General features: G+C 40.8%; 1 protein-coding gene across 1 annotated transcript; it reads left to right on the forward strand.

Annotated features, from left to right (window-relative positions):
- Positions 1-16,373: 16,373 nt before the first annotated feature.
- irx5.L (iroquois homeobox 5 L homeolog) lies at positions 16,374-19,787 on the forward strand. Its single transcript, NM_001085754.1, is given in 3 exon segments — positions 16,374-16,610; positions 18,037-18,439; positions 18,769-19,787. Coding segments are annotated over 3 exon segments (1,425 nt in total). The 3' UTR covers positions 19,554-19,787.
- Positions 19,788-144,179: the final 124,392 nt, after the last annotated feature.

Raw genomic sequence — 144,179 nt, forward strand, 5'->3', positions numbered from 1 at the left:
AAAGAACAGAAGGCACGCCAAAACTTAGAAACAAATTGAACCCCCCTGTCGGAAACAATATTTTCAGGAAAACCATGAAACTTAAAAATGTGGGTAACAAATAGGTCAGCCAAAGTCTTAGCAGAAGGGAGGTGTGGAAGGGGAACAAAATGGCTCATCTTGCTAAACCTATCCACCACCACCCAGTTCTCCGTTTTCCCCTGAGAAGGGGGTAAATCAACAATGAAGTCCATTGACAGATGAGACCAAAGTTTTACTGGAATGGGTAAGGGGATTAACAGACCCTGGGAAGAATTTCGAGAAGACTTTGATCTTTGGCAGACTGGGCAGGAATTAATGAAGGCCTTAGCATCCTGTTTGAATGATGGCCACCAAACATGACGGGATAACAGGGACACCGTCTTTGAAATGCCTGGATGCCCTGCCACCTTAGAATCATGAACCTCCCTCAATACTTGCTCCCTTAACTCCTGTGGTACAAACCAAGCAGTGTCAGGATGACGAAGAATTGGGGCAGAACTGAACTCCTTTTTGAGGAATTCAAATGCTTGAACAGCCTCAGGGGGCCACATGCTGGAGTCAGCTCCCTTCTTGGTTAAATTAGTGATGGGGGCCACAATGAGGGAAAAATTCTTAATAAACTGGCGATAATAATTAGCAAAACCGAGGAACCTTTGGGTTGCACGCAACGAAAGGGGTTGGGTCCAATCCAGGACTGCTCTCACCTTGCCTGGATCCATTTCTAAACCCTTGCTGAAAAGGTTAAATCCCAAAAACTGAACAGAAGAAACCCCAAAAGTACATTTCTCCAGTTTCGCATACAGATTATTTTCCCTCAGTCTTTGTAAGACCTCACAAACATGTTTTTTGATGTTCCTTCGTGTTTGAAGAAAAAATCAGGATATCATCAAGATAGACCACTACGAATATCCCCAACAGGTCTCAGAAGATGTCTTTGACAAACTCCTGAAACACAGCAGGAGCGTTACAGAGACTGAATGGCATTACAAGATATTCGTGGTGGCCATCCCGCGCCCTACAAATAACATGGCGCCGGCGCTTAAGGACCATGCGGCGGGCGTCCCCGCCGATGGTGCGGCGGGCGAGCCTGCCGCACAGGTACTTTCTTTACAGCAACATTTCAATTGACCTTCATTTGTTCTTTTTTCCAACTTGTTTTTATTAAAGGATCTTCACATAATAGTTACATAGATACGATCAAAAAGAAAATATATACGTCCGTTTTGTAACATTATGTTCATGCAATAGACATATCGTAGCAAGAGTAACAATAACAAATTAAACTAAACAAACAGCTCAGACAAAGTACTTTGATAAGCAGAGAGAGTCCCTATATAGGATTCCGTGAATAAGAGCCTAATAACCTGTTGGCGAGATGGCTCCCGGGGGGCGCTTGACTGGTGCGTTGTTGGTCTAGTTGCTGGTCTCTGAGATACTGGGATGATTCCAGGACCCTTGGATGATCCGTAAGTAGTGCTGTATCATACCAGGTTGTGTAACGAAATGTGTTTACTGTAAGGTGTCTAAGCAACACAAGTAAAGATTCTATATATGTCGATCATGTCATAAAAAATTTTTCAGTGTTCTGTTCCTTTTTAATCGTAGTTTCTAACCAGTCCATGTGAAAAATGAAATTTAATTTTTGTTTTACTACTACCATGGAGGGGGAATCGTTATTGAGCCACTGTTGCAGAATCGTTTTACGAGCCGCCGCAGCCAGTTTCCCCAGGAAATCTTTGTCAGATTTCGAAAAACGTGCCAAAGTAGTAACGTCACTAAATAATGCCCATTCTAATTGCGCATTAACTGGTTTACCAGTCATCTGAGCACCATAGTTAGCAACCTCCTTCCAGAAGGTCTGTAAGATAGGGCAAGACCACAGAGTATGTAATAAATCCGCATTGGGGGATTGGCATCTGAGGCAGTTTTATCAGTGGGCAGATATCCCATTTTGTGTCTTCTGATTGGAGTTAAGTATGAATTATGCAGTATTTGCAGAGACATTTCCTGGTACCTACTGACTGGAAGTAACTTCATAATTTTCGTATGTTGTAGGAAAATAGTGGAAGTTGTGTAATTTGGAATATCTAGGGTCCAGGCAAAACTGGTCTTTGTATATCGTCTAAGTTTATCAGCGTTCTGATCGTGTGGTACAGTTGTGACATTGTCTGTTTCACCCGACTGTTATTCCAAAGTGTATTAAGCGGGTTAGTTTTATCAATGTCTGACATTTTCGTAATCACAGACGTTGCGAAGTGAAGAAGTTGCAAAGTTAGGAAGACATGATGTGCCGTAAATGGAAATTTGTCCAGCAATTTAGCCTGGGAAAAGACAGTGTGATCAGTATTCATTATGTCATGTAAATTTTGTAGCCCTTTATCTTTCCATTGCGATAGAATAGGATTTCGGGTTCCTATAGGGAAATTTTCATTATCCAACCATGACAGGTAGGGAGAAACAGTCAGAGATAACTTTTGTCTATTCCTGACCGCCCGCCAAGCCTTGTATGTGTCAATAAATAGGGATGTAGCGAACTGTTCGCCGGCGAACTAGTTCGCGCGAACTTCGACTGTTCGCGTCCGCCAATAGGCGTTCGCGTCAAAATCGTTCGACCATTCGATCGCTAAAATCGAACGATTTTCGTTCGAATCGAACGATCGAAGCCATTGGATTGAATGAAATCATTCGATCGAATGGCTTCGATCGTTCGATTCGAACGAAAATCGTTCGATCGAACGATTAAAATCCTTCGATCGTTCGAATCGAACGATTTTCGGATGTTCGAAGTTCGCGAACAGTTCGCGAACTGTTCGCGAACACATAAACGGCAGTTCGCTACATCCCTATCAATAAACATAGGATTATCACATAATGAGATAGGGATTTTGTGAAGTGGCGAATGTAGGGCATAGTTGAGGGAGTGAAATTGCGCTGTATAGGAATCTAGAGATGTTGTTGTATAAAGATCCCTGTTTAGAACCCAATCTCCAGCATAACGGAGGAGTGCTGCTTCATTATACTCCCTGATATTCGGGAGGTTGGTGCCACCTAAATATTTAGGCATCTGCAGTGGATATAACAATTTGGGAAAAAGGATCATTTTGATAAAGTGTATCTTACCTAGAAACGTTAGGTTAGTATGTTTCCATTGATTTATCTCCCGCAGAATGGAATCTATTATCATCCGTATATTCAAGGCATAGGTGTCTTTATGATGTGATGGCAGTCTAATACCCAGATATTTAATACTATGTGTGGTTTTCTTAAAAGGGAAGTGAGGGAGCCAATCCACCGGGTCCGAATGACACAGCTGCAAAGCTTCGGTTTTATCCAAATTAATCTGAAAACCTGCAACGGCACCAAACCTTTCGATCAGTTACAAGATTATTGGGATATCCGTTTTCGGCTGTCCAAGGAACAGTAGGATATCGTCAGCAAATGCCGTGACCTGCAATCTTGATTGGCCTATCACGATACCATGCAGGTCTTGGTGTCGCAATAAGTAACAAACGTTTGAGGACTTCCTCAGTGGTAACAGTTTGTAATGTCTGTCGCCACCCTGCAGTCCTCTAGTTAACCAGTTCAGGTGCTTACAGAAGTACACAAGTAGTTAAAATTCCATTTTTATTTCGTAAAGTCCCTGATGCCCCTGAAGAAGCCGGGTAACCGGTGAAACACGTCGGGAGGCATAGCTGGACGTTAGGGGACCAGCCCCTACACGCTCCCCACGTAGCCAGGTAGTGTTCTTGGGCAATTACGGAAGGGAGGTGTGGGGTATATAGCAATCTCAGAGCCATAAGATTGGCTGAAAATAGGCAACTTAGAACCTTAAGATAAAAATTTGGCTGGCAGTCAATTGAATTTATTGGCACTTCACTTTGGAAGTCTGAGGTTGATGCATTATTTTTGTTGGAATATCTCCATACGTCCATTCTATGTTTTTAAGTGTGTGTATTTTATGGACATGGTCCAGCTTCCCTGAAATGGATTTTCAGTGTTGTGTGGTGTATAGTTGGCAGCGTGGTCTGCTTTTTAAAACGAGTGAAATAAAAATGGAATTTTAACTACTTGTGTACTTCTGTAAGCACCTGAACTGGTTAACTAGAGGACTGCAGGGTGGCGACAGACATTACAAACTGTTACCACTGAGGAAGTCCTCAAACGTTTGTTGGTTATTGATATAATACTTAACCTGCGGGTGTGTTGATACTTTGTAGCACTTGGCTTTTGTTACTCAATTGAATCAATTATGTCGCAATAAGTGCCTTAGTAATGGGTCAAGTGCCACATTAAAGAGGAGAGGCGATAACGGACAGCCTTGGCGTGTGCCCCTATGAATTTGGAATCTGTCCGAATTGACACTGTTCACAGTCACAAACGTAGTAGGTGTCAAATATAAATTTTTAAAAAGGTTAAGCATGTGTATGCCAAAATGTTGGAACTTGAGTAATCGACATAGGTGCATATGTGTTATTCTATCAAAAGCCTTATCCGCATCTAAATTGACTAACATGCCATGTTTTCTCTTTTCCAGGTTATTAACGTAGATTGCTGTAAGGATTTGCCGGAGGGCCCGGACTGGGTATCTATGTTTCAAAAAGCCTACCTGATTTTCGGTGAGTATGGAAGGTAATATTCTTTGTAATCTATCAGCCATGATTTTTTTTAGAATTTTTAAGTCCTGATTCAAAAGTGAGATTGGGCAATACGATTTTGGATCAGTTGGGTCCCTGCCTTCTTTAGGAATTAAAATAATCCTGGCCACATTAGCCTCATGCCATAAAGGGTTACCCTGTAACGTGTCTGAATATAAAGTGTTGAGAAGGGGGACAACGTCTGGCAATAAAAGTTTATAAAACTCAGCGGTAAAACCATCAGGTCCCGGCGTTTTCCCATTTTTTAGGTGCCGGATTGTATCAGATATTTCTTTTTCCGTTATAGGTGCGTCTAGAATTTCACGGTCATGGACTGTTAATTTCGACAAGTTAGCTTCTTGCAAGAATTTGAGACCATCATCTGGATCATCAATCGGAGCTTCATAAAGGTTTTTAAAATGTTCAGTCAGTATACGACCAATCTCATTAGAATCTTGTGTCCAACCGTTAGCTGATTTAAGATTTTGGATATACATAGTTCTGGTCTGTTTTTTCGTTATGTATGCCAGTAATTTCCCGGATTTGTTACCATATCTATAAAATTGGTTCGCCGTGTGGCTCAACGTGTTAAGCTTTTCCAGTCAATAAAGTATCAAAAAGCGATTTCGTCTCCTTGTATTTATTTTTGTCCTCCTCTGCATTTGTTCTTTTAAACATTGAGTAGTGTTCCGTCAATCGTTTCTGCAAAAGAGTATATTTTTCTTGGTATGATTTCTTTTGTTTAATCAAATATGAGATTATCTGCCCTCTCAGTACTGGTTTTGCCGCTGCCCATAAAAGTTGCGGATTATCCCAATGATCAATGTTGTCGTCAACATAGTTAGCCCAACTAGCTTTAAGAAATAATTGAAAATCCTCATTAGTGCTCAGATAGGCTGGGAACCTCCAATTCAATGATCTCTTAAAAGGTGTTTTCAGTTTAAGATTGATCGATATCGGGGCATGATCAGAAATATCAATATTTCCAATTGTGGCTTTAGTCAATGTCGGCAATACCGACTGGGAAATGAAAAAATAATCCAAACGCGAATGCGTTTTGTGGACACCCGAGTAAAATGTATAATCTTTTGTGATAGGATATGCGTGTCTGTAAGTATCATACAGTTGCAATGTATCGCATAGTGTGTGCAAAGGCCTAGCTCTATTCCGTGAATGAAATGTGGGTTTACCTGATTTGTCCATGGAATCGTCCCAGACCGCATTGACGTCACCTCCCAAGATGTTTTCTGACCCCCAGGAGCTCATCGTCCCTCAGTATCCTGATGTCCCGGTAATGTAATTTAGCCGCTCGGAGTGAATGCAACTCTGCGATTACATCGGATTATCAATCCCAGTCAGGAGCTCGAATAAAATGCGGCCATCTTATGCGGCCATCTTTGGGTCCGCCCCCCGGAAGTCTCCTCATTTGTTCTTTTTTAAAGATTTTGACTTACTGTATTTGCATTCTTCAGATTCTTTCCAGTTTTTAAATGGGGGTCACTGACTTAGTCTATAAAATCATTGCTCTGCAAGGCTACAAATGTATTGTTATTGCTACTTTTAATTGCTCATCTTTCTATCCAGGCCCTCTTCCATTCATATTCCAGTCTTTTATTCAAAGCAATACACGATTTCTAGGGTAATTGTGACAACCAGATTGTCAAATTGCAAACTGGAGAGCTGCTGAATAAAAAACTAAATAGCTCAAAAATCACAAATAGTAAAAAAAATTACCAACTGCAAATTGTCTCAGAATATCACTCTCTACTTCATACAAAATGTTAATTGAAAGGTGAAAACCCCTTTAATCATGGATGCAGGTGATTCTCCTAGGAATGAATGACGGGTGATTACATTTTATCGGCTTCCATATGTTTTCATGAGCCATACTGCCTACAATGAGAGAAAACAACAAAAGAATAGGACTTACAAGTGAGCCTGGAGATGGGCTCTTTTTTTATTTTATTTATAATATTGGTATGTAGGCAGCCATCTCAGGTTATTTTGCCTGGGCATGTGCTTTCAGAAAGAGCCAGCACTTTAGGATGGAACTGCTTTCTGGCAGGCTGTTGTTTCTCGCAATGGGACTTGGATTTGTACTATTGAGTGCTGTTCTTATATCTACCAGGAAGCTGTTATCTTGTGTTAGGGGGCTGTTACCTGGTGACTGAAGTGTATCAGAACACAAATCACATGACTTGGGCAGCTGGGAAACTGACAATATGTCTAGCCCCATGTCATATTTCAAAATTAAAAATAAAAAAATCTGTTTACTCTTTTGCAAAATGGATTTCAGTGCAGAAGTCTGTTGGAGCAGCACTGTTAACTGATGTGTTTTGAAAAAAACATGGTTTCCCATGACAGTATCCCTTTAAATGTGAGCTGATCCAAGGAAAAGTGCACAACTCCTTCTGAAGCCTCTCCAATTTGCTTTAAAGAGGTTAAAAAAACATCCCTAGAGATTCCAAATGCCTTCAAAAAATGTCTAAGTCAACTTTGTACTGGCAGATTTATCAAAGGTCGAATTTATGTGAATTTTTTTACTCTGAATGATAACAAAAATACATCTGTGGTATTGGGGTCTCCAATCAGTATAATGGTTACTCACCACACAGGGGAAGTGGCCCAGGTGCACCGCCCTGAGTCCTCAGCACAGGGGGTGGACAAACCAACGAACCAATATGGAGCATGCACTCAATGAAGGCAAACTTCCACCAGGCAATAGTTCAAAGTGAAAAGAGTTTATTGTGTCCACAGCCTGACGCGTTTCCTGTCATAAAGACTTAATCATAGCCTGGTGGAAGTTTGCCTTCACTGAGTGCCTGTTCCATATTGGTTAGTCAATTTTTTTACTCTAATAAATTCAAATACACTCACAACTAAAATGGAAGGTTATTTAAGAATAAATTTGAATGTCTAATATTCGATAGAATAATCCTAATCCAAAAATTTGAATCGGATTCGAAGTGTACGAATTGAGTTTTTCCCTGAAATAAATCAATGTCAGGAAGGCAATTAAAATGGTTCAATGGACTTCTGCCATTGACTTGTAAATTAACTGGGGCAGGTTTTAGGTATTGAATATTCGAATTACAACTGTTTCCATGGTCGAGGTGTGATAAATCTCACATTCGAATTTACATTAGAATTGGGGGATTAGAATTAAAATGTTAATTTTGACAAAAAAACTATCTGAAAATTTTAATTTAAATTTACTATTACTTTCTAAAAAGGAATCCAACTCACTATTGAAACTATGAATGCCATGTACAAACAAAATTACCAAGAGCAACAGACCTTCATTTAGAAAGCAAATGTCTATGCAGCAATTCCTACAACAATTTGTTTGATGTAATCTGTCCTTCATAAAGCCATGCTTATTTATATTTATAATGGAATTCTCCAGAATATACTCATAATAAACTGTCAAATAATGTGCCCACAACAGTAAGTAAAACTTACTGGTCCATAATTGCCAGTTTGAGATAGTAATGCCTTTTTAAATATTGGAATCATTTCCGTTTTCCTCCAATCCACTGGTACCTCAATAGTTATAAAGGGGTCTGAGAAATGTGTGCTTTCTAATCTCTTTTACTTAAAAAAAATCATTGGAAGTAGTTTTACTGTAGGTAGTATAGTTTTCTCCAATCATAACTAGACTGGTCCAGGGCCCATTAATGAAGCTGAAAAAAAAACATATACTTTCCATGTACAGCTGTAACCTTTCTGAGAATCATCTCTGAGAGTGGGAAACTGAAAAGCAACAGAGAGCTTGCTAATTGCTAAATTTCTGTACTTTATTATGTTTGCCTTTTGCACTCTTATTTAACATTACCAACCCTGTAGTAAATGCCCCAATTATTTCCAGCATACATTTTTGACTTGAATAAAGAAAAATATTCTAAATGACAGACTCCATTTTGCAATTTTCTTAACTTCTATAAAATGTTAGACCCTACTGTTCTTCATGACCTTTTTCATGGTGCATTTTTATATTGCAGTAAATATATAGCAACCCTAAGCTATTTTAATTTCCATTTACTGTATTAACTTTTATCATATTGTAGTTTTTGTTTTAAATATACAATTCATGCTTTCGTTATATATGGAGGACTTTAACCCTCAGTAGCATTAAGGGCCATATTTATAAAAGTGTGTACAATATTTAAAACCTAAAAAAGTGTAAAGTTGGTCTAACATAAGTGGCAAATTTATAAAGCTCTATTGTCACTCTTGACTTGTAAATTAACATCATGCATCACAATTACAGATATGTCCATTATAAAGAGCTAATCAGGGATTTTTCTTTACTCCAGGTTAACATCCAAAATCACATCATTATTTTAAAGCACTTCAGACCTGTATAACCCATTGAAGTTAAAGTGACAGATTTAAGCAGCAAAGAAGTTCAGGCATGAAAAATTGTGTTAAAAGCAGTAGCATTTAACACCATTTTTGTTACTGGCTAACATATCCTTTTGAGTCCGAATTTTACTCTCAGCTACATATTTCCCTTAAACATTACGACACAGCTTTATAAATATGCATGATTGTACATTTTGTCTTATATTTTGAATTCATTAATTTAACTAAAAAAATTATGCCCCTAGGTAAGCACAAAAACTGAAAACTGCTTGGCTTATCCATTATGGCTTTATTTTCCAGAAGCAAAATTTAGAGCAAGTGTAGCATGGCTGCTAAGGTTGCTATGTGCAAGAAGGTGCTGGACTATCTTCCATGCAACTACATATGCAAACATGTATACGTCTAACGCACGTAAAACAGCAGTTATCAGTAATATACATATACAATATAAAGCCTGTGGTTATAAGCTGAAAGGGGAAACACTATATTTAAGAAAAGATGTGTGCTATGGCAAGGGCTATATGCTGTAATATTTTACATACTGAACCATGCATCTAAGGAACAACTATGGTTAAAATGTTATTTGTGCTTATTTTAAAATGGCATTGTTTATTGAAATGGCTGGTATAGCTTACCTATTGGTAGAGTAGGGGATTTATTTTACTATTCTTTAGATTAAAGATATCAGCTTACTCACAATTAATGAAATGTTTGTAATTAGACTTTATTACTAGTTCACTAGCAGTATATGTGCTATAGCTTATGCAACATGACTAAAATAAAAACCATAATGTATCTCTTTAAACTGTGTCCCAAATATATAGCAATAACAATGAAACATTACAGTAGTGTGCTAGTGACAATGTTTATTATGTAGATTGTGTCTCCTATTTTGATTTTCTCAAGAAAGCTACACTTAATTTAGAAGTCACTGAGACAAAGCACAGATCTCGTGCTAAATAAATGTTAATAATGCATATCAGTCTTAAGCTATTTGCAAGTAAGAAAGTAGTTCACCAAACAAACATATTAAAAAAGGCAGCTGCTTTGGAATGATCAGTGATTCATACCACGCTAAGAGGATTTCTGCCTAATGCCTTTTTTAAATAATGTTTATAAACAGTGCTAGCCCAACTGCTTTATAATTCACTGCAATCTCCCTCAGGCACTAGGAACACAGTCTGCTGCAAGACTGTGTTTCAATTATGATTGCTAAGCATTCAGCAGCTCTCTAAACTAGCTCCTTTCAAAGTATATTATGTTAACCCTTGTAGACCAAAGTGAATAGAGCCATCCTGTCTCTGATGCTTGAAGAATTTTTTTTCCCTATTAACTTTATAAGCAATCGATGTATGAGGTTTTCTATACCTGACTTGTCTTGAATATTGTTTGATATTTTCAATATACAAATGATCACTATAAAAGAACTGAAGCAGAATCATCCCCTTATGTGGCGCCACCCCATTGCTTCACATCAATTCGTCCAATAAAAGCACTGTAATCTCCTAAATAATGTCCTATTTGAATTTCTCTTGCAATAACAATATATATTTTATCCTCCATGAAATATATTATTAAAAGTAAAAATATGCATGTCATTTGTATTGGTTTCACTCATGTTGTTCGTAGGAGTTAAGTAACTTATGGTGAGCTTTAGATGGTCACAGACATATTTTATCTCTGTTTGACCAGATGGAGAAATATCAGGTGGGAGAAGAGACATTAGTGGCTATAGATGTTACAATTAGATGTTACAAAAGATCTTTCCAAGAAAGATTGTTCATTTCAATACACACGTGTAGAGCTGAATCGTCAGATATACAGGTATAAACAATATAATTCTACCTTTATCTGACGAAACAGTGCCAGAGTCAGAATGAATTGCACTCCTTCTTTTCAAGGTAATATAAGGTGGACTATGTTTCAGTAAGCAGCGTTAGGTTGCTCCATAACTAAATATGTCAGTGAACTACAAACATTAAAGTTAAAGCTAGCAATTACTACAATTATGTGGTTACAATGTTACAAATGAGGATTTAGGGACACAATACTCTCGAATTTCGCATTAGCAATACATTTTGTGTTACATTTTGGTGGTTACTAGTAAGATGATAGCCTACAATGCACAATTCATATATAGTGGTGCCCAGTGCCCAAAGAGTTAATAAAAGTCAAACTGCAACATAAAAAGATGTGAAAGTGGAACTTATATATTTCATGTACCAGGGTAATGGGTGGCTTGGAACTTTAATAAAACAAATCACCAATATATTTTGCAATTTGAATATTTTTGAAAAATATATAAAGCCGCTGCCTATAAATAAAGTGGGTTTTTTCCCCCTAAAATAAAGAGAACCGGTCACAACATGGGACATGATAGCTACTGTATAAAGGGATCTGTTAAATATACATTTCCCTGTGCCCTCTTCTGTACAGGAGACAAGAGAACAATGTTCAGATGTTCCTAGTGAATGCTGTGACCCAACGCTGATCCCCAGCGCAGACACGGCACAGCCAGAGCCTTTCCACTTGACAGAACAAGGAAAATGAGAGGACTCGGAGCCGCGTACAATGAAAACAAAAGTTGCCCAACAAACTCCCACGGATACTTTATGTTATGACGAGGACAAGTTTGTGCGCTGTGACAGGTCAGGACTGTAGCCCCAGTACCGGATGTAGCCCGGCAGCACATACCGCACTTACCTCGATCTCGCGCTGCCTTCTTAAACATAGATTAGATTTTATTGAACCAGGCACTCTCCTCCAACCTAGATCCCAGTGATTATTAAACGTCTGTTTAAGCATTATGGGAGCTGAACAAGTCATTATTGGCACATCAATGAGCCATTGCGTCACTCATCGCACCATGCCATAAACAATTACACACAAATCAACCCCCCGCCCCCGCGCTCATTGATAGGCACCACCCTTGAGCCAATAAGCAACTAAAAGGTTTTCAAAGAGGGAGCCAATGAGAGGTAAGGGAGGAGATAGTAGTTAAAGGGACGCGGGAAGTAGTTTTTATTATCAAGGTTGGATTAACTGTACGTGCCAATGAATCTCTGGAGATCGTGCAGATCAACCTGATTTCAGCTATAGCTGTTATTAGCCCCCACTGGTGTGTCCTCGTAGAGGGATGAAAAGGAATATATCGTTTGGAACATAACATCTCCGTGATATGAGTATTATTCGAGAGTGAAAGAAACTTAAGTTTTGCCCGTAAACACACGGGAGGTTTACATTTAGAGTCATACAGAAAACGATACCTATCTGATAGTAGGTGCACTTCAAATAGAGGGTTGTGAATGCTTTACTTGTGAGTCCCACAAGTCTGGGAGAAGCAGGTTGTATTTAATTCTAGAAGTGCAGCGTTATGATGGATAAACAATATTAATAACATTAAGTAGAATGAAATGAAAGAAGACATTTAGTTTTACCTGAAAATACAGTTAAAATATATTTAGGCTAAGTTGATAGTATTCCTGGCCCAGTCATCCATTCATCAGATTTATCCTTATGTACAAAGTTTAAATCATTTCAGTCTGATTCTCTTGAGACGCCCATGCACGATGTAACTGCAGCCCATATTTATTACAGCTGTCAGGTATTTGTCATTTAATTGTCATTACAGAACTAACTGATTTCATTACTCAATTTATTGAGACCCGAATTCACTCCAGTTGACTGCTAAGCCTTGTATAAGACTTCTTATTTCACCCTGCAACTAGCACAAGCATATGAATCGCTTCTGTATACTAACGTATCTATCACATATTGTACTATGGAGGGTCGCTTCTCTGTAGATGCACGTTGTATTTGAAGTCACACAGTTTATTTATCACAAATCATGATTAGTCAATCGCCAAAGCTTTCACCTCACTTGAGGCTCATAATAGCTTGCGCATGTTATGTGTCTCCAGGTTAAATCATCCTGTGCCTGTGGATGAGTCGGTGTCTGTTTTGCAGTCTTAAATAAAAAAAATGCAATTCTTTATGCACATATTCCGCTCTCACGTGGCAAATTGGTTAAAACTACACGACCCACGATGTCTATCGCATTCTTCTGTTTCTCCTCTTTGTGTGCTTTTCTTGTTTCTACTATTCTCTCTCCATTGACAGCTGTATCGCTACTTGCTGCTGGAGCTTCGTTTTAATCGCTGTTTGGTGGCGACTTTTCTTCTGAGACTGTCTACAGAAATGCGTCCAAGTCACCGTACTCCCGCCTCGCTACAGTAGCACTGCAAACCCACCCTGCACTGGTATTGGCCATTGCAGTTCATTAGTCTGCACGCTTTCCAATAACAGGGGGTTAAGATAGAAAACATCGGCAGTTGTCTTTGGAAATCGGTTTGATATCAGTGTAATGTTTCTATTTGCACCTGTAAAATTCGTGTTGAATGTCTGACTATAATTTAAATGCGACTATAATATAATGCAACCTGCAGCGAAAGCACAGAAATCAGGCAAACTCAAGCATATCAGACAAAGTCCTCTCTGCTAATGCATAGTGTTTTGTACATAGGTACCTATGGATCCAGGTAGTCACCTGGGCAGTATGCATGGGAAACGTTACTATAGATATATAATTTTAGTTGTAGTTTCATAGTAAAGCATACACAGACAATTGGAATACGTAGTAGTGCCATCAGTGGCCCATATTTTTCTCCGGGCCGCGTGATATCTAAGATATCCAATACGATTACATCCTTTGATCTCCGGGGATTTTCTTTACTTTCTATGGTTTTAATTTGTCTTCTCTGCAAATCATGTTATGGGTTTTAGATAGTAGGCTGAAATGTCCACATTATTTCCCTAGATCCAAGGCTAAATCCTCCATTAGCCCTATACCCCCTCCCAGGGCCGCCATCAGAAATCACGGGGCCCCATACGGCAACATTTTCTGGGCCCCCTGGTCCCCGCCCACCCCAAATCCTGCCCCAAGCCCCGCCCCCAAAAAACATTTGTGGTCAGGGCCCCCCTACAAGTTAAAAAAAATTCATTAGTGGTCAGGGACCCCCCTATAAGTTTAAAAAAAAAATTAGTGGTCAGGGCCCCCCTATAAGTTAAAAAAAATCATTGGTGGTCAGGCCCCCCCTATAAGTTTAAAAGAATTAATTGGTGGTCAGGGCCCCCCTATAAGTTAAAAAAAATCATTGGTAGTCAGGGACCCCCTATAAGTTAAAAAAATTCATTAGTGGTCAGGGCGCCCCAATAAATTAAAAAAAAACGGTGATGACAGAGAGCCCCCGTAAAAGTTTTACTAAAATATTGGTGGTCAGGGGCCCCGTAGAATATATTTAATAAAAACATTAGTGGCCAGGGGTTCAAGAAACTAAAAAAAAACAAAAAACATTAAGTCCCCTCCCCTGCTCTCAATGAGCTGCATCGGGTAGGGTGGGCGGAGCTATAGTGCTTAGTAGTCCCGGTAGATCTACACAGGGATTGGATAGGCTTATCCAATCACCATGCGGCTCTAGGGAAAACTACCAATAGTTTAAACGCTGGAGAGGTGAAAGACGTGTAGAAGAAGCTCTGCCCTCCCTACACGATTCTGCAGCTTCCTGACAGCAGTGGGGGCCCGGCTACAGCGTGAGTACAGCGTCTGGGCACCCCTAAGACCAAAAAAGCACGGGCCCGGGACAACTGTCCCCCTAGTCCCCCCCTGATGGCGGCCCTGCCCCTCCCTTAGGCACATATTCTAGATCCCCAACCAGCGGCTCAGCCCCTTGGATGTTGCTCCCAGTGGCCTCAAAGCAGGTGCTTATTTTTGAATTCCAGGCTTGGAGGCAAGTTTTGGCTGCATAAAAACCAGGTGCACTGCCAAACAGAGCCTCAGTGTTGGTTGACAATCCACATAGGGGCTACTTAATGGCAAATCACAACCTTATTTGCCACCCCAGGAACATTTTTCATCCTAGTGTTGCTCCCCAATTCCTTTTACTATTGAATGTTGCTCACAGGTTCAAAAGGTTGGGGATCCCTATCTAGAGGTAAAAACATTACTGCTGATTGCTGATTGTTTGTAGTCTCAGCGACTGGAGGTTCATTTGCTTGAGCTATGTATATAATAGAAGTTGTGCCACAAAATACATTTTGCCAATTTTTTTGTATACTTGGTAAACATGGCTGCTAAAAGTCTTTGTGGAACTGCATTTCAATAGCAACAGGTATTTGTCCCTACAGTGCAAACAGAGGTTTTTTGGACGTAAATCGTTTGATATTGAGGATTTTAGGTAAGCGCCAGAACTGATATTTTGGCCCTACCCTACTCCAGTCTATCCCTTTATCCTTCTATAATACACAAAAGCCATGAATATCCTGTAAATTATATCCTTATAAACGGTGAGTTCTGATGTCATCAGTTATAAACGGTGAGTTCTGATGTCATTTCTGTCACATGACTCATTGAAATTTGTGTATTATAATAAATAAAGTACCCCCAGTTGTAAAATATGAGGATATTAGAAGTTACCTCGGAGTTTCATGACCTGTATAAAAACACTCGGCCTTCGGCCTCGTGTTTTTATATGGTCATGAAACTCCTCGGTAACTTATAATATCCCTATATTTTACAAGAGGGGGTACTTTATTCACTATATTATATTCTGCAATATTTAGATAGCAAATAATAGCTCTGAGATGTTTTTATTCTTTTGTCTGCATAAAGAAATACATGCTCAGCTTAGTTAAATGAGCAACTTCGGAGACCACTCAGCTAAATAGGAATGACTCAAGAGATGCCTGCATATTATTGATGGAAAGTGATTAAAGAGTTTCAGGTAGTAATACACAATTAGGTGACTAAAGGCAGCAAAGCTGGCTTTGAACAGAAAGCAGGCGCACAAAGTTTTTAGGCTTTCTGTTTTTACTGGGCTTGCATTGTATTTAATGGCCGTCAAGGGGCGCAGGCTTTCCATGGCAGAGAGAACGGGAGAGAGAATACAGATAATCCCATCAACATCCCTCCATCCCATTTCTGACAACACCCCTGAAGGAGGAGCATCAGGCGTCAGAAACCTCAATTTTCAACTTAGCATCTTGACAGGGTGATTTTTTTTCCTTTTTGCTATGCTAAAGTCTCCACCAACCCACCCGCCCAACCTTTCCCCTCCCAGAGCAGAGTTAGAGCAAAAGAAAAAAAATCTTGCAAGGGAGCAAGGCAACAAGAGGATCAGAGAAAGGGAGATCAGCAGTAGGAGACAGTAAGAATTGGGACTGATTTCCTGCTCTGCGACTGGTGGGGTTAATTTCTATGCGTTTGTGTCCGGAAACGCCGTCAAGAATTGGGTCCCAATTTTCCTTGTACAGTGTGCGTCTCCACCGATAAAAGTTTATATGCATGTGTGTCTTGCCATGTCCTATCCGCAGGGCTACTTGTACCAACCATCTGCTTCTTTGGCTCTGTACTCCTGTCCTGCTTACAGCACCACTGTCATCTCTGGACCCAGGACTGATGAGCTGGGGAGGTCCCCTTCTGGCTCTGCCTTCTCACCTTACGCTGGATCTACAGCTTTTACTGCCAGCTCCGCTGGCTTCAGCTCTCCCCTCCAGTACAGCGGGGACCCAGCTGCTGCCTTTACTTCCTATGTGGTAAGAGCTATGCTTATTATCACTTCCAGAACACCGTGCAGCACGAATCAGCAATGCTGGCGAATTTAACACGGTAGCTCCACTTTAGGAAACCCGCAAAGTACATATGCCCTATACAGTAGCATTTCGTACGTTACAAAAAAACAGTATGAGCATTTATACATCAGCTTGAAAATAAGCTAGTTTGTAGAACTTTAGGTGACCGTTCTTTTAATCAGACTGCGGTGAATCAAACACTTATACAATATAGTCTAGGAAGCACGGTATACAATGCTAAATGCGTTTTTATTACAGTTATCTGGGGCAATTTTATAATGAGGTCAGAGATCCTTTTAACTTTTGAAGAAAAGGACAGGGACGCTATTGCAATCGAAGCCAGAGTATTACATTTCCATCTGAGAAAGAGTTAAAGGATATTCTAAAATGGTGAGCATGTTTTCAATTACAGAAGATTTCTCTAACAGAAGGGGGAAAATCGAAATATGATCTTAAGACCGTTCAGTTTTTGCTTCAGATCTGTAAATCAGACTTGGACAGTTCTCTACTGCTTGCTCTATTACTAACAGAAGTCTGGGAACTCAAAGTTAAATAAAGGCTCAACGTTAAACACTGTTATATTCTTTTGTGAGTTTATTTAGTCGATATTTTTACTATGATCAGTCAGAGCACATTTTATTAAAATTAGCTCTCCCACACATGTGATATTTACAAAGGGGCGTGTGGGTATCAATATGGTTCAACTGCATTTATTAGCCCACCACTTTTTAATTACCGATAAATCCTGCAGCGACCGTGCATTTAATTGGATCTTTGTGAACTTTTTAATACATTGCTTCGTGGCACTCTTTCCCTTATGGAAAGCCCTTATGAGGTGTGGTTAGTTTTGAAAATTAAAGGGCAAACAGATTTCGCCTGCCGCTTTGGCTCTGAACTCAAGATTGGAAACACATACACTGTAAAATCGATTGGAATTTATTCAGGCATTTTTTTTAAATGATGTGACGTTAACTTAGCATCATAAAAGAAATCGTGAGATCTATCAATCTATCAATTTATTATCTATCATTACTCTAAAGTGATTAATGTATACTTTGTGTGTTAATTGTCTGATGCTGGGCCTGCACATGTGCATTAATTCCTGTATCTTGGTGAGAGACAATCTGTCCATTTATTATTGCATGAAGGTAATTATGAAGTACAACCTTCGATTACCATCCAAGATTCTAATTCATCAATTCTTTTGATAATTTATTGAAGGACATTTAACTAGCATATACATTCGCATATACTGTGAACAGATTATTTGACTTAGTGAGTTTAATAGTTAATGTGTATATATGACTTTAATTATCGTGCCTCTTAAAAGAACAATATAGGTGTAATCAAGCTTACTATTTGCTGAAAATATGACGTTTCCCGATTACAGGGCTCTCCATATGATCACAGCGCTGGCATGGCTGGATCATTAGAATATCACCCGTATGCTGCCCCTTTGGGAACTTACGCTTATGGCGACCCAGCTTATAGGAAAAATGCCACCAGGGATGCAACTGCCACTTTGAAGGCGTGGCTTAACGAACACAGGAAAAATCCTTACCCAACAAAGGGCGAGAAAATTATGCTGGCTATCATTACCAAGATGACCCTAACTCAAGTGTCCACCTGGTTTGCTAATGCAAGGAGGAGACTAAAAAAAGAAAATAAAATGACATGGACTCCGAGGAACAGGAGTGAGGATGAGGATGATGACGAAAATATCGATCTGGAAAAAAACGAAGAAGATGACCCAAGTAAACTTGAAGAAAATGGGAACCAAGATGGAGATGCAGGTTGGCTGTTGTTGATAGTCTTGTTTTAGAGATGCATGCTGGAGGTTTGGAGTACATTGTACTGTTACCTGATAGACTGAGGTGCCTATTAACTGTATAACGTCCTGAATATAAAGTACAATACAGATAATTGTTTTGATGACTGCAGCTAAAAATCTATTTATAAGTGAAAAAGGTTATTATTGTATTATTAAATAACTCATATGTATTGTAATCTTAACACATTCTAATGTATAAAGTGTCTGTAACTAAGATAATTTCTAGTCGATGGCTTATTGTAACTTTCAAAACGAAATATGCCTAACGTCTTTCTTTTGTTCGTTGTACAGGGGATCAAAAGAGGAGTCCTGATGGGGTCGATTTTGTCCGGTTAGAAGGCGAAGTACATCTGGGTAAGGAGTTGGACCAGACAAGGAACAATTCTGAACTGAACGAATTAGATGAAAGAAATGGTCATCTGTCCAATAGCTCTTCTCCCCCCACTCCACCTCTGTGCCCTCCAGATCAGTCTCCGCAGGCCCAAGAAGATCAGAATTTGCATGGTCACACCCACCAGTCAATCCAGCAACTACTTCACCACAGTAACCAGCCTCATCCATTAGACCTGGTAAATAGGAACACTTCTGTCCAACATGGCCCAGTCACCAACAATGCCACCTCAGTTATCCACTCTCCACCAGCTTCCACCTCAAAGCCTAAACTCTGGTCCTTGGCAGAGATAGCAACTTCTTCGGACAAAGTCAAAGAAAGAAGCAATGCTGCTGAAGTAGCAGGGACCACTCCAGCTAAGTCTATGGTTGTTAGTGCCTCTTCTCCATCTAGATCTCCTTCGGCACAGTGCCATTTCCCCAACAACACCGTTTTGTCTCGCCCCCTTTATTACAGCATCCCCTTTTACCCTGGCTATACGAACTATGGCACGTTCAGTCACCTTCACAGCCACCATGGACCTAGCTCATCGGTTAACAGCACTTATCATTTCAATGGAATAAACCAGCCTGTATTAAACAAAGCCGAGGGTTTGGCCAAAGAGTGCAAACATATAAGCCAGTCCCAAGATGACCTAAATAAAGGCACGCCTTATGAAATGAAGAAAGGTATGTCTAGCATTTAATTTTGGCTTCTTCCACAGGCTTTGGACTATTTCATTTTTTAATTTATTGAACATACAATGCCTTGCCTTGTTAGTGTATTCCTTCACCATCAAGGAAATATACAGCTGAAACTCAAAGTATTTTTGGTACTTTGAATTAACAGATGTCTTAATTAAATTAAAATGGATTCTGCATATTTTCGTAGCGAATTTGTATTTAAATGGATCATGAATATCAGTAAATTATGAAAACAATACAGGAGTATGGTGGTTAATGCTCTTATGGTGAGATATACAGATATACGAATTTCCTTTCTTTTGTCAAAAAGCACTTTTGACATCTCAGTGTTTTACGCTTCTCCTAATTTTAATTAGTTATATAACGAAGGGCACCTTTGTAATATGTGATTAATAAAACGATTTTAGGAGAAAACAAAAGTACATGCAGTATTGCTCTGTTGTGTATTTACTGGTCTCCCACCGTTGCAAGTTACTGAACAGATATATTTCATGAAAAGGCACCTTTGGTGAAATGATCTTAACTGAGAAAGCAGAAGTTTAGTTGAATGCAGCAAACTGATAACTATGATCTGTAGGCGTAAGGATATGAAATGTATAAATGCGGAGATCAAAGTTTAAACACGCACAGTCCACATACACAAACACAAGAGCGCGCGCACACAACTTGGAAGAACAGTACATCGTTCTCCAAGGTGTGAAAAAGATTTCCATATTTGTTCTCACACTTTTTTCTTTGACTTTACTCCCTTTGGGAGCACGGTTTGCACCTTGAATTTATAAACATGCAGGAAACTGCTATACAATGTGAGTGTAATTTAGTACATTTATTCAATTGTTTATTTTTAGAGGTTAAAGTCATTCAGCAAGTCATTTTAAATAACTATGCGACTGCGTTAATGAATTGGATTAGACTGACTCTCCGTTACTCTCATTTGTAGTAATAACGCTCGTTTTCTTTTTATTAGTAAAACAGGAAGTAGCTCTTATTTTCTTTATTTCAAAAAGGACGCTGCATTCTTGCAGTATATTTTTTTCAAAGCAGCTTAGAACACTCGATACCCAGGAAAAAGATGAAAGTCCTTTAGCAACTGTAGAAATTGCCCTGCTCTCTCTCGCAGATAGGTGTCACAATTGCTCTTGATTTCAACATATCTTTGACACAGAGAGACCCTAAAAACCCACAGAGAAAACGGATAATTAGGCATTAGGAGCCGTCTTTTCCTTTCAATAAATTAGGGAGCAAAATTTATTTGGAAAGTGTTCTTGATAACACCATATCACCCCTGCGCTGCTTTGGTTACATTTTAAGTAATGTGAACTGCTTTTTATTCGGACACATAATATGCCGTCGATCTAAAGAAGACACATTTTGGAATAATTTAACTTTGATACAAGAAGTAGTATCCAGTTTGCATGTGTGCATATTTCACCACCAATTTATAACTCGCAAATTATAATATTTTAATCAAAAACGCCTGCAAGCTGTAACAAGCAGGGGCATTTACTGACTTTGAATTGTGGCGTTTTTGTTTTTTAAATTTGGTAAATAACGGCTTCATCTAGATTATTTGTGCGAAAAAGTAAAATGAAAAATACTCAGAAGTTTGGGGGACTGAAGAATCAATTGCAACTAGATTTGCTGTGACAGAAATCTGTCATTTTGTACTCACTTAACTAACTCAGAGAAAAAATACCTGTTGCATAATCACAACACTGCTGTACATAGCTACATAATGTGGGCATGGTTGTGTGTGCTAATCCCCCCCCCATATTCATTTTGTCAAAAATGTGTGTAAATGTGCAATGTCTGAAATTTTGAAGCTTATTAAACTACCCACTGCTATCTGTTAGAACAGAATAAAAGGCACTTTATTAAATCTGTGGTTTATTGTATTTAAATAAAACCCTGCTAACATACCTTGACATTTCGCTAGATTTTATTAAATGGCAGGTTTAAAAGTAAATCCCCATACATAGTAAAGTAAATCCCAGACAAAATAAAAAAAGGTTTAATATTATACTACTGTTTAATTAAGAATATGCAACAGTGCTTAAAAATAACAAATATTGTCACCCAGATAAATTCTGAAATAAAAAGGCAGGGATTTACACAGGAAGAGAAATTTAAAGTTGTCTGAATTATAGTCGGTATGTAGTGGCCACTTTGAAAATGGAAAAATATCAGTCAGAATGAATGTATTAAATTTGATAATGGATGAGTGTTATTAACCACACACTTTCTGTCATCCTTCAAATCAATTAGAATTACCCTATATTTTTTGCAAACTGTTGTATCTAAATTAACTGTATAATGTGTCATTTATTTTTTCCATTATTTGTCTTATGGCTTTTCCAATCCTCCCTACAAAATCTCATTTCTTTTTAACAAAACATATGGTTGACAGTAGAGCATATAGTTTATCTAATATTTCTTTCAACAATTAACATCACCTGTTAGAAGAATACTAGTCATAACCTAGTTAACTGTGCCAGCCAATAACTGTTAATTTATAAAGATTCCAAACAAACTTTACATGCAATGTAGTAATATGAGTGATTTTACCCATTTACATGGTTGCTAGTACTTTCCATGTGAATTGATGGCTTTTATGATAATTATTGCAATAATAATACATTCACGATTTTCTCACAGTAAAAGTAGTCAGTTTAGTGGTCCACCTATAGAAATCATTCAACTGACCTTTACCCTATGAAGTTTTGGTCAAGAAGAGCCTGTCTGAGGGAACTTCTCTGGACAACATATATTGAAAGTCTTTTCAAGCTACAAGCAGTTTCTTTTGCTAAAGATTAATAAAAAGATATAAAGGATGTGTAGGATATGCCACTTATACTATTTACACAAATTCTCTCTCCATATCAAAAATATTTTAGCTATTTATTCAAAGATCACGCACTACTCCCTATCTGCATTCTTTTGCATGAATATATCGGAAAGGATTCAGTCCGATGCTGAGGCTTATTTAAAGTAATTTTGGTACAGGTATGGGACCTGTTATCTAGAATGCTCGGGACCTGGGGTTTTCCGGATAACGGATCTTTCTGTAATTTGGGTCTTCATGCCTTAAGTCTCCTAGAAATTCATTTAAACATTAAATAAACCCAATAGGCTGGCTTTGCTTCCAATAAGGATTAATTATATCTTAGTTTGGATCAAGTACAAGCTACTGTTTTATTATTACAGAAAAAAAGGAAATCATTTTTAAAAATTTGGATTATTTGGATAAAATGGAGTCTATGGGAGACAGCCATTCTGTAATTTGGAGCTTTCTGGATATTGGGTTTCCGGATAAGGGATCCTATACCTGTACAGATATGGGATTTTTTATCCAGAATACAGGACCAGGGTTTTTCCATATAATGGATCTTTTTGCAATTTAGATCTTCATACATTAAGTCTACTAGATAACCATGTAAACATTAAATAAAACTGATCTGGTTTTGCATCTATTTTTTAAAAAATTTGGATTATTTGGATGAAATGGGAGATTTCTGGATAACGGCTAAAACTTATTATTCGTTTTGTGTATTTAAACTGAGGCGATTAGCCATCATTATTGATGTTACCATATTCTGATTGTATGTTATATTAATAAAAATAACCATGTTAATTTTATGGTTATCAAACGCTTTTGATGTAAAATGTAGTGAGCTGAAATTAATTCTTAATTGAAATACCATTTTTAATTGTCCACTGGCAGAATTCATATGTCCCCTAAAAGCAAATCATACATGCAGAAGATAAAAGAATATAGAACCAACTATACAGTAGATTGTAAAAGTGAAAATGCTTTTCAGCGATTATTGATAAGGCAAGTCAAAGATAAAATAATTTGCATCCCTTATAAAATATGGATAATAGATAGACAGAAAGACACAATCAGTACTACTATTTTTTTAATCTTTTTTTTGGGTGGGGGGGGCATTATGTAGAAAATAAGTTATTTTTGTTTATCTTTCCAAATCACATCCTTAGAATTACGCCACATTTCAAGTCCTGATCCTCATCTTGGTAAGTAACAAAAGTCTCATTAAGTCATAATATAAAAAAAATCAAGCATGCCTATAATCCATTTACATTCCACATATTCATCAAATGAGTTAATCTCTAACCACTTTTTCACCAAAGAAAAGAACAATTGATTGGAAAAATATTGGTATCCGTGACTTTAAAAGGTAAGGCTCAATAAAGGTGTGGTTTAAGCAAACATAAGAATCTAATATAAAGTAATATCTAATAGGCCATGCAAATATTTCCATTTATTAACTCAGTTAAGAAAAGAAAGCATCATACAAATAAATTACTTGCTTCATGAGATCTACCTTACGTTCTGAAAGGGTTATTCAATCTTTGCTTTTGTTTTTCTGTTGACAAGGTCCTGCTTTGTTAATTATTGTTATTGCTCAGTTACAGCAGTAAGATTTATTGTGGTCTAAATAAGCCACTTAAATCAAGTATTAGACCAGCCTTAGTCTTTATTTCTCTCTCCCACTCCTTAATTCCCACCCACCTCCCCTTTCTTTTTCTTTTCTATATGACCTGCTCAGATTATTAGAAAGGACATCTGGGCTGGCAGTGGAACAAGTGTTTCTAAAAAAAGAACCGTCTGTTTTTCCAAGTGAGCAATATGTTAATTCTATAGAGCCCCCATTCTGCTTTTTCTAAGAGCCAAGAGAAAAAAAACTGCCACAAAAACATCAATAGAGGAGTAAGACTCTTTGCTGCAAAACAAGTGGCAGTTTTTAATTTAGGCTTTGTGTTGGCCCAGATATGATCTTCTGGCATATTTTAGCCTCTGTCTGAGAAGGAGGAGAAAAAAGGCCTTAATCTTGCTTGCCTTGGGACCAGATGATGTGGAGAGGAGTCTGTATCTGTATTCAAGAAAAACCTCTTTGGGAATAAAAGGTTCTCTTATTGAATCATCATAACATAAGACTGAGGCTCTTAATTAATTATGTAAACTAAAAATTCTAACCAGCTGTGCCTTTCTCCTTGTTTGCAGGCCTAACACAGACACACATTGTAGCCTGAATGCAGGATAGCGCAAAATGTGGAAAGATATTTTGTGTATGTATATGTATAAATTACAGGTATAGGATCCCTTATCTGGAAACCCGATATCCAGAAAGCTCCGAATTACGGAATGGCTGTCTCCCATAGACTCCGTTTTATCCAAATAATCCAAATTTTTGGAAATGATTTAATTTTTATCCGTAATAATAAAACAGTAGGTTGTACTTGATCCTTATTGGAAGCAAAACCAGCCTATGGGGTTTATTTAATGTTTAAATTAATTTCTAGTAGACTTAAGGCATGAAGACCCAAATTATGGAAAGATCCATTATCCGGAAAACCCCAGGTCCCGAGTATTCTAAATAACAGGTCCCATACCTGTACAAGAATTGTAAGTGAACTAATGTTGGCCTATTCTGTCCTGCAGTAAACAGGTTTTTTTCTTAACGGGTAAGTGCTGGATTTTATTCTTTATATTTGATACATATTTGTATATCTGTATACACAGTCAGAAATGTGTGTACATGTAGTTTAACCCATGAAGCTATCTGATAAAAAAAGAAATGCTAGTCTTTTACCGGTACCGCTCAAATAAAACAAAGGCAGATACTTTATTTTTACAAATTCAGTTTAACTTTCCTTAAGAATGACAACATAAAACTTTATTCATATGATCTCATTTAATGATTAATGTCAACTTTCATTTTCAATAATAATAAAGGATATCATTAGCAATTTTGCAACGCTTCTTATGATCATATATCTCTATGACTGCGGGCAACTTGATATGACCATTCATTTAACATGTTTTACAGTTGTTTAGTTAAAGTGCATATATTACAGACACATTGCTTTACTCTTTACCCTTAAATTCCAGTGGTAATAATGCTTATAAAAGGCATCATTACCATTATATATGATAGTAAAATATTGCTTGCTAAAATTGTCTATGATTCCTTAGTGCATATGGAGAGCCAATTTTTAATCTTGTTGAATAAAATGATTATATTACTTTGGTAATAAAGGTGCTAATGCTTCGTTTCATCACACAATACTCCTACTAAAAATGTTTAGAGAGCTGTGAATTAGGCAGAGTTGTATTCATGATTGGTAGGTGGGGGTATGTAGATATTCCCCCACCATCACCTACTCACCCCCTAAGTTGAGCGTCATTTAAAAAGCAACTTCAGGGGCACCTGGGGTACAGGGTGCAAAGGATTCAGAAGGGCCAATTGTGTTGGAGAGCCTCAAGTGTTTGGCACTGGGGTATTTTAAAAATGCTGTTTTTTTTTTGGTATATCTATACAGACATTCCCTGAAGCTGCTGCCTTAGAAAATGCATTTAACTGCTCATATAGAAAACACGGCCCTTCTTGTGGTAGAGAAATTAGATTGTGATCTTTGATGGGCCACAGAATGTGTCGATGCTAAAAAATAAAGTCTAATAATTATGATGCACAAAGATGCAAACCAGTAAAAAAAAGGATCATGCACACGAGGAACATAACAGATCTTTATACCCTAAATACAAAACTAATAAAAGTAAATAAATAAATGAGGAATTAAACCACATTGGGAGAAAAGATGTGACAGAATGAAATGTTTTACTCTTTGCACAGGCTTCAATATGCTGCTTTGTGCACACTTATGCGGGGGGGGGGGGGGGTAGCAGAGTAGCACAGTATTACAAGTGCTCTGCTCAATTTCCCTAATGTGCAAGGGGTTTTACTTCATCAAATGTCTTCTCCCTAGGAGCAAACATAAGAATTAAAAATAAATATCACATTCCATCGCCCCCTCAACTTGGGATGCATCCTCTGGGGATGTCCTGTTTATCCTGCAGATGTGAATCTTTGCTTCGTTATAAGATATTATAAGGCATGTTCCTTTCACAACCCCAGCTATGCAGCATATTCCACTAATAAGATGCATGTTGTTGGCTGGAAAACTTGACTTTCTATTTTCTCTTCTCGTGCCTGAGCTCATGAATTTCTTTTATCAGATTGTTTTATCAGAAACCATGCATGAAGAAGGCACCTGCAATCTACAGTATTTAGTTGGCCACTAAAAATATCACTTCAGTCTTTCCCCCTCTTTATGAGATTTAGGATATTTACATGGCTGTGGAAAAGCAGACAAAAATGCTTTCAATGTCTAAAACAGACAAAAGATTTGTGACTCAGACTGCCAAAAAAAACCAATCAGTTTTGCAGGTATTAAAAAAAAATAAAAATAATAACAATTCTGATCTTTTCTTGTTTAAATCATGTCTATCAATGATGTAATTCAGGCAAAAAGCTCATAGCGAAAGCCCATTTTCATGCCTTTTCTCTAAAAACACTATATTGTAGTAGAATAATATATATATCAGCTTTTATAGACATGCTGCCTTTATAGAATACTCAAAAGAGACAGTATGGGGGTTATTGACTAAATCTCAATTTTTTCTGGTTAACATTTTTTGGCAAAAACTCGAATTTTTCACAGAAAAAAACCCTCAAATTTTTCAAGATTTATTATACCCCAAAGCTTCAAAAAGTCAGAGCTGAAAATGCGCCATATCAAACCTGCCCAGTCAATGGCCGATGACCTTTTTACAATTTGAAGATATCGTGATCTGCACTGGTTTTTGTCCCATAATCTGAAAAATTCAGGGTTTTCAGGTGGTAACCCAAAAAAATTAAGTGATTCGGGTGTCAAATCCGAAAATGTTGTACAATTCCAGTTTTTGCTCTATTATATGGAGTCTGTTCACGACCCGACGTTTTCAAGTTCATTTATTAATAAATAAGATAAAATCGGAGATTTCTACAGGTACTTTTGGCTGAGAGAAGATTCATGGTAAATACAATCTAGGAATGAAAGGTTATTTTCTTTCAAATGTTATTAGTAATTGACTGAATGGAGAATAACTTTATTTTTCCTGTATAAAGTGTGGCCCTTTTACATCACTCACAATCATTAATAGAATGAATATACATTGTGCAGGGGCGATCCTGGCCCCTTTGCCGCCTGAGGCAACAGCAGTTGCTGCTGCCCCCCCCTCCCCCGGAAATTCGCTCTTAAAGTACCAGGAGCAGCATTTTTGCTGCCCCATGTACCTAGTGGGGCGCTGCCGCCTGAGGCGATAGCCTCAACTTGCCTCATTGGCGAAGCATCCCTGACAGTATGTGGTATAAAAATGCCTCTTTCTATTCTGTCTTTAGCATAGAAAGTTTAGCCTTTGCTTAAAATGTGCTATATGCTGGCAATATACTTAAGATTTTTGCAACACATAGATAGCAAGGCGATTTATTATTATTTATACACATAAAAATATATACTATTTTTTTTTTTGCTGTAAGCTGTCATTTGACTGTAAAATACATTGAAGATAAACATAATTGACTCTGGGGCATAGTTGTCCATTAAATAAATGTTAATGTGCAAATTCAATTGTATTTCTAGGAACGTTCCCCCCACACTGCCTCAGCTTGGTAAAAGAATGCATCCAATCCTCCACGGGTACACCGCTATCCCGATATATACTTCAAATTTCCAAGAATGAGGAGAGCACTCATAGATAGCAATTTATGCTGTGATGTGTTTATTCAGGCTATTACATGACATGTTTCGGATCCTTGTTGATCCTTTATCAAGTGCACTTGATAAAGGATCAACAAGGATCCGAAACATGTCGTGTAATAGCCTGAATAAACACATCACAGCATAAATTGCTATCTATGAGTGCTCTCCTCATTCTTGGAAATTTGAGGTGCAAATTCAATGTTTGTGGCTTGTCCTAAGTACTGTTTAGAATACATTACTAATGCCAAACTACAAAGAAGAGTTAGAGCCTCAGAATTTAGAACAAGCAACTGTATTTCTAACAGCAAAAGTGGATACAACATACAGATGCAGCCACTTTAGTTTGTCTGTTTGACACAGAATAACTAAACACAGATATCCCATTTATCTCAATTAACACAGAAAACTGCGTCACAACATCCCATCTAATTAAAGCATTCACCATTGTGAACAATGGAGCTTTGGTATGCTAATGGAAAGGTTAAATGCATTAAATGAGTTAAGATGACTTTAGATAACGCAGTTTCTTCAATTACCCCTGAGTCATGACACATTTAACTCACAAATCAAAGTGGCTTCATCTGTAAACTTTCCAATGAAATACAGAGATAAGAGCACACGTTGGTATACCCTTATTTGACCTAAACTGTAGGTAGAGGATGAGATAAAGGGTTTTTCTAATTTTTTTTAAAAAAGCTCTAAAAAATTCAGATTTATTATGTTTAAAAACCATGGAAATCTCTAAGACAAAATGTTGCAAGTCCTTGGTCCATTTAGGTAGTTTTCTAATTCTCTCAGTACACCTTATAGGTTCACTTTCTTCAGGTCTATTGCAGTTGACTTCAGGAGCTGGAAAATGTCCTTCATCAAATGGAGCTTCTCCAAAGTCATATCTAACAGGAGCAAGATTACTTGAATTCCATATGCCTCCGTCAGACAGTTCATATGTGTATGGTCCTCGCTGGCGTCTCACTTCAAGTGGTGTAGTAAATTTAGATTGTCCTTGTTTCAGTATTCCTGGTTTCTTAATTCTGACTAAAGATCCAGGCTGAAAGTGTACTTCTCTGGCACCACCATTTCTGTCAGTATAAGCCTTGCATTTGGCTTGTTGACGTTTCACAATGTCAGCAGTAGATGATTTTGTTAGCACAGTATTTTGTGGAAGTTTGATGTCTGCAACATGTAACTTTGATCTGTAGTTATGTAGGAACTCTGTTGTAAATACTCTCCAAGTTTTTCCAGTAAGATTTGCTGTCTGTAGTGCTTCTTTCAGACTTCTGTTGAATCGCTCGATTTCTCCATTTGCTTCTGGGTAACACACTGAAGATTTCCTATGCACAATATTCCTCTCTCTCAGAAAGAATTCAAACTCAGATGAGACAAACTGTGGTCTGTTGTCTGATATTAACTCCTTTGGATTACCTTCTCTGCTGAAGACTGTAGACAAAAATGTTATTACTGTAGCTGATTTAATATGAGAAACAAATGCAATTTCAGGCCATTTACTGTAATAGTCTATCAAGGTTATAGCAAATCTACGGTCTACAGGAGCATCTGTAAAAGGACCGACAATATCAAAAGCAAGTTTTTCCCATGCTGAATCAGGGAATGGTACTGGCTGAAGTGATGGTGTATGTGTGATAGCTGTTTTGTCATGATTCTGACAAGTAACATAAGAATGAATGGCAGTTACCACATCAGCATCCATTGCTGGCCACCAGTATAGTTCTTGTAGTGTTTGTACACTACAAGAATTGAAGTGCAATTCCTTGATGACTCTCATGTGCAAGTTATATGAGCTGTTCTCGCAAGGTCCCAGTAAATGGTGAGCTTCACGGACAACATAGCCATCTACTAAGGACAGTTCATGTCTAATCCTGTAGTAAGTTTGAAGATCAGGACTAAGTTTCTTCTCAGCATTTGGTCATTTGCTTTATAAGATGTCCCGTAGTTTTACTTGAATTGGACATGTGAGGCAAGCTTGCTTAAAATCAGCAGCTGTAACTGTAGATGATAGTAAATCAGTCAATGCTACAACTTCTATGTCCTAGGTCAATGTGACAAACAATCACCAGTAACATTTTTCAAATGTGGTTTGTATTGCATATTGCATGTACGCATTCCAGCTCTTCCTAGTCCCTTTGTTGTAAGCAGTGTAGTTAAAGGGCTATGAACAGTGCATAAGGTAAATTCTCTACCCCATAGGTAGGTTCTCCATTTTTCTGTTTCCCAAACACATGCTAGAGCTTCTTTTTCAACAGTTGAATATTTACGCTCTGCCTCTGTAAGTGTTCCGGATGCAAATGCAACACATTGTGTAATCCAATTAAATGTGTATTATTGTATCCATGCCAAATGTTCCTTGGAAAATAAGTAAATACAATGGTGCTCATTTATAAACACTGGACAAATTTGCTCATGGGCTGTTACCTACAGCAACCAATGAGTGATAACCTTTATAAAGCCAGCTGCAAGAAGAACAATGCAGTAATCTGATTGGTTGCTATAGGTAACAGCCCATGGGCAAATTTGCCCAGTATTGATAAATGAGCCCCAGTGGGTCTAAAATTGTCAGGCTGTAATCTTGAACTTTCTTTAAAATATGCACCTCTTTCTGTCTCTCTGGAAAGTGATTTTTAGGAGGAGTGAAATACACTAAGGGGCATATGCATCAAGGGTCGAATATTGAGGGTTATATTCGACTGGGGAATGAAAATCCTTCGACTTCGAATATCGAAGTCGAAGGATTTTGCGAAAATACTTTGATCGATCGAACGATCGAAGGAATAATCGATTCGAAGGATTTTAATCCAACGATCGAAGGATTATCCTTCGACCAAAAAAAGTTAGCCAAGCCTATGGGGACCTTTCGGTAGCTTTTAGGTGGCGAACTAGGGGGTCGAAGTCTTTTATTAAAGAGACAGTAGTTCGACTATCGAATGGTCGAATAGTCGAACAATTTTTAGTTCGAATCGTTTGATTCGAAGTCGTAGTCGAAGGTCGAAGTAGCCCATTCGATGGTTGAAGTAGCCAAAAAACCACTTCGAAATTCAAAGTTTTTTTTCTTCTATTCCTTCACTTGAACTTAATGAATGGGCCCCCATATGTTTTTGCCTTTTAATATTGAATTTTTTTTTTCATGTCTCACTTGTGTCAGTGGCTATGTGCTCCTGTTGCCCATGCACATTAAGGGAAGACAAACGCTGCAATTCGGGGAAATTAGTTGCCGAATCGCAGTGTGTCTCTGCCCTAAAAGAGAGATCTCTTTTGCCCTCCCCATCCAAAAGGGTGAATACTGGTTATAGAACACAGGCCTTGGTAAATTGGCACCTTTGCAAACCTTGTTTAATGTGTAACAAATGTCTATCTTCTCTAAGATATGGCTTTGAAAGGAACAACATTTTATTTATCTTTTTCTAAAATACTCCTGGCAAAACCACTGTTTGAACTCTGTTGGTAAATAATACAGAGGTATGTTTTCTTTAATCTGGAAACCTATTATGGCGGATGCTCCCTATGATTTATATACTAAGGTAACAGATAAACAAAAAAATTCCAAGAGTATCTAAGGCAGTAAATAACTGTTAAAGCCCACATCTGTCTTTGCTTGACCTATCTAAAAGAGAGCAGCCTCACAGTCTGGGAATCTTCAGTCTATGGTGTCTGTAGGATGAATATTAGTCTTATGGGCATATTTATTGTGCTGTGTAAAATGAAATTCGGCAAAAAAAGGTGTAAAATAAATGGGAAATTTATTGTGCTGTCTGTTATTTTATGCCATGTGAACACCAGATTTTCCGCCATTATTTTACACTGCATCAATTGCTCAAAGGAAAAGTGCTCAAAGAAAAAGTGAGTATTAGTTTTGAGTGAGATTACGCCATTTTTACACATTTTTTTACACGCCAATGCTTGTCGATGTGTGGCAAATTACTGTGCTGTTTTTTACACCAAATAATAAATATGCCTCAACAGAATTTACAGTACAGTTTCACAAAACGTTTCCTTCCAAATGTGCAGCAGAACAACCTGGCCCCCCTTAATTTGATACTGACACTAAAAAACTTCCCTTCAAAATATTAATGTATATTAAGGGGCTGATTAACTAAAATCAATTTTTTTTATAAAAACAAATGTGACCTAACTCCCTGCCATGATTTAACTCCTTTATCAAATAATCAGCTTGAAAAAGTTAGGTCGGGAAAAGCCTCTACAAAAATCGAGCGAAAATCTAAATCGTTACATTTTTTGGATTTGACGCCCGAATCCCTGAATTTTCTGTATTATCAGATGAAACCCAGTGCAGATCATGATATCTTTGTAAAAGGGATATCTGCCGCTGATTCTACATGAGATTGTATATTTTCGGATTCGGATTTTAGCAGCTTTGGGGTATAATAAATCTCTAAAAATCTGAGTTTTTATTTTTCCATGAAAAATTATATTTTTTCCCCTAAAAACCTCAACCAGAAAAAGACCATACAAAGAAATATTATCAGAAGTCTAAATAGTTTAATTTCTGGTATCAGTATCTGCTGAAATATAGTTCTTCAAAAGTATCAACCAAAAACTGGTACTTAGCACTATGTAAATAAGATATTAAATGCACAGTCCCCTGCCAATGATAGTTATGACACTATTTGTAAAACTGTATCTGACCCACTTAGAGATCCTGTCATCAGAAAATAACCCCTTTTTATATCTATCATAACATTGTCTTCGAATGCTATGTATAATGTTGCCATAAAAGTATTTGCCTGATGCTTTTACATTACCCTTTTTACCCCCTTGTTCCTCTATGAGGGGGCTGCCATATTTGTGCAGCAGTAGTCAGTTAGCATTAGAAACTCTAATTGAGAGGTTGAGAAGGGACACAGTCAGGTTGGCAAAACAGTCAGGTTTATGAATTCCAAGTAACAATTACTTACAAAATCAGAACTAGCAACAAAAAAATGGTCACAACCTATAGGTAAATTATAGGGGGTTATAAATCAAAGTCCGAATTGATCTCAATATTTTCCGCTTGGGGCATTTTTATATAATAATATTTATTATTAAATTTTTCTGAAAATTTGCTTTGCGAGAAAAAAAATCAGATTTCCACAAATTTTTAGGTCTTTTTTTCGGGAATTTTCACCTGAAAACTCTGAAAACTTCGGGATATTGCACAAAACCCAGCATACATCAAAAAATCCTTGGAACTTTTCCCATTGACTTATATGTAACTTCACAGGTCTGAGATGCCGGATTTTCAGATTCTGACTTTTCCATCCTCATGGGTTTTAATAAATTCCTGAAAAATCTGTGATTTTTTAAAAGTCCGATTCTATAAAAAAAAATCACGATTTTTTCATGATTTTTGCATTCAGAGTATAGTAAATACCCCCTTAATGTAGATTAATATTTTGAAAAGAAAATTTTGTGTCAGTATCACTTTAATCTACCTGCTTTGATGAAGATGGATATCTAATTATCCTGTTTCCCTGGATGGTGCACATGTTTAAAACAGTGGAAATGGCAACCTCTGTTCCAGGAACATCTAAAACTGCAATTATGCAGTGTTGCCCTGCACTGGTAAAACGCTGTGTTTGCTTCAGGAACACTACTATTGTTTATGTAAATAAGCTGCTGTGTAGCAATGAGGGCAGCCATTCAAAGAGAAAAGGCTCAGGTTACATAGCAGACAAGCTCTGTAGAACATAATGGTGTTATCTGTTTTTATTTAACCTGTGCCATATAGCCTTTCTTCAATTTCCACCATTGCTACACAGCAGCTTGTTTATATGAACATATATTCATTACTTTAAAACACTTTTAGTAAACTGTATCTGATGATCTGTTGAAAATGGGGGAGGTGATGCTTTTTTACTCTTGTGTAAATATTGTATATTTCAATGCAAATTTTTGAACCATGTCCAAAATTACATAATTATAATGTGCAGTCATTATTTGTACGTGACTGAGTGTAAATACTGGAAAAATAAAAACTTGAATACTTAAAGATTTATTATACCCCAAAGCTGCTAAAAATCTGAATCCAAAAATACGCCATCTCAAACCTGTCCAGGTCATGTAGCAGTGGTAGATGTCCCTTTTACAATTTGAAGCCATCACGATCTGTGCTGGGTTTCGTATGTTAATCTGAAAAATTTGTGGTTTTCGAGCAACAACTCGGAAAATGTTAGCAATTCTGGAGTCAAATCTGAAAAAATTTAGTCATTTTAGATTTTCGCTCGATTTTACCAAGGCTTTTCCCAAACTGACTTTTTTGGGCTGATTATTTGATAAATGAGTTAAATTTGTGGATGGGAGTTAGGTCGAGTTGGTTTTAATAAAAAAAATAGATGACTTTTAGTTTTAGTAAATGTGCCCCTAAGTGAATGAGTTTATATTTTGGTTAGCTGTGATTGGTTATTTTGTACTAGACTTATTTTGCCACTTGTATTTTTAATAAATGGTGTTACACTATCCTGGCATTATATCTCTCTATGGGAACATGAGGAGCTGACAGGAGAAGGAGGGAGAGACCTGCTAAACACTACGAGCCATAAACTATACCTACAGTTTGTAAGTAGGCAATCCAGCCAAACGGTGGTGGAAAAACTGGAAAAACTTTGCATGTCACCAATAACAGTGGAAATTTAAAGGGGAAATACACTTAAAAAAAAAAACAAAACCTGGACACTGGGTGTTGGTGTGATATTGAAACATATTGCTCTATTTTTTTCTGTTTCTTTTGTTGCCGTAGGCGCTGACCTGCATATATATTTTTGTATACTTTTTTTGTGCAGTAAGAGACTGTGGGAAGATCGGCAAGAGAAAGTGATTTTGAAGGACTTTTTTAATTTGTCTTAATTATTCTCTGTTAATTTATTAAATACTGATGACATCCATATTTATATAAACTGGTGCTCCATAGCTTTTTCATAGAGGATTTACATACAAAGTGATCTCTTTGGGGCACATTTACTAAGGGTCGGATTTCGAAGTGGTAAAACTTCTAAATTCGACCATCAAATTGTAGAAATTCGATAGTCAAAGGTGTTTTTGAGTGAATCTAGCAGTTTTCGATCAACTTCAAATAGTTTCTATTCCAAATCAAACTATTTAATCGATCTATTTAACCGATTTTGAAAGAAAAAACTTTTGACTTCTAAAAACTTAGCCAAATACTGGCTATAGGTTCTATGAGGCCCCCATAAGCTAACATAGCAATTCGGCAGGTTTAAGGTGGCGAAGTGTTGACGTTGAAGTTTTTTAAAGAGACAGTACTTCGATTTTCGAATGGTCGAATATTCAAAGTTTTTTCAATTCAAATCGAAATTTGGCCTATTCAATGGTCGAAGTACCCAAAAAAAAAGTTTTTGAATTCGAAAATTCACTTCAAATTCACTTCGACCCTTAGTAAATGTGCCCCTTTATCTCTAAGTATGCTAAATGTTGTAGTTTTTTTGCTGAAAAATATATTTGCATCTTTATAAATATGACCCTAAAATATAATCTGCAGGCAGGCAATATAAGATTATGTACCTGCTGATTCAAGGTAACATAGAAATCCCTTTTTGGTACGTTTCATAATGTCCTTATTGCTGCGCGAGAACCATTAAATATTTTACTGATACTGCATGAGACTATAGTTGCTATTAGTTGTAAAGTGCAGTGTGTTCTTTATTTGTTTTAGTATTTTAAAAGGGTCCTCCACTCAACAACTATTATTTTTTGCAAGGTGAAAGAAAATGTAATTCTAAGAAAGTTTCCAGTTGTACATTCATTAACATTTTGATATGGTTTTAAATGTAGCTTTAAATATAAATGTAATTTGTTTATTACTTTCTAATTTATTTAATAACTCTTGAAACAATGTAACCAGAGTCAGGCAATTATATATAAGCTACTAAACATTTTTAATTAATGTATACAGGAATATTGCTTAGAATGGTATATTCTTTCACTGTGCAAAAATAGTTTTTCGTGGAGGACCACTTTAAGTATTCTTAGACAAACAAGAATATAAGAAATACCGGGCAAGAGATACTGATGATTTAAAAAGTATGGGATATGATATATTTGTATTTATTAATGGAAGTTCAATCACCATGTCATCTTATGAGAGCATTATGATAAAAGCATTTCAGGTAGGTTATGGGTTGCTAATGGAAGTTCTACACTGAAATAATCAGACAAAGCAAGACCATATTTTTAAGTCTGTATGTAACCTATTATTTAACGGAGTAACTGTGGCAACTTTGTACTGCATATTACATTGCAATTTTAGCCACAGAACAAAATTAATACTGTACCATATGATTTTTTTTGCTTACAGCATTGCAGATATATGCAATTATATGTTCATCAGCTTCAACTGTTCATACAAACCACTGCCAGTCATACTTGAGGGTGGCTGAAATGAGATTTTAATCTTAGTTATCTAAGCAAACTATACTTTATTGTCAACAGTCATTATTTTGTCTTTCTTCTTTTTCTTCTTTTTTTAATAGATTTTAATTGCTTAAAAAAAACTAAAATATTTCCCTACTCATATTCTGATGAATGCAGATGCAAATGTGCACTTATATAATTGGATCAAGTCCCATGATAAAAGAGATAAACGATTCTTAGTTTGCCAAGTTATTTCAGAGCTATGTGTGGAGAAAGTTAATGAAGGAGAGACACACTGTGCTTAAAATACCTCCAGTCTAGACTGCTATATATGGAGCTGAGACATCCCCTGTGTTTGTTTATGGGTGTTTCTTAATTGCAGTGTACAATTAAGAGAGGATACCTTTATTAACCATTTCCTACAGCAGGTCAGATTAGCAGCAACTTAGTTAAATGACACAAACTACATACATTTTCCATTAGTTACATCAGACATTTTATGCTTGCTGCCAGATCACATATACTATATTGTGGTTGATCTTGACATAAATTAGAATAATTTTGCAGTAAAAGTGTAGTTATATTCATTATTTAAAGTTGAATAAGCCTTTGGCATGGCATTTGACTTTTTAAAATACCATTAATTCATGGAAAAAGCAGGATGGTAAAAAGCATCATGGTAAAAAATGGAAACTAATAATTTCCCACTATGTTAATGCATAATTTTATACATTAATATAAAGCATTTCAGGGATGCAATGCACCTGACATTTTGGGTAAAATGTGCATTATTACATTTTAAAGTACATTTGGAAATCATTTATTAATTATTTAACTGATTACTATTAAGTCACAGGAAATATAATGCAAGAGAATGGTCTTGTTAAATGTCAGTCCTGCTAAAAGTCATCTAAATGTAGAGGTGCTATATAACTAAAGGTTTGTGCCTCTTGTAAATTTTACAGAGGACCCAGATATTGCCTTGCCTGCGAGGGTGCACAATGGCCCTCATAGTGCTTACCAGAGCCACATGATGCATAGAGTCCAGATATTGCTGCATTGGGCCTAAAATTAACCCCACACCATATGGCAATCCTGCACTTTTTATTGGTTAACAACTTGACCATGGCACCATTGGACATGAAGCTAAAGCTTCTTCATTGTTTACTTTTTCTTATCAAGGACAGTTACTGGGGTCCCACAGGCCTATGTATTGGGTCTACTTGCACCTGGAATTTAAAAATATGCATGTCACTTATAGTCTTAGTGGGACTGTGTTAGGCAAATCCATAATGCAGAAGGACTTTAGTGTAGCAAGCAATATCAGTAAGCAGTTGCAAGGGCAAACAAGGTTTTGAGCTATAGCGTAGATTCAAGGGAGGAGAGTGCCTAAGCACTGGTTAGGCCTCATTTATAATATTCTGTTGGCCAAATAGGGCATTATTGAATTAGATGAAGTCTTTAATGTAGAGTGTGAACACTCTACTATGACTTTGAGTTAGATCAGCCAAGAATCAAAAAAGAAATGCTCACATTAAGGCGTCTCATTTTATGACTTTAGTACACAGACTTTTGTGTGCTACATTAGTCCTACACTGACTACCATGTACTTCCTTGCAGCAGTTCTTACTAGAGTTTAGAGACTAGCAAAAGTTAAGTGAACATGTTTCCACCACTGAGTTGCATGTAATGCACATTGTTGCTGGGGGCATAATGACTGAAAAATGCTTCTATAACTTTTGATCAAAAAGTGAACACAGATCTACCTCTTAGTCATGCGTAATGAATGTTGTAGTTATGGGTTTAATGGTTTTAAATGCACCATAATATTTAGTACAAAGGATAAAGGAGCCATTATACAGAAACCTATTATCCAGAAAGTTCTGAATTATGGGCAGACCATCTCCCATAGACTACATTTTAATCAAATAATTTAAAAATGTTTAAAATGTTTAAAATAACTTCTCTGTAGTATTATAACAGTACATTGTACTTTATCCTAACTAATATATAATTAATCATTATTGGAGGCAAAACCATCCCACATTTAATGTTTAAATGATTTTATAGTAGACATCCAAATTACAGTAAGATTCCTTTTACTTTTCTAGTAATCCCAAAGTCCCGAGCAGGATAACAGGTCCCATATCTGTACACAGTGTAGAACACATGTAGAATGAGGAGAACTGATATGGTATGTGGATTTGCACACTTTGGCGAAAGGGTGGTACGTTTGTACTATTTTGTCAAATGTTTATATATACTTAATGTTACATATCTCTTTAAAAGACTAATGATTTTGGCAGACACAAACCATTGCTTTTCAGCTAAAAGCAATTTGTTGTCAGTATCTGTTGTTAGCATTTCATTGCTAATTAGCAAAATGATTTAGAGCCAGCTAGAAAAAAGATGATAATGAGAGTATAGATAATGGTTATTATAAGATAGACAGGAATCTTATGAACACAACCACCTGCCAAGCTGACCCTATGCTCCTAATAACTGGATCAATCAAAGAATCAATTGCTCTCAGATTAAATACAGTCATTATTACCACTTTCTCTGGCAATCTGAGTGGGCTGCAAAGAAGATATTTCAAGATACAGCTGTGTAACAATTGTATTATAACTACCACCCTTCCTCTAACATACAAGAAGCGTATGAGATTAAGTTTGGAACCTCTATACATAAGGTCATTGCGATCACTTCAACCTGAAAGTCATTTGATTGTAGCTGCTTTTAAAGAAGTGTAATAGAGTTTTCGGATTTTTCGGTATTTAACTCATTAATAGCTAGTTTTAAAAGTTCTTTCACTCTTTCTATTGTTGTCCAAAACAAGGCAAAACTTTGGTGTGCATTATTGTGACAAGACTTTAATCTCTTGAACATCTCTGTAATCCTTTTTTTTTGCAGCTAAAATCGAGGCTTAAAACGATGTGCACTTTATTGTTGGCACTTGCTGAGCTTCAGAGACAGAAAGGGCTGATTTATTAGCTTGTCAAGGGAAGCATTGTTGAAGAAGGCAATCAAAAAGCATTTACCTAGCTAAACTAAAATTACTGCCTTTTCAGTGGCTAATTTGTTTAACTCCCATGGAGGAACTTGGAAAGTGTTTGATGAGGCATAAAATGATGATTAATGAATTTATTGCCTTGCTTCTCATAAAACACAGATTGGTATCTCACTCTCCCTTTTATTTAGCTCTCTCTTTTTATGTTTTTTTTATTTCACACTTCAACAATTCAACGCTGTCTTCTCGATGATGCCTCTTACTTATGCTGGCAGTGTATAGTAAAATGTTTACATTTTTTTAACTTACCTAAATAATTACTATGATTTGCATTGCAGGAAGGCAATATAAGTTATTGCAAAAAAATTCTGTTTATAGAACATTATACCAAACACTATTATTGAATGACCCCCTGATATATGCAATGGCTATAAGAAAAATTTTTCTAGATATATTTTTAGCATTTAAAAATGCAATTATTTTACAATATATCCTGGTTAGCCTGGATTGTGGGCTATGAAAAATTGTGAAATAGTGACAGTTTGAAAGCAATACTTCAAGTACTCTCAGTATCTGTATGTTTCCAATAGGTAATACAGTTTCAGGTACTCAAAAAACATACAGGGCCTTAATTATCTTCTAATGAAATTAACCCTGGTTTGTGTGATAGGGAACTTACCACTATATGTAATAAAAGGCACTAAATTTGCCCAGGAGCAGTAACCTAGCAACATAAGATGTTTGCTTTTACACAGGTGACCAGTATATAATACCTGCTGACTGGTTGCTACGGGTTAATTCTCCAGGGCAAACGTATAGGGGAATGTAATAAAAGTCTGTAAAAGAAGAAACAATTTCCAATGAGAAATGTTATGCCTTTGCGCAAAATTAATAAAGCTATTGCAAACTGGAAACTCTTTCTTGACCACTTTTGGCAGTGAAAGAAAAGATTGCGAATTTTATAGTGTGTGTAATAAAACTTCTTAATGAAAAAGTTATTTCTCTTTCAAAAGATTACGACACATTCAAGCTCTTGTAATGCTATTTTGTGCTATTTTATGCAAAAAGGGTTAAAGGAAATGGAAAGGCTGTTCCTAAAGACCCTAGAATCTAATAGAAGGCCCAATACTGTACCCGATTGCTGAAATATTTTTTCTATTTTGTTCCATTTTCTTCTGTACTGCCCTCTGTTATTTATCGCTATAAATGCTCCTTCGCGGTTGCCATTTTCTTTTTAGTTACATCATCAATATGGCCGAAATGAGCGATTGCGCGAACATAACTTTTCATTTAACCCGGGGGTGAAGGGATGATTTTGCCGTATCAGTGTATGGGAGTGCTCCCTCTCAAAGCGCACTTTTATTCACATGTGCTGCCTAAGACTTCTATGTACTGTGCATGCTATACTGTCTTGGTCTTGCTAAAGGAGAGGTGCATGATGGGATTTTTTTTATTGAAGTAATTTTTTTTTATAAAATGTGGAGTTTAAATTGCAAAAGGGCTTAAACCAGAGGAGATTGAATAGCACTGATGTTAGCAATAGATACAAGCCTTTCAATAGAGGATAACTCTTAACTAGCCTTTCCTTGTTCTTTAAGCATGGATTGATTACATGGATTAAATTGGACTTTAACACGTAAGGCAGGGCCTTCGTTAAGTGGAATAAATGAAGGATGGGTGTAGTGTAACTACAACTCCCAGATGCTACTGTGCATAAAAGTATAAATAAGGATGCCAGGAGGTTCTTGCAGCAACAAAACAGAACAAGGTTATTGGTCCAAGACAAATGATCCACAGTGTATACTCACAGATCCACAGAGGCAATTGCAGACAAATTGTTACAATGCCAGGACAGTTGAAGCAAAGACAATACACTGTGACACATATGGAAGCAGATAGGGTGCTTTAAGGTTCATCTCTAGGATGGAATGCCCAGTTGTGGTCTGGATCCTATAGAGTGGAATGATCAAGGAGAAATATTCTAAGCCCGATCCCCTATCCAGCTGTGGTCCCTTCACTTCGGCAAACTCAGAGCCTAGGTTAGAGCTGCAAATCCTTGTTGGAGCACAGGCTGCTCATTATAATTAACCTCTCTATCTCACTCTCCTAAAGAGTGCTATGAAAATGTTAACCTATCACTTTATGGCCTCATTCACGGGTCCCTGCTCCCCGACTATCACTAGAGGTACAGGTCCCTCTAGGGCAGAATGGCTTTACTGAGCCTTGGTGTACCAAGTCTCCCTGGAAAACATACAGATGGGTTAGCAACCAGAAGCCAAAGAGGAAGATCCACCCCTAATCAAGCACTATGTTAAAGTGTAGCAGGAAGTGGTCATAGGCCAGTACGCAATAGTACAAATATGTAAATTAGTTACTAGATACATGGGCATCTGCCCAGCAACTAGGGAGATAAGGAAGTGTAGGAATTTAAAGCCATAGGGACCTATCAAACCTTAAAATTTGCAATGCAATAATAGTCTAAGGAAGAATATTTGCAAAATGTTGCAAATTGTTTTTCTCTTAACAACTTTTATTACATTTCCCCCTTAGTGTATTTTATTCAATAACCTTTCAGATTCTAAATTCTGGAGCTGTATATAAGAAATGAATAATCTGTGTAAAGCACAATAATACCTTTTCCATGGTTAGTTATTTCTCTGCTTTATTATAATGAGGATCAGAGGATAACAGCACAGGGGCCACTATGCTTCCAAGCTGCCATGGTTTCAATATATGAGGATTACTCAATGGAAGTCCAGAGGCAGCACGCAGAATTTCAAAGTGGCAAGAATCGCCTTGGAGTGGCTGGGCTTACATATGCCATGTTGTACCCTGCTAGGCTCTGGTTGCAGGCAGATGGGGGCACTCACTTTTTCATGTTGCCACAAAAGTTAAACTAGTGGCTGAATGCAAGGAGTGTCCACCCATGAAAAACTAATGCTCAATTCCTCTTTATAGGGTATGCAGTTCAGTTTTGGACTCCAGTCCTTAAGAGGCATATAAATGAGCTGGAGAGAGTGCAGAGACATGCAACTAAATTGGTTAGAGGGATGGAAGACTTAAATTATGAGGGTAGACTGTCAACGTTGGGGTTGTTTTCTCTGGAAAAAAGGCGCTTGCGAGGGGACATGATTACACTTTACAAGTACATTACAGGACATTATAGACAAATGGCAGGGGACCTTTTTACCCATAAAGTGGATCACCATACCAGAGGCCACCTCTTTAGACTAGAAGAAAAGAACTTTCAGTTGAAGCAACGTAGGGGGTTCTTCACAGTCAGAGAAAAGTAGACCGGCACTCGCGGCAATTCAAGCAGGGAGGTCCCCATGCGTATTTATTCACAGGAATGCAACGTTTCAGTGCTATACTCTTTTGTCAAAAGGGATATAGCCCTGAAACGTTGCATTCCTGTGAATAAATACGCAAGGGGTCCTCCCTGCTTGAATTACCGCGAGTGCCAGTGTACTTTTCTCTGAGATTAATTGGGAGGGTGCCGATCCCTCCAACACCGAGCACCAGGCATCGAGAATTGAAGGCCAGGTTGTGCAAGCGGGAATACTATGCAATTCTTCACAGTCAGGACAGTGAGGTTGTGGAATGCACTGCCGGGTGATGTTGTGATGGCTGATTCAGTTAATGCCTTTAAGAATGGCTTGGATGATTTTTTAGACAGACATAATATCAAAGGCTATTGTGATACAAAACTCTATAGTTAGTGTAGGTATGGTTATATGTAATTTATGTGAAAGTAGGGAGGGATGTGTGTATGGATGCTGGGTTTTCATTTGGAGGGGTTGAACTTGATGGACTTTGTCTTTTTTCAACCCGATTTAAGTATGTAACTATGTAACTATGTAACAGGGTAGCACTGTCCTGGAAGCCACAGGCGCATATACAGTACTGTTTCAGAGGGGCCTGACTCCATGCAAAGCACCAGGCACAAATCAGTGGAAAGGTCCATTAATGATTTCCTGACTCTGAACTTAAATGCATCCACTGTTGTTCCCCTTTGGGACTCCTTAAAGTAAATGTACAAAACTCCATAGCATCAGAAATAGCAGAGTACAAGAAGCAGTAACGGTTAGCAACTCAAGGCCTAGAGGACCAGGTAACTAAGCTGGCATCTATATCCTCCACCCCTGAAAATTTCAAGCAACTACAGGAAGAGCAGGATAGATACTCACAATGTCTAAAGGCAAAAGTGTTGAACCATCACTATTTTAGCAAGGTTAGCACATTGTCAGGTATTGCTGGGATTTGAGCCAGGGACCTTTGGGTTTCTGGCGTGATACCTTAACCATTTTTTGCCAGATGAGCAGCCTGTAGGGTTGCTCACTATGTGTTGCCTGGCCTCTGCAGTCCCAGCCCAGCTGCAGCATGATTGGCTTCTCCAGCCCAAGCCCAGCTGCAGCCTGTTTAGCCTCTACATCCCCAACCCAGCTGCTGCCTAGTTGCAATCAGCCAATCAGGGCCGACTCTTCCCTATTTAAGGGCAGCACTCGGAACACTCCTTTCCAGAGCATTACATTGTTTCTCCCTAGTACTGCGGCAGTGCCCCTAACTAGGTAGTGCTAGCTCTTGCTCCTTATTCCTCCTTGCCTTTGTCTGCCTGTCCTTGTCTAGTCTTGTCTTTCTTTACACTTTCTTGTACCTTCCCAGCCTTGACCTGACCCTTCCCTTGCCTGTTATCATTTCCTATTGCACCTTGTACCTTTCACTCACTTCATCTTGTACCTGCCTTGCCGCTTCCTGACCTGCTCTGCCTTGTACCCTGTCTTGTTGCTTCCCTAGTCTTCCTCTCTTGCTATCCTGCTCCAGTCTCCCTCTCTTGCTATCCTGCTCCAGTCTCCCTCTCTTGCTATCCTGCTCCAGTCTCCTTCTGCACTCTATCCTCAGTTTGATCTGATCTACGCTTGCACCGTCCTGTCCCATCCAGTCTGTTCCTGTCCTGAGTCATCTCCCTCTTCATCCAGCCTAGTCCAGTCCTGATCTTCACCCTCTCCGTCCTGTTCTGCACCTGATCCAGACTGACTCTTCGCCCTCATCAACCTGTTCCTGCCTTCCCTTTAAGTGTTCCCTAGGCACATACAGCTCCTGCCTCAAGGACTCGCCCTTTCCCTTCAGTCTCTACAGTGCCCCCTACCTAATCCTTGACAGAATGCTCTGGCCACACGAGTCTGCAAGGGCATTTCCTGTGCCTTCTGACCTGATTCCCAAAAAGACTCAGTACTCTATTTTGACCTGCAGATACTGTGATGGCTCCCCAAGTAAAATTCCAATTTTCCTGGAGGAAGTTCTGCTCCTGTCCCAGAAAGACCATTTTTTGAATGCTTCCCCAATTGAGCAAGTTTCTGAGATCATTTTCTTCCTGCTAGAAGGTAAAGCTCATTCCTGGGCCGAGAATTTACTGTGCAGTAAATCCCCTTTAATCTACAATACTGCTCAGTTTCTGCTGGCATTTCTAGATGAATTTGATCCAGTTCCAGGGTCGACTACCCCCCAGCAGTCTGCTCAAGTTCCAGGGCCGGCTATCCCTCTGCAGCCTGCCTCCATTCTGGGGCCTGCTACCCCTCAGCTGTCTGCCTCAGTTCCCCCTCAACAACTGCTTCCCCAGCAGCCTCGGCTGCCTACAGCTCTAGAGGGGCCTTCCCCAGCAGCCTCGGCTGCCTACAGCTCCAGAGGGGCCTTCCCCAGCAGCCTCGGCTGACTACAGCTCCAGAGGGGCCTTCCCAGCTGCCTACAGCTCCAGAGGGGCCTTCCCAGCAGCCTCGGCTGCCTACAGCTCCAGAGGGGCCTTCCCAGCAGCCTCGGCTGCCTACAGCTCCAGAGGGGCCTTCCCAGCAGCCTCGGCTGCCAACAGCTCCAGAGGGGCCTTCCCAGCAGCCTCGGCTGCCTACAGCTCCAGAGGGGCCTTCCCAGCAGCCTCGGCTGCCTACAGCTCCAGAGGGGACTTCCCAGCAGCCACCGCTGTCCACAGCTCCAGAGGGGCCTTCCCAGCAGCCTCCGCTGACCACAGCTCCAGTTAGGCTTCCCCGGCGACTGGCTGCCTCCTGTGCCGGCTCCCCAGCAGCTGCCTCATGTGCTGGCTCCCCAGCAGCTGCCTCCTGTACCCATGCTGTGTCCTGTGCCCCCAGGAGGGGGGCTTCTGCCATGTCCTGTGCCCTGAGGAGAGGGGCTTCTACTGTGTCTTAACACAGTGACTGTAACAACTCTAAAAATAACGTCGAAAACCCAGGCACTCAGGAGGAGGGCATCCGTGAGGGTGGAGATGCCTGTACCTTTGCCAGAACCCAAGGCACTCATGTGGAGGGCAACCGTGTGGGTGGCTCTGCCAAACACCTGGGCACCCGCCAGGGTGGCTCTTTCAAGTCCCAGGGCACCCGCCAGGGTGGCTCTTCCGAGTCCCAGGGCACCCGCCAGGGTGGCTATTTAGAGTCCCAGGGCACCCGCCAGGGTAGCTCTTCCGAGTCCCAGGGCACCCGCTAGGGTGGCTCTGCTAAGTTCCAGGATGGCTATGACTATAGCATTACCTCCTAGTTGGGCACCCCTGTGGGTAGTTCATAGCATTGTCAGTTCCCCAGGCGCATGAAAATATAGGTGACTGTGGCGCCTGGAAGTCTCCTTGTGAGGGGGGGGGATACTGTCAGGTATTGCTGGGATTCGAGCCAGGGACCTTTGGGTTTCTGGCTGGATGCCTTAACCATTTGGCCAGGTGAGCAGCCTGTAGGGTTGCTCGCTATGTTTTGCCTGGCCTCTGCAGTCCCAGCCCAGCTGCAGCCTGTTTAGCCTCTACAGCCCCAACCCATCTGCTGCCTAGTCGCAATCAGCCAATCAGGGCTGACTCTTCCCTATTTAAGAGCAGCACTTGAAACACTCCTTGCCAGAGCATTACATTGTTTCTCCCTAGTACTGCGGCAGCGCCCCTAACTAGGTAGTGCTAGCTCTTGCCCCTTTTCCCTTATTCCTCCTTGCCTTTGTCTGCCTGTCCTTGTCTAGTCTTGTCTTGCTTTACCCTTTCTTGTACCTTCCCAGCCTTGACCTTGATCTGACCCTTTCCTTGCTTGTTATCATTTCCTATTCCACCTTGTACCTTTCACTCACTTCATCTTGTACCTGCCTTGCCGGTTCCTGCTTTCTGACCTGCTCTGCCTTGTACCCTGTCTTGTTGCTTCTCTAGTTTCTTTCTGCTCCAGACTCCCTCTGCTATCTTGATATCCAGTCTCCCTCTCTTGCTATCCTGCTCCTGTCTCCCTCTCTTGCTATCCTGCTCCAGTCTTCTTCTGCATTCTATCCCCAGTTTGATCTGATTTACACCAGCACCGTCATGTCCCATCCAGTCTGTTCCTGTCCTGAGTCGTCTCCCTCTTCATCCAGCCTAGTCCAGTCCTGATCTTCTCCCTCTCTGTCCTGTTCTGCCTTCCCTTTAAGTGTTCCCTAGGCACATACAGCTCCTGCCTCAAGGACTCGCCCTTTCCCTTCAGTCTCTACAGCGCCCCCTAACTAATCCTTGACACACACCTAGCCAAAGTGCATATCACTGCCAACACTCAGTCAAGAGTTTAGGGAGTACCTTGACTCAGACTCCTTTACTCTGGGCAAAGCAACAGGGTCAAATGGCCTACCTAAAAATTTACAAATGACATTCTAAGACCATGGTGCCACAGCTTTGAGACTTTACAATGAAGTAACCTGGGTCAGCCAGCTACTGCAATCCCTTATATGAAGCAGCAATAGTTTTACTCCCCAAGCTGGGAAAAGACCCATTTCACTGTTTTAACAGCGAATGTGAAAATATACACAAGTACTTGCTAGATGGCTAAGCAAAGTCATAACACAACGAGTTAAACAAACCAAGTAGGGTTCATGCCAGCCAAAACCACAATTCTAAATATGAGGAGGTTATAGCTCAATCCGTTCATCAGGCACAATAATGTAGGAGGTAGGGCTATTGCTACCTTAGACACAGCCAAGGCATTTGACTCAATGGAATGGCCATACCTGTGGCAAGTAATGGACACCTTAGCGTTTGGTCCCAAATATATACAAATGGTCCAGCTGCTTTATAGGAACCAAATAACATCCCTGTGCCTTAACTCTCTCAATACTCCCAGCTTCTCGCTGTTGAGGGTAACAAGGCAAGGATGACCCTCTCTGCCCTGCTCTTTGCCCTCACGACAGAGCCTTTTGCACAAGCAGTAAGGGCCCACCTGCAGTTTACGGGTTTTGAACAGGATGGTCTCGCAGATAAAATCCAACTATACGAAGATGACATTCTAGGATACCTGTTGTATAGGAGCCAGTCACTGCAAGCCCTTGTTAAACTCACACAGGACTTTGGCTTGGTCTCTGGCCTAAAGACCAACACTGCTAAGTCAGTATTATTTCCTAGTCACCCCTGGCCAGCATTCACCAATGGGTTAACCTCCCTCCGGACCAATGGACAGGACCTCCCACTAACAAGTTAAAAATGAGAGCCCCATCCATACTTACTCGCCTTTTTTTGTCCTGTCCAGAGGCCAATGGATGGAAACAGCAGACAGGGGTCAAGTCCCTGTAAAGTTCTCAGCAAAGGGGGTCGTGCTCCCTCTCAGGCCCGCTGCATTGCTGGAAGTCCAAACACTCCCCTATGCGGGGCTAGTTAAGGAAGGCCTGTTGGTGGGATAGTGCCATTAATGGCCAAGCTGTACCTCCCGCAGTGCGGGTTAGGGAGGCGATGCTGCAGACTTAGTACGCAAGACGTCTGTGGACTGTGAGTGCGAACCCGGAAGTGACGTCAGCGTTTCCATCATACTGAGTTCGGAACCGACATAGGAGTCCAGTGCGTTACTGTAAGGAGGAAGGACGGCAGACACAGAGGAAGGTAGGCAGGGTCGCTTGGTCATCCTGAAATGCGGGGTCGGCTGTAGGAGCGGTTCTACGCTCTACGAATACCGGAAGTGATATAAACGCCATTTTGGATAAGGGCAAGGCGTGTTGTGTTGCAGCATTATAGCGAAACACAGAAGTGTTTCTTTTGGCGCCAAAACTTCTAAGGTATGGCGTGGAGCCCCGGAACAGGCATAGATTAAGTTTATAACCCTCTCATATAGGGTAAATTTTATCATACATGCGGATTTGTGGGCAATTTAAGGAGACAGTACTTCCTGTTTGTAGCCATTTGTTTTTGTGCTGCGATCCTGTCACTGTGGGATACAGTCCAGTGGATAGCTCAAGCATGGATACTGGTGTACCGGGCAAAACACAATGAGGATACCTTGGCTCAGGTGGAAGTAGGAGGCAGATTGAATCTGTTCGCTCAAGTCTGGGCCAGAACTATACAAGATCGATGGGTGTCCAAAATAATTCAAGAAGGTTTTCATTTGGAGTTCGAAACAATCCCAAGAAGGGATTATTTTCTAGTTTCTTCATTCTGGAATACAGGGGAGAGTCTTCTGGTTCAGGAGTATATGAATCAGCTAATCATCTTGAATGCAACAGAAGTAGTCCCGTCTCAAGAAAGAGGGAAAGGATTTTACTCAAGGCTATTCTTAGTAAAAAAAGCATCCGGCGCATTAAGACCGGTGTTGGATATGAGAAAGCTAAACTAATTCTTAGTAAAGAGAAAGTTCAAGATGGAGTCCTTAGCATCCATCATTCAGGCCATCTCAGTTGGAGATTGGCTAACAAACATAGACTTAAAAGATGCATATTTCCACGTGCCAGTCTGCCCAGAAAACAGGAAGTATCTACGCTTCGCAGTAGGAGAAATTCAAGTGCAATTCAGATGTCTTCCATTCGGGTTGTCACAATCCCCAAGAGTTTTCACAAAAGTCCTCGTTACCATAATAGTAGAATTGAGGAAGGAAGGAAGGAATAACAATTTTTCATTACCTAGTGACTGACTGACCTCTGGTGGCCGCAAGGTCAAGAGAAGAAGCAGAACGGCATACAAGACGAGTATTAGAAGTTCTCCAAACACATGGGTGGATTGTCAACTTAGAAAAAAGCCAGCTAATTCCATCAAAATCACTGCCCTTTCTGGGAGCATATTTCCAGACACAGGAGAATTTGGTAAATCTTCCAATCCAGAAACAGCAGAAGATTCCGCAGGCAATCGAAGACTTCAGAAGCCATGCATCAGTGACAGTTCATCACTGTTTGAAAATGCTGGACTTGATGTCTTCAACGATACAAGTAGTGAAATGGTCGAGAAGGCACATGAGAGATCTTCAAAATTTCCTACTAAGAAAAGTAAGAAGTCCACAGCTAAATATGCACAAAACACTAAAATAAAAACACAGCCTAGATTGGTGGTGCGTAAGAGAAAATTTGATGAAATGAACACAGCTGGAAGAACCTGTATAGGCTTGGAGTGCCTGTGCTCACCGATTCATACTATATAATGCATTCTTGTACTTATTCCCACTTTGTTTTATTGTATATTGTGCTTGGCCTGCCAGTATTCTCTATTTCTTACTGCTTGTGGTGCCATTGGTGCTCTCTATGTAAGTATTTGGTGTGCCAGTGCTTCTAACTATATAATGTTCTTTATAGTGCTTGTGGTGCCTTCTTTTTATGTTCTTGGGAGATCAGTACCTACTGCTCCTTTGTATGTCTTTTAGGTACCCCACAGTCTCTGCATGTAATCTACTTTAGGTGCCAGAATCTTTTTCCCCCCTTTTACCCATAACGTGCTTGTAGTGTTAGCATTCACAGCATTGTACATGTGGTGTTAATTACCCCCTTCCTATAGTGCCAGACTTTAATCAAATTTTGCCCCCAATGCAATGGTTTGATTTTCCTGAAAATTCAGTGAAAGCACACAGGAAAGTGGGTGGAGTTCAAAGGGAGTGGCCAAAAGGGGCATGGCCACATTTTCGTGGCGGAGCAATACGCCGACTGGGTTCTTTAACTTGGGACCCCCCCTGCCAAAACCATCTTCTGCTGCTTATTACAAATGTTTATAATATCCAGAAAATTACCTGCAAAGGGTCCTTTTTGTCCCTGCGCTGCGCTGATAGTCCCATTGACATCAGTGAAACTCAGAAAACTGGATAATACATATTTGGCTGCATAAAAGAAGATGAGTAGGTTGATGTTCCAGTCAAAATATTACAAGGCAAAAGTTCTTACATTTTAACAGTGTATTGCAAATCAAAAGCTAAAAAAGGCAACATATTAATTGGTTGCTAAAGGTAACCACAACCCTTGACCAGTGCACACAGGTTTACCTCAAAGTGTTAAATCCAAAAATAAATAAAACAGTATTGAATGAAATAACACTGGAACATTAAAGTTTTTACTTGTTTATAATTCAACAGGGTCAAAATGTTAATATAAATTAACACAATTTTGGCAGGACACCATAAAACAAATGTACAGGTATTATTCCAGATGCTTGGTGTACCTTTTCCACTGCTTCCATTCACAAAGTATTATTCTCATCGAGAAACCATAAAGTATCTAAGAGGTAAGTGTTAGGTAACACAAATATTTCAAGTAACCACTGGTTTGTTACATATAATATACACTCGCCACATTTTTAAATAGACAACTTTACAATACTCAGTAATTGGAAATAGAAATGCAATGTCACCCTTGCTCCTTGTATATATAACTAATATATTAGAGTACATCCATGCATTTTAGTTAAAAAGTCTATCAATAAAGTCTATTAATTTAATGAAGAAGGTGACTTGACCAAGGTGCTGCCAAGATTGAACTTCCATGAACAAGAGGCTACTGAAAGAATAGAAACACCAGAAGCACCACAAATATTGTATATCAAGGTGCTGCTTTTATATTACCATAAACCATAGAATTTCCACTTTCATTATCAGATTTCCTTTTTTAAGGCAGTACATAACTGGAAAGAATTAAAAATGAACAAAGTTAGCATATATAAACAAAATCAATAATTCTCCAGTGCCCATTTATGCCTCCTGTCTCCATGTTATTCAACCTATTCATCCATAAATACATCAGGGCATTATATAATTGATTTCAGCATTCCTGAAAAAACGTGTCCTGCATTGAACTGAAACTGTGTCTGAAGTGGATAATAAACAGCAATAGGTATGCAATACCTCAGTGTGCATATTATACATAACTTTTAATAAATGGCAATACAGGTATGGCAAATGTTAACCAGAAAGGAAAGTTATCTCCCATAGGGGCAGATTTACTAAAGGGCGAAGTGACTAACGCTAGAGAAGGAGATAGACTCTAGCGGTACTTCGCTCTCTTACGCCTGGTGAATTTGCGCTCTGGCGAATGGACGTAAATACGCAAATTCACTAAGATGCAGATTTTGCTGACTTGCCTTCGCCACCTCAGACCAGTCGAAGTGCAATAGAGTAGAAAGGAGTTCCTCAAAAAATAGTTGAACATTTTTCGAAGTCCCAAAAAAACTCTAGCTTCTTTTCCTTTTTCAGGGTGATAGGCTGCAAAAGAGGGTGAAAGGCTGCAAAAGAGCATACATTTTTTTTGGGGGTAACCGGGTTCCCCAGTGTCAATTTCCGAATTGCTAGATTTTTCCGTGAAAATGTTCGAATTGCCTGATTTTTTTGTAAAAGGGTTTGAATTGCTAAATTTTTCCGTGAAAACATTCAAATTGCACAATCTTTTTTGTGAAAACTTTCGAATTGCTCCATTTTTTTGTGAAAACTTTCAAATTGCTCGATTTTATCTTGAACTTTCCCAGTTCATGATTTTTCACAAATTTTTCGGCGAAGCGAAATGGGAGAGATTCACCCATCACTACACATACACTATACACTGAGCTCATGTGTAGGGCAATATAATAACTTTTCTTTTCTTTTATTTAGGTTTTCTGGGCTTGTGTAATGTAATTTATTTGCTGTAACATATACGTCCATTCAACTTTAACTTCCCACCGTTTGCAAATGAGACAACACTAGTGCAACTTCGCTTTGCTTGCCGCAGTAACGCTAGCGCAACTTCGCTTAATCTATGCCTGGCGAAGTGTTGCGATGTGAGCGAAGCCGTCACTGGCGAATTTTCGGAGGTTAGTAAATTTGCCTCATATATTCCATTTTTATTAAATAATTTAGAATTTAAACACATTTCCTTTTTCTCTGTAATAATAAAACAGTACCATGTACTTGATTCCAACTAAAATATTATAAGTTTTATTGAAGCCAAAATAACCCTATAAGGTTGATTTCATGTTTTAATTATGGAGATCCAATTTGCAGAAAGACACTTCTCTGGAAAACTCCAGGCACTGAGCATTCTGGATAACTTTTGATGTCATCTTATGAGTAAAGTGTGAGGCCTTGAGGGAGTCTGTACTTTTCTTTGCCCTTATGTATGAAATGCTGATCCCTAGTGACACAACCGAATACCTCTGATTCCAGATTATCGTTGATGTGAAAAAACACACACATTTTATATAGCATGAAGCAAATTTAGTGAACAGATAAAGTGGAAGAAATTTAAAAAAATTTAGAATTTTTTTTAATATGGTCCAGATAATATATCCACACATATATTCATGTATGACTTCACTATAGTTGTGATTGCTAATCAGTCTATTATGGACTATGTTAATTAAAAGAAATTAAATGCAGAAGCACTTGTCTGCAGTTAATATCTATGTAATTCCTTCCAAAAAGGTGCCAAAAGTGGTCAAGACCAGAACAGAAAAAGGGTGGATACTAGGTCTTGACACATCTCTAACATATTTTGGGGACCTGTTATCCAGAATGTTGGAGACATCGAGGTTCCCAGATAAAGGGTCTTTCCATAGGATTGTTTTGCATCCAATAGGGATTATTTTGGTATATATATATACATATATATATATATATATATATATATATATATATATATATATATATATATATATATATATATATATATATATATATATATATATATATATATATATATATATATATATATATATAGGTAAGAATCAAGTACAATATGCTGCTTTATTATTACAGAGAAATTGGAAATAATTAAAAAAATTATTTGATTAAAATGGAGACTATATGACATGTCCTTCCTGTTATTTTGAGCTTTCTGGATCCCATACCTGTACTTTATATTGAAGATTTCAAGCCAGCTACTTCTTGAGAATATTTTAAGTTTTCCAGATGATCTTCATAAAGCAGAAAGAGGTCAGTTTTTCATTCAGGAGTATTTGTACTATTTGAACTACATAATTAGCACTATTTATTACTACATTGTTCAGTGAAATTTGTTGTACTTGAGCTTACAAGGGATTTAGAAATTGGAATATTGGCTCTTGATGTTACTACAAGTTGCTTTTTTTGCTGCCCCAGGTAACTTTTGGGTTGTGGCTATCTGAGTTTCTGAACTCTCCATGCTGTTGATCCGGACATACAGTATGATAGAGAAGTAATAGTGTCGGACAGATGACAGAAAGTAACAAGATACCTCTGCATTCACTCATATCAATATATTAAGGACATAGACATATGTACATATGTACATGTAGGGGATCAGAGAAATCCTTCTCCTCCTCATGGCCTTAACGATTCTTTAAATTTGTCTTGCTTTTTGCAGAACAGATAATCTTTTCATTTTCCAATGGTTGCTCAACTTTTCAACATGTCATTCCAATATGATGATTATTGGTGATAATTGGGAATTGCTTCGTGAGTCCTGGGTATGTGTGATTGTTTTATGCTATTACAATTATTTTGCCATACAACTGGAGTAATGTTGATTTTTTTGTCATAGGTTGGATGATAATGTGAGGATAATATGATGACAAGGACCGCATTCCCTTTGACACATAGCACATTTGTGATCATGTTCAAACTTTGCTTTTTTGTCCTCCTTTTAGCCCATTGTATATTTCAGAAAAATGTTTTGTTATTTGTTTAAAAATATTTTTTTCGATTTTTTGTTTTCTTTGTTGTTTTATTTTTATTTTTGTTTTCATTTTTTATTTTTTAGTTGGAGTGTTAAGAGATGAGGAAGTTCCTTGCAAGCTTATTGTAATTATCTTTTAAATTGCATGTAGTATGAGGTGGAAGCTGTTGATTATTTCAGCATAGACCACTGTTCAATTGATCTCAGTGACGCTGGAACGCAAGTGCGCTCCATATGAGAAGTAGCAGGAACTTCCCCATATCTTTCAAACAGTTGGCGGAAGTGACGTCTACAATAGGCGTCGCTGAAACGCATTTGCGTTCCAATGAAGATCGCAATGCACTTTGTGTAATACACGCTTCTGCTTTAGGGCGGATGTGACGTCACACGCCATTTTCCATGCGTAGGAGGCTCTGCAAAGGTATTTAAACCTGTTTAATGTATGCAATCGTTCTGCCTTTTTATCCTTTTGCTAATACTTTATGGATTTTGCCCCTGATGAAGACCACCTTGGTGGTCGAAACGCATAGAGCCAATACTGGGCCATAGCTAAACATGTGAGTGTATTTTTTGTAAATGTAATAAACTTTTGCCTTTTAAATTTGAGTGTGCAGTCCCTATATTTAACTTTTGTTCAATTATTTTTTGGAGACTCTATATGGGCGGTCTTCATGGGACAAGCACCTCACTATTAAATTGGAATTGGGTGTGCGCCTTCTAAAAATCTAATTTGTCTCCTGTTTTTCTGTCTGTGATATCATCCAGCCCAGTTATAGGCTGGACAGCCATCCAATTGGCTGAGCGCCCCAGTGCATCCTTGGGAGAGAGGGTGTGCCTGACTTTGGAGCCTTTTGTACAGGGTCTCTGACAGAGTTTAACAGGGGTTGTGTGGGCTCTGTGGAAGGTGTGGTCATTAACCCCTTCCAGAGGATTGGGACTTTGATAATAGAAAGGACTGTGTTGGAGAAACAGTAAGATACCTAATAGTAATGTTAAGTACTGTCCCACGTGTCCCCAGTACAGGAGTGCATTGTGTGTTAGATTGCCCAAGTTCACTATTGTGTTTATATAAAGTTCATATCTGTTTCATTTGCAAACTGTGTGTTTTATTTGTTCTAGTGGAAGTTCCAGGGAATGTAATATATACAAGCTGGTCAATTATGTCAAATACATCCCTGGTCTGGCAAGTCCTAAACTCAGTTTCACCTGATTTAGTAGGAAAAACTCACAGCCGGTTCTGTCGACTGACAAACAAGAAGACGGAGAGATATTTAGATGGATAAGAGAGAAAGAGAGAGAAGACTGTAACCTTTGCAATACGCCTTATAAGTTAACTTTTTTCAGGCCTATTGCAATTAGGGATGTAGCGAACGTCGGAAAAAAAGTTCGCGAACATATTCGCGAACTTGCGCAAAAATGCGAGCGGTTCGCGAACGGTTCGCGAACCCCATAGACTTCAATGGGAAGGCGAACTTTAACATCTAGAAAAGACATTTCTGGCCAGAAAAATGATTTTAAAGTTGTTTAAAGGGTGCAACGACCTGGACAGTGGCATGCCAGAGGGGGATCAAGGGCAAAAATGTATCTGAAAAATCTGCCTGTGTGTGCTTGGAAGAGATAGTGTAGGGGGAGAGCTGTTAGTGATTTCAGGGACAGATGATAGTAAGTTTGCTGGCTAGTAATCTGCTTGATACTGCTCTGTATTGGAGGGACAGAAGTCTGCAGGGATTTGAGGGACATTTTAGCTTAGGTAGCTTTGCTGGCTAGTAATCTACTGTTCTCTTTAAACAACTGCCATACGTTGACCTTGTAGGCATTGTTTGCCCAGTTTTTTTGGACGCAGCCACTGAAGCACAGTTGCCAGAAAAAATATGCCATATAAATGCTGAAAATAGTCATTTTTCGCCATACGTTGACCTTGTAGACATTGTTTGCCCAGTTTTTTTGGACGCAGCCACTGAAGCACAGTTGCCAGAAAAAATATGCCATATAAATGCTGAAAATAGTAATTTTTCGCCATATGTTGACCTTGTAGACATTGTTTGCCCAGTTTTTTTGGTTGCAGCCACTGAAGCACAGTTGCCAGAAAAAATATGCCGCATAAATGCTGAAAATAGTCATTTTTTGCCATATACGTTGAGTCAACGTATGGCAAAAAATGACTATTTTCAGCATTTATATGGCATATTTTTTCTGGCCTCTGTGCTTCAGTGGCTGTGGCCAAAAAAACTGGGCAAACAATGCCTACAAGGTCAACGTCGTTGACCTTATAGGCATTGTTTGCCCAGTTTTTTGGCCACAGCCACTGAAGCACAGAGGCCAGAAAAAATATGCCATATAAATGCTGAAAATAGTCATTTTTTTGGTCGCAGCCACTGAAGCACAGTTGCCAGAAAAATTATGCCATATAAATGCTGAAAATATAAATTTTTTTGGTTGCAGCCACTGAAGCACAGAGGCCAGAAAAATTATGCCATATAAATGCAGAAAATATGCATTTTTTTGGTCGCAGCCACTGAAGCACAGTTGACAGAAAATTATGCCATATAAATGCTGAAAATATAAATCTTTTTGGTTGCAGCCACTGAAGCACAGAGGCCAGAAAATTATGCCATATAAATGCAGAAAATATGCATTTTTTTGGTCGCAGCCACTGAAGCACAGTTGCCAGAAAAATTATGCCATATAAATGCTGAAAATAGTAATTTTTTTGGTTGCAGCCACTGAAGCACAGAGGCCAGAAAAATTATGCCATATAAATGCAGAAAATATGCATTTGTTTGGTCGCAGCCACTGAAGCACAGTTGACAGAAAAATTATGCCATATAAATGCTGAAAATATAAATTTTTTTGGTTGCAGCCACTGAAGCACAGAGGCCAGAAAAATTATGTCATATAAATGCAGAAAATAGGCATTTTTTTGGTCGCAGCCACTGAAGCACAGAGGCCAGAAAAAATTAAACCAGTAGGGTTTGCACCCTAGTTTGTAACGGTGGCGGAGGGAGGAGGAGGACGCTAAAGGACAGCTGTGTGTGGAGTCATGAGGCTTGAAGAGAAGGACAGCTGCATAGAAGTCAGAACAAGTCTTCCGGCGTGCAGTAACCCTCCGAGATCCACCCCTCATTCATTTTAATAAAGGTCAGGTAATCGACACTTTTGTGACCTAGGCGAGTTCTCTTCTCAGTTACAATCCCTCCTGCTGCACTGAAGGTCCTTTCTGAGAGCACACTTGAGGCTGGGCAAGACAAGAGGTTCATGGCAAATTGTGACAGCTCTGGCCACAGATCAAGCCTGCGCACCCAGTAGTCCAGGGGTTCATCGCTCCTCAGAGTGTCGATATCTGCAGTTAATGCCAGGTAGTCCGCTACCTGCCGGTCGAGGCGTTCTTTGAGGGTGGATCCAGAAGGGTTGTGGCGCTGCCTTGGACAGAAAAACATTTGCATGTCTGACGTTACAGACTGGCCAAAGGGCTTTGTCCTTGCAGGTGTGCTCGTGGCAGGATTACTGGCACCTCTGCCCCTGGAATGTTGATGAGTTCCTGAAGTGACATCACCCTTAAAAGCATTGTACAACATGTTTTGCAGGCTGGTTTGTAAATGCCGCATCTTTTCGGACTTGTGGTATGTTGGTAACATTTCTGACACTTTATGCTTGTACCGAGGGTCTAGTAGCGTTGCGACCCAGTACAGGTCCTTCTCCTTAAGCCTCTTGATACGGGGGTCCTTCAACAGGCATGACAGCATGAAAGACCCCATTCTCACAAGGTTGGATGCAGAGCTATCCATCTCCGCTTCCTCATTATCAAGGACTGCATCATCCACGGTCTCCTCCCCCCAGCCACGTACAAGACCAGGGGTCCCCAAAAGGTCACCACTAGCCCCCTGGGAAGCCTGCTCCTGTTGGTCCTCCTCCTCCTCCTCCTCCACAAAGCCACCTTCCTCCTCTGACTCCACTTCTGGCACCTCTCCCAGCGTTGCAGCAGGTGCCTGGGTTCGTTCTGGTGATTCCGACCAGAAATCGTGCGCTTCCAGCTCCTCGTCACGCTGGTCTACAGCCTCATCTGTCACTCGTCGCACGGCACGCTCCAGGAAGAAAGCGAAGGGTATTAGGTCGCTGATGGTGCCTTCGGTGCGACTGACCATATTTGTCACCTCTTCAAAAGGTCGCATGAGCCTGCAGGCATCGCGCATAAGCACCCAGTAACGGGGGAAAAAAATCCCCAGCTGTGCAGATCCAGTCCTACCACCCAGTTCAAAAAGGTACTCGTTGACGGCCCTTTGTTGTTGCAGCAGACGTTCCAACATAAGGAGCGTTGAATTCCAGCGAGTCTGGCTGTCAGAAATCAAACGCCTGACTGGCATGTTGTAGCGCTGCTGAATGTCAGCAAGGCGTGCCATGGCTGTGTAGGAACGTCTGAAATGGGCCGACACCTTTCTGGACTGGGTGAGAACGTCCTGGAATCCTGGGTACTTGGAGACAAACGTTGGACTATTAAATTTAACACATGTGCCATGCAGGGCACATGTGTTAAATTGCCTAGTCTCAACGCTGCCAACAGATTGCTTCCATTGTCACACACCACTTTTCCGATCTGCAGTTGGTGTGGGGTCAGCCACCGATCGGCCTGTGACTGCAGAGATGACAGGAGTACAGATCCGGTATGGTTTTTGCTTTCCAGGCACGTCATCCCCAAGACAGCGTGACAACGGCGTACCTGGCACGTCGAATAGCCTAGGGGGAGCTGGGGGTGCACAGGTGTGGAGGAGGAGAAGGAGGACCCAGCAGCAGAGTAAGAAGAAGAAGAAGACGAGGTAGAGAGCGATGGAGGAGTAGAGGTGGTGGCAGAACCGCGTGCAATCCGTGGCGGTGACACCAACTCCACTGTTGTTGTTGAGCTACCCATTCCCTGCTTCCCAGCCATTACCAAGTTCACCCAGTGGGCAGTGTAGGTGACATACCTGCCCTGACCATGCTTGGAGGACCATGCGTCAGTAGTCATATGGACCTTTGGCCCAACACTAAGTGACAGAGATGCGGTAACTTGGCTCTGCACATGTTGGTACAGGTGTGGTATTCCCTTTTTAGAAAAAAAATTGCGGCTGGGTACCTTCCACTGCGGTGTCCCAATTGCTACAAATTTGCGGAAGGCCTCAGAGTCCACCAGCTGGTATGGTAAAAGCTGGCGGGCTAAGAGTGCAGACAAGCCAGCTGTCAGACGCCGGGCAAGGGGGTGACAGTCAGACATTGGCTTCTTACGCTCAAACATGGCCTTCACAGAAACTTGGCTGGTGGCAGATGACTGGGAATGGGAACAGGTGGTCAAGGTGGAAGGCGGAGTGGAGGGTGGTTCAGACGGGTCAAGGAGAGCAGAGGTAGAGCAGTAAGATGCTGGACCAGAAGGAGTGTGGCTTTTAGTTTGCCTGTTGCCTTTGAGGTGTTGCTCCCAAAGTGCTTTGTGCTTGCCGCTCATGTGCCTTCGCATAGAAGTTGTACCTATGTGGCTGTTGGGCTTACCAAGGCTCAGTTTCTGACTGCACTCATTGCAAATTACAATGCTTTTGTCAGAGGCACACACATTAAAAAAATCCCACACTGCTGACTTTTTGGAAGTGTGCGATCTGGCGGTAACAGTAGAAGTTGGCGGAGTTGGCGGTATTGGCGGCAATGGCGGGTGCGTTGGCCGGCTGAACACAGGTGCCGATACATGTTGTTGCCCTACTGATCCCTGCGGGCTGTCCTCCCTGCTTCTTCTAAGTCTTATTCTCCTACTGCCTCTCTGACTCTCCGTCTCTCCATCTGAACTACCCTCCTCTTGCTCTCTTCTACTAGACACCCACAAAACATCAATCTCCTCATCATCATTCTCCTCAGATGCATCAATTTCTTCTGACACATCACAGAAGGAACAGCAGCGGGGACCTCCTCCTCATCACTCATTATGTCCATCTCTATCGTGTTCTCTGCCAGAATTAAATCTGGTGTAAGGTCCTCATCTCCTTCATCTTCTTCTGGCAATAATGGTTGCGCATTACTCAGTTCAAGAAACTCATTGGAAAATAACTCCTCTGACCCCAGTGAAGAAGGGGCACCGGTGGTGGAGGAAGTGTTACGTGGGGTGGCCATAGCAGTGGAGGATGAGGAGGATGTTGTGGTAAAGTTAGAAACGGTAGAGGATGGGGTGTGCTGTGTAAGCCAGTCAACTACCTCTTCAGCATTTTGGGAGTTCAGGGTCATTGGCTTTTTAAAACTGGGGCAATTTGCTAGGGCCACAGGATTGCATAGCAGCACGGCCCCTAGCACGGCCTCTGCGTGGCGGCCTGCCTTTGCCTGGCATTATTTTTAAAAAAACAACAACAACAACAAAACTCAGTTGGTTTTTCTGGAAACGATAATACACACAGCTAGATGGCGGGTTGAAGAAAACACTGTGCAAATAATGCCTACAAAGTCAACGTATACACTACTACAGCGGTGGATACGGATTACGTAAAATATATGAATGCTGCTTGAAAAAAAAGTAACTCAAGTGGTTTTTCTAGAGACGATAATATTATCAATATTTAGACAAAATGTGAACAAGGTCACACAGCTCGATGGCGGGTTGAAGAAAACAGTGTGCAAATAATGCCTACAAGGTCAACGTATACACTACTACAGCGGTGGATACGGATTACGTAAAATATATGAATGCTGCTTGAAAAAAAGTAACTCAAGTGGTTTTTCTAGAGACGATAATATTATCAATATTTAGACAAAATGTGAACAAGCTCACACAGCTCGATGGCGGGTTGAAGAAAACACTGTGCAAATAATGCCTACAAGGTCAACGTATACACTACTACAGCGGTGGATACGGATTACGTAAAATATATGAATGCTGCTTGAAAAAAAGTAACTCAAGTGGTTTTTCTAGAGACGATAATATTATCAATATTTAGACAAAATGTGAACAAGGTCACACAGCTCGATGGCGGGTTGAAGAAAACAGTGTGCAAATAATGCCTACAAGGCCAACGTATACACTACTACAGCGGTGGATACGGATTACGTAAAATATATGAATGCTGCTTGAAAAAAGTGACTCCGGTGTTTTTTCTGGAGACGGTAATATTATGGATATTTAGACAGAATGGGAACAAGGTCACACAGCTCGATGGCGGGTTGAAGAAAACAGTGTGCAAATAATGCCTACAAGGCCAACGTATACACTACTACAGCGGTGGATACGGATTACTTAAAATATATTATGGCTGCTTGAAAAAAGTGACTCCGGTGTTTTTTCTGGAGACGGTAATATTATGGATATTTAGACAGAATGTGAACAAGGTCACACAGCTCGATGGCGGGTTGAAGAAAACAGTGTGCAAATAATGCCTACAAGGCCAACGTATACACTACTACAGCGGTGGATACGGATTACGTAAAATATATGAATGCTGCTTGAAAAAAGTGACTCCGGTGTTTTTTCTGGAGACGGTAATATTATGGATATTTAGACAGAATGGGAACAAGGTCACACAGCTCGATGGCGGGTTGAAGAAAACAGTGTGCAAATAATGCCTACAAGGCCAACGTATACACTACTACAGCGGTGGATACGGATTACGTAAAATATATGAATGCTGCTTGAAAAAAGTGACTCCGGTGTTTTTTCTGGAGACGGTAATATTATGGATATTTAGACAGAATGGGAACAAGGTCACACAGCTCGATGGCGGGTTGAAGAAAACAGTGTGCAAATAATGCCTACAAGGCCAACGTATACACTACTACAGCGGTGGATACGGATTACGTAAAATATATGAATGCTGCTTGAAAAAAGTGACTCCGGTGTTTTTTCTGGAGACGGTAATATTATGGATATTTAGACAGAATGGGAACAAGGTCACACAGCTCGATGGCGGGTTGAAGAAAACAGTGTGCAAATAATGCCTACAAGGCCAACGTATACACTACTACAGCGGTGGATACGGATTACGTAAAATATATGAATGCTGCTTGAAAAAAGTGACTCCGGTGTTTTTTCTGGAGACGGTAATATTATGGATATTTAGACAGAATGTGAACAAGGTCACACAGCTCGATGGCGGGTTGAAGAAAACAGTGTGCAAATAATGCCTACAAGGCCAACGTATACACTACTACAGCGGTGGATACGGATTACGTAAAATATATGAATGCTGCTTGAAAAAAGTGACTCCGGTGTTTTTTCTGGAGACGGTAATATTATGGATATTTAGACAGAATGGGAACAAGGTCACACAGCTCGATGGCGGGTTGAAGAAAACAGTGTGCAAATAATGCCTACAAGGCCAACGTATACACTACTACAGCGGTGGATACGGATTACGTAAAATATATTATGGCTGCTTGAAAAAAGTGACTCCGGTGTTTTTTCTGGAGACGGTAATATTATGGATATTTAGACAGAATGTGAACAAGGTCACACAGCTCGATGGCGGGTTGAAGAAAACAGTGTGCAAATAATGCCTACAGGGCAAATAATGCCTAAAAGGTCAACTTATACACTACTACAGCGGTAGTAAAATAAAAAAAAGTAAAATAAAAAAAAATGAATATTAAAAAAAAAAATTAAAGTTGGTGCTGCTGAACTACTAGGAGCAGCAGATTAGCACACCAGTCCCACTCCCCAACACTGCTAGACTAATAGCACTGGGCTCTTATAGTAGTAGTAGTAGTAGTAGTAGTAAAACAACAAAAAATAAATAAAAGCAGTCCTTACAAGGACTACTGTTATTGCAGCAGTCAGCAGATGAGATCAGAAGCAGGACAGCTGCCCACTGCAGCTACATACAGAGCACTGCAGTAGAAGGTAGATTACTAGCCAGCAAAGCTACCTAAGCTAAAATGTCCCTCAAACCCCTGCAGACTTCTGTCCCTCCAATAACAGAGCAGTATCAAAACGATTACTAGCCAGCAAACTTTCAACTGTCCCTGAAATCACTAACAGGCAGCAGCTCTCTCCCTACACTATCTCTTCAGCACACACAGGCAGAGTGAAAAAACGCTGCAGGGCTTCGGTTTTTATAGGGAAGGGGAGTGGTCCAGGGGAGAGCTTCCTGATTGGCTGCCATGTACCTGCTGGTCTGGGGTGAGAGGGCAAAAAAAAGCGCCAACAATGGCGAACCCAAAATGGCGAACGTCGCGCGACGTTCGCGAACTTCCGGCGAGCGCGAACACCCGATGTTCGCGCGAACAAGTTCGCCGGCGAACAGTTCGCGACATCTCTAATTGCAATTTGCATCATGTGTAGGAAAATGTCCTTCATCAAATGGAGCTTCTCCAAAGTCATATCTAACATGAGCAAGATGACTTGCATTCCGTATGCATCCATCAGATAGTTCATATGTGTATGGTCCTCTCTGGCATCTCACTTCAAGTGGTGTAGTAAATTTAGATTGTCCTTGTTTCAGTATTCCTGGTTTCTTAATTCTGACTAAAGATCAAGGCTGAAAGTTCACTTCTTTTGCACCACGTTTCCTGTCAGTATAAGCCTTGCATTTGGCTTGTTGACATTTGAAAATATCAGCAGTAGATGATTTTGTAAGCACAGTATTTTGTGGAAGTTTGCAACATGTAATTTAGTGTGCATCTGTCTGCCATGTAATAATTCAGCTGGTGATGATTGGGTTGTTGCATGGCACGTTGCTCATAAGTTATGTAGGAACTCTGTTGTAAATACTTTCCAAGATTTCCCAGTAAGATTTGCTGTCTGTAGTGCTTCTTTCAAACTCCTGTTGAATCACTCGTTTTCTCCATTTGCTTGTGGGTAATACACTGAAGATTTCCTATGCACAATATTCCTCTCTCTCACAAAGAATTCAAACTCAGGTGAGACAAACTGTGGTCTGATATATATATATATATATATATATATATATATATATATATATAAAAAAGCTTAGACATATATATATTCCTTTGGATTACCTCCTCTGCTGAAGACTGTAGACAAAAATGTTATTACTGTAACTGATTTAATATGAGAAACAAATGAAATTTCAGGCCATTTACTGTAATAGTCTATCAAGGTTATAGCAAATCTTCAGTCTATAGGAGCATCTTCAGTTTCAGTCCTGCAGAATCAATGCATTTCAGAACATTTTTTAGGTACTTGTCATGAAGATCCATAGAGCATAGACAATTATAACATCCAAGTAGCATTGTACACCAGGTATGCCATGAAGTATAGAAGACATCAGTCTTTGAAAACAACTCGGTGCTGAAGCCAGTCCATAAGGTACACGCTTGAACCGAAACAAACCATCATGGGTGATAAATGTAGTGAGGTCTCTGCTTTCCTCATGCAGTAATACTGATGATAAGCACTCTGAAGATCCAGAGTAGAAAATAATTTTGCTCCTCGGAGTTCAGAAAATATTTCCTCTATGTGTGGCAAAGGATGATTATCCAACTGCTTTATAAGGTTTAAGGAGATCAACACAGAATTGAATACCTCCAGTTTTCTTTATTGTTACGACAATCCCTTATAGAGTAGGGCAATCGCCTCAATTTCTGGGGTACAGGTTTTACATCTGGTCTCAACTTAACTTTGTGTACAAATTTCTTCGCACAACCCAGTGAAGTGTTACTTTGTGGTGAAATTTTAGATACTAGCTGTGTGGCAGGCACTGGTACTGTAGTAACGAGACCATCAACTAATTGTAGGTTTAATGCAGCACAGAGATCTCTTCCAAGTATAGCAGTACCCTTATTCACAATGTAAAATTCACATTTTGCAGTATTTGATTCAAATTATACAATCACTGGCAAGCAACCAAGCACAGGGATTGGATCCTTTAAGTAACTGACCAGTCTCAGGGCAGGTAGTTTAAGAAAATATCCTTTGGTAGTATAGAAACAGCTGAACCTGTATCAAGCATCAGGTTAATGGAGTGTCCCTTGTCAGCAGAAGTATTGACATTGACAGTGCATTTAAACTTGTCTGGAATAAATGTGCCAGCTTTATCCACACTTAATACTGTGACATTTGTAGTAGTGACTTAATGAACATCTTTAACAGAACTACGGCAGATCTTAGCAAAATGTCCTACTTTTTTGCATTTGCGGCACTGTACAGCTTTTGCAGGACATGTAGCATAATTTGCAGTGTGTTGTGTTGAACCACAGCAAAAGCAGTATTTTTTATTTGTATTTGCTGCACGGTTTTGCAGTTAATCCCTATCCTTAGTACTGTATTTTGCCTGTGACTGTGCATTATTAGGCCACAGTGCTGAATTCAGTCTGTACATTCCCAGCAGTTCCCTGCCTGAGAGTTTTAGCCTCTACCACTGCTGTTTCAATTTAGCTAGCAACTGTAATAGCCTTTGCAAGGGTTAAATCTCTCTAATGCGAGGTGAGTTTGTTTTTTTCCACTATTTGGTCTCTTAGCATTTTCATCTGATTCCCAAAGTCACAAAATACAACCAGTCCAGTCCCTGTTGTAAAAGCTAATTTTAGTAATCCTGTGTTTTCTCCCTTTCTAAAAAGCCATGCAACCCATTTTTGAAGGTATCTAATGCATCTGCCAGTACAACAACTTTAAAAAGGGGATTTCACAACTTTACAGCTCTCTAAAAAAACATTTTTTATATATTAAGATGAAAAAACTGCAATGCTGCTTCAAGGAGAACTAAAACCTAAAAATATGGTTAAAAATGGCATATTGTACATACTAAACTTATTGTACCAGCTTAAAGTTTTTTTTTTGTAACTTAGATTTTATTGGATTTCACAATGAACTTACATAGTAAACAGCATATGTCTTTTGTCATTATTCAAAGTATTCCGTTCTGTTCCATTTAATATTTTCCAAATATTGTTACAGACTGTGTTTTGAGTTTAACAATGATAGTAAAATGTCACAACCGTACTGGAAAAGAAATAAAAAGAAAGAAAAAGAAAAGTTGGGAAAGGAAGGGGAGGGACGAAATAAAATACTAACACAAGAGAGCATATGAAGGGGAAGAGTCAGCCAACATTACATTTCGTAGTTCAAGCTTTGCAGTAATAATTAGGTGAATTAAGATCGGTCATCCTTAGTTGTTAGATAATGATCCCAGTTGCTCCAAATATTGTTATGTAACTGTAATGAATTGTTAATACGGGCAGTCATTTCCTCAAATCTCTTATTACTTTCAAGCCTAAGGATTATTTCTTGGATGGTTGGGATTGTTGAGGATTTCCATTTGGAAGTTATTGCCAATCTGGCTACTGTGGTTACCTGGTTGACCCATTTTTGGGCCGCGTTTTTCAATCCCGGAATAGGGAGAGCTAGCAACAAATGAGGCATTTCAATATTCAAAGGGGTTTTGAAGACCGCTATTATTAAATTTGACAATTTCCTGCCAGAACTCAGTCAGTCTAGGACAAGCCCATAGAATGTGATGAAGCGTGCCTTTGTGGTGACACCCTCTCCAACATAGTGAGCTGCTTTATGGGAACATCTTGGAAAGTCTATCAGGGGTGAGATACCATTTCATCAGTGTTTTGTATGTACTTTCTTTTTGTTGGTCGCATGTTGTTATTTTGCGGGCATTCTCCCATATTTTGCCTCATTGGGCTAAGGTTAAGCCTGGTTCCCACATAGACTCCCAATGCCGCTTGTATGAGTGTTTGGGAAAGGGGTCTTCTGGTAGGGCATTCAATAAATTGTATAATTGTGAGATTAGACCCTTATATGGAAAAGTGCTTCCTAATATTTTCTCAAATGGGGTCAGACGAATTAGAGATTGCTGTCTAAAGTGGTAATATAATGTTTAGTCTGGAGAAATTCCATCTCTTTCCCTGATCCACATTTACATCTATGAGCGAGTTCCTGATATGTAAAAAGCCTATTATTATCTATATAATCAATAATTCTCACAAAATTAAAGGCAGCCCAATGAGATTGGTAAGCTTGTCTTTGACCCGGCTGGAAATCTGGATTCCCCTGAAGCATTGTTAGGGCAGATGGGTGGTTGCTGATTTTATATTTCCTTTGGCATCACCTCCATATAGTACATGTGAATTTGATGGGTTTAGGGGCTAAAGTCGAAATTTGTATTTTAGGATTATCTGGTAATATCAAATTGCTAATGTGAAGGGGAGATGTCCACGAAGCCTCTAATTGAGACTGTGAAGATGTTTAAGCCTATGGAACTTAACATTTATGCCCCAGCTAGGGATAAGCCCTTTGATGCTAATTTATGAATAAAACACACTGAAACAGAATAGTGGGTGAAAGTCGGCCACAGCTTTATTTATACTGTATATATTTATTTAATTCCCGATCCTTGCCATTTCAAAACGTATCTCGTTAACTGTCAAGTATATGACCTTATATATCTTACCCTGAATGCCGGCCACTGTGTGCAGTGGGCATGTGGTGTCGCCTTTTATACTAGGCCGAATACAGGCAAAGGATCAATAACCGCCACGCTGTGACAAGAACACTGAAATCCAACATATATACATTAAAATGAACAACATCAGACCTCGTCCCCCTTTATTATTATTATTTTTTTTTTTTTTTAAAACATAACAACACAACAATGGAATCATTTATCACTGGGTGGGCGGGAAGTTGTGCCTGTAGCTGCTATGGGCGCCAAGAGGAAGCTTAGTGGGAGGCGCTGCCTTATAAGGCCGTTCCTGTGTACAAGCGCGCATGCGCGATGACGTCAACCCCCGTTATTGCGCCTGCGCAAAGACGCCAGGCGCGAACATGCTGGCGAATTTACGCCACTGTTTACTAAGGGGAAACTCCCACTCCCAGTCAGTAGCGCTTTCGCTACTTGCTTCAGCGCTGCTCAGACTGTGAAGATGTTTAAGCCTATGGAACTTAACATTTATGCCCCAGCTAGGGATAAGCCCTTTGATGCTAATTTATGAATAAAACACACTGAAACAGAATAGTGGGTGAAAGTCGGCCACAGCTTTATTTATACTGTATATATTTATTTGATTCCCGATCCTTGCCATTTCAAAATTTATCTCGTTAACTGTCAAGTATATGACCTTATATATCTTACCCCGAATGCCGGCCACTGTGTGCAGTGGGCATGTGGTGTCGCCTTTTATACTAGGCCGAATACAGGCAAAGGATCAATAACCACCACTAGGAGTTCGTGTAATCCTACACAGAACTCCGACCTCCACCCAGAAGAGAAATGGCTCTCCCTACGCCATCGCGCAAGCCCGACAAAAATATATCTAAACCGACCTCATTAAGGTGAACCCCGTCCGCTAACAAGGGGGTATCCGTTTCCAATTGCCGGTGCCGAACCACCACCCAGCCCTGGCTACGCACAAAACGCGCGATTCTTTGATTAAGCAGGGTGCGGGATCTATCAACTGCAGCAACATTGCGTGCACCCCTCCACGCCAACCTGGGCACCAACTCCGACCAAACTATAACCAAATCCATAAAAAATGGGGGGAAACGAGCAATATCGGATTTTATGAGAGAAATAAGCTCAGCTACCCGAACTTGGCACAAATCATTACCCCCAGCGTGAATTACCAGTACCAGCGGGCCATCATAAGCTCGGCTAAAGCGAACCACCTCAGGGAGTACTTGGAGCCACCGCATGCCACTGATGCCTCGCCAAATCACACTTGTGCCGGAAAAACCAAGGTTTTTCCCCCCTGGACGAATCTCCGCACGCTGTGCCGCTCGACAGATGTATGAGTGCCCCACCAGAAGCACCACAGGAGATGATCCGTCTGTAAAGAAAATTCAGTTAGTAAGAAGCTGCGGTCGAATGTAACCAGCATAACATTTCGATTTCCATCTGCCTATGCTCTTCAATTGATCCTCACTCATGCCCTGAACACTAGCCTCCGTGGCTGCCCCTATTCGAAAGGAATGAGTCCCAAACTCCTTGGAGTTGAGCCCCAACGCAGTCAAGCATTTCTTAAAAATAGTATCAAACTGATATCTAGTCAGCGGTGAACCATCCTCATGAGACAAAAAACACACACCCTGCTTCCGAACCTTGCCGGGCAAGCTACGTCATCAATTGCTGAAAGAGTCACCCAAGTCCCCTGCCCATAGATGTCCGTTTTAGATTTACGGATTCGGAAGCGGATGAAGGAGTTACCAAGAATAACGTCTTCCGCCTGGAGGCCACCTGGTTTGACCTTACTCATGGGGACCAGTTCGCTGATGCGAAGAGCACCAAAAAATGCCAAGCTAAAAGCAGTTTGAAACAGGGAAATCTCATAAGGGGAACTAACTGCCTGCTGCAGACCCAAAATTAACTGTCGCAGCAGCGCAAAAGAGACGGCCGGCGGCTCTCCCTTTTAACTACTTCCTTCTTCCACCCTTTAAGCGCCTGCGAAATTACAAAATGTTTCGTCACGTCATACCAACCCGCCAACTTAAAATAAAAAGCAAGCCCCGATAGACGTCTCTGAGCCACTGTGGCAGAATAGCCATCTGCCCTCACTTGTAACAAATAATCTATTGTGAGTTGCAGCCTGTCAGCGTCACTGGCTAAGGACCTGCCATGCCCCATCTGTACCCACTCAGTCCAAGCATTACCGTAACCCTTCCATGTCGCTGCCGTAACCGATGCCTGTATCAAACTCATAAATTAGTCTCCACCAGGGGCCCCAGGGAAGCTGGACATTCCGTACCCTCCTCGTCCGCCTCGGGAGCCAGCAGTCGAAACGTTGACCACTGAAAACGAGAAAGAGCATCAGCAATGGAGTTGACCTTCCCTGGTACGTGCCTAGCACGAAACCAAATGTTATGGGCTAAGCACAAATACACCAAATGTCTCAGCAATGCCAAAACAGGAAGGGAGGAGGAAGATAACCCGTTAATGCAATGCACCACACTCATATTGTCCGTCCAAAAACAAATCTTGCGATTGGCCAGGCCGGGAGCCCAGAGCTCAAGGGCAACTACGATGGGGAATAGTTCCAATAAAGTTAGGTTCCTGCAAAGACCAAGCTCGAGCCAGGTGGCTGGCCAAGGACCCGCACACCAGGAATTCCCAAGTATGGCTCCAAAACCAGTCAAACCAGCCGCATCAGTGTATAAGGACACCTCACTGTTTTGGACCTCCTCACCCAATAAGCAAGTATGGCCGTTGTAGATGCCTAGGAAAGAGGGCCAGACACTTAAGTCCTCTCGCAACTGTTTAGTAATGCGAATGTGGTGATAGGGTTTTTCAACACCACGAGTGGCCAGAGACAGCCTTCGGCAAAACACTCTGCCCATAGGCATAATGCGGCAGGCAAAAAACAATAGCCCTAATAATGATTGCATTTGTTGAAGTGTCACCTTTTTGCAGAGTCGAGCCACCGTGATGGCGTCCTTCAATTTTTGCAATTTGTCTTGTGGCAACCTAAAAACCATCAAATTGGAGTCTATTTCTATGCCCAAAAAAGAAAGAACCGTAGTGGGGCCTTCGGTTTTATCCAGTGCCACTGGCACCCCAAATTTCTGCATGAAAAAGTGGAATGCGTTCAACAACGAACCACACACCTTGGAAGATCGGGGCCCCGCAAAAAGGAAATCGTCAAGGTAGTGCAGCGCGGAATTGAACCCCGTTTCAGTACGTACTACTCATTCCAAAAATGAGCTGAAAACCTCAAAGTACCTGCAGGAGATTGCGCAGCCCATAGGTAGGCACATATCATAGTAAATAGCATTGTTGAAATGACACCCCAGCAAATGAAAGCAATCATTGTGGACCGGGAGGAGCCAGAAAGCTGATTCTATGTCCGACTTAGCAAGGAGCGCCCCTGAGCCGGCTGCCCTAACCAAGGAGACAGCCCTATCAAAGGAAATATACGACACTGCTGCCGCCGCTTTGCTAATCCCATCATTCACAGATGTACCCTTTGGGTAAGACAGGTGGTGTATCAACCGGAATTTTCCGGGTTCCTTCTTGGGTACCACGCCCAAAGGAGACATCCGCAAATTGGGAAAAGGCAAATAGTCAAAAGGGCCGGCTACCCTGCCAAGCTGGACTTCTTTAGCTAGTTTCAGCGCAACTACCCCCGGGTTGTCAACGGCACTTTTCAAGTTTTCAGCAAATGTAGGAAAGGGCGAGTACTGAAAATGGATGAAAAACCCATAGGTAAAGCCAACTCTAAGTAGAGCGGCTTCCTGCTTCTTGGGATAACTGTCTAACTACGGGGACATCCTTCGTACGCTCACCGGGGTCCTCTGGCTTACCTGTGCCAATACGGGTAGTAGGTTTGAATTTCTTAAAGCATCGGAGTGCCGAATGGGCTCCTCCGCAAGTGGAACACTCGTGTTTGAACTTACAAAGGCTGTAGAACCTGCAGTGTCCCTCATTAAACAACCAGCAGGAACCGGGGCGTTTAGTGGCCGCTGCACTGGGTGCCCCAAGGGTATGTTGTGCAGCGGGATATTGAAAGGGTTGTGACCTCTGTGAGGTCATTAACCGAAGCCAAACATCAGTCGCCATGCTATCCCAACCCAGATCCGGTTTAAGCGCTAACCGCCTCCTGAACTCCTCGTCATATCTCCACCACGCAGCGCCCCCATGTGTCTTGTAGGCCCCATAGATTAAATCCAAGTACACGAAAAGCTCAGAACATTTATTGGGAAATTTCTGGCCCACTATAAAGGCCAGCACCGAAAAGGCTTGTAGCCAATTTCCAAAAGTCTTTGCTACTTTTACTTTTCTGTCGTCAGGCTTTTCAAAACGCCTCTCCCGGTCAACTGTGGGCTGATCCCGTGAAATTAAAGACCATATGTCAATATATTCATTGCGCCAAATTTTTTCCCTGATATCAGTGGAGATATGGCACCCTAATGGTGTAACACCACAAAAATAGGAGTCTTTCAAAGGACAAGTTAAAGAGGGTTGGGATGCTGCCGAAGCAGTTCCTAGTAAATTACCCATAATAGACCGTAAAGCATTAAGGACTTCTGAATTACCTCTCAGCTGATCCCAAGCACCCAAACAAGCATGCTCACCTGTATGCTGTTGTACGCTGCTCGGCAAAATGCCATCACTTCCAGCCTGTAACAATGGGTTGGGAACCGGTAGAGTAGCCGTCGCTGTCTGTGGTGCAGGAACTGTAGTAGCTGCCTTCCTTTTAAGGCAAACAGAGTCTCTCTCTGAGGAGGAGGTGTCTCGTGCGCGGGAGGCGGATGAGCTGTGGTCACTGTACCCCGGACCGTAGCGCCTATGCCTGGAGGCTCCCCTATTGTCCAAAAACCTATCTGGGGACCTATCAGAGCTACAATGACATTTACACCCGCCAGAACCTTGTGATGCAAGATCCCTAACCGCTACTGACCCTCCCATCCCATGTGATCCCCGCCTGTCTAGCCTGTACTGGCTTGAAACCCTATGTGCAGGGAGTGAGGCCGGAAGCCGGGAGCCGGGATGGTATAAGGGAGGAGGGTTGAATAGGGGCGGAGGAGATTGATGAATCACAGGTGTGTGTACAGGCTGAGGCCTAATGGCCTGTGATGGTGCCGTATCAAAATTGGGCAGCTCTCTTTCCTCAGAGCTGTATGCCATGGAATCATGAAGCTCCTCAACTAAATTAGCCCCTGGGCCCCCCATCACCGTGCGAACCCCAGTTGGTATGCCACCACATGGCCGGGGGGAGGGGGGATCATGGAAGGCGATGGGGAACGACTTTGCATATGCCCCTGACCACAACTAACATGACCTGGGGAGTGTAAACGTGACTGCAACCCAGCTAAGGTTGGTTCTGCAGATGCATGAACTTGTGCAGTCACCTGTAACTGTGGGGCTGTTACTGCCGGTGTAGAAGTTACAACCGGTACTATGGCTGGCTGAGCTCTCTTACGAGCTGTAGGGGGACTGGGGCTTAATCTAGTGGGTGGGCGAGAACGGTGAACAGGGCGAGCCCTGGTGCCTCTTACCCCTTCTCTCCCAGATCTTCCTGCTGCCTTATCTTTTTCAGTGTAGAGGAGGTTCTGCAACCACTCTGTACCCTCTTGTGCCATCCTAGCCTGGATCTGCTGCAGGAGTGCGTCCTCCATTTCAGAAGTTGTGCCTGTAGCTGCTATGGGCGCCAAGAGGAAGCTCAGTGGGAGGCGCTGCCTTATAAGGCCGTTCCTGTGTACAAGCGCGCATGCGCGATGACGTCAACCCCCGTTCTTGCACCTGCGCAAAGACGCCAGGCGCAAAGACGCCAGGCGCGAACACGCTGGCGAATTTACGCCACTGTTTACTAAGGGGAAACTCCCACTCCCAGTCAGTAGCGCTTTCGCTACATGCTTCAGCGCTGCTCAGCCCATTTAGTTGGAGGTCATGCTAGGGTTTGGCGTAGATGTTGCTTCATAATATTTCCCAATATCTGGTACTGCAAGGCCTCCTTGGCTCCTCCCTGACATGAGTACCGAGCGTGGAAATCTAGCCTTCATTGAACCTGAGATAAATTTAAATATCTGCTTTTGAATATGACCCAGTTGTGATGGTGGGATTTGAAGTGGAATGGTTTCAAACAAATATAATAACTTAGGTAGTATAGTCATTTTAATTGCAGCAATATGCCCGAGCCATGAAATATGGTATTGCTGCCACTCTTGTAGGTCCTTTGTGATTTGTTTCACCATAGGTAAAAAATTAGCTTGAAACAGTTGGTGGTAATGTGGAGTTAGTTTGATTCCTAAGTAGTTGATATGGGTCTTTTGCCATTTGTATTGGACATTTTCTTGCAGGGCCCTCATTATATTTCCCTCTGTATGGAACATAAGTGCTTCTGATTTTGCCCAATTTATTTTGTATCCCGCTACTTTACTATAATCTGATGAGGTATTATGGAGATTGGGAAGGGATATTTGTGGGTTACTAAGGGTTAGCAGGACGTCATCTGCAAAGAGAGATATTTTGTATTCCCCCGTGCCTACTGTTATTCCAGATATATCTGGATGTTCTCTTATTTTAGATGCTAACGGTTCTATACTGAGGGCATAGAGCAAAGGGGAGAGAGGACAGCCCTGCCTCGTCCCATTCCTAATGTGGATTGGAGTTCCTACATGTCCATTTAATTTTAAATAGGCTAGGGGAGTAGAGTAAAGAAGATTAATTGCTTGTATAAAGGAGCCTTGAAAGCCCATGTGCTGTAACATCTGGTTCATGTAGGTCCAGTCCAGCCTATCAAAGGCTTTCTCTGCGTCTAAGCTGAACATGATAGAGGGGATGCTCTGGGATTGAATAATATCTAGTAAATCGATGGCTCTGCGTGTTTTGTCCCCTGCTTGCCTGCCAACCACAAAGCCCACTTGGTCACCATTGATCAATCTGGGCAATAACGGTGTCAGTCTTTGGGCTAATAATTTTGTGAAGATTTTCTTCGCTGTCGCTGTTTAAAAGTGCTATGGGCCTGTAATTCCCACACAGTGAGGGTCTTTACCTTCTTTTGGCAGGACCGTTATATAGGAGGCAAGCATGGTGTCAGGAATTTTTTCCTCCCCTTGTAAAAAAAGTATTAAATAGTTCTGTAAGTGGAGCGGAAGTGAGTTCAGTACACTAAGTATTTCTTCCAGTGTAATATCTTTATTAAGATCTTCTAGTTCTTCTTCCGTTAATTTAGGTAAGTGGCACCCCTTTAAGAACTGGGCTATTTGCTTTGTCTTAGTACTGTTCATTTGAGTGGTTACAGGGAAAAGATTGTAGAGTGTTGAATAGTAAGCGTGGAAAGCTTGTGAAATTTTGATAGGGTTGTGTAAGGCTTCCCCTCTGTCAGATTGAATTCTTAGAATTTGGGACTGTCTAGTACGTTGACGAACTAGTATAGTATGGGCTTTGTTTCCCATTTGGTAATATCTCAGTTTTTTCCAGATTAACGTCTTTTCTCCGTTCTGAGTTGCAATTTGTTTTAAAGAGGAGCGTAACTTCTGAATCTCCTGTGCAATTTTAGGGTTTGGATTATGTGAGTAATTTGCTTCTAGTTTACGTAGGCTATTCTCGATATTATATGTTTCCTTTCTTTTATTGCGTCTCTTTGCAGTAGACAGCGACATGATATGGCCCCTAATGACCGCCTTATGGGCTTCCCACATGACAGCGAATGAAGAAATTGATCCCTTATTATGAGAAAAGTACTCTTTCAAGTGTTCCCCGATAGTGTCTCTTGAGCTGATGTCATTTTAAATGGTTTCATTCATTCTCTAATGTTTGCCTCTGCATCATCGGGGGGGATAGAGATATTCAATGTTATGGGGGCATGATCAGACCATGATATAGCTTGGATGGAGGTAGTAATAGGGAATTTCAAACAATTCTGGGAGTCCAATTTCATAGAGGTCTGGTGGGGGGAGGAATAAAACGTGTACCGTTTATCCCTAGGATTATTAATACGCCATGGGTCAAATAGGGCATGAGATCTGATTATAGATCGAAATTGCTTAGCTTTCTGTGGAACCTGGGAAGAGTGTGATGGATGGGTATCTCTGTCCAAGTTCTCAGAGAAAACCAAATTGTAGTCACCTCCCGAGTTATGGAATAGTATTTGTTTGTTAAAGCCAAAGTTTTGCGTACCATACGTATCTGCTTAACATTAGGGATATATACATTAAGCAAAGTAACTTGGGTACCAACGTAGGAGCCCTGCAGAAGTATATAGTGGGTCTGCTATTTGCTTAGAAACTGTGAAAGGGCAGTCTTTATGAATCAGAATCATGACCCCTGCTTTTTTGGGTTGGGTGGTTGGGGATAGAAAAAACCAAACTCCAAAATAGCCAAACCAAAAATAAATGGTAACAAGAGTAAACAACACATTTGTATGTACATAGGTGTTACCTGACTTTTGGTAACCAGGGACCTTATTGGTAAATGGTTTCCAAGTACCAGTGTCCTGTGGAGCGTCCAGACAGAAAAGATCAGACGAGAGGGATCGACCCCCTGCAGGATAGGCTTAATAAAGTTAACTGTGTCAACTTAGGGTAAAACCATGAATATCAAAAAATTGAAAATCTGGGAATAAGAGAGAATGCATTCTTTCTTCGTCGTTCCTGTTGTCAGGTAGGAGAGTTAGGCATTGGTGAAGAAGCTTTTGGGTTCCTGCGTGGGCTCTTCGTCTCCCATTCTGGAGCCAGTCTGGGCAGGCCTGCTTTGGGAGAGTCCCCGGCTGTTGGCAATGTTGGTAATCCGAGGTCGCTTAGGAGCTTGTTACTTTTCAGAGGATCCGAAAGAATATATTGCTATCCTTTCATTGAGACCATTAATTTGAATGGGAATCCCCATCTGTAAGGGACCTCATGTGCCCTCAGGTGCTGGGTAACCGGTCTGAGATCTCTCCTCTTGGCCAAAGTGATGGGAGAAATATCATTATAGATTTGTAATTTTGCACCCTGAAATTCAATATGCGTAGAGTTTCAAGTTGCCATAATGATTTTCTCCTTGCTCTCAAAAAAGTGGCAGCAAAGTAAAATGTATCTGGGGTTTGTTTGGCCTGGTTTTTAGGGCCCAAAGCTCTGTGTGCTCTGTCAAATCTCCATGCTTCCGTCGGTAAATCTGGGCATAATTTGGAGAACAGGGCTCTTAAATGTTGTCTGATGTCTTTTGGTAAGACACTTTCTGGGACCCCTCTTATTCGAAGATTTTGTGTGCGGTTTCTGTTTTCTAAGTCCTCGCAGTATGCTTTAAAACTGGCCAATTCTTCCTGCAGTGTGAGTTGGTCATCTTCTAGAGTTTTATGTCTCAGTATTAAGTTGTCTGAAATAATCTCTAGTTTATCAACTCTTTGGCCTATTGCGTGCAGTTCAGTCTTAAATTCGTGAACAGCCTCTTTAAGAGCTCCTGCTATGGCTGCTGATAGTGAGTTGTGCAAGGCAGAGAGTTGTTGGGCTAGTATTGCAGCAGTGACAGGAATGGATACTTGGAGATCACTTACTTCATGAGTGTGCAGTTCTGGATGGTGCCCCCTGAGTGTGGAGGTTGGCAGCAGTGTTGGAAATATTATTGTTGTCTAGTTCTGAGTCAACTCCGCCATCTTTGTATTCAAGCCTCTTCTCCATAGCTCCGTATCTGTGTGACGTAGTAGCCTGGAAGTGTAAGTCACTTGGAGAGCTAGATAGCGAGGAGTGCCCCAGGTCAGGGTTTTCACTGTCTTCCCTTATCCCAGATAGCTCCTCTTGTAAGGCCACACCCAGCTGAGAAGGGCTGTGTGGAAGTAGGCTCGCGGGGGAGCTGGAGGTAGATGTGCTTCCCGTGTCCAGTTCCCCCCCCCTATCTCTCGCCCTGCGCAGTTTCTCTACCGCTGTCGACTTGTGTGGCTGGGGTGTTGATTTGAGGGGAGTAGTTGGGGAGCTATTGGTTGGGGCCTGCGTTATGTCTGGAGTCGCGCCGCAATTTTGGTTCTTGTCACAAATGGGAAATGCATAATAATGCATTGAGAGACTGTCCAGTACCACACAGTATTTCAGTTGGGATCTAGATGAAGTCTTGGGGGCTGATATATAAAATATTGATTACATATGACAGTATTCACTGACCCACTTATAATTTGTCAATATAGCAAATGGGCTATTAAAGAAGTGTTTATTTTAATTCTAATATTTAATACAGTAGCAGTGTATTATCATAAAGTAATAATAAGCAAATTGTATTCATTCACTTTTTTTTTAAAAACATCATATCTGTTATTAAATGTATAGCTAAGCTTAGTAGTATGTTTAATATTTTGAGTTATTATGCATTAGCAAAAGTTGAACTGTGTATATACCCGAAATCTTATATAAAAAAAAGAGAGAGAGAGAGAGAGAGAGAGAGAGGACAGTTGTTAGAAACCACTACTATTATTTGCCTGTTTTTTGTTATCCTTTCTTTCTATACTGCAGACACATCACATCAGTTCCTGCCCCAGTGGTGTCTATATTCTAAGATCCCTCTCACACACATACTGTGCAACACGCACTATGTTCTATTTCTTGAGGAGCCAATTGACCTGCTTACATGTGTTTTTGAGTGTCAGAGGAGATCGGACAACCCTAAGGAAACAAAGAGGCAAGCACAGGGAAAACAAGCAAATGCCTTGGAGACAGTAGGGGGAAATTTAAGAACACAGCTGCAGTGCAGTAGCACTAAAATGGACACAATTGTTGTGCATATTTACACTATTCTTTAAAGGTGATTGCATCCAAATAAACTCCTTGCTTTTTTTTTTATAGTTGTGTCAAGCACCAGTAAGTCTGTCCTTCCACTTGTGCTGAATTGTGTGTAAATGTCCCTAACCTATTTTTGCTCAATAGGAAATTTTATTGAAACAAGTTTTAAATGAATTGTTCAGTGTAAAAATAAAAACTGGGTAAATAGATAGGCTGTGCAAAATATAACATGTTTCTAATATAGTTAGTTAGCCAAAAATGGAATGTACGTATATAGACTGGAGTGACTGGATGTGTAACATAACAGCAAGAACACTACTTCCTGCTTTGCAGCTCTCTAGGTTTTCAATGATTGGTTACCAGGCAGTAACCAATCAGTGACTTGAGGGGGGTCACATGGGCCATAAAGTTTGCTTTTCAAGCTGAATGCTGAGGATCAATTGCAAACTCACTGAACAGTTGTGTCCCATGTGGCCCTCCTTCAAGTTGCTGACTAACTCAGAGTTAGAGAACTTAAAAGCAGGAAGTCGTGTTCTGTTCTGTTAGACATCCAGTCACTCCAGCCTTTATAGCAGTGATCCCCAACCAGTAGCTCGTGAGCAACATGTTGCTCCCCAAACCCTTGGATGTTGCTCCCAGTGGCCTCAAAGCAGGAGCTTATTTTTAAATTCCAGGCTTGGAGGCAAGTTTTGGTTGTATAAAAACCAGGTGCACTGCCAATAAGAGCCTCAATGTAGGTTGACAATCCACATACCGGCTACCAAATGGCCAATCACAGCACTTATTTGGCACCCCAAGAACATTTTTCATGCTAGTGTTGCTCCCCAACTCCTTTTTCTTCTGAATGTTGCTCACGGGTTCAAAAGGTTGGGGATCCCTGCTTTATAGTATACATTAAATTTTTGACTAACTATGTTAGAAACATTTTTTATTGTGCACAGCCTATTTACCCTGTTTTTATTTTTACACTGAACTGTGCCTTTAAAGGAGAAGGAAACCCTTCTGCAAAAAACCCGTACCCCCCAATCCACATAGACCCCCCCTCCCTCCTCCCCCCAGACTAACTACCCCCCCTGGGGAAATTCCCCATACTCCATACTTACCCCTCGTTGCAGATTCTTCCAGCATTTCCCTGGGGTGGTAGTTAGCCTGGGGGGAGGAGGGAGGGGGGTCTACGTGTGGTGGGGGGGTACGGGGATTTTTGCAAAAGGGCTTCCTTCTCCTTTAACATGTTAGCACAGACAAATTCAATCTGTTCAAATTCAAACCGATTTTGTAGAAGCACATCCATAGACATTGATTCACATTTCTGATTTCAAACATATAGAACTGCCACACCCTAGCCCTTAGTGTCTACTTTATCAGCCCCCCTCCCCTACCATAGGCTCTTATTTGTTTTTGAGGCCAAGTTGTAGTGTGCAAGGCTTCCTCTTTAACGCACAGGTAGGGGCACTTGAGTCCAAATTGTTCTAGTGGTGCCAAATTTGGATATATTTGAGCATCTGTCCTCTTTTGTTCAGTATAGTCCATTCTAGGGTTGCCAAGTCCTAAACAGCTTTTTTCCATTCCTGGAAAGACGGTGATGTTAGGTCTTTTCAATAATGTGTAAGCAACCGTCTTTCCTGGAACAAAGCTTTTCTAATGAATTGCTTTATATGCACATCTAAAGTCGCTCAGGTCAATTGTTAGTAAGCAGTTCCTGGTGTCCCCTTTTCCCCACTCTGGAACAGTGGTAGACAGCCAGGAGGTAATGTCATTCCAGTGTTGTTCCACTCTGGGGCACCCCCACAACATGTGGCGTAGAGTAGCTGTCTCTACCCTGCACCTTGGGTACAGGAGGAAAGCAGTATTTTCATGGCATGCAATAGTAAGCTCTATGTATTGAGTACAACTGGAGCAAGCAGTGTCTATATGAATGAGCCACTACCTTGGGGTACTCAGCACCCATTCCCATCGCTCATCAGGTATCAGTCCTCCTACCATGCCTCCGATGCCCGAATTTAACTATCTACATGTAGTGGTTTGCTTTAATTTCTTAAATTGTAGTCTATGGTGTGTGTTTGTTGTATCCCACCAGTTTGTGTGCAAGGTGCAGGCTATTCCTCTGTAAGAGGAGCAGGGGTGCCTTAGGTTTGCAGGACTTTTTAAACAGGAGTGCTGACCAGTGCCTGGGCTGTCCTCCACCGCAGACCAAAGCTGGTATAGTGAGGGGATATGTTGTGGTGCATCATAGGTGAGATATGCTTAAGCTGGGATGCTAAGAAGTATACATACAGGTCTGGGAGTGTCATGTCCCCTCCCTCCCTAGGTCTCATTAGCGTGGAAAGGCAGTCATAGAAAGGCAGCCGTGGCCTTGAGGAACCACTTATAAACTTGCTGATTGGATTGCACACCCCAGCAAAGTGCCAAAGTATATATAGCCACTTGGGCAGTATAATCATTTAAATCAGTTGCATTCTACCTGCTGGGCCCACCGGAAATGTGTCCCACATTTTGATCTCGTTATGAGTCTACTGAGTTAGCATGTCAACATTCAGTGTGTGAAATTGCGAAGGTGGCAGTGCAATCTGGATTTCTAAGTTGGTAAACAAACTTACCATTTGTATGGGGACAAGCTGCTAGTGTTTCCCCCTGCTACTGCTCATCAACCAGAAAACAGGAAATTGTTTTTACTCCCCGTAATTTCTATTTCCTGGTCACCTTCCATGGCAGCATTCACCAATGGGTTCCTCCGGACCAATGGACAGGACCTCCCACTAACAAGTTAAAAATGAGAGCCCCACCCATACTTACTCGTCTTAGTCTAAAGCCTGACATATAGGGTGGGTAATTCCCTGGTGAATGCTGCCATGGAAGGTGACAGGAAACAGAAATTACGGTGAGTAAAAACAATTTCCTGTTTTCCTAGTCACCCCTGGCCAGCATTCACCAATGGGACAAAGCTACGAAAAAAGGGGAGGGATACACAATATTGCAGAACTGAAAAATATGCTTTATTCAGCAATGTATTACTGACTGCAAGACCTTCCTCCCAAATCTAGCTTCTTGGGAGGCAAGGACATCTAGTCTATAATGTTTAATGAACGTGTTGACAGACGGCCATCTTGCTGCTCTACAAATCGTTTCTGGCGATGCTTTTGCTTCCATTGCCCAGGAACTCATCAAAGCTCTGGTGGAATGGGCCTTTAACCCCTGGGGAACCTTCCCCAGGGGTTATGGCTCTGACCAGATCTAATGTGTGCCAATATCTTTCTCTATCTGACTTTGGAGATGGACAGAAGGATGGAAGAACTATTTCCAACTCCATATGGAATTTTGACAGGACCTTAGGCAGAAATTTGAATGCAGGTCGAAGCACAACTTTATCCTTGAAGATCACCGTATAAGGCTCTAAAGCAGACAAGGCAGCCAACTCTCCGACTCTACATGCTGACGTGACCGCCACCAGTAGTATAACCTTTAAAGTAAGATTCCATAAAGAATGGTTCAAAGGGAGCTTTTGTGAGAACATCCAAAACAAACGGTAAATCCCAAGGAGGTGAAATTTTCTTTATGCAAGGTTTTACTCTTACAAAAGCATCGAAAAATCTCTGGTCTAATGAATCCGATGCCCAGCTTATTCCTGTCAATGCCGAAATGGCTGACACTTAAACCTTTAATGTACTCAAATAGAGACCCCTCTCATAGCCTGAGTACAGAAAATTCACCAGCAAAGAAGCTGTCGGACAAATTGGGTCTTGGTTTTTGAGGATTGCAAATTGCACAAACCTGTCCCAGACCTTATAGTACTGAGATGAAGTGGCATACTTCCTTGACTTCAGGAGAAAATCCACAATCTCTTCCTTGAAATCTTGCTTCTTTAGCCTCTCCCTTTCAACCTCCATGCCATTAAGGACAGGGGGTCCTTCTCCTGGTAGAGGAACATTCCCTGGGACAACCAACCTGGGAATTTCAAAATTTTCTTGGGACCCTCTATGGTAAGTTTGCGAAGCAGAGGAAACCAAGGTCTTCTTGGCCAAAAGGGAATCAGTACTATTGCATCGACTGCTTCCCGATCCACTTTATTCAACACTTTCCAAATAAGAGGAATTGGGGGAAATACATACACGAGTCCCCTGGACCAATCTTGACTTAGACCGTCTATTGCCAGTGCCTCTTTGCAGGGGTACCTTGCGTAGATATTTTTGCATTTCCTGTTTTGGACCGAAGCCATAGCATCTATTTCTGGCATGCCCCATGCGTTTGCTAACTCCTGAAAGATGTCCTCGTGAAGACTCCACTCCCAGGGTCTAAGGTAACTTGACTTAAAAAGTCTGCTCTTGCATTTTCTGTTCCTGGCAGGTGTATTGCTGAAAGATTCTCTAGCCACCTTTCTGCCCACTGAAATATCGGAATGGCTTCTTTTAACAATGTCATACTTCTGGTGCCTCCCTACTTCTGCACATAGGCGACTGCTGTGACATTGTCTGACATGACTTTTATACTTTTCCCTTTTAGAACATCTGAAAGAGCAAATAGAGCCTTTCTTATCGCTCTTTGTTCGAGAACATTCGAAGGTGTCTGTTTCATATCCCATGACCCTTGGGCGAAATGTTCTCCAAAATGGGCTCCCCAGCCGGAACCTGATGCGTCTGTTGTTAGCACCGCCCATACTGGTCTAGCATCTCCAGATGTACTGCCTCACTCCATTGCTCTGCCAAAATGCAAGGTATGAGGAGCTGCATTCACAATGTGAAAAAATCAAATATCTCTCACAAAATGGATCCCTTTTATGCTAGTAACAGCACAGCAATGTTATTTTATAATGGGACAGTTGTACAGATGATCCTATCCCACTGCATCAGCATAATAATAATAATAATATATAAACATAGTAATTTAGTTTAGTAATTTAGTAGCAAAAAAAAACCCAAAAAAAAACCTGTATTTTCTGTATACCCCTCATCCAGAAAGCAGGATGACACAGTAGAATTTAGTAGAATAGCGGAATGGCAACTTCATTTATAAATATCACCAGAATTCATAGCAGAATGCCAATTCCATGTATAAATACCCCCAGAACTTATATCAAGCTGGCACAGTGGCAATTCCATCATAGTAGGTTGCCACAGGCGCAATTCCATGTATAAATGCCCCCGGAATTGATAGTAGGATGGCACAGGTGAAATTCCATGTATAAAACCACCAGAGTTCATAGTAGGATGGCACAGGCACAATTCCATGTATAAGTACCCCCAGACTTCATAGTAGAATGGCAAAGGTGCAATTCCATGTATAAGTACCCCCAGACTTCATAGTAGAATGGCAAAGGTGCAATTCCATGTATAAATGTCCCAGAATTGATAGTAAGAAGGCAAAGGTGCAATTCCATGTATATATACCACCAGAACTCATAGTAGAATGGCAGAGTGCAACTCCATGTAGAAATACCCCCAGAATTCATAGAAGGATTGCACAGGCACAATTCCATGTAGAAATGCCCCCTGAATTCATAGTAGGATGGCACAGGCGCAATTCCATGTATAAATAACCCCAGAATTGATAGTAGGATGGCACAGGCGCAATTCCATATATAAATACCCCCAGAATTCATAGTTGGATGGCACAGGCGCAATTCCATGTATAAATACCCCCAGAATTCATAGTAAGATGGCACAGGCACAATTCCATGTATAAATACCCCCCAAATTCTTGGTAATATGGCACAGGCGCAATTCCATGTATAAATACCTCCAGAATTGATAGTAGGATGGCACAGGCATAATTCCATGTATAAATGCCCCCAGATTTGATAGTAGGATGGCACACGCGCAATTCCATGCATAAATACCACCAGAATTCATAGTAGGATGGCACAGGCATAATTCCACACTCATTGCTGCTTTTATGTATGGGATGCGCTATAATCAAACAATTGGATAGTTCCCCTTTTCCCTACTCAAAAGTCCTCAGGAAGACTGAATAGTCTATAGAATGTACTCACCAAATGTGCCCTAGGTCTCCGGTAGAACGGTGATGGCCCCATCTCTCGAATTCTGCCCCTCGGTGGCCAATGCTCCTGACATAACGCAGCACGCCAACATCGAAGACACGTATCGCGCCAACAATGTATTACTAATATTTACTTAATGTATTTCCTCTGATACATGGTGGGCCCCATAAAGGGGGTGTAGAAGGTGTGGCTGCACCAGGGACTGTACCCTTGCACCCCTGGTAGTTCAGCACACCCAAAAAAAATGCCAAAAATAAATTTTTTGAAAAAAAACAGCAAAAAAAAACTAGAAAAGGAAAATTCTGGTGGGGGGGCATGAACCCTGTGGCCCCCCAGTTCCAATGCCGATGTTTGTAATACCTGTACTGTGTTAGCATGTTGCATAAAATCATTTATTATGTCAGTCTATTGCTTAATGACATGGTTTACTCTGAAAGAGTCACAGGGGCACATTTATCAAGGGTCGAATATCGAGGGTTAATAAACCCTCAAATTCGACCCTCGAATTCGAATATCGATCAATCGAATATCGATCGTCAGATCAAAGTAAAAATTTTCACTCGAAGTAAAAACGATAAAATCCTTCAAATCAAACGATTCGAATGATTTTAATCTATCGAAGGATTTTTCTTTGATCGAAGAAGGCTAGAAAAGTGCTGGGGAAGGTCCCCATGGGCTAACATTGTACCTCAGTAGGCTTAAACTGCCGAAGTATGTAGTCGAAGTATTTTTTTAAAGAAACAGTACTTCGAATGGTCGAATAGTCGAACGATTTTTAGTTTGAATCGTCCAAATCGAGTCAAAGTCGAAGGCCGTAGTAGCTTATTCAATGGTCGAAGTACCCAAAAAAATACTTAGAAATTCGAAGTTTTTTTCATTGAAATCCTTCACTTGAGCTTAGTAAATGTACCCCACAATGTCCTAAGCACTGAGGAAATCACTCTATTAACTTTCCATCAAAGGGTCCACAAACGTTCTGTGGGTGCTACACATTTTTTAATTGAAATTGCTTGTGAATTGTTTATCCTTTGACATACAAATATCGCTTCTGCAGACTTAATTGTCCATACAATAATCTATTATTTGTAGCTTAAATTCTATGAATACTACTGCAAAAATTATCCCAGGTCTGTTCAACTTTTACATGTAGTGTATATATTATTTGTAATAAGAATTTTAAGATTACATTAAAAACACATAAAAAATTTAGTGTAGCCACTGGTGGTGGGGGTGTTGTGGAGCATAAAAAGTGCATCCAGCTTATTGTGCCTCCAGTTGGACAGCACTTTGTTGAAAGACTGAATACTGGACCTCCCAGATATGACAGAAACAACTTGGATTTATTTCAAACATTAATGCAAATATATCTTCCAAACATCTTATACCTGAATGTTCAAATCCAGTCTCAAATGTCTGTCTCTAACTGCCCATATGGACTAAGCCTGGCTACTCAAGTACACAGGGGTGGCAGGTACTCTAGGGGGCTTTTTACCAAATATTATTAAAAAAAAGGTGATTAAATGCATCACACGATGCAATCAGATTAACTGATACTATATGAAAAACAACATATTTATCAAGCTTTTATTGAGAAAAGTTGTGCAAAATATAATGGATTATTGCCTTCTTTACACATGATTTTCAAGCAGTAACTACTACTAAGTAGTCACTGTCTGAAAATCCTGTACAAAAATATTTTGCACTCTTTTTCTAAATAGAAGGAATTTACTTACCTCCTGGATTTATCCCATTCTATTGAATTTACTAATCTATAAAAATAGTGACTGTGAATTTCCATTTCCATTTTCATTGCCCAATTACCTAGGTACAGTAATTGGGCAATGGAAATGGAAATTCACAATTTTGTAAATATCTCTATAATCCTATTCTGTTTTTTATGCCAGTTGTACTTTATTTTACACAGCATGTTAAATGGGCCCCTAAATATAGTAGAATGCTTAAAGGGATACTGTCATGGGAAAAAAACTTTTTTTCAAAATGAATCAGTTAATAGTGCTGCTCCAGCAGAATTCTGCACTGAAATCCATTTCTCAAAAGAGCAAACAGATTTTTCTATATTTAATTTTAAAATCTGACATGGGGCTAGACATTTTGTCAATTTCCCAGCTGCCCCAAGTCATGTGACGTGTGCCTGCACTTCAGAAGAGAAATGCTTTTTGGCAGGCTGCTGTTTTTCCTTCTCAATGTATCTGAATGTGTCTCAGTGGGACATGGGTTTTTACTATTGAGTGTTGTTCTTAGATCTGCCAGGCAGCTGTTATCTTGTGTTAGGGAGCTGTTATCTGGTTACCTTCCCATTGTTCTTTTGTTTGGCTGCTGGGGGGAAAAAGGGAGGGGGGATGATATCACTCTAACTTGCAGTACAGCAGTAAAGAGTGATTGAGGTTTATCAGAGCACAAGTCACATGACTTGGGGCAGCTGGGAAATTGACAATATGTCTAGCCCCATGTCAGATTTCAAAATTGAATATAAAAAAATCTCTTTGCTCTTTTGAGAAATGGATTTCAATGTAGCATTCTGCTGGAGCAGCACTATTAACTGATTCATTTTGAAAAAAATTTTTTTTCCCATGACAGTATCCCTTTAACAGGGAACTGCTACATTTCCCACACAACCACATAAAAGATTAATTTGCTCGTTAGGAGGAACATTCAAGTGTAAATCAGAATAAGGAGGCATGGCCTTTTAGGCATTTAAGTATTGGTACAAAAGAAGAGAGTATATAACGGAGATGGTACATTTCCCATACAATAATTGAAAAAGGCCTTTAAATCCTATAAAAATACTGTATTTGGAAAAGAAGAAAGTCTGTGAACTCCTACATTGAACTCTAAGCAACTAACTTGAACTGTCATGTAGAAGGGGGAACAAATCGCAAAACAATCCATTAATTATCAAATTAGACAAAAACAAGAAACATATATTATAGAAAATGAGACCTATCATTTAAATGTGCATGTAGAAAATGTGCACTTTAATTGCAATTTTTATGGTTAAAGGTAGCACTCAAAGGTTAGATGTTAGAGCAAATGCACTTAAGGTAGTAATGTGCAGATGCTATATATAAGAACAAATGTGCTTAATGTGCAGAGACTGTATAGACAGGGAATCCTCTTGCTGGTGGACAGGGGCGCGCCGCCAATGAGGCGAGTTGAGAAACTCACCTCAGGCGGCAACGCAGGAGAGGTTTCCAGGGGCGGCAAAAAATTGCGCTCTTCGCATTAGTGTTCCTGCCGTCGAGGGAGGGGCGGCATTGAAGGAGCTGCCTCAGGCGGCGCTGTAAGTAGAATCAGCGCTGCTGGTGGACTCAAGTGATAGAGTAACAATTAGACATGTTTATGTATATTTGTCATGGTGGGTGCGAATCCTTAACAGAAGGGGAATTTGAGAATCCCTTAGATTCTCAGTATGCATTGGATCACTGATACATCAGTATCAGTGATCCAATGCATTTTAGAGGCATCCTAAGGAACAGTAGAAATAGAGCAAGCAATGGATTCAAGGACCGAGATGAAATGGATTTCCGTAGGACTGCACCACAAAGCAGTTTTTTTGCATTTGGTTCAAGAGCTGGACCTCCATAATAATCTTATGGATGAGTTTGACATGCCATATGTTTTATGTTGAGAATCCCTTAGATCCACCTGCACTACATCAGTATCAGTGATCCAATGCATTTTAAAGGCATCCTAAAGAACAGTAGAAATAGAGCAAGCAATGGATTCAAGGACCGAGATGAAATGGATTTCCATAGGACTGCACCACAAAGCAGTTTTTTTGCATTTGGTTCAAGAGCTGGACCTCCATAATAATCTTATGGATGAGTTTGACATGCCATATGTTTTATGTTGAGAATCCCTTAGATCCACCTGCACTACATCAGTATCAGTGATCCAATGCATTTTAGAGGCATCCTAAGGAACAGTAGAAATAGAGCAAGCAATGGATTCAAGGACCGAGATGAAATGGATTTCCATAGGACTGCACCACAAAGCAGTTTTTTTGCATTTGGTTCAAGAGCTGGACCTCCATAATAATCTTATGGATGAGTTTGACATTCCATATGTTTTATTCTAAGTTCTATGAGTCTCTTGGAAATAATTAAAACACAATAGCTACAGATAAGCAGAGGTTTTTATTACACACATAGGCAGGCCCAGATTTCTGGCGAGGCCACATAGGCCCGGGCCTAGGGCGGCATGCCGCCCAGCCGTTCTGTGGGGAGCCTGTGCTCCCAGTGCTCTGGCGCTCGCACGCTGGCTAGGACCGCGCAGAGTGCACGGAATAGGGGCGCCCGCCCAGCGAATCCGGCGCTGCACATAGAATGAAAAAGATATACATTACCAAATAAGCAAAATGAACAAAGCACCCCTTTTCTGCAACCAAGACTGGGAGATCCCAAACAGCCCGCAGATCTAAGTTCTGAAATGGTGCACAGAGGTCCTGTGGCTGCACGTGTAAACCCCACAGGCGAAATCTCAACTGACCGAATAGAGGCCCCCAGTTTTTATATGCTCAAAAACAATGAGCTCATTTAGTAATTTGGTAAATAACCCATATAATGATTTGATTAATAACAGATCTTGCTTTCCATGCACTCATCAGAAGCTGGCCAGACTCCCAATAAGCACATCCGAAGCAAAAATCATAGCTAACTAGTAGTTTAATAGCATATTTTGCCCCTAGCTAGAATAAAGGAAAGTGTTATAAGGGCTTCAGAAATCATAAGCATATTAGATAATACATATGAGAATGTCCAGAGAATTTCCACTGCCGACATTCCACTGCCGAATGTAAATCCTTCGACTTCGAATATCGAAGTCGAAGGATTTACCACAAATAGTTCGATCGAATGAAAAATCGTTCGATCGAACAATTAAATCCTTCAAATCGTTCGATTCGAAGGATTTTTTTTTGTTACTTACATTTTTTTTTATTATTTTTCACACAAAGAACAAAGCATGACGTATTCAAGAATTGTTCATTTACATCAATGTTAACATTGCTCTATGCAGAATCCAGATACGTAAATGAACATATAAAATGAATCATACAATAGAATTAAAATAAAATCAAATAAGACTGTGACTTTCGAGTAATTATCATCTCTGGATCTCAAAGTCGTGAGGTTTTGTGGAGAAACAAAAGCCTGTTATATGTGAGAGAGATCTAACCTTATTGCAAAAAAGAGGATTTTCTCTAAGACAAGTATAGGAACCAGTTGACTATCTAAGCCCATGAAAGCAGTTCCCAAGCCGCCCAAGTTTCTGTAAAGTGAGTCATTTGGTTATTTAATGTTGCTATGCCCGCCTCAAAAGCTTTATTGCTATTTACTCTGTTTTTTCTGTTTGTTCCTCTAGTGAAGGTATAGGCTGTGTCTTCCATTTAGCTGCAATGCTCATGCAGATAGCCATAAAAATTTGGTTGAGAAGAGACTGAGTCTGTTTATGAGTATCTGAGAGAGGCTTGCCCATCAGGAAGGTTTGAATATCTGTTGTTACTGGTTTGTGAAGTAGCCTTCTTATGAGCTTGGTTATCTCGTTCCATAATGGTTGGATCATAGGACAAGTCCAAAAAATGTGAGGTACATTGCCGATTTTTCCACAACCTCTCCAAAAAAGTGGTGAGTGATCTGGAAAGTAAGAATGCAACTTGGCTGGTGTATGGTACCAATGTAGGAGGATTTTGTAAATGTGTTCTTTTTGTCTGGAACAAAGCACCATTTTCTTTGCGTTGGACCAAATACCCAACCAGTCCTCACCCAAAATTGGCTGAGGTAATTTCTCTTCATATATGAGTGTCTTGGGATAGTGTCCGACTGAGGGTCGTTGAGTATTTTTATAAATCCTTGATACAAGACCCTTTTGTGGGAGCCCTGATTGAGCTAGGCGTTCAAAAGAGGTAGGTGGCACATTCTTAAGTTCAGAAAAGTACGGTGTAAGAAAATGCCTAAGTTGCAAGTATTCAAAGAATCTGTATGTCCTTTGTGGTACATTCACTGAGAGGTCATTAAAAGACATCATATCTTTAGTGAATGGGTCGATCAGATTTATCGTCTGGACCTGAGTGCAGCCCCATCTGTTAGTAAAATGTTGACAGGTTCCAGGTGGAAATCTTGGGTTATTTGGGAACGTCAAGTTTACAGACTTCATGGAGGATAGTCTGTCCCTATGCCTCTTCCAGAGAGATAACGTGCTCCGCGTGGAAGACAACAGCATAGAGAGATCTGCTGTGCGAGTTGGTGGAGACCATACGAGATGGTTTACATGGCGCTCTGGAAAAAGCATTTTCTATAGAACTCCAATTATTGCATGAGATCCATCTGCACCATGCCGAAATTTGTTTGAGTTGAGCGGCTTCATACTATTTCTGAAAGGCTGGAACTCTGAGACCCCCAAACTCAGTCGAGGTTGTTAGTATTTTCCCTGCTATTCTATGTCAACGTGAGCAGCACATCGTCTGCGAATAATGCTATTTTGAACTGCGTCCCATTGACATTCACTCTTGTTATGTCTGCCGAGTTCCTAATGGTGGCAGCTAGGGGCTCTATATTTAGTGCATATATAAGTGGGGATAAAGGGCACTCCTGCCTTGTTCCGTTCCTGATGTTTATGACTGATGCTGCTTGACCTGGAAGTTTCAGCTGTGTGGTCGGATGGCTGTACAAACCTTGAGCCAACAAAAAGGGACCCGAGAAATTTAGAGAATTTGAGAAGGATAAATAAGTAGGGCCAACTTAGGCGATCAAATGCCTTTTCAGCGACAAGGCTCAAGAGTAGTGCTTTCTAGTAACGTGTGTTGTTTGTCCCCTTTCTCATAAAACCGTTGTCTGGTCCATATAACCGCTTTTTGTGCTGCTGCTTAGTGAAGTGCAGCCAACTCCTTCCTAATGCTTAATATTTGTGTTAATAGCGGGCTAGAATGACTTTTGTTGTAATGGCTTTCAAGGGTAGACAGTTGTACTGTGAGAGCATTATACTTAAGCAAGGATCGCTTTTTCCTCTGCGTCGTAAGAGCTATAATGTGCCCTCTTATGGTGGCCTTATGGGCCTCCCACAAAGTAGATAAAGAATTAACTGACCCCACATTAAGTTGAAAATATTCCCATAACAATTCCTCCATCTGTTGGAGCATCACTGGATCATGTAAGAATGTGATCTGACCAAGTAATGATCTGACCAAGTAATCAGGAGAATTTCTGTAGAGAATGGCAATTGTAGGCATCGGATGTGTTACTAAGAAACAGTCTATTCGGGAATGCACTTTATGTACCGGGGAGTAGTATGTGTGTTGGCGGTCTAGTGGGTGATTAATCCTCCAGCAATCAAAAAAAGAAAACTGTCTTACCAATTTTCTAAACTCCCTTGAGAGGCTATGAGTTGAGTGGTCAGGGGAGGGTTGGGTTCTAACCCTAGTTTGTGAGAAGACGACATTTAAGTCTCCCCCTATAATCTGATAAGGTATGTTAAATCTAGAACATTTTATGGAAACCTTTTTTAAGAACTTAATTTGGATCCTGTTTGGCGCATATGCATTTACAATAAGAACTGGTACATCCATATATTTACCCACAGATTTGGTTTCAGTCAATGTAGGATAAATGAGTGGCTTCCGGCCTCTCGGGTGAGGGGTAGTGGCAAGCCACCGGAGCAATCTCTTGGAAAGAAAAAAAGATATATTCAGTGGATATTTTACCAGCATTGGTAAGCCTGTGTATCACGGTCTAGAATATTGGAGATACACTCCTGCAGGTGTTCGCCATGAATAGGTATCAGCCTTCATGGGTCGTAAATCCTTCCTGGTCACGGTGGTGAAGTTGACAACGTAAGTCGCACTGAGCAGGGAGAGCTTGAGATTGTAGACCACTGAGGCCCCCCGTGCGTTTTTGAGGGGGTCTAGCCTTGGGTGGTGTGATGTCCTTCAATTGAATGCCTAAGGCCGCCAACAGTTTCTGGCCTCTTCGCGGGTTTGTTAGGATGTGCGATTGGCCCCGGTAGTTCACCATTAGCTTAAAGGGGAAACCCCATCGATAAGGGATATTGGCATTTCTCAAAGCTTGAGTTATTGGTTGTAGTTCCCTTCGTTTAGCCAGGGTTACTGGTGATAAGTCAGCATAAATTTGAATTTTGTGGTTGTGAAACTCCACAGCATTAAGAGTACGGGTTTTTGTTAATATGGCCTCGTTGCTCTAATAATGGAAGCACACAATGATGTCACGTGGTGGCCTATTCTTGGTTGGTCTAGAGGCCAGTGACCTATGTGCCCTATCTAATGTCCAGAGAGTAGTAGGGGTTTCTGGGTAGATGCAAGCCAATAGCTCTTGTAGGTATTTGTCCACCTCTTCTGGGACACCCCTAAATCGTAAATTCTGCCTGCGTGACCTGTTTTCCAGGTCTTCGCAGATGTCCTTGAGTTGAAAAATTGAATCTCTAAGTAGGGAGTTCTCTTCCTCCACATTGACTATTCTTTGGGCTATGTCATTCGTATAAGTCTCCAACTTGTCAGTACGTTCCCCCAAGGTCCACCAGATCCCTCTGAATCTCTTTAACTGCTGCTGATACCTCTGCTGTAACTGTGTGTGTAATTGTGGCAGTCAGCTGCGCATGCCGTTGTGTGAGTTGCGCAGTAAGAAATTGGGCCGTTACTGGGGCCTCTTTCTGCGGCATAGGTAGCTGTGTAGTGCGGTTCTCGGACTGACCTGAGGAGACATGGTCCGGTGAGAGGGAGCCAGTCATGGAGGTTGGTGAAGATAAAGCTGAGAGAGGGGATTCCGACACCGCGCAGTTCTGAGAGGTGCCATCTTGAGTCTCTGGTAAGTCCGTAGGCGTCCTGTGCAGGAACGGAGAAAGTGTAGTTTTCTGTTCACGCTGCCTTTTTTGCCCATGTTCATGGAACTAGAGGTTTCAACGGCAGAACAAATTTTCAGAAAAAATCAGAATGTCATCCAAGTAAACTATAATAAACTGATCCAGCAAATCCTGGAAAATTTCATTTACAAAAAATTGAAACGTGGCGGGGGCATTACATAATCCATTCATAATGACCGTAATGTGTCCGAAACGCGGTCTTCCACTCATCTCCCTGTTTAATTCGAATTAAATTGTAAGCCCCCCTCAAATCAAGTTTGGTGAATATGCTTGCTGATTTTAACCGATCCAGTAATTGGGAAACCAAGGGAAGAGGGTAGCGGTTCTTAACCGTTATGCTATTTAAATCCCGGTAGTCTATACATGGTCGAAGGGTTCCATCCTTTTTTTTTAACAAAAAATATTGGGGCTCCAGCAGGGGAAGAAGAAGGATGGATAAATCCCTTCTCCAAATTTTCCCTAATATAGGTTTTCAGTTCCTTGAGCTCTGGCTCAGATAAACTAAATATTCTACCATAAGGAATTTGCGCCCCAGGGAGTAATTCAATTGGACAGTCATATGCCCGGTGGGGGGGGGGGTAACTTCTCAGCCTCCCTCTTATCAAATACATCCCTAAACTCCATATATTGTCTAGGGATGCCAGAGTTATTTTCATAGACATGACATCCTTGAATGCTAGGAAATTTACAAACTCCAGGTGTCATGGATTTTGCGTTGTCACAAAAAGGAAAGGTAATGGAGTGAGAAACCCAATTAATAGTAGGGTTACAGTGAAGTAACCATGGGTACCCCAAAATAACCTCGAAAGAAAGTGCTGGGAGAACGTCAAATGAGATGCTATCAACATAATTTTTATTGAAAATAATTTGAACATTCTTTAGTTCTTGCAAAATAGGACCAGACTGTAATGCAGATCCATCCACAACCTCGACGACAACTGGTCGTTGCTTAGGAACAGAAATAAATCCAGATGGCACCTCTCAGAACTGCGCGGTGTCGGAATCCCCTCTCTCAGCTTTATCTTCACCAACCTCCATGACTGGCTCCCTCTCACCGGACCATGTCTCCTCAGGTCAGTCCGAGAACCGCACTACACAGCTACCTATGCCGCAGAAAGAGGCCCCAGTAACGGCCCAATTTCTTACTGCGCAACTCACACAACGGCATGCGCAGCTGACTGCCACAATTACACACAGTTACAGCAGAGGTATCAGCAGCAGTTAAAGAGATTCAGAGGGATCTGGTGGACCTTGGGGGAACGTACTGACAAGTTGGAGACTTATACGAATGACATAGCCCAAAGAATAGTCAATGTGGAGGAAGAGAACTCCCTACTTAGAGATTCAATTTTTCAACTCAAGGACATCTGCGAAGACCTGGAAAACAGGTCACGCAGGCAGAATTTACGATTTAGGGGTGTCCCAGAAGAGGTGGACAACGCAGGGTTGCACAAATACCTACAAGAGCTACAAAAATCAGCAAGCATATTCACCAAACTTGATTTGAGGGGGGCTTACAATTTAATTCGAATTAAACAGGGAGATGAGTGGAAGACCGCGTTTCGGACACATTACGGTCATTATTAATACCTCGTGATGCCATTTGGATTATGTAATGCCCCCGCCACGTTTAAATTTTTTGTAAATGAAATTTTCCAGGATTTGCTGGATCAGTTTATTATAGTTTACTTGGATGACATTCTGATTTTTTCTGAAAATTTAGAACAGCACCGGGAACATGTAAAGGTGGTCTTACAGCGTCTTCGGGCCCATCAGTTATATGCGAAGTTAGAAAAGTGTTCATTTGAAGTGTCACATATCAATTTCCTGGGGTTCTCCATCTCTCCAGAAGGAATTCAGATGGATTCCGACAAAGTGAAAGTAATATTGGAGTGGCCAATACCCAAAACTGTTAAAGATATTAAAAGATTTATTGGGTTTGGCAACTTTTACAGACGCTTTATTAGGAATTTTTCGTCCATAATAGCCCCTATCACTTGCCTTACTCGTAAGGGGGTGCCTTTTATTTGGTCTCAGGCTGCTCAATCAGCCTTTGACAAATTAAAAAGGTTATTTACTTCAGCACCAATCTTGCGCCACCCAGACCCTACCTTACCCTTCATAGTTGAAGTGGACGCTTCGGATGTAGCAGTAGGGGCCATCCTTTCCCAACGTCATGGACCAAAGGGATTATTACACCCTTGTGCTTTCCTATCCCAAAAACTCACAGAGGCAGAGCAACACTATGATATTGGTAATAAAGAGTTGCTAGCTATTAAAGTAGCTTTTCAACACTGGAGACATTTCTTAGAGGGGGCTAAATATCCACTTACAGTGTTGACAGATCACAAGAACTTAGAATTTCTGAAAACTGCACAGAGACTCAATACTCGACAGGCCAGATGGGCATTATTTTTCACACGATTTAATTTCAATGTCACATATCGGCCTGCCAGTAAGAATGGTAAAGCGGATGCTTTATCAAGACCCCCTGGTCTCGACGCTCTCCGCCCTAAAACAGACATGACAATCCTAGACAAGAAACATTTCTTACTCCTACAGCCCTATCCTGAAATCTGGCAACGGATTAAGAATACGAGTCATACAGATAAGGAAGCTCTAGGTCTGTTGTCATCCGGCACTTTAAAGATTGTAAATAATTTTTATTTTCATAAAGGTCAAATTTTTGTTCCGGTAACATTAAGAGAGCAGGTGTTACAACAGAGTCATAACTCCCTTTCAGCTGGGCATCCGGGAATTAGGAAGACTGTGGATCTTACATCGTACAGATGTTATTAATTTTGTACGTTCTTGTCCTACACGTGCTAGATGTAAGGTTCCGCGTACCCCACCGGTAGGGTTTTTACAGGCATTACCACCACCTACCAGACCCTGGGGATCAGTGGCTCTTGATTTCATTGTCAAACTACCTAAGTCTCAAGGGTTTAACACGATATTGGTGGTAATCAATCGAATGACTAAGTTAGCCCACTTCATCCCAGTTAAGGGGCTTCCTTCCGCGGCAGGTACAGCGGAACTCATGTTGCGTGAGGTGTTCAGACTGCATGGTACACCCGACTCTATTATTTCCGATAGAGGTACTCAATTCACGTCACGATTTTGGCAAGAGTTCTGTAGACTTCTGGGCATTCGAGTTCATCTGTCTTCAGCTTTTCACCCACAGACAAATGGGCAGACGGAACGTACAAATCAGACACTTGAACAATACCTCCGGTGTTTCGTCACCTTTTTGCAGGACGATTGGTACAGTGTACTGGCTACGGCGGAATTTGCATATAATAACTCGATTCATTCTGCCATTAAACAGACCCCCTTTTTTCCAAACTTTGGATTTCATCCATCAATGATTCCCGATACCCCCTTTGACTCTTTCCTCCCTGCTGTGATGGACCGTTTGGTAGATCTGAGAGATTTACAATCCAAATTAGCTAAACTATTAACTGAAGCTCATTTGAAATCAAAAAGATTTGCAGACGCTAAACAGAGTCAAGAACCCACGTTGCAGATTGGAGATAAAGTGTGGTTATCCACCAGAAATATTAATCTCCATGTACCTTCTATTAAGCTTGGTCAGAAATTTATCGGACCCTTCCATATTAAGGATAAAATTAATTCCGTTACTTATCATCTGGAGTTACCACCAACTATGAAGATACATCCAGTATTCCATGTATCTTTGTTGAAACCATTTATCAAATCCAGATTTCATGCTAGGACTTCTCCTCCACCTCCCATTCTCATTGATGGGGAAGAAGAGTTTGTGGTAGCTGACATTCTTGATTCGCGCCTCCGCAGAGGTCATCTTCAGTACCTAATTCAGTGGGAGGGGTATGGGCCTGAAGACCGGTCTTGGGAGCCGGCGCAGAACATCCATGCAAAAGGGTTGACAGCACGATTTCGTAGACAACATCCCACTAAACCGGGACCGCAAGCGCCCGGTGGTCGCTCGTTGAGGGGGGAGTGATATTAGGGATTGCCAGTCAGGCATGCAACGGTTAATGATCATTTGGTCTAGCAGCCAATCCTAGTGCACGGGAGGTTTTTTAAGGTCTGTGATCACCTGACCCTTTAGCCTGAACAATAGCCTTTTGTAAGAGTTGGTTGTTACTGAGCGGAGCTCCGTAGAACATATATCTTTCTGTTATCTGATAAGCCGAGCGGCTAAAATCTAAGTTCATTTTCAGCGTGTTGCTGCCTTTAAGTTTTCCGGGAGATACTTTGTTGCAGGAACCTTGTTACAAGTACAAGGTCTGACTGAATACTTTGTTGGGCGGGTTGTTTGTAGCAAGCCGTACAGGCATTTTCTAGTGCAGCCACTTCCTTCTGTACAGAGCGGTGATTAGGAGGGAAGCCATAAATCTTACCGGACTTGTATTCGAGCGGTGCTCCGTCGCAGAGTTCTGTTTAGCTGCCTTAACAGTTTCTCTCCTCAGTGTGCTCCCTGCCATCGGGTCCTAGTAAACAAGGGTAGAACCTACCAAGCCGTAACACAGTGTTCCTTGATAGGGGGTAAATACTGTTTATAGGCAGCAAATTGCAGAGGTTAATTGTGTGTGCGGACCTTATGTATTCAAAATGTTTTGCTGATGTATAATGTAATCCATTTCCTCCCCTTCTACTTTGTGTTTCTTTCTATCTCTTTCTCTTTCTTTTCTTTACTTAACAAATTGTGCCCTGTCTTAAAGTGTTTCGCCATAGGGTACAATAAATAAGAAAAAAAAGATTTTTGCTGAATGTTGGAAATAAATAAACATTAAAAAAAAAAACATTCTACAAAATAACTGATAACCCAATTCTCTACAAGCGTTATACCTTATCTGAGCATAACTTTTTTGCAATATTGTACAGGCAAAACATTTTTCAATATGGGGGGATTACCTTAAAGTGCAAGTCTGCTCTGAGATAGCATAAACCATAATAAAGTAGGTCTAATTTATAGTAGTCTGCCATCCATTGTAACCTATGGAAAAACTGTAACAATTTTTCAAAAAGTCAAACATTTCTATTACCAGAGTCCATTTTTTATAAAGACCACATTAAAGGGGTTGTTCACCTTCCAAACATTTTTTCAATTCAGTTATTTTTAGCTTGTTCCCCAGAAATAAATACTTTTTTTTAATTACTTTCCATTATTTATTCAATTATTCAGGCGCAGACTCTAAACTGTTACAATTTTGCAACATTTAGTTGATACATTTCTCAGCAGCATCTGTGGAGTATTAGCAACTATTGTATCAATTCTAACAGCTGCCTGTAACGAAACCCAGAGATTACCAAGATTCTGCAGAGCAGGGACAAAGATAAGAAATGTATCAACTAAATGTATCCATTTAGAACAGTTTACGGGGCTGCTTCAGAAGGATGAAAAAAAAGACTTGACACTTCAATATTGGAAAACGGTCACACATAGAAAATAGAAAGTCATTGGAAAAAGTCATTATTTCTGGTGTTCTGTCTGAAAACAACTAGTTGTTTGAAGGTGAACCACCCCTTTAAATCAGAATTCCTGTTTGCATTGTTGAATGAAGAAAAGTACGTTTTGGATAATGATAAGCTGTGCAGTAAAACTTTTTTGTGGCATCAACATGAGATAAAGAGCAAGAGTCAGAAAATAGTTTTACTCATTTTTTTAAAGTTTTTATTTATTTGTATTTGTCTGGAAACATGAAGGGGGTTATTTGTTAAAGGTCGAATTTGTGAGGTTTGTGAGTTTTTTTCTACCTCAAGTAAACTCACAATTTAAACCAACTCGAATGTTTGCTTATTTATGAAAATATCTGAATGTGAAAAACTCAGTTGAATGCAATCGGGGAAAAAAACTAGAATACCTCAAATTTATCGAGTTTTCAATTGCAAACCAGCATAAGACACCTGAAAATCATGAAGGCAAAAAACATCTTCAAATGGTTAAAGGGACCTCCTCTGCCATTGACTTTTGCATGAACCCAACAGGTTTTAGCGGAGTATTTTTGGATTTGCACTTTTAGCAGCCTCTGGGCACAATAAATCTCGAAAAATTCAAGTTTTGGAGAAAACACAATACCTTTAATAAATAACCGCCTGAGACAGGGCTAATAACAGCAATTGGGATTTTTGGTTTGTACCTAGTTTTATTCCCAGACAAACTAATTAAGCCCTACTGCTAAGTAATTATGGCACTTAGCCTGATCTCTTAGTCTGTTTTATGACCCACTGATTAACATGCAAATTCATCTTTTACCTTAATGGTTGAATATCAAAAGTTGAGCTTCTGATTTACAAATACATTATACCTTGCTAATGTGTTAGTGCTCTCTAGTTTTTCATGTATGGCTGTTTTTGTTTTCCACCAAAAAGGGCACTTACAAAATTTGAATAGACCTCATTTCCCTCCAGGGTAACTCATGTAATTTTTCTGCATCCAAAGATGTTTGACAGGTTTTTCCAGCATGAGGAGAAGTTGAGGTACAATCTGCTACATGCAAAATAGAAATTGGTCAGCCTGTAAGGTCTAGGAGCTGCAGAATAATTTGATATACTTTTTATGTACTTAAGGCCACATCCAGAAAGTTATTACTCCCACACAGACATGGAGTCCTCAAACTTTATCTTTGCGACTGCAGGGACATCTCCAGTAGATGTCATATGGATGGCAATATCAGTCTATCTGATAATAAGTCAACTCAAGTGTCCCCAGGTAAATGCTACTATATGCGCTATAGTAAATTGACTGCACCTTTCTCTACTATGAGCTTCATCCCCAATACTGTGCTCTGGATGAGACCTTAATAATTTAGTGGGTAAACCCTCAAAATGGTGTGGAGGTAGGGTGTAATTTAACTGTAACTTGATGCAGTATACAATAATTGGGCACAAGTGGTTCTTATAACCTAACCAGAGAATATACTTATATATTTTAGATAATGCCCAAAGGGGTATATATTGAAAATCATACAGGATCATACAGCAACAGTGGATAGGCACCTTATTCACAGCACCTTTAATCAGTATCAGTCCCCGCAGGGAAGAAAACATATGTCGCAGCTAGAAGGTACACGCAGCTTTCAGCCTTTTCCCTAAGTGGAATCTGAGGGGAATCTCTGCATCCCTAGGTCTGTAAAATTATTCCCTACTTCTGGGCAATTATTACCCAGGATTCTAATCCCACGCCCTCAATCCTCAAATGACCCTCAAACTGCTCAGCAATATAACCTGACAGTCTGTCACTCCTGGAGTGACCTCTTAAGGAGAGTAGCCTGTCCTTACCAGACCTGACCTGTCTCTAAGAGCAAAGAATTACATTTGCCAACAAACCAGGAGACCAAGGAAGGACTACATTTTGCATTTGTTGCTGATGAGGCCTTTGCACTGCATGAAAATCTTCATGAAAATTTTTTAATTATAGGCTGTCACGTGCAAGGAGAGTAGTTGAAAACGCTTTTGGAATACTGGCAAATCGTTTTTGCATCTTTCACACCTCCATAAATTTATGCCCTGACAAAATAGACATTATAGTTATTTCCTGTTGTGTTCTGCATAATTTTCTGAGAAAGAACAACCACAGTTCCTATGCCCCTGTCAGCATGGTGGATCATGAGGATGTTCAGACTGGGACCATTGTACCTGCTGAATGGCGAAATGAGAGCAACGTGCTTCTACAGCTGCAAGGGTCACAATCCAGAAACACATCAGCTGATGCTAAAACCAACCGAGAAAATATGTACAGTATTTTAATGGGGTTGGCAAAGTAGACTGGCAATACCGGATTGTTTAAATTTTCATCTTTTACCTTTTGCAATTATTGTATACTGCGTAATACAGTCATTGCATAACTTTGTACAAAATAAATAAATACATTTTTTGTAAGAACATTTATTGTATTTTGTTTTGTATAAAAGAGCAATAAGTTCAATACACCAATTTAAATTACTATAATATACTATATATTATATAAATATAATAAAAAACAAGCAAACAAGTGCAAACTGTCCAAAACAAAAAGTGCAGCACAATATTTCACACTATATATAGATAAAATGGAAGGATGTGTGTGTGTAAACAAATTTACATTTTTTTTTTAGCAATAAATAAGTACTATAAAAACAAGCAAACAGGTTCAATTGGGAAAAAAAATGTCCAAAACTAAAGTGCAGTTAACTCCAAAAGCTTTCAAAGATATCCAAAAGCTTACAAAGGTGCATACCTATTATTATCTTCAGATTCTAGGTAATGAAGGTCATTGGGTACCAGGGAAGGGCTGGAAAAAGAAAGATGTCTAGCAGCTGGTGAAGGGGTAGAGGAACATGGCTGAGGGAATGATTGGTTTGTCGGAGGAGGGTATTGTGGATAGTGGTTCCAGTATTTATGTGGTAACATTGGTGGCGTATTGCTGGATATTATGGTACTTTCCGAAAGTTTATTTTGTAGGCCTTTATGAAGCAAATCAGTAATTAATAATTCGCAGTGCAGCCTTTGTTCTTCATGCATCCTCCGTAATTTTGCAGCTACAGTAAACCCAAATGCATCAAGTTCATCATCAGCCTTCGCAAGTATGGCTGATGCTTCATTAAAAATTTTACTTTTTGCATCATCCTGCTGTGGTTTTCTTTTCTTTGCTTTTGGTACTGTGCGCTGTGCTGGCTGTGATGCTTGTGTTTGCTGAACATTTTCAGAGTTCACGGTCTGTAGGAATGAAATGTAGTATGGTTATAAAGGATATAAGAAAATGGGAAACAAACAAACGTAACCTTCCAATGTGTTTTTGCATATTTACCTGTGATACTTGGTCTTCTGAAGGAATTTCTTCACATGACTGTGCATTTTCCTGTTTTGGTTTAAGTGCTGTACCCATGACAGTGATAGAGCTTCGTGGTATCTCCTGGTCCACCGTAAAGTAGAGGAGGTCGTAATACCATAGTCTTGGGGTATATATATCATCTGCAAAGGCACCAGACTTTTTGGATGACTGCACTTTGTTAAATTCTTTTCTAAAAACAGTCCTTATGTTTGATATTTTATTTTTTACAAAGTCGACATTTGCTGCAGGATTGATTCTCTTGCATAGTTGCACCAGTGTCTCATATGCTTCTGTTCTTTTGTGCCGGTTTGAATATTCCGCCTCCTTTATTTTCCACAAGCATGGCAAAGACTGATAAAGATCAATGAATTCTCTCAAAAATTCAGGATGCATAAACTTTTCAGCAGCCATCTAAAAAAAAAAAATGTATATATATATAAGTAATCAAACAAATTATTAAAAATTAAAATAGACAGTGGTATTGGAAAAAAAAGCAAAACACAGCCACGGCATTATTTATAGTCGCACGAACGTTCAGCGGGAAGCCGACCGTTCGGTCTCAGTGACTGTGAACGTATGTATGTGCAAACCATCCTGCAAAGAAAGAAACTAGTTTAAAAAAAACTAGTTTAGAGCTTTACAAACTATTTTACAGCTTTGCAAACTATTTTACAGGTTTACAAATGCATTCTGATGTACTTACAATGTATTTTGAAAGTGCGTTTACGAGAGGGAACGTTCGTGTGCCGATCGATCGTTCGTGTTTATGCCACCACTTCCGGAATATCTCGTGATGCTACGTCATTTCCGCTGACGTCACATTGGTCACGTGACATCGTTTGCTGGCGCCAATTTGCAGTCTCCTTTTGGACATGGAGCAAGACAGAAGGAGGGCTACAGCTATGACCCGTGCTGAGATGGTCTACATGGTGCAGATCTTGGAGAAACATGATTACGATGGCAGAAAAGCGGTATATCAGCATGCTAATACCAAGAAAGATGGCATACTCACCAAAATTGTTGAAGGCTTGAACAGTAGATTTCGAGTGCTGCGAAATAAAGACCAACTCAGAAAGCAATGGTCAGACCTGAAACTGAGGGAGAGAGAACAACTCAATATTATTCACAGAATAATAAAGAAAAGTAAGTAAAAGTTTAACAAAAAGTGTGGTAGTTAGTTTTTGTTATGGTGTGAACGAAGAGTCGTGCAGGCAGCACACGTTCGTTCGTTATGACGCATCTACGTTTTCATATCTGATTATCATTCTGTTTTTATATTTAGAACAAATCAAGAAAGCAAGAGCTCTTGCCAAAAGAAACCAAAGACAACCAAGTGAGGATTCTGCTATAGACCTCACAGACAGCACAGCAGACGCCCCAGCAGAAGTGGCTGAAGTGGCACAGGTGACGGCTTTTTGGGTGGAAATCAGGAGGATATTACAGAAGAGCCTCACAGCTCTTAATACCTAATTTTATTAATTAATTATTTTATCTTTTATTGTAGATGTTGAAGTTGCAGTTAGTACACCACATAAAAGAGCTTACAGTGTGCGAAGGAAGCCATACTATTACTTCAAGAGCAAATCACTGGTTTGATTGAAGAAATGGAGAATGACACAGAATAATTTTTTTATGTATTCTTTAAATGTGTTCAGAAACGTGTTCAAAATGTCTTGTTTTATCCTAAATACTTGGTTGTTTGTAATGTAGAGCAAAATATCTGCATACAGTGTGTGTTGCCTCCCAGTTGCTCATGCAGAGCCTGCAGCATTTGATTCCATGGGCCACATTTGCTGGACACAGTGCCCAGCATTTTTCTAATATCCCAATATCCTAATTTTTCTAATATCCCAATATCCTCATTTTTCTAATATCCTTATATCCTCATATGTCTTGTGAAATCTCTCAAACGTGTGTTGCCTCCCATTTAATCATGCAGAGCCTGCAGCATTTGGTTCCATGTTCCACATTTGCTGGACACAGTGCCCAGCATTTTTCTAATATCCCAATATCCTCATTTTTCTAATATCCCAATATCCTCATATGCCTTGTGAAATCTCTCAAACGTGTGTTGCCTCCCATTTAATCATGCAGAGCCTGCAGCATTTGGTTCCATGGGCCATTTTTGATATATATGTGTGATATATTCATGAAACAACTACAAGAGGTCCGCTGCACTCAACCCATTATCAATATATTTAAGACAGAGACATTTTGTGCTGGTCACTGCTCCTGTATAACTATAACAAACAAGGGAAAGTTATACAGGAGCAGTGACCAGCTCCATGTTGTAGCTCCCATCCTTCCCAGCTATAGTCAGGTGATCCCACTGGTGTCTAATAAAAGGGCAGCCAAGTTTGGGAGTTTTACTTTGAAAGCAGCTAGTAAGTTGCAGGTAAAACTTAGTCCCTTTGTAAAATGTATAATTAAGCAATTGAATTCTTAATGAATCAGATGAAAATTAAGCGTAGGACTGGCCAGATATGGGATGACTTTGACGTAGTTGGCTAGCTTAAATATATTGCAATATATGGACAAACAATCCCTGTGTTGTTTAAAGGGTAAGGCATTTTTTAGTAGCAGTATGCACAAAATGTCTCTGTCTTAAATATATTGATAATGGGTTGAGTGCAGAGGACCTCTTGTAATTGACTATATGTATTTTGTGGTCACACCCTCATTGCACCCCCGCCTAATGGTTTTAAAAAATAGTGGTGAGCACAACTTTCCCTTGTTTGTTATATTCATGAAACAAAACACATGTAATGTGAGAGTATGAGAAATAAAAGGGGTTTTTTTGTTCAAATTTGTTTTGAGTTTCAGGTATGTTTCAGCATTTTATAACCAGCTATAGTAAAAGTTATGCATTAAAATATTTGGGGGGGAGGGAGAGAGAAAGGTGGTTCACACAAACGTTCGTTGTGAACGTTCCTATATGTTCAACCTACGACTGTCTCTACGTACTTCCGTCAGTGGCCATGGATATTGTCGTGTACTTCCGTCAGAGGTTTCATGGATATCGTCAGATTGTCAATACACGCAGAGATAAGATCGGCAGGCGACAGAAACTTTTTAACCTGTACGATCGACCAAACGACCGATCGGCATAATACGACAAATGTCACACATACGATCCGAAAGTCGTACGATAGTCGTACAAATCGTTGCGTCTATGGCCAGGTTTAGTCAGTAGACCATACTCTTCTGTGATGTTTGTCAAAATTCCATCTTTTTGAGATGTGAGCCTTAGAGGATTTGGTCTACATCACTAGCAGACTGTTCTCTTAGCATTTCGAACTTGGGTGGTGGCATTTACCTCCAACAAAGCCACCTCCATTCAAGTGACAGGGGTTTCCAACAAACCATCAGTGACAGGAACATCCTATTTAAGATGATGAGAACATGAAATTAAAAGCTACAAGGATAATGCATGTCACCCTACAAAGAATGCATCTTATGCAGGCCCTTTCCTTATTTATAAGCGATGGGATGCGTATAATGTATGGTGTAATAATAGGAATTTTATCAGTGATGGCTCATGGTAATACTTATATAATACAAATATAAGACTTTGATAGAAATATAACACAAAGAACTGTTATTTTATTGTAATACTTTCACAAAGAATTGTTTTACCATTGAATCCAGTATGGCATGTTGAACCCAATACAGTATACAAGAAAGCTTTTATCTTGTATAATGAAGCTTTGTGGAAGGGGAAATTAATCAACTCGTGACCTAATACTTGGGGGCACATTTATTTTGCTCGAGTGGAGAAACAGAATAAAAAAAACTTCGAATTTCGAATGTTTTTTTGGCTACTTCGACCATTGAATTGGCTACTTCGATCTTCGACTACGACTTTGAATCGAACGATTCGAACTAAAAATCGTTCGACTATTCGACCATTCGATAGTCGAAGTACTGTCTCTTTAAAAAAAACTTCGACCCCCTACTTTGCCACCTAAAACCTACCGAGGTGCAATGTTAGCCTATCGGGAAGGTCCCCATAGGCTTTCTAACAATTTTTTGGTCGAAGAAAAATCGTTCGATCGATGGATTAAAATCCTTAGAATCGGGGGGCGTGGCCAACCATGGAAGCGAGTGCACGCACTTTCTGAAGCTCCGTGCTCCTCGGTCATAATTAAGCCCGAAAATCAGCTAGCATCAGCTTTTATTTAGCAGCTAGGGACATTGTTCTGCCGTTGAAACCTCTGGTTCCATGAACATGGGCAAAAAAGGCAGCGTGAACAGAAAACTACACTTTCTCCGTTCCTGCACAGGACGCCTACGGACTTACCAGAGACTCAAGACTCAATCCGGCCGACACAAAATTTCCACCAGCACCCGAGTCAATGAGGGCAATCGTTTCCACACTACGGCCCTTTTCCTGTAACAGAATGGGAAGTGTTAAATACCTTGTATTATTTTTAGGAAGGATTTGATTAAGTGACACCCCCTCCCCTCCTAATTTAATACCTGGATTATTGGACTTCCTCAATTTTTTAGGGCATACTGCAACAAAATGCCCCTTTCCACCACAATACAGACATAATTGCAGTGTTCTGCGTCTCTGACGCTCTTCCCTGGAAATGGTCCCTTGAACAAAACCTAATTGCATAGGCTCATCTGCCGAAGCTTGGGCAGCGGGGAAGACTACTTCTCGTGAGGACCCTGTATTAGCAAAATCATGACCTCTGCTCCCACATCTTTCCTTACGCCTTTCCGTCAGTCTAGAATCAATCTTGATGCAGAGCTGAATAAATGAACTGAAACTTTCTGGGGTATCCACACAAGTTAACTCATCTTTCACAGCCTCTGACAGGCCTTTACGGAAATGGAACCGCTGAGCAGCTTCATTCCAGGATGTGTCTAAGACCACCCTCCTAAACACAGCTGCATATTCTGCCACTGAATTACCTCCTTGGGTGAGGTTTAATAAAGTAGTTTCTGCAGTAGAGGCCTTATTAGGGTCATCAAATATTATGGCCATTGCAGCTAAGAACTCCTCAAAATTAGACAGGAGTGGGCTCTGTCGCTCCATTAAGGGTGAGGCCCACGCTAATGCTTCTCCCGAGAGCAATGTTAGAACCCAACCCACTTTAAGTGTGTCCTGCTGGAAACGTTGTGGCTGTAACATGAATAGGAGTTTACATTGATTAATAAACCCCCGGAACTTAGCTCTGTCCCCTGAAAACTTTTCCGGCAGAGGCATCTTAATATCAGAGGAGGCGCCCCTCACAGGAGCCTCCTGCTGGGGTAGCGGTACCTGCGAGGCCTGCAAATGTACAACCTGAGCTTGTAGATCCTGCAGCACTTGCGCAAACGCCGAGACCTGCTGTGAAAGGCCGGCAAATGCTTGCTCTGCTCCCGCGGGATCCATAATTGAGCCTGAACAAACTGTTACGGCTCGGTAGGTTCTACCCTTGTTTACTAGGACCCGATGGCAGGGAGCACACTGAGGAGAGAAACTGTTAAGGCAGCTGAACAGAACTCTGCGACGGAGCACCGCTCGAATACAAGTCCGGTAAGATTTATGGCTTCCCTCCTAATCACCGCTCTGTACAGAAGGAAGTGGCTGCACTAAAAAATGCCTGTACGGCTTGCTACAAACAACCCGCCCAACAAAGTATTCAGTCAGACCTTGTACTTGTAACAAGGTTCCTGCAACAAAACTTAAAGGCAGCAACACGCTGAAAATGAACTTAGATTTTAGCCGCTCGGCTTATCAGATAACAGAAAGATTTATGTTCTACGGAGCTCTGCTCAGTAACAACCAACTCTTACAAAAGGCTATTGTTCAGGCTAAAGGGTCAGGTGATCACAGACCTTAAAAAACCTCCCGTGCACTAGGATTGGCTGCTAGACCAAATGATCATTAACCGTTGCATGCCTGACTGGCAATCCCTAATACACTGACACAACCACAAGCATCATGTTTTAACCTATAGAGTCAAGCCAATCAAGCTGTGGGATTGGCGAAGATTGCTTCCTGTTTGTATAGGATTCATTTATTAAAATCCAAGCCAAGTTTTTTGTGTACAATCGGGGTAAAGACGCCAAGCTACTAACAGCGGAGCATGGTCTGAAATCCCTCTAGGATGGAATTCTCCTTTAGAAATTTTTTTGGACATTTCCATAGAGGCGAAGGCAAGATCGATCCTAGACACAGCACCCCGTGAATAACATGAAAACATACAGGCTGAAGGATTGCACACCCTCCAAACATCCACCAGTCCTGCAGTGTCTGCCCGGGTTTTTAAACTACCAGACTACTTTCTACCTGATGTGGCAAGTGATAGGCGATCTATTTCCCCTTCCATAACTGCATTAAAATCTCCCAATAGCAAAAGAGGATGGTCCCCATAGGCTTTCTAACAATTTTTTGGTCGAAGAAAAATCGTTCGATCGATGGATTAAAATCCTTAGAATCGGGGGGCGTGGCCAACCATGGAAGCGAGTGCACGCACTTTCTGAAGCTCCGTGCTCCTCGGTCATAATTAAGCCCGAAAATCAGCTAGCATCAGCTTTTATTTAGCAGCTAGGGACATTGTTCTGCCGTTGAAACCTCTGGTTCCATGAACATGGGCAAAAAAGGCAGCGTGAACAGAAAACTACACTTTCTCCGTTCCTGCACAGGACGCCTACGGACTTACCAGAGACTCAAGACTCAATCCGGCCGACACAAAATTTCCACCAGCACCCGAGTCAATGAGGGCAATCGTTTCCACACTACGGCCCTTTTCCTGTAACAGAATGGGAAGTGTTAAATACCTTGTATTATTTTTAGGAAGGATTTGATTAAGTGACACCCCCTCCCCTCCTAATTTAATACCTGGATTATTGGACTTCCTCAATTTTTTAGGGCATACTGCAACAAAATGCCCCTTTCCACCACAATACAGACATAATTGCAGTGTTCTGCGTCTCTGACGCTCTTCCCTGGAAATGGTCCCTTGAACAAAACCTAATTGCATAGGCTCATCTGCCGAAGCTTGGGCAGCGGGGAAGGCTACTTCTCGTGAGGACCCTGTATTAGCAAAATCATGACCTCTGCTCCCACATCTTTCCTTACGCCTTTCCGTCAGTCTAGAATCAATCTTGATGCAGAGCTGAATAAATGAACTGAAACTTTCTGGGGTATCCACACAAGTTAACTCATCTTTCACAGCCTCTGACAGGCCTTTACGGAAATGGAACCGCTGAGCAGCTTCATTCCAGGATGTGTCTAAGACCACCCTCCTAAACACAGCTGCATATTCTGCCACTGAATTACCTCCTTGGGTGAGGTTTAATAAAGTAGTTTCTGCAGTAGAGGCCTTATTAGGGTCATCAAATATTATGGCCATTGCAGCTAAGAACTCCTCAAAATTAGACAGGAGTGGGCTCTGTCGCTCCATTAAGGGTGAGGCCCACGCTAATGCTTCTCCCGAGAGCAATGTTAGAACCCAACCCACTTTAAGTGTGTCCTGCTGGAAACGTTGTGGCTGTAACATGAATAGGAGTTTACATTGATTAATAAACCCCCGGAACTTAGCTCTGTCCCCTGAAAACTTTTCCGGCAGAGGCATCTTAATATCAGAGGAGGCGCCCCTCACAGGAGCCTCCTGCTGGGGTAGCGGTACCTGCGAGGCCTGCAAATGTACGACCTGAGCTTGTAGATCCTGCAGCACTTGCGCAAACGCCGAGACCTGCTGTGAAAGGCCGGCAAATGCTTGCTCTGCTCCCGCGGGATCCATAATTGAGCCTGAACAAACTGTTACGGCTCGGTAGGTTCTACCCTTGTTTACTAGGACCCGATGGCAGGGAGCACACTGAGGAGAGAAACTGTTAAGGCAGCTGAACAGAACTCTGCGACGGAGCACCGCTCGAATACAAGTCCGGTAAGATTTATGGCTTCCCTCCTAATCACCGCTCTGTACAGAAGGAAGTGGCTGCACTAAAAAATGCCTGTACGGCTTGCTACAAACAACCCGCCCAACAAAATATTCAGTCAGACCTTGTACTTGTAACAAGGTTCCTGCAACAAAACTTAAAGGCAGCAACACGCTGAAAATGAACTTAGATTTTAGCCGCTCGGCTTATCAGATAACAGAAAGATTTATGTTCTACGGAGCTCTGCTCAGTAACAACCAACTCTTACAAAAGGCTATTGTTCAGGCTAAAGGGTCAGGTGATCACAGACCTTAAAAAACCTCCCGTGCACTAGGATTGGCTGCTAGACCAAATGATCATTAACCGTTGCATGCCTGACTGGCAATCCCTAATACACTGACACAACCACAAGCATCATGTTTTAACCTATAGAGTCAAGCCAATCAAGCTGTGGGATTGGCGAAGATTGCTTCCTGTTTGTATAGGATTCATTTTTTAAAATCCAAGCCAAGTTTTTTGTATACAATCGGGGTAAAGACGCCAAGCTACTAACAGCGGAGCATGGTCTGAAATCCCTCTAGGATGGAATTCTCCTTTAGAAATTTTTTTGGACATTTCCATAGAGGCGAAGGCAAGATCGATCCTAGACACAGCACCCCGTGAATAACATGAAAACATACAGGCTGAAGGATTGCACACCCTCCAAACATCCACCAGTCCTGCAGTGTTTGCCCGGGTTTTTAAACTACCAGACTACTTTCTACCTGATGTGGCAAGTGATAGGCGATCTATTTCCCCTTCCATAACTGCATTAAAATCTCCCAATAGCAAAAGAGGGTCTGGTGGCAAAGCCGCAATCTTAGGAAGCAACTCGTACAGGAGGTCATCATTAAAGGGTGGTGGAAGGTAGATATTTACTATTATATGGGGGAATCCAGCTATTGAGGCATGTAGCAAGGCCTTCTGAGTCATTTTGAAGGTGGAGTAATTTAAAGGGAAGCACCCTATTTACTAACACAGAGGTCCTCTAGAGTAAGTTGAGTAAACCGCGTGGTAAGCATGAGCTACCGCGTGGTAAGCATGAGCTATCCATGGTTTTTTAAGTGAGTTAGGGTTGGCAGACTTACAGATGTGTGTCTCCTGGAGACAGATAATATGGGGATGGAGCTTATGTAGGAAATTAAAAACCAGGGATCTTTTCATAGCAGAATTTAACCCTCTCACATTCCATGACACAGCTGTTATTTCCGACATTGCATTTCAACAATAATATTGAATCCTTGCTCCCCCTTAGAGTCAAGGTAGAAAACTAGCAAAGAAAAGAGAAAGAAAAAGAAAGAAACAATTGAGCAGAGTAAGAATAGAGCAAAAATCCCCGTTTCCCCCACCCTACTTCCCCCAGTGTTGGGGATGTTTTGAACCCTTAACATTTTGAAACCTTCAGGGGTATGCCTAAACTGTGTGGCCCCCGTAACAATAGTCCAGAAACTTGTATTAACAAATAGTATTGAATATCATAAATTGTAAACAATGATTACCAGAGTTTTAAGTAAAAAAACATAACCTTATTTAAGCTCCTTGAGCCCGCTTACTCAGGGATTTCCCAACCCTGTCAACCTATGCCAGTGTGTAATAAGGCAAGACCTTCGATATTCATCAAGGAAACACATCCTTCACCTAGGGAGTGTGTTCCCAGTAAATAGTCTTGTTAACAAATGTAGTGACTTTGCCCAGGCATGCCCTCTCACCTTCCTCTGTCCTGAGTTGTGACTTAGTTTAACTTATATGCGGCGGTCCATCCATTGAGTAGCTTCGGCTGGAGAGCTGAAAAAAATGATTTTTCTCATCTGCCAACACTTGAAGCTTTGCCGGGTACAACATGGTGTACTGCAGGCCTGCCTCTCTGAAACTGCGTTTCACTAATGTAAACTGCTGTCACTGCTTACGGAGCTCATTGGAGAAATCCAATGCTTTGGGTCAGGTGGTAGCGAGGCCCTGGGGTGCTGCTCTTTCGGCGAATCAGGCCTGCGTTGCTCCGCCATTTTGGAGGGCCGCGTCGATTCTCTAAGATGAGGTCAGATATCCGAGTTTTCTGCACCGGGTTGCTTTTTCTTGCCCATCGGCTGCTTTACAGTTACTCCGGTCAGTCCATATCCAATTTATTTGTTGGTATTGTCAGGATTAATACCGGATTTGGGGAGCTAAGGTTCTGCGCGTCTGCTCACATTGCTAGTTGGCCACTCCCCTCTATTTTGTATAACCTGAAGATAATACTTTTGTTATAGGAGCCCTGGTGTGCAAACTATTCTAAGGAGGTGGGACAGTTCCTAATCCTGTACTGTGGGTAGAGGAATTGTCTAAGAAAAAAGTATTCAAACCACATTAACTGTGTTTTTTTGGGACTTACTTAGTTTCTTATGTGGCATCAAATAAAGAATTGTTCTATCAAGTTCCTGACTGTGAACATGGACATAGAAGACCAATTCTTATAAAGCTAGGCCCAGGGTATAAAGAAAGGTTCAGACTATGGGTTAGCTAGGTATGTCATCAGCAATGACAGCAGTTTATTCTTAGTTCTGACTCTTTGCCAAGATGCAAACACTTAGGGGCAGATGTATTAAGAGTTTTTGAGGTTATTTTTTGGTCAAAAATCGATTTTCATTTTAAACCCCCTCCCACATTTTTCTAGGCTTTTTTAAAAAAATTCCAACCATGGAAATAGCTTCAATCCAAAAATACTCCATCTAAAACATGTGGAGGACATGTATGAGTTAATGGTTCCTTGAGCCATTTGAAGATGTTAGTAACCTTCATAATGTTTGAGTTTTTTTCCATGGTTTTAACTTGATAACTCAAACAATTCATTTATTCAAGTTTTTTTCATCGAAAACGCAATCAATTCAGGTTGTTTGTAGAAATCATTAGAGTTGTGAGTTCATTTGAGGTAAGAATGCCAAATTTGGCCATATGAATGCCAGATTTTTTGCCATTATTTTACACCACATAACAAATCTGTCCCTCTGTATGAGCAGCATATTTTCTATCTCTGCCTGTATCAAGTAAAAAGACCAGCTTGACCATGCCAATAGTTGGCTGAGACAGACTTACTTCTTTATCTTAGAAACACCTAGGCCACCAAGGTTTATTGGTGTGGTTACAACTGTTTTTTTTCTAATTCTGTGGCTCTTTTTGAGCACTCTCTGAGTATTTTATGATGGAATTAAACAAGAAAGTATACTTAAGATTTTTCTTAATCATGAAATCCAGTAATCTGTCAATTTTTAAGATATATTTTTATATAAAGGAGGAACATTTTAAGAATATTCATGTTGTAGTTGTAAGTGATCCAAAACACTAAATAGGAAATATTGGGGTAGATTTATCAAATAAAAAATTCATTATCATTATTCATTATCACCCAGTATTCATTATCATTCATTATCATTATTCATTATCACCCAGTATAAAAATAGTTGTCAGGAAATTTTCCCTTATTTATCCTTCTTTTGAGACATTCTATTTAGAATTGCAGAATTTTAGAAAAGGGATACTTGTTTCTATGAAAATCCATATGAACAAAGTACTGCTGGGCTTGGGGGGACTGGGATGGACAGACCAGAAAGATATTGATGCCTAGCCCTAAAGTAACACATGGCAGTATTGCTTTAAATTTATAACAACATTAAAAAGGAAATTACTTACTACCTCAGTCAAACTTGAAGAAGCTTCAGTTGTCGGTATTTGTAAAATTAATTTTATATCCCAAAACAGCACTGTATTTAGCTAAAGTTCTCTGGAAGGGGAAATATGTGGGTTGCACAACATTGTTTAAACACCAATGCATTTTGATAAAGGCCTGATCAAGTTATGACCCTTTAAAATTAGGGTGGGTCCTTTTAATCAAAGTAAAAGATGGGGAGGCCTATTTATCAAAATTCTAATTTGTGTCATTTTGGATGTTTTGCCTAGTTCGAACCCTTTCGACACCTCTTTGTAGCTGTTGCACTCCTCGTGTGGCACTTAACATAGCATGGCATCATGGGGCAAACCTTAGCCACTTTGCATTGATATTGGGAAAGATTGGGTACCTGGTACTTACTAGTGCAGTGACTCCACCTAGTGGGATTCGGGAATGCACCTATGATGGCCCCACTAGGAACACAGTAATAAAACACACAGTATTTGTTAAACTGAATAACTGTTTATCTTAAATTAATGACCACTAATACAAGCAGTACTCCTAACCAGGTGGCAATAGGGCAAACTATCTGCCTAAAGGAATTCAAAATCCTTTAATGTACAATGTACAACAACACAACTCTGAATCTTCAAGCGCTTTAAACAGGATACTCACTCCAAAAGTCTCTTTGGATGGTTCACACAGATCCTTCAGGCTTACATATGTCCTAATAAAGAATTGTTTACTTTCATAAAATATCTTTAGCTACTGCTTTACTACATTTGAATGCTTTATATTTTCCTTCAGGCAGGTCCAGCACTTGCAGCCTGCATAACACAGCCCTAAAACCATTAATGAGTCCTTGCTGCCTATAATTTGAGCAGCAAGTGGAGTCCTTAACTCCTTATGAAATTAATGGAAGATAGGTGGGGAACTCAGCAGAAGGGATTATGTAACCCTCAATATACTATACTATACTCTTACAGTGGAAGTATGGAATCTATTATCAAAATGAGTGATATTCTATATACTGTACTTTGGCTAAAGGATCTGTAAGTGATGTGGATCACCATGTCATAAGACTACTGACATTATTTAAAAATAAAAGCAAGCTAAAAGGTTAGTTTTCCCATCAACAAGGAGTAATGCAAGTGTAGTTAAGTAAATTGTATAATTAACTAAATAGCACAGTCCTAATATTAAAGTGGAAAAAGCAAATGAGTAAAACAATGAAGCTGTTTGTTTAATTAAGACACAATGGGAAATTACATTCTCCTATTTTGCAGTTTTTTGACTAATATGTTTCTTGATATTTGATCCCATACCCATTCATATGGAAACTCACCTGAATACTCAATGCAGGCCCCATCTATTTTAAGGGTAGTTCCCTGTTTTATGCTTTCAGCTACACCACTTAAAATTTAGGCAAGACAACTATCTTTAAAATTTCAGTTAGGTCAAATGTATCTCTTTGCTGCTCACTGTGTTTTTCATGTCTTAAGTGACACCTACAGGTTCTGTTCCACATGGGCAGTCTTTATGTGCCAAACTAAAGACCTCTACTTTCTTATTATGACTTTAAGCATACAACTCAAATGGATAATGTTCACAGTTACAATCTGTATAAGCTACCTTACATTTGTTGCATTTAGGGACAGATTTAAAGGTCAAATGTTAGAGTTTTTTTTAATTTGAATGAACTGGAATGACCTCGATATTCGAATAGTATCTTATTTAAGAAAAAACTTAAATATCTAAAACTCAAACTTATATTACTGACCCGAAAACTCGAATCTAGTTGTTTTGTCAGAAAAAAACTTGAATGTCAGGAAGGCTAATAATATCTTCAAATAGCCATTGACTTCTACATGAACTCAGCAGGTTTTAGGTGGCGAATTGATAAATTTGAGTTGTTCCCAGGGTCTAGGTATGATAAACTTCAAATTCAAATTTGGATTATTCCCAACTCGAATTTGTGCGTTTTGACCAAAAATCTAACTCAAAAATTTGAATCCTAATTTACAATTCGAACCTTAAGAAATCTGCCCCTTAAACTCCTTAAATAAGAGCTTCAACCCAAAAGTATAATATTTAAAGTTTATAGGAAAGAAAACATATAAATAAAACATAAAAAACATGAATTGGAATTGGAAGTTGGGCCCCATAGAGGAAGTAAAATTACTCTTTGAGCAGCAGATTAACAAATAATTATTTCCATATTTTCTTTAAATAAAACCTACTCAGTTAAATATTTTATGCTTTTACTCAGTTTGACATTTACTGTTTGTTAAAATGGATTTTCCTGCATTAACTTTGTTTCAATATCATTCTTTTCAAGGTTCAGTTAAAGATTCAGATCCTGCTCCTGGGTAAGGAGTTTTGCCGGTGGACAAATGTACAGCTAGCATCTAGATGCTCATTTTCTTTTAAATTCTCTGAGCCTGTTCTTTACCGGTGCTGCTGTTAAAGACAACGTTAGAGAGCAAGGGGGAAAAAAATCACAGCTTTGATTTACTCACGCCTCAAGGCCTTAAACTCAAGCTGAAACACTTAGAAGATGGACATGTATTCTTTGACTGAAACTAAAGTGACAGCTAGATAAAGATAATATGTTTCTGCCCTCCATCCACCTTATCAAACAATTCACTGTCATATTATTTGTAATCTGATCAGACCAACCCCATAGTCATAATAAGGGGGCTGCAGAAAAAAACTAAAGAATGGCCTCTGGTGTTTTAACCCCTTCACTTTCATAGCAGCAATTACAGCCTGACAAGCAATAGGAAATAAATCATCTTTTCCGAAGCATTTCCTGTCAACAGTGGGTCTACACATCAAAACCTTCTGGTGTTAGGTAGAAGGATATAAATAGTGCTTACCACCATCTTTTTTTGTTGCTTGCATATTTTGAGTGCCATTAGCATATCATTACTAAGAAGTTTCAATGAAAAAGTACATGGCACATGGCAGCACAAAAACCAATTCAACTAGCATCAGAATTAAATAATCAGCCCTGTAGCATCAGCCTATATGATTGGCCAACCTAATTTCCTGCTTGATAATTTGCGTTGACCCCTAAGCTTAGCTTCTCAACAGCTGCTCAGCCCACTGTTTGAAGACCTGGATCATTGCTGTTATCGAGAAGCTGAAACTTTAGGCTGGTGCAACAAGTTCAGTATATAAAATATGCCATTTTTAGCCATATCCACTTTTAGGGTTTAGTTCTCCTTTAAAAAGCAATTAACTCTTTGCAATCCAGAGCCATGAATTCCATTTGCATTAAAGATCCTGGGAACTGGGATTTACAATGCAGTGGGAGATTCCACTAAGAGAATAAACATGCAGTTTGCAGTAACCAAATACAATTTTACATAAAATTGAATGCAATAACTGTAAATATCTATCACACAATATAACTCTGCCCTGGGGACCCTGTGTGGACTATACCACCCTTGGCATAGTGTTTCATTCCCACAGTCCGGGTGGACCAATGCAACTTAGCACAGTTCAGTTATTGGTAATTTGTCCCCTGTCCCCAGGCAGCGCTACCTGCCCCAAGGTACCTTTCCCTTTGGATTTAGCAGCCACTCCAATGTGGCAGGTACATGAGCAAGACCTGTCCTCACCCTGAGAAATTACACATGGCCAAAGTATCCACATGCAGGAGACAAAAATCAGGCTTAATGTATGACACTCAAATGCTTACTCAAAGCAGACTACACCATAGCCCTCTCCAAATTCTCCCTGGTTACTCTTTCCAAGTAGCACTGGCACCCTCTCTGCTGCTTCTCTTTAGCAGTTATGCAGGTTAATTCTAACTTGCCTAACAGCTAGTTGATCCCTAAAATACTATGTTTCTATGTTTGTCTTTCAGCTTTCAAGTGGGGTCACTGACCCCAACATCTAATAAACAAATGTTAACAATTGTAAGGCTACAATTTTAACATGTGTAAAATTGTCTAATGGCATCTTTTTAAATATTCTGCACTGTGGCTTAAAAAATAGCATTTGAAACTTCACTTTGCATATGGCACACTGCATTTACAGTTTTATATGAGCCCTTTAATCTGTATGCAACTAGCAATAATACAAGAGTAGGACTATACCCTTGAATTCTAGATAGAGAGTGGTGAAACACTGGTCCCCTAGCTGAATACTTACTTATATTCAGCAGAGGCTGTTTACATGCATTGAATTGCCAGGTTCCTAGTAGCATGTGCAGCCTAATAGCCAAAATGTTAAATGTCTAAGGTGCTTTTATATAGGTTAAGGAACTTTAACATTATAAATAATAAATATTATAAATCATTGTCATCTTTTGAATACTAATGGGAAATATGATCCCTTGGGTGTAACATAGTAACATGGTAAGTAACCTAGTATGTAAGGTTGAAAAAAGACACACGTCCCATCAAGTTCAACTTTTTTTTTTTTATATATCTGCCTAACTTCCTGTTGATCAAGAGGAAGGCAAAAAACCCACCAATTTGCCTTAGAGGGGGACAAAATTCCTTCCTGACTCCAAAATGGCAATCGGACTAGTCCCTGGATCAACTTGTACTATGAGCTATCTCCCATAACCCTGTATTCCCTCACTTGCTAAAAAGCTATCCAACCCCTTCTTAAAGCTATCTAATGTAACAGCCTGCACAACTGATTCAGGGAGAGAATTCCACATCTCCACAGCTCTCACTGTAAAAAACCCCTTCTGAATATTTAGGCGGAACCTCTTTTCAGCTAATCGGAATGGGTGACCACGTGTCAGCTGGAAAGACCTACTGGTAAATAAAGCATTAGAGAGATTATTATATGATCCCCTTATATATTTATACATAGTTATCATATCACCCCTTAAGCGCCTCTTCTCCAGCGTGAACATCCCCAATTTGGCCAGTCTTTCCTCATAGCTAAGATTTTCCATACCTTTCACCAGCTTAGTTGCCCTTCTCTGTACCCTCTCTAATACAATAATGTCCTGTTTGAGTGATGAAGACCAAAACTGAACGGCATATTCTAGATGGGGCCTTACAAGTGCTCTATACAGTGGAAGAATGACTCCCTCCTCCCGTGACTATATGCCCCTTTTAATACAGCTCAAGACCTTATTTGCCCTTGATGCTGCTGACTGGCATTGCTTGCTACAGCCAAGTGCATGACTTTACATTTATCAACATTGAATCTCATTTGCCACTTAGCTGCCCAGATTGCCAGTTTGTCAAGATCGTGTTGCAAGGATGCCACATGCTGGATGGAATTAATTGGGCTGGATAGTTTTGTGTCATCTGCAAACACTGATACATTACTTACAACACCCTCCCCTAAGTCATTAATGAACAAGTTAAATTAAATTAGACCTAATACCGAGCCCTGGGGGACCCCACTAAGAACCTTACTCCAAGTAGAGAATGTACCATTAACAACCACCATCTTTGTACCCGATCATGTAGCCAGTTTTCTATCCATGCGCAAACGACTTCATTAAGCCCAACAGACATTATTTTAGAAAGCAGTCGTTTGTGGGGCACAGTATCAAACACTTTGGCAAAATCCAAATAGATCACATCTACTGCCCCCCCCCCACTGTCCAGCATCTTACTTACCTCATCATAAAAAGCAATCAAATTTGTCTCACAAATTTGCCCTTCATAAAGCCATGCTGATTGCTGTTCATAATGCTATTCACTAGGACAACATTTTGAATGTGATCCCTTAACAAGCCTTCGAATAATTTGCCCACCACAGATGTCAAGCTTACTGGCCTATAATTGCCAGGCTGAGATCGTAATCCCTTTTTAAATATTGGAATAACATCAGCTTTTCTCCAATCCATAGGCACCATACCAGATGAAAGTGAATATGACAAAATAGGGGCTAGTCTAAAACTGAACTAAGCTCTCTTAGAATGCGGGGGTGTATGCCATCAGGCCCTGGAGCCTTGATTACATTAATTTGTATTAAAGCTTTATGAATCATATCCTAAGTCAGACACTGACTAGATTGAGCTGAGCCATTAGTGCAGCTATAAAGTGAGCCTGGGAACTCAGACTCCTCTATTGTATATACTGAAGAAAAGAACTGATTTAACACATTTGTTTTTTCTGTATCTGTTACAACCATACTGGTACCATTATTTAATGGAGCAACACTCTCAACCTGCATCTTTTTACTATTAATATATTTAAAAAACTTTTTAGGGTTAGTTTTCACCTCCATCGCAATTAACTCTTCATTTCCTTTCTTTGCCTTCCGGATTTCTGATTTACAATATTTATTACAGTGTTTATATTCATTAAATGCAGCTTCTGTCCCAACAGATTTGTAGTTGTTAAATGCCTTTCTCTTCTTTCCTATTAACTTCTTTACTTCTGTATTAAGCCACATAGGATGATTCTTAGAGCTTCGACATTTACTCCTTAAGGGAATAAATTGAGAACAGTAATGATTTAATATAATTTTAAATGACAACCATTTCTGTTCTGTGTTTTAAGCTGAAAACGTAATTCCCCAATCAATACTCTGTAGGGCAGCCCTCGAGGCACTAAAATTAGCTTTTTTTTTTCTTTTTTTTTGCCCCAGTATTTATTTGTTTTTTTGGACCAGACATTAAATGATATAACATTATGGTCACTATTGCCCAGGGGTTCAATGACTTGCACATTTGCTATAAGTTCTGGGTCATTTGAGATCACTAAATCCAGAATAGCATTTTTTCTGGTAGGCTCATCAACAACCTGTGCCATAAAATTGTCATGCAACAAGTTTATAAATTTGTTCCCATTACCTGATCTGGCAGTACTGTTGCTCCAGTCAATATCTGGGCAATTAAAACCCCCCATTATGATTACTTTACCCAAACTAGCAGCCTTTTCTATTTGCATGAGGAGCTTCGCGTCCTCCTTTTAGGCATACGCCTACAATTAATTTGCTGGACTCTTTACAATTGGTGAAGAACTCCACCCACAATACTTCTGCCCCCTCATTTTCTAACCTCCTCCTTTATATAAGCTTTTAATTCCTGCCTAGCAAACAGACATACCCCTCCTCCTTTTCTATTGCCTCTGTCCCCCCGAAACAAAGTATAGCCACTGATATTCACTGCCCAGTCATGCGACTCAGCCAGCCATGTTTCGGCCACACCAATCACATCATATTTTCCCTCCAGCACCAGCACTTCCAGCTCTCCCATTTTACCAGTCAGACTCCTTGCACTTGCAAACATACATTTAATACTGGTACCATTTTGAACATATGACATGTGGTTCTCCCTATCCTTAACAGTACCCCCAGCCAAATCTTCTCCCCTATTTTCCCTTTCTTGCCCACTATCTCATCTAACCTGTCTTCCACTGAATCTTTCATTGAACCCTCCCCCCCACGCCTAATTTAAAATCTCCTCCAACCCTCTAGCGATCTTCTCTCCCAAAACAGCTGCACCATCATCAATGAAGTGCAGCCCATCCCTAACAAAGATCCTGTAGCCGTAGCTGAGAAATCAGCCAGGTTCTCCAAAACCGTCCTCCCTACACCAATCTCTCAGCCACGCATTAATCTCCCTAGGCTCCCGCTGTCTCCCTGGCATTGCTCATGGCTCAGGTAATATCTCTGAGAAAATTACCTTGGAAGTCCTCGCCCTCAACTTTACACCTAGTTTTTTAAAATCGTTCTTGAGGACTTCACCACCTCCTCTAACTTTGTCATTGGTGTCTATGTGTACCAAGACCGCTGGATCTTCCCCAGCCCCTCCCAATAATCTGTCCACTCATTCCACCACATGCCGAACCCTAGCACCAGGCAAGCAGCAGACTGTTCGGCATTTAGGGGCCTTACAAGAGATTACCCTATCCACCTTTCTAATAATTGAACCCCTTATAACTATAACCTGCCTTTCCTTCCTTGCACTCCCCCCACCACCCGTTTTAGAGACACTGCCTCCCAGGGTGCTCTGAGAGTCAGTCTGCTCCATACACACCAGTTTAGAGTTTTCCTCCCCAGCATCTTCAGCCAAAATGGCAAATTTGCTGTTTTGGACAAGCTGTGGACCAGCCCCCCTACCCTTCTACTGTGTGATTATATGATAATTTAGTTGAGTACCCCACATTAGGGATGTAGCGAACGTCGGAAAAAAAGTTCGCGAACATATTCGCGAACTTGCGTCAAAAATGCGAACGGTTCGCGAACGTCGCGAACCCCATAGACTTCAATGGGAAGGCGAATTTTAAAAGCTAGAAAAGACATTTCTGGCCAGAAAAATGATTTTAAAGTTGTTTAAAGGGTGCAACGACCTGGACAGTGGCATGTCAGAGGGGGATCAAGGGCAAAAATGTTTCTAAAAAATCCATTGTTGACACAGCGCTGCGTTTTGTGCTGTAAAGGGCAGAAATCACACTACATTTCTAAACCTGTGTAATAAAATGCTTTAAAACGTCCGGCGTCTACATGCCAATCAAGTCGTGTAAAGGTTACAGCCTGTTCACACGCAAAGACGAAACGCGGTGCTTACTGCAACGCAAAAAGACGCAAAGAGCTTTAATGAATGATACCGTCAAGTGAGCAAATAATAGTTTTTAATTACTAGTTGCTTGTCACCTCCAGGATGTTCGTCCTGTTGGTGGCAATATTTCTGTAGTGGTGTGTTTAGCAGTCACCGTGCTTGTGCGCACGTGCACGGTCAGGCAGAGGTAATTCAATGTACAGTGAAGTGAACCAAAAAACACTGATTCTGCAGTGTGGGCCCAGTTTTGGTCTACTTTATTGATCACCTGCGGTGACCATAAAAGATGCGATTTTGCCACTGTTGCAGAACCCTGAAAAATTAGGCATGTGTACTTTCCTGAAAAATTATGTTTTTTTTGTCGCAGCCACTGAACCAGAAGTCCAGAAACAATATGCCATATAAATGCTGAAAATATAAAAATTTTTTTGTGGCAGCCACTGCAGCACAGAGGCCAGAAAAAATATGCCATATAAATGCAAACAATATTAATTTTTTTTTGTCGCAGCCACTGCAGCACAGAGGCCAGGAAAAATATGCCATATAAATGCTAACAATATAAATTTTTTTTGTCGCAGACACTGAAGCACAGAGGCCAGAAAAATATGCCATATAAATGCTGAAAATATTCAATTTTTTTGGTCGCAGCCACTGAAGCACAGAGGCCAGAAAAAATATGCCATATAAATGCTTAAAATATTCTGGTTTTTTTGGTCGCAGCCACTGCAGCACAGAGGCCAGGAAAAATATGCCATATAAATGCTGAAAATATTAAATTTTTTTGGTCGCAGCCACTGAAGCACAGAGGCCAGAAAAAATATGCCATATAAATGCAGAAAATATTCTGTTTTTTTTGGTCGCAGCCACTGAAGCACAGAGGCCAGAAAAAATATGCCATATAAATGCTGAAAATATTCATTTTTTTGTCACAGCCACTGAAGCACAGAGGCCAGAAAAAATATGCCATATAAATGCTGAAAATATTCTGTTTTTTTTGGTCGCAGCCACTGAAGCACAGAGGCCAGAAAAAATATGCCATATAAATGCTGAAAATATTCATTTATTTTTGTCGCAGCCACTGAAGCACAGAGGCCGAAACAATATGCCATATAAATGCTGAAAATATTCATTTTTTTGTCACAGCCACTGAAGCACAGAGGCCAGAAAAAATATGCCATATAAATGCTGAAAATATTCTGTTTTTTTGGTCGCAGCCACTGAAGCACAGAGGCCAGAAAAAATATGCCATATAAATGCTGAAAATATTCATTTTTTTGTCACAGCCACTGAAGCACAGAGGCCAGAAAAAATATGCCATATAAATGCTGAAAATATTCTGTTTTTTTTGGTCGCAGCCACTGCAGCACAGAGGCCAGAAAAAATATGCCATATAAATGCTGAAAATATTAATTTTTTTTGTCACAGCCACTGAAGCACAGAGGCCAGAAAAAATATGCCATATAAATGCTGAAAATATTCTGTTTTTTTTGGTCGCAGCCACTGAAGCACAGAGGCCAGAAAAACTCAGGATTTACCTGGATTCAAATTAAACCAGTAGGGTTTGCACCCTAGTTTGTAACGGTGGTGGAGGGAGGAGGACGCTAAAGGACAGCTGTATGTGGAGTCATGAGGCGTGCAGAGAAGGACAGCTGCATGGGGAGTCAGAATCAGAAACTCAGAACAAGTCTTCCGGCGTGCAGTAACCCTCCGAGATCCACCCCTCATTCATTTTAATAAAGGTCAGGTAATCCACACTTTTGTGACCTAGGCGAGTTCTCTTCTCAGTTACAATCCCTCCTGCTGCACTGAAGGTCCTTTCTGAGAGGCGGGGCAAGACAAGAGGTTCATGGCAAATTGTGACAGCTCTGGCCACAGATCAAGCCTGCGCACCCAGTAGTCCAGGGGTTCATCGCTCCTCAGAGTGTCGATATCTGCAGTTAATGCCAGGTAGTCCGCTACCTGCCGGTCGAGGCATCTTTGAGGGTGGATCCAGAAGGGTTCTGCCGCTGCCTTGGACAAAAAAACATTTGCATGTCTGACGTTACAGAGTGGCCAAAGTGCTTTGTCCTTGCAGGTGCGCTCGTGGCAGGATTACTGGCACCTCTGCCCCTGGAATGTTGATGAGTTCCTGAAGTGACATCACCCTTAAAAGCATTGTACAACATGTTTTGCAGGCTGGTTTGTAAATGCAGCATCCTTTCAGACTTGTGGTATGTTGGTAACATTTCTGCCACTTTATGCTTGTACCGAGGGTCTAGTAGAGTCGCGACCCAGTACAGGTCCTTCTCCTTAAGCCTCTTGATACGGGGGTCCTTCAACAGGCATGACAGCATGAAAGACCCCATTCTCACAAGGTTGGATGCAGAGGTATCCATCTCCGCTTCCTCGTTATCAAGGACTGCATCATCCACGGTCTCCTCCCCCCAGCCACGTACAAGACCAGGGGTCCCCAAAAGGTCACCACTAGCCCCCTGGGAAGCCTGCTCCTGTTGGTCCTCCTCCTCCACAAAGCCACCTTCCTCCTCTGACTCCACTTCTGACACCTCTCCCTGCGTTGCAGCAGGTGCCTGGGTTCGTTCTGGTGATTCCGACCAGAAATCGTGCGCTTCCTGCTCCTCGTCACGCTGGTCTACAGCCTCATCTGTCACTCGTCGCACGGCACGCTCCAGGAAGAAAGCAAAGGGTATTAGGTCGCTGATGGTGCCTTCGGTGCGACTGACCATATTTGTAACCTCTTCAAAAGGGCGCATGAGCCTGCAGGCATCGCGCATAAGCACCCAGTAACGGGGGAAAAAAATCCCCAGCTCTGCAGATCCAGTCCTACCACCCAGTTCAAACAGGTATTCGTTGACGGCTCTTTGTTGTTGCAGCAGACGTTCCAACATGAGGAGCGTTGAATTCCAGCGAGTCTGGCTGTCGCAAATCAAATGCCTGACTGGCATGTTGTACCGCTGCTGAATGTCAGCAAGGCGTGCCATGGCTGTATAGGAACGTCTGAAATGGGCCGACACCTTCCTGGACTGCCTGAGAACGTCCTGGAATCCTGGGTACTTTGAGACAAAACGTTGTACTATTAAATTCAGAACATGTGCCATGCAGGGCACATGTGTTAAATTGCCCAGTCTCAGTGCTGCCAACAGATTGCTTCCATTGTCACACACCACTTTTCCGATCTTCAGTTGGTGTGGGGTCAGCCACCGATCGGCCTGTGACTGCAGAGATGACAGGAGTACAGATCCGGTATGGTTTTTGCTTTCCAGGCACGTCATCCCCAAGACAGCATGACAACGGCGTACCCGGCACGTCGAATAGCCTAGGGGGAGCTGGGGGTGCACAGGTGTGGAGGAGGAGGACTCAGCAGCAGAGGACGAAGAAGAGGAAGAAGACGAGGTAGAGAGCGAAGGAGGAGTAGAGGTGGTGGCAGAACCGCGTGCAATCCGTGGCGGTGACACCAACTCCACTGTCGTTGTTGAGCCACACATTTCCTGCTTCCCAGCCATGACCAAGTTCACCCAGTGGGCAGTGTAGGTGACATACCTGCTCTGACCATGCTTGGAGGACCATGCGTCAGTAGTCATATGGACCTTTGGCCCAACACTAAGTGACAGAGATGCGGTGACTTGGCTCTGCACATGGTGGTACAGGTGTGGTATTCCCTTTTTTGAAAAAATATTGCGGCTGGGTACCTTCCACTGCGGTGTCCCAATTGCTACAAATTTGCGGAAGGCCTCAGAGTCCACCAGCTGGTATGGTAAAAGCTGGCGGGCTAAGAGTGCAGACAAGCCAGCTGTCAGACGCCGGGCAAGGGGGTGACTCGCAGACATTGGCTTCTTACGCTCAAACATGGCCCTCACAGAAACTTGGCTGGGGGCAGATGACTGGGAATGGGAACTGGTGGTCAAGGTGGAAGGCGGAGTGGAGGGTGGTTCAGACGGGTCAAGGACAGCAGAGGTAGAGCAGTAAGATGCTGGACCAGAAGGAGGGTGGCTTTTAGTTTGCCTGTTGCCTTTGAGGTGTTGCTCCCAAAGTGCTTTGTGCTTGCCGTTCATGTGCCTTCGCATAGAAGTTGTACCTATGTGGCTGTTGGGCTTCCCAAGACTCAGTTTCTGACTGCACTCATTGCAAATTACAACGCTTTTGTCAGAGGCACACACATTAAAAAAATCCCACACTGCTGACCTTTTTGAAGCTGGCAATCTGGCGGTAACAGTAGAAGTCGGCGGCGTTGGCGGCAATGGCGGGTGCGTTGGCCGGCTGACCACAGGTGCCGATACATGTTGTTGCCCTACTGTTCCCTGCGAGCTGTCCTCCCTGCTTCTTCTAAGTCTTATTCTCCTCCTGCCTCTCTGACTCTCCGTCTCTCCATCTGAACTATCCTCCTCTTGCTCTCTTCTACTGGGCACCCACAAAACATCAATCTCCTCATCATCATTCTCCTCAGATGCATCAATTTCTTCTAACAGCTCACAGAAGGAAGCAGCAGCGGGGACCTCCTCGTCATCACTCATTATGTCCATCTCTGTTGTGTTCTCTGCCAGAATTAAATCTGGTGTAACGTCCTCATCTCCTTCATCTTCTTCTGCCAATAATGGTTGCGCATCACTCAGTTCAAGAAACTCATGTGAAAATAACTCCTCTGACTCCAGTGAAGAAGGGGCGCCGGTGGTGGAGGAAGTGTTACGTGGGGTGCCCATAGCAGTGGAGGATGAGGAGGATGTTGTGGTAAAGTTAGAAACGGTAGAGGATGGGGTGTGCTGTGTAAGCCAGTCAACTACCTCTTCAGCATTTTGGGAGTTCAGGGTCATTGCCTTTTTAAAACTGGGCAATTTCCTAGGGCCACAGGATAGCATAGCAGCACGGCCCCTAGTGCCTCTGCGTGGCGGCCTGCCTTTGCCTGGCATTATTTTTAAAACAAAAACAACAACAACTCAGGTGGTGTTTCTGGAGACGGTATTATTATTGATATTTAGACAGAATGTGAACAAGCTCACACAGCTAGATGGCAGTGGTTTGAAAATGAAGAACACACTGGGCAAATAATGCCTACAAGGTCAACGTATACACTACAGCAGTGGTGGATACGGAATATATTATTGCTGCTTGAAAAACGTCACTCAGGTGGTGTTTCTGGAGACGGTATTATTATTGATATTTAGACAGAATGTGAAAAAGCTCACACAGCTAAGTGGCAGTGGTTTGAAAATGAAGAACACACTGGGCAAATAATGCCTGCAAGGTCAACGTATACACTACAGCAGTGGTGGATACGGAATATATTATTGCTGCTTGAAAAACGTCACTCAGGTGGTGTTTCTGGAGACGGTATTATTATTGATATTTAGACAGAATGTGAAAAAGCTCACACAGCTAAGTGGCAGTGGTTTGAAAATGAAGAACACACTGGGCAAATAATGCCTACAAGGTCAACGTATACACTACAGCAGTGGTGGATACGGAATATATTATTGCTGCTTGAAAAACGTCACTCAGGTGGTGTTTCTGGAGACGGTATTATTATTGATATTTAGACAGAATGTGAAAAAGCTCACACAGCTAAGTGGCAGTGGTTTGAAAATGAAGAACACAATGGGCAAATAATGCCTACAAGGTCAACGTATACACTACAGCAGTGGTGGATACGGAATATATTATTGCTGCTTGAAAAACGTCACTCAGGTGGTGTTTCTGGAGACGGTATTATTATTGATATTTAGACAGAATGTGAAAAAGCTCACACAGCTAAGTGGCAGTGGTTTGAAAATGAAGAACACACTGGGCAAATAATGCCTGCAAGGTCAACGTATACACTACAGCAGTGGTGGATACGGAATATATTATTGCTGCTTGAAAAACGTCACTCAGGTGGTGTTTCTGGAGACGGTATTATTATTGATATTTAGACAGAATGTGAAAAAGCTCACACAGCTAAGTGGCAGTGGTTTGAAAATGAAGAACACACTGGGCAAATAATGCCTGCAAGGTCAACGTATACACTACAGCAGTGGTGGATACGGAATATATTATTGCTGCTTGAAAAACGTCACTCAGGTGGTGTTTCTGGTGACGGTATTATTATTGATATTTAGACAGAATGTGAAAAAGCTCACACAGCTAAGTGGCAGTGGTTTGAAAATGAAGAACACACTGGGCAAATAATGCCTGCAAGGTCAACGTATACACTACAGCAGTGGTGGATACGGAATATATTATTGCTGCTTGAAAAACGTCACTCAGGTGGTGTTTCTGGAGACGGTATTATTATTGATATTTAGACAGAATGTGAAAAAGCTCACACAGCTAAGTGGCAGTGGTTTGAAAATGAAGAACACACTGGGCAAATAATGCCTACAAGGTCAACGTATACACTACAGCATTGGTGGATACGGAATATATTATTGCTGCTTGAAAAACGTCACTCAGGTGGTGTTTCTGGAGACGGTATTATTATTGATATTTAGACAGAATGTGAAAAAGCTCACACAGCTAAGTGGCAGTGGTTTGAAAATGAAGAACACACTGGGCAAATAATGCCTGCAAGGTCAACGTATACACTACAGCAGTGGTGGATACGGAATATATTATTGCTGCTTGAAAAACGTCACTCAGGTGGTGTTTCTGGAGACGGTATTATTATTGATATTTAGACAGAATGTGAAAAAGCTCACACAGCTAAGTGGCAGTGGTTTGAAAATGAAGAACCCACTGGGCAAATAATGCCTGCAAGGTCAACATATACACTACAGCAGTGGTGGATACGGAATATATTATTGCTGCTTGAAAAACGTCACTCAGGTGGTGTTTCTGGAGACGGTATTATTATTGATATTTAGACAGAATGTGAAAAAGCTCACACAGCTAGATGGCCACTGGGCAAATAATGCCTGCAAGTGCACTACTATTGGTGCACTACTATGAAGAACAGCAAACAGCACTGGACACCTTAAAGAACAGTAAGATAAGTAAAATAAAAAAAAAAATTATATGATATGATATGATAAAATATTCTCGGGTTGGTGCTGCTGAACTACTAGGAGCAGCACAGTAGCACACCAGTCCCAATCCCCAACACTGCTAGACTAATAGCACTTGGCTGTTAAAGTAGCAAAGTAAAACAACAAAAAAGAAAATAAAAGCAGTCCTTACAAGGACTATTGGGTTATTACAGCAGTCAGCAGATGAGATCAGAAGAGATCAGTGCCCACAGCAGGCAGCTACATACAGAGCACTGCAGTAGAAGGTAGATTACTAGCCAGCAAAGCTACCCTAAAATGTCCCTCAAATCCCTGCAGACTTCTGTCCCTCCAATACAGAGCAGTATCAAGTAGATTACTAGCCAGCAAACTTACTATCAACTGTCCCTCAAAGAAATCAGTGAAATCAGTAACAGCTCTCTCCCTACACTAGCTCTTGCAAGCACACACAGGCAGAATGAAAAAACGCTGCAGGGCTTCAGTTTATATATGGAAGGGGAGTGGTCCAGGGGGTGTGGGGGTGGTCCAGGAGGGAGAGCTTCCTGATTGGCTGCCATGTATCTGCTGGTCTGGGGTGAGAGGTCAAAAAAAAGCGCCAGGTAAGGCGAACCCAAAATGGCGAACGTCGCGCGACGTTCGCGAACATTCGGCGAGCGCGAACAGCCGATGTTCGCGCGAACAAGTTCGCCGGCGAACAGTCCGCGACATCCCTACCCCACATCATAAAAGCGAAGTGCAGGCATTTTAGTACATTTTCTTTTCTTTTTTAAATCTCCTTTTATTACAACTATAGAAAACTGAGGAAGGTACTGCCCAGATTACATTGGTTTATATTAGGGATGCACCGAATCCACTATTTTGGATTCAGCCGAACACCCAATTCAATCCTTTGTGAAAGAAGAACCGAATCAGAACCCTAATTAGCATATGCAAATTTGGAATGGGAAGGGAAAAAAATGTACTTCCTTGTTTTGTGAGAAAAAGTCACATAATTTCCCACACCACTTTTTTGCATATTTTGTAAAATGTCAGGAGTTTCTCTTTATGTTCTCATATTATCTATTAATAAGAAAATGTGAATGTATTCCTGAATGTACTATATATATTGTGGTTTTGGTACTGTTGTACAGTATAAACATGAGAGAGTTTGCATGTTATTATTCATGTTAAACGAATGTCAAATGCTTGATCCAGGGAATGTTTCAGGTAGCCATTGGGACCAGGAAGGAATTTTTTCCCTCTTGAGGCATAATTGGCAGTGGCTTCATGCTGGGTTTTTTGCCTTCAACCTGGACAGACAACCTTTGACACTGTCTAATAGCCAAATAAACTAGCTGGTGGGAGCCTATGTGCTGTGTAACCACTAGCAAGCATGCTGAGAGTTGACAAAGGACTGAGTTCAAACAAAGAATTAAATAATACAAAGCTGAAAACAAGGCTCACAGCTCAAATACCTATAAGAAGCAGACAGAAAAAACAAGTAGTAAAATACACAATGGTCTGGGAAGGTGTCAAGTAAGCAAAGTATGAATGCAGGCACAGGCAGGCAGCACACAAGCACACAAGTGTAACAATTTTTGAACTTTACTATTGTTTGTAGATATCTAGTTCTGCACAATTATTATAATGAAACAAGTAGTGCAGAGTGACCACTTGACCAATAGGGAAGCATGAAGTCAGGTTTTTGCAATAGAAGTATTTCCTCTACATCAAACTGAAATAATCCGGTCTGAAGAACAAGTAGTTAGAAAGCAAAGATGTTAAAAAAGCAATTTATCAGAATGTTCAAGCATATTAATAGTACTCGCTGTTTGTCTTCCATTTTTTCTCATGTTTCATGTATATCTTTCATTTATAAAAAATCTCACCTTTTCAACACTTTGTGGGGATTCACTCACTGGTAGGCTGCAAATGAGTCGACTTCACACACCAGGATCATTTTAAGGGCTTCCTGCCCGCATTTATTTTTCAGTGGCTGCAGAATTTCCCCTCGCAAGGGGAAGGTAACTGAAGAAGCAGTTTAACAGAAAAATCCAGCCTCCTGGCTAACACTAAATAAATGTCTTTATATATATATTTAAATATCTTTTCCTCCTGACACTGAGAACTCCAACAGTTTTCTCACACACTCAGCCCTTCTGCTCAGCGTCAGGTGTACTAAATAGGCCTAGGGCCTCTTGAAAACCTGGACTATGGATTTGGGAATCTGTCCCACCCTATTCTTGTGGATTCCCAGTAAGACCAGCCCACGATCATCAATTACAAAAACCCTGCAGAGAGACAAAGTGTTTCTCTGCTAACAATACTATTGATCTCACCTCAGTAAAAATGCCTGAGAATCCGTGGCCCAACACACATGCCATCAATCACTTTTCCACAGGAAACTGGGGACCTTTTGTGATTTAGGGAGAGAATTCTTCGCAGCTCTCACTGTAAAAAAAAAAACGATTATGAATATTTAGACAGAACCTCCTTTCTTCTAATCGGAATGGGTGTCCTCTTGTCAGCTGGAAGGACCTACTGGTAAATAAAGCATTAGAGAAGTTATTTTACAATGCCCTTATATATTTATCCATAGTTATCATATTCTTTATTAAGTGCTTGTTCTGGAGCATGAACAACCCCAACGTGGCCAGTCTTTTCTCATAGTTTAAATTTTCCATACCTTTTACCGGCTTTGTTGCCCTTTACCTCTCTAATTCAATAATGTCCCATATGAGTGTTGGAGACCAAAACTGAACAGCATATTCCGTCCATACCAGCGCTCTGTACAGTGGTAGAATAACTCCCTCTTCCTGAAAATCAATGCCTCTTTTAATACAGCTCAAGACCTTGTTTGCCCTTGAAGCTACTGACTGGCATTTGCATAGTGCACTCTCATTAAGGGTTTTACATCCCAAGTGCATGACTTTACATTTATCAGCACTGAATCTCATCTGCCACCTGGCTGCCCAGATTCCCAGTTTGTTAAGATCCTGCTGCAAGGATGCCGCACACTGGGTGGAATTAATTGGGCTGAATAGTTTTGTGTCATCTGTACATTACTTACAATACCCTCCCCTAAGTCATTAATAAAATGGTTAAATAAAAGTGGACCCAATACAGAGGCCTTAGGGACCCCCACTAAAAAACTTGCTCCAAGTAGAGAATGTACCATTAACAACCACCCTCTGTACCTGATCATGTAGCCAGTTTTCTATCCATTAGTTCTTAGTGCACTTGGACAAGTCAGTGTTATGTTCATACCAGGGCCAGAACTAGGGGTAGGCACCTGCCTAGGGCACAATGCAAAAGGGGCATTGGGCAGGTACTTGACTTCTGCCTACTCCTAGTCCATGTTCGCTGCTCTCCCCTCTGTCGCTCGCCCGTCTGCCTCCCTCCCCTGCAACGCTCTACCCTCCGGCACTCTCCCCTCCCATCTGGCACTCTCTCCCTGCCTCCCTCCCTTCCAGCACTTTAGCCTTGCCTCCTTCCCCTCCAGCGCAGTGGCAGACTAGGTAAAAACCAAAACGTAAAGTAGCTAAACAAAAATTCTTGGCTTCTGGTTCATGCACTTTCAAGGGGAAGTTAAACCCATAATGAGGTAAATTATCAAGCGATTCAACTTACAACTAAAGTGCTAGGTGATGAGCCGATCAATCGCTCTTCTCCCCTGTAGTTCATTATGCCTGCGCCAGCCAACGTAACCTTCAATCTCAGATTCCAGATCATCATCAATGTACTGTATGCTGGTAATTCATGTTGCATTGCCACATAATGCAACATGGCACAGACAATGGCGATCTCTGAAACTTTAATGGGGGAATAAAGAAGAGCTCCCCCAGTAATTGAGAGGCATCAGAAGTGTGACCCCAAAGAGGCACTCAATGACATTGCAGGTTTTCTGATGGGCCCTGTTTTACCTACATTGCGCAGGTAAGTGGGGAAAAGGGACAAGGGTCATCAGAGGCAGAACCTTATATCCTGCGTCTCCTAGAAAAAAGCAAAGACAAAGTTTAAAGCGGAGCAGCTCCACCGCTTAATGACCAAGTCAGTGATTTACATAAAGTGAGAGATTCAAATGCAGAAACCCTTTCCATTCACCAAAGTCAAGGCTTTTAAATGAGATTAGGTGCGAGTAGTTATTGGGCCACAGTCCATGAATTTAAAAAAGACAAGTTAAACCAACAAAGAGCTTTACCATACTACAATTACCAAAATGCCTAGTCAGTTTGTCAAGGAGAGGGTTGAGAAATCATGCTTATATATAGAATTTTCAGTAATGTATTCCAACGGAAAATCACCTAGGACAGATAAAGAATGTAATTGGTGTTAATATTAATAAATGAATTTAAGCAGAAATTAGAATTCTTACATCAATAATATTACATCAATAATTTGCAAATATGAGTGACAGGTTGGATACCATAATCAATAGACTGTAGCTAGCACTCAAGGGGCATTGCCTTCATGCCAGCATGTCCCTTTAATGTGACTGTTGGAAGTTAATGTTAAGAAATGGTTAATGTACTTACCCACCAGCCAGCCCTGCGGCATTTCCCCTTTGGTGAAGTGTTCAAAGAGTGCTGACTGATGCAGAATTGTGACACCATGGACACTTCTGGTAACACCAGTTCTCCAACTCATAATCCAAAGGTGGGAATCGCACGCCACCTTGACATTGATGGAATGAAAGTGCTTCCTGTTATGGTTGTGCTCCTGATGAAATCTATGTAGTGCGAGTGGAATATGAGTGCAGTCAATGGTTCCAAGGCAATTTGCAAAATGGCCAATTGAGTAAAAATCCTGCTTTACTCTTATGCACTCAGTTGAGGGAAAGTAAATGGGTCTTTGTGAGTGCGGCAGCACTTGGTTTAGTATCCTGCTTAAGGTGGGCTGGCTCATGCCGATGAGGCGTGTGGAGACCTGTTGGAAACAGCCTGTGCCCAAGAAATGCGAGACCGCACACAGTATGCATATCCAGGGTAGTGAGTGAGATTGTGATGATGTTGTTGCTGCAAAAGGGCCAACAAAAAAGGAACAAGGGAAAAGTTTAAATTAGGGGTTATCCCTGGCTATTCCATTTATGGCAAACTCTGCTTCTGGTGGGTCATTTACCAGCATTCCTTGCAGTTTTTAACCCATTCCTGCCACTTCATAGCCAAGGACAGGCTGTCAATGACATTTTTGTTATGAGCATCTGAAATTGTGCGTGTGGGGGGTCAAACATTCCCATCACTTTCCCATTAAATTGTGTGTGGTATGTCAAACATTCCCACCACTTTTACTTTAAATTGTGGTGGGGGGGTCAAACATTCCCATCACTTTCCCTTTAAATTGTGTGTCTTAAATTATTACTAAAATATTCTAAATCTTGATTTTTAGTTAAACTTGAAAAAATTTTGTTTTTTAAGGCCTCCCTAGGACTCAATGGTACTCAACGGGTCAAACCTGAAGTTTTTTTAAATACGCCTAAAACATAAATTCTGATTTTGAAAATTTGGGTTTTTCGGATTAAGTATCCGAAAAAACAGGAAAAAGCCTGAAATAATTGTAGGTTACAAACACACTGAACATTTTAGAAAAACTGGATGTTTAAAAGAAAACACAAACTTTTCTCATTATTTATTAGTAAATGAGCCCTTAAATGTATGTAATGTAAATGTATACATATGCACATGACACATGTCTAACATCACACTAGGTAAGACCATCATTTGCATAATTACTATACTAGCCTGAGATTTTAATGCAACTAAAATGAAAATGCCGATTTATATGAAAATATTTAGTGTTAAAGTTATCAAGATATATACAGCTGCACACAATGCATTGTATTAGTGACAGTTTGGGGTATAATTGCTTTAATGTGAGCAATTAAGCATAAGTGCATATGATTTGAGAGTGTGGCCTACATTCCTTGGGATGATTACAGTGATGATACAGTGATGATGATTTGTAAGATGCTTGTTATTGATCGAATGATAAAATGGTTGACCTTTATCCTGCATTAAGTAATTTGCTAAATTGTGCTGCACAGAGTCCCTTTCAGTTCAGTAATGTAGCGCAGAACTCCATACAGAAATCCATACATGTCAATTAATAGTTTAAACAGTTTAAAGGAGAAAGACAAGTAAAAGGAAGTTGTATATGTTTGAATATGTTTAATTGACAGTATACATCACAACAAATATTGGTGATGGAGAATTTCTTGCTTCATTAGTAAATAGGCTGATGGCCACAGTATGGTTGTTAACTTCTCAAATTATTTGACTCTTCTGGGTATAGATGTGGAATAAAAATAATGGGATGTAATGCTGTATTTGATATTTAAGAATATTAGAAGTTTAATTACATCATTTGAAACTACATTTGAAATTAAAGACTTTAAAGTCTTTAGTCCTAACTTTTTATGGTTTTTGAAAATCTGTTACCAAGCTTGCATTCATTCCTATATAATTTCCTTTACAATATGCCTCTATATTAAAACTATAGTAATTTATGTGTTGCAGGGGTCTGGTTACATCTAAATCAAAACATAAAACACTAAAACCATCCTCCCACTTTTGGTCCGTTATGTTACTTATTCCTGAACAGACCAAAAGTGGGAGGATGTCTAGAAGGGTTGTGGGAGCACGATTTTTGTTTTATATTTTGATTGATAAACGTAAATTAATTTTAAACCTGTGCTCCTGACAACTAGTATTGGCGAATCTGTCCTGTTTCAGTTCGCAGAAAAATTTGCGAAATGGCGAAAAATTTGCAAAGTGCATTGAAGTCAATGGGTGTCAAAATGATTTTGACACGCAACAATTTTGATGCAAGCAACAATTTTTATATGCGCGATTATTTTGTCCAAATGCATTAAAGTGAATTGATGTCCGAATAATTTTGACTTGTGACATGCCTGGTGAATAAATTTGCCTATCTCTACTGACTACGTACTTAATTAACTGATTAATTAATGGATTTATATAATTATTGTTCAAAAGCACCCATTTTATACATATTTATTTACAAGGCTTAATTAATAGTTTTACACAGTTTTGTGTAATTTACAAATATGCATACAATTGAATGGGGCTATCACCATTTTTTCCTAGAATGCGATTAATAGTATATATCTGCAAAAAATGCATAGGGGGAAATGTAGTAAAAGTCAAGAGAAAAATAATTAGCACTAATAAGAATAAAAATTGCATTTTACAATGTAATATTCTTCATTAATTCTTCATTGATATTCTTCATTTGTTACTGCATTGCAAATTTTAATTCTGCGTTGCACTCTTTTAAGAGGTGCTTGAAGGTGTTGTAATCTTTTGGAGCGAACATATTTTAACTATTTCAGTATGAAGTCATATTAATTATGCTGTGCAATGGCGCAAACTATAAAATTTGCAATCTTTCCTCCACTGTCGTATGTGGTCGCTAGACAGTTTCTGGAGTTCACAAAAGCTATATTAAATTTGTGCAGAGGAAAATTTGTTTGCGCAAAGGCATACATTGAGACAATTTTTTCCATTTCTGACTTTTATTACATTCCCCTGATAGTGGCAATGAAATGCTTGGTTTTCAACAATTTGATTGGTCGCCATGGGTTACTAGACCTGAGCAAGATTTAAACCTTTTATTATGCTACTTCTAATGTGGCATGGTAGTAAAAAAATGAATAGTCATTCAGGCAAAATTGGTCTCTAATTTGCTTGGGAAGAGGTAGCATTGTAATTTTGGTTGAAAAAAGACACACATCCATCAAGCTCATCCTTGTCTGAATGAAACTGACCTAATTTCTAGTTGCTCCACAGTAACGTGAAACAACCCATCTAGATCTTGCTAGACTAACTTAATTTCTTTTTATGAGCTGGTAAGTAGAGACCTCGATTCTGGGATGGCAGTGGATGTGATTTACTTCGACTTTGCTAAAGCATTTGATACAGTGCCACACAAAAGGTTACTGGTTAAATTAAGGAATGTTGGCCTGGAACACAGTATTTGTACCTGGATAGAGAACTGGCTAAAAGATAGACTACAAAGAGTGGTGGTAAATGGAACATTTTCTATTTGGACCAGTGTTGTTAGTGGAGTAGCGCAGGGCTCTGTACTAGGTCCCTCACTTTTCAACTTGTTTAGTAATGACCTGGAGGTGGGTATTGAAAGTACTATTTCTATTTTTGCAGATGATATTAAATTGTGCAGAACTATAGGTTCCATGCAGGATGCTGCCACTTTGCAGAGTGCTTTCTCTAAGTTGGAAAACTGGGCAGCAAACTGGAAAATGATGTTCATTGTTGATAAATGCAAGGTTATGCACTTTAGCAAAAATAATATAAATACAAATTATACACTAAATTGCAGTGTGTTGGGAGTTTCCCTAAATGAGTAGGATCTAGGGGTTTTTGTAGATAACAAGTTGTCTAATTCTGGGCAGTGTCATTCTGTGGCTACTAAAGCAAATATAGTTCTGTCTTGCATAAAAAAGGGCATTAACTCAAGGGATGAAAACATAATTATGCCTCTTTATAGGTCCCTGGTAAGGCCTCATCTGGAGTATGCAGTGCAGTTTTGGACTCCAGTCCTTAAGAGGGATATAAATGGGCTGGAAAGAGTGCAGAGACATGCAACTAAATTGGTTAGAGGTGTGAAAGACTTAAATTATGAGGGTAGACTGTCAAGGTTGGGGTTGTTTTCTCTGGAAAAAAGGCACTTGCGAGGGGACATAATTACACTTTACAAGTACATTAGAGGACATTATAGACAAATAGCAGGGGACCTTTTTACCCATAAAGTGGATCACTGTACCAGAGGCCACCCCTTTAAACTAGAAGAAAATAACTTTAATTTGAAGCAACGTAGGTGGTTCTTCACAGTCAGGACAGTGAGGTTGTGGAATGCACTGCCGGGTGATGTTGTGATGGCTGATTCAGTTAATGCCTTTAAGAATGGCTTGGAGGATTTTTTGGACAGACATAATATCAAAGGCTATTGTGATACTAAGCTCTATAGTTAGTATAGGTATGGTATATAAAATTTAATTAAAAGTAGAGAGGGGTGTGTGTATGGATGCTGGGTTTTCATTTGGAGGGGTTGAACTTGTCTTTTGTCTATTTTCAACCCACTTTAACTATGTAACTATGAAGCTTCTGAATTGCCTCAGAGGGGAAAAAATTCCATCCTGACTCCATGGTGGTGTACATATTTTATTATTATTAACATGTATATATATAGCGCCAACATATTGCGCAGCACTGTAAAGTAAATGTGATTATACAACTAAATGACATGAATTATATACATAGAACATACATCACAGTCAATACAGGTACAAAAAGGTGAGGAAGGCCCTATGCATAGGCATACACTCTAAAGGGAAGGGAGTAATACACTAGGTGTGGGAGTGGGCAAGATCGAATTAAGTGGGTGAGAAATGAGGTACTGTATGTGGTGTTACGTTTGGTAGTTAAGCAGAGTGAGGGTAGGGGAGGGTAGAGCTGCTGACCTGTGTATGTATTGCGATCTCGCTGGAAATCTTGTTAGAGCCTGTCCTACAAGACCTCAGCATCAGGGAAACGCCCCAGCCTAGGTATGAGGGGGGAGTCTCTCCTTGGCAAGATTTCTGCACTCCCAGTTACCTAGTTCTCACATGTTTCTCTCTGCTCCCCTCTCTACCTTGTCTGGTATGTTTTCCTGCCAAGCTTTAGTGGATTCCAGAGCAGCAGGGAATTTTATTGATAATTCTTTTGTTAAATCCTGTGGTTTAAGTCCTGTGCCTATCAAGATTTCTCTTTCTGCCCAGGCTGTGAATGGCAGACAGATTTTGCCAGGTGTCCTCAACTCTGCTACTTCTCCAGTCCTGATTCGTGTTGGCAGACTTCATGAAGAGGAGATCTCATTCCTGCTGATTCCATGTCCTGAGACTCCCATAATTCTGGGTTTCCAGTTGCTTAGGCTCCCTAATCCGTCCATTGACTGGCCCACTGGGGAGTTTACGGCCTGGAGTTCATTTTGCCGTTCCGATTCTATGGCTTCTTCTTTTCTTCCAGTGGCTGTGTCTTCTTCGCATCCAGCATCCAATCCTCTTCTTCCTGTTATCTACAAAGACTTTGCTGATGTGTTAGAAAAGAAAAATTCTGAAGTTCTACCTCCTCATCGTTCCTATTGTCCGATTGATCTGATTCCTGGCTCTATTCCTCCTAAGAACATATCCCTTATCCGTGCCTGAGATTCAAGCCATGAAGGAATATATTCTGGATAATCTGTCCAAAGGCTTCATCAGAAAGTCTATGGGGCAAATTCACTAAGATTCGTAGTTGCGCCAGGCGTAACTTCGCCGCACTTCGCCAGGCGTAGTTTCACCAGCGCTTCGCAAATTCAATATAATCCGAAGTTGCACTCAGGGGTAGCGTAAGGTTGCGAAGTTGCGCTAGCGTTGATTCGCTAAGCAAAGTTACGCTAGCGATGGTTAATTTGCATACGGCGCCAAATTCAAATTTCAATGGAGGAATATGTAGCAGCACTACAAATTCCTGGGAAACCTTCAAAACATCAAATACAATTTTTATTTTGCCCTACACATGTGCCCACTATATAGTAAAATTGCCATGAGTTAGGAAATGTAGGGGGGAAGGAGGGGAGCCCCAAAAAATGTTTCGATCTTTTTCAGCCTATCATGGTTTCTTTTTTGTCCAGAAAAAAGATGGCACTCTGAGATAGTGAATTGACTACCGTGCTCTGATCAAAATAATGATAATGAACCGTTATCTAATGAATGGAGGACACTGAGGTACAGAACTTTGCTGCAAATCTTCCTTTATTAGGAGTGTAACAAAAAACATGTTTCGTGCACACATGCCATTTGTCAAGTGTACAGAAGGATGCCTTCAAGGCTGCTCTATCTACCAGGCAGATAACTCAGCCCCACCCTCCTCCTAGGCTAAACACACCTCCCCCCAGCTGATTAGTCAGTACACTCTAGCATTGCTTTCAATGAAGTTGCCAGATATGGAGTGTGTGATGTCATCTGCTCCTCCTGTATCATGGCTGCTGAAGTCTGGAGGGAAAGTGATTTGAAAAGAGAGGATTCCAGCAGAGAAGCAGAATTTCAGTGAGAAGTTTTATGTAGGAGACTGCACAGAACTCTACAGAAAGTCACATACAGGTGGTAATCTGGGTGCAGGCAGGGAATCTGTGGGTGTGTGTGTAGGCTATGTTTTTTTTTCTAGTGAATTACACTGACATCTTAATGTAACATGGAGGCTTTGAGGGCAGAGAGCTGCAAATTATCTTTCTAGCTCAAAACAAATCTGCTTCCCAACTATACTTTTTGTATATTTGTGCAATAAATGTGCTGTACAAGCTATTGTAATGTGTTTCTTAATGCTAAAATAGTAAGTTGTAACCATGTGCTCTCTGCCTCCCAGGATGATCTAATTTATGTTCTGCCTGGTAGGATGGTGATGTCACTATGAGCTGCCTGGTAGGATGGTTTTCCTATGAGCTGCCTGATAGGATGTTTTTGTCACTATGAGCTGCCTGGTAGGATGGTTTTCATATGAGCTGCCTGGTAGGATGCTGTTATCACTATGAGCTGCCTGGTAGGATGGTTTTCCTATGAGCTGCCTGATAGGATGCTGTTGTCACTATGAGCTGCCTGGTAGGATGGTTTTCAAATGAGCTGCCTGATAGGATGCTGTTGTCACTATGAGCTGCCTGGTAGGATGGTTTTCAAATGAGCTGCCTGATAGGATGCTGTTGTCACTATGAGCTGCCTGGTAAGATGGGTTTCATATGAGCTGCCTGACAGGATGTTATCATTGTGTGAGCTGCCTGGTAGGATGGTTTTCATGTGAGCTGCCTGTTAGGATGCGGTTGTCACTATGAGCTCTTGGTAGGATGGTTTTCATATGAGCTGCCTGGTAGGATGATGTTGTCTCTGTGAGCTGCCTGGTAGGATGGTTTTCCTATGTGCTGCCTGATAGGATGCTGTTATCACTATGAGCTGCTTGGTAGGATGGTTTTCATATAAGCTGCCTGGTAGGATGCTGTTGTCACTATGAGCTCCTGGTAGGATGGTTTTCATATGAGCTGCCTGATAGGATGTTTTTGTCACTATGAGCTGCCTGGTAGGATGGTTTTCATATGAGCTGCCTGGTAGGATGCTGTTATCACTATGAGCTGCCTGGTAGGATGGTTTTCCCATGAGCTGCCTGATAGGATGTTTTTGTCACTATGAGCTGCCTGGTAGGATGGTTTTCATATGAGCTGCCTGGTAGAATGCTGTTATCACTATGAGCTGCCTGGTAGGATGGTTTTCATATGAGCTGCCTGATAGGATACTGTTGTCACTATGAGCTGCCTGGTAGGATGGTTTTCAAATGAGCTGCCTGATAGGATGCTGTTGTCACTATGAGCTGCCTGGTAGGATGGTTTTCAAATGAGCTGCCTGATAGGATGCTGTTGTCACTATGAGCTGCCTGGTAGGATGGTTTTCAAATGAGCTGCCTGATAGGATGCTGTTGTCACTATGAGCTGCCTGGTAAGATGGGTTTCATATGAGCTGCCTGACAGGATGTTATCATTGTGTGAGCTGCCTGGTAGGATGGTTTTCATGTGAGCTGCCTGTTAGGATGCGGTTGTCACTATGAGCTCTTGGTAGGATGGTTTTCATATGAGCTGCCTGGTAGGATGATGTTGTCTCTGTGAGCTGCCTGGTAGGATGGTTTTCCTATGTGCTGCCTGATAGGATGCTGTTATCACTATGAGCTGCTTGGTAGGATGGTTTTCATATAAGCTGCCTGGTAGGATGCTGTTGTCACTATGAGCTCCTGGTAGGATGGTTTTCATATGAGCTGCCTGATAGGATGTTTTTGTCACTATGAGCTGCCTGGTAGGATGGTTTTCATATGAGCTGCCTGGTAGGATGCTGTTATCACTATGAGCTGCCTGGTAGGATGGTTTTCCCATGAGCTGCCTGATAGGATGTTTTTGTCACTATGAGCTGCCTGGTAGGATGGTTTTCATATGAGCTGCCTGGTAGAATGCTGTTATCACTATGAGCTGCCTGGTAGGATGGTTTTCATATGAGCTGCCTGATAGGATACTGTTGTCACTATGAGCTGCCTGGTAGGATGGTTTTCAAATGAGCTGCCTGATAGGATGCTGTTGTCACTATGAGCTGCCTGGTAGGATGGTTTTCAAATGAGCTGCCTGATAGGATGCTGTTGTCACTATGAGCTGCCTGGTAGGATGGTTTTCAAATGAGCTGCCTGATAGGATGCTGTTGTCACTATGAGCTGCCTGGTAGGATGGTTTTCAAATGAGCTGCCTGATAGGATGCTGTTGTCACTATGAGCTGCCTGGTAGGATGGTTTTCAAATGAGCTGCCTGATAGGATGCTGTTGTCACTATGAGCTGCATGGTAAGATGGTTTTCATATGAGCTGCCTGACAGGATGTTATCATTGTGTGAGCTGCCTGGTAGGATGGTTTTCATGTGAGCTGCCTGTTAGGATGCGGTTGTCACTATGAGCTGCCTGGTAGGATGGTTTTCCTATGTGCTGCCTGATAGGATGCTATTATCACTATGAGCTGCTTGGTAGGATGGTTTTCATATGAGCTGCCTGGTAGGATGCTTTTGTCACTATGAGCTCCTGGTAGGATGGTTTTCATATGAGCTGCCTGATAGGATGTTGTTGTCACTATGAGCTGCTTGGTAGGATGGTTTTCATATGAGTTGCCTTGTAGGATGGTGTTGTCTCTGTGAGCTTCCTGGTAGGATGGTTTTCCTATGAGCTGCCTGATAGGATGCTGTTATCTCTATGTGCTGTCTGGTAGGATGGTTGGTTTTCATATGAGCTGTCTGATAGGATGCTGTTGTCACTATGAGCTGCCTGGTAGGATGGTTTTCATATGAGCTGCCTGGTAGGATACTGTTGTAACTATGAGCTGCCCTATTATTATCCCTATTATTCCCATTAGGATGATATGGTTTCTATGTGCTGCCTGGTAGAATTGTGTCTTTCTATGTTAGTAAGCTATACTGACAGACTCTTTGGACATAAATGACACCTGAGATGGATGGCATGTTAATGGTGTATTGTCAGATGTTAAATGCAAACTATTAAACCAAAACCCTCTATATTTAACTGAAGTGCGTTGCCCGTGCTGCAATTATATCAGTAATCACTGAACACTGCACCAGGCCATAAGTAGGCCTCCAGTTTTCATGCTTCTACTTAGAAATTATTACAAAGACCTTGAGGGCAAAGTAATACAGCTAAATGTGGCAGTTCCCAAATCCAACACACACCTCTGTAGTGTGGCACCAGGTACATGGGAAACATTTACTTTTCGGAAGTGGGATTCATGCACATCTGTAGAGGGCACATGGACAATTTAATGTTTAGATTGTAAGCTCTGTTGGGCAAGGCCAACTGTACTACTTATATCAGTTTTTATTTTATTGTATGTAATCTGTATGTTCAATGTGTACACTTATCTCATTTATTATACAGTACTATGTAATATGTTGGTGCTTTATAAATTCAGTTCTAATAAATCGCTTTTAACTTTTTATAACTCTAAGCTACCTCTTCATATCGACTTGTTTATTAGCTTAGTGCTATATTGTCACTGTTTCTTAGGTGCAACATTGTTGTTGCTTTATAGATACATGTTAATAATAATAATTCTGGCAAAGTTTAAAGCATGCTATTAACTGTGGTCCAGCAACACCAAGGTCGTATTCTTTAGGGGATTATGACACATTCCTATAAAAACCCTAAAAAACGTTAGGGTTTTATTTTTTTCCAGATTAAAAAGACCCCATGCCACCCCAAGTCCAATGGTACCAAAAAGTCAGCATGGGAAAGAGAGAAGCAGATGCTGAGCAGTTTTCTTCTGTCACATTGAGCTGGAGTTGGTGCGATCCTTCAATATGCCGAGTACAAATAAAAATATTCCTGGGGACTATAGATTGCACTGCCTCCAGTACAGCGTGACTGACAGAATCAAACAGGATCCAAAACTGTGTCAGAGTGTC

The sequence above is a fragment of the Xenopus laevis genome, chromosome 4L (genome assembly GCF_017654675.1).
Source record: "Xenopus laevis strain J_2021 chromosome 4L, Xenopus_laevis_v10.1, whole genome shotgun sequence".
In the NCBI taxonomy this organism is placed as follows: domain Eukaryota; kingdom Metazoa; phylum Chordata; class Amphibia; order Anura; family Pipidae; genus Xenopus; species Xenopus laevis.